Source organism: Crinia signifera, chromosome 2 (genome assembly GCF_055691185.1).
Source record: "Crinia signifera chromosome 2, ASM5569118v1, whole genome shotgun sequence".
Lineage (NCBI taxonomy): Eukaryota > Metazoa > Chordata > Amphibia > Anura > Myobatrachidae > Crinia > Crinia signifera.
Genome location: NC_139218.1, coordinates 154109380 through 154253558, shown reverse-complemented (window position 1 = coordinate 154253558; position 144179 = coordinate 154109380). Strand labels below are relative to the sequence as shown.

Here is a 144179-nt window from a genome sequence, read left to right as displayed (position 1 = left end):
TGAGGGTGTCGACATTATACCTTTTCTACACTGAAGCGTCGGTCTTCTGATTCTCCACTGGTTCAGAGTTGTTGTATGAGGTGATCCTCCTGCGCTGTGCCGATAGTGGCAGAGCCAGATTAAGGTCTAAATGGGCCTGGAGCTGAAAATTATCACGGGCTTATTATGCGCAATAATAGGGGTTGCGGCCAGCACCTAATAATGTGGGTGGCGTGACCAGTGTTCTGTTTATATATTTATATTATATTTATATATGCCTGGAAAAAGCAGGGGGCTGGCATAAGAAAAATGCAGGGAGATATATTGGCGGATGCACTCCAAAGGTGCACCCGCAGGACGCCGATGTCCTAAGATACTTGCGGGGTGAGGCGGCACTCCAGTCATAAAACAATACTGAAAGCCGAAACTTGGTAGACAATATGTCAGCACCTTTTATGTGGTAACCTAAGTTTACCACACCATATACCCCTTATACAAATCATGCAACACAATAGTAACCCCTTATACTGTACTTGCTTCTTACACATTATGCCACATGGAATGAGACAAAATTCACACCGATTGAGCAAAAATTCACACTATGGCACACAGATTGAGTCAAAATTCACATTATGCCACACAGATTAAGGCAAAATTCACATTTTACCATATGGATTGAGCCAAAATACACACTATACCAGGCATGTTCAAACAGTGTCCCTCCAGCTGTTGTGAACCTACACGTCCCAGCATGCCTTGACAGTTTTAGCATTCCCTAATTGCAAAACTGTGGCAATGCATGATGGGACTTGTAGTTTCACAGTTGGAGGGCCATAGTTTGGACATGCCTGCACTATACCAAACAGATTGAGCAATAATGCACAATATGCTTCATAAATAGGGGCATTGCGCGCCAAAAGCGCACATTAAAAATTTACACCATAATGCCCATTACATGTTAAGCCTCACACCATAATCTCCATTACGTATTATGCCAAACACCATAATGCCTATTAAAAATTATGCTACGTAAGTGTTGTATACCTACATGTCCATTGCCAGGGGTTCCATGTTCATTGCCATGGGTTCCATGCTCATTGCCAGGGGTTCCATGCTTGTTGCCATGTGGGATTACATGCTCATTTCCAACGAGGAATACATGCTAGCGGTAACTGGGGGACAGAGCACTGCATGTCCCGGCTATTTGAAATAATACCCCTTTCATACCAGAAAATGCAGGGAATATGGTCTCAGGATCATGCAGGGACATTCTCGGACTGGCCCCTTTTACACCTGCATTTTCTGGTGTGAGGGGGACAGAAAACCACCTCGCCCCCCTTTAAACAACCAGCTATATCTTCGGAGCCAATTGACCCATTTACATGTAGGCTTCAAATGATTTTGGTCCCGTGAAACTGGGCCGTTTGGTTCCAGAGAAATCTGTCCTCAAACAACATGAACAGCCATGAAATTACATTTCAGAAATGAAAAAAAAAATAGTTTTACCTGCAATATCTCTAGAACCAATGAACCCATATGGACCAGGTATCAGATTGAAGGCCCAGCGATTTGGGTTTGACTGAGATCGACCTCGAGTTTCTGTGATGCCGGAGGGGGAACTGGCAGCTGTTGGAACCGGATGGAGGTCGGAATTAGCGGGTCCAATGTTATCCTATGGGAAAAACATTCCAGGTTTGCCTGGCGGTATCTCCAGTTCCCGGGGGGCTAGCGACGCAGAGCTGGTCTCGTTGGAAAGCCCTGGCCCTCAGCTACAAAATGGGCCTATTTGGAGAGTGGGCCTGGAGCTATAGCTCCATCAGGCCCATTGTTAATCTGGCTCTGGATAGTGGGAGTCTTGACACTGGCGCTGTGTGGAGCAATGTCGACACCGTGTCTTCTCTCTTGTTTGTTCATGTGTCTATTGTCTCATCACTTGATTCAATATAATGAGACTTTTCCAACTAGTTGAGTACTGTGTGATACTGTCATTTCATGATTTATCCTAGTCATAATGTTTAACACATTATTATGCGCGTAGCACTTTAATAATTGTAACAGTATGTGAACAAGGCTGTTGACCTTTCCATATGTGTAACTCTTTTTTTCTTCTTGTTTCTATATAGGATTTCCTTAATAATAGATTAAAATTACTGAAATATATAGCTATATGACAACCAATTAACCGTATAGTCTTTGTTTTTATATAAAAAAAACCTTCAGAAAAAATGTCTTTGCAAAATAGGTTCTCTATCTTTAGTATTATGGTTAGGTATATATATATATATATATATATATATATATATATATATATATATATATATATATATATATATATATATATATATATATATATATATATATATAAGACCTCCATTATTTTTAGACGTGATATATTTTTTATTTGTTTGTATCTGTGTTTTATATATGATATATATGTACTTTTTTATTGATGTACTGTTTTTATTGATGTATTATATTGTATATGTATTAAATTTCTGTAATTTCAGGTCGGGATTGATATTTTTCTCCCGAGTCTGAATCTGTTAATTATAAATTACTTTTGTATTCCCCTTATGTGCTTATCTATGGTTACTAATGGTTAAGTAGCAGATTTGGCTTTAATGATGTACCAGCTGTAGACGCTTAATTGAAAATTAGCTGTGTATATATACCCTGCAATACTTACCAATGGACACGCCTCCTGACGAAGTCCTAGATGACGAAACGCGTTGGGGTGTGTTCTTTCTGATGTGCTGTGTCTGAATCCCATCGCTTCTATCGTGGAGACGCTGCCTTGATTCCATCTGGCTGACGTATGATGACTGGTCATGCCGCAGTTGCTGTGTGAAGTGTCCCACGCTGATAAGTGCTAATCTAATTGTATGTGAGCCTTATTTCCTTTAGTAAAAGTTTTGATATATTACCTGCTCATCTGTACGCTCCTTTTTTGTTCTTTCCTCCATCAGAATTGTGATTTCATGTAAAGCCCCTTCCAATAGATATCTCCATTCTTCTAGCGCTAGCTTGATAGCAAGTAACTCCTGCTCACCAATGGCATAGTTGTTCTCAGCTGGCATGAATTTTTGAGAGAAGTACCCACAGGGATGGAGATGACCGTCAGATGATCTTTGAGAAAGAACAGCACCAACTCCTATGGACGAAGCGTCAACTTCCAGAATGAATGGTAGCGAGGTGTCAGGTTGCTTCAGGACTGGTGCAGATACAAATTTCTGTTTCAGGGTATGGAAGGCTTGGATGGCTTCATCTGACCACTTAGACGGATTAGACCCTTTTCTGGTGAGGGCTGTAATGGGAGCAACAATGGTGGAGAAGTTCTGAATGAATTTGCGATAATAGTTGGCGAAACCAAGGAATCGCTGAACACTTTTGAGTGCTGTTGGGATCGGCCAATAATGAGTTGTTTGGAGTTTCTCTGGGTCCATTTTAAGGCCAGAACCAGAAATGATGTAACCCAGAAAAGGAATGGTTTTGACATCAAACACACATTTTTCGAGTTTGCAGTATAGATGATTTGCACGTAATCGGGAAAGCACCTCTTTTACCCAGAATTGATAATCTTCAATGTTGTTTACGAAGATGAGAATATCATCCAAATAAACCACAACATGTCAATATAGTAAGTCTCTAAATATCTCATTCACAAAATGTTGAAACAATGCTGGAGCATTAGTCCGATAGGCATGACCAGGTATTCATAGTGACCGTCTCTGGTGTGGAAAGCGGTTTTCCATTCGTCACCCTCTCGGATCCTGATGAGATTGTAAGCACCTCTTAAGTCGAGTTTCATGAAGATAGTAGCACCAATGACAAGATCAAACAATTCTGTGATGAGAGGTAAAGGATACCGTTTTTTTATGGTTATGTCATTCAGTCCACGATAGTCAATGAAGGGCCGAAGACCACCATCTTTTTTCTTTACAAAGAAGTACCCTGCCCCAGCAGGAGAAGAGGATGGCCGAATAAACCCCTTGGAAAGATTATATTTAATGTAATCTGTTATAGCTTCAGTCTCTGGAAGAGAAAGAGGGTAGGTACGACCTTTAGGAGGAGATTTGCCAGGCATGAGGTCAATAGGACAGTCCCATTCACAATGTGGTGGTAGGAGATCGGCACCGGACTTGCTGAAAACTCAGTATAAGGAGAAAGAGGATTCTCGGAGGACTTGGATTTGGAGATACGTGCAGGAAGAATCTGTTAAAGACAGGTACTGTGGCAGGCGGATCCCCATGCCCCATAAATTTCACACTGGTTCAAAAAACCGCGACAGGTTTTAGGAGAACCATCATATTTAGAAGGTATTGAAAGTTGAAGACGAGAATGCACAGCAGCCACAGTATCAATGCAGGGTCCAACTCCAGTCACACAAAAACTAAGGTGTTGGATTTTAGGAAGGCTGACTGTGCAAAAATGGGGAGATGTTTAAGCGACTCATTAGCGGATTGGAGGAACTTGAAAGGAGTGCAGGAGAGGTGGAAAAAAATTAAAAAGTGCAATACTAATGGCAACGGACCTTTGTATCAAAAGGGTTAAGAAAAGTACCAGGAAAAGGAAGCCAGTGTGGTTTACTCAAAATAATAACGACAAAGAAGTGTATCTTGCCAGATGCAAAGAGGCTAAGAAAGTGATCAGGCGTGCCAAGGCACAAGCTGAGGAGAAAATAGCTCAGTCAGTAGATAAAGGAAACAAAACTTTTTTTAAGTATATAAGTGAAAGGAGAAAATCAAATGGAGGAATAATAAGACTGCGGACAGACACTGAGAATTTGGTGGAGGGAGACAAGGCAATTGCAGATCAACGAAATAATTATTTTGCTCCGTATTCACTATAGAAGAAGAAGGGAAGGGACCACAGTTAAGTTGCAAGGACATTCATAAAAATAAGGTAGATGGAAGTACATTTACTAGGGAGAAAGTCCTAACAGAACTTTCAAGACTGAAAGTGGATAAATCAATGGGGCCAGACGGAGTGCATCCAGGGATACTTTAAAAGATGTGTTGGTAGCGCCATTAACAGATTTATTCAACCAGTCACTTGATACAGGTGCAGTTCCAGAGGACTGGAGAAGAGCAAATGTATTTCCACTGCACAAAAGCAGAAGCAAAGAAGAAGCAAGTAACTACAGACCAGTGAGCCTTACATCAGTAGTAGGGAAATTAATGGAAACACTATTAAAAGAAAAAATAGTGGAATATCTTAAATTAAACAATTTACAGGATCCAAAACAGTATGGTTTTACTGCAGGGAGATCTTGCCAAACAATTTTTGACTCCGTGACCAAAATACCAGATGAAGGGGGGGCTGCAGATGTCGCATATCTAGACTTTAGTAAGGCATTTGACACTGTCCCATATTGCAGGCTACTAAATAAACTTGAAAGTGTGGGATTGTATTATAAAAAAATTAAATGGATAAGAACCTGGTTGCAGGATAGGAAACAGACAGTTGTAGTAAATGGAGTGCATTCTATGGAGGGACATGTTACCAGTGGAGTACCCCAGGGATCTGTATTTGAACCAGTGCTCTTTAATATCTTTGTTAGTAACATTGCAAATGGTATTGAAGGGAAAGTATGCCTTATTGCAGATGACACAAAGATATGCAACAGAGTAGACACACCAGGAGGGGTAAATCAAATGACTGATGATCTAAGTAAACTTGAGAATTGGTCAAGAGCATCGCAACTACAGTTTAATGCTAAAAAATGCAAAATTATGCACTTGGGACTCAAAAAACCCAAAGGCTCAATATAGTATCAAGGGTACTATAATGGAAACTACTGAGGAAAGAGATCTAGGAGTCACTATTTCAAGTGACTTAAAGGCAGGAAAGCAATGTAGCAAAGCAATGAGCAAGGCTAGTCAGATGCTTGGTTGCATAGGGAGAGGAATCAGTAGCAGAAAAAAAGATGTAATAATGCCACTTTGTAGGTCATTGGTACTGCCTCATCTGGAATACTGTGTCCAGTTCTGGAGACCATATCCTCAGAAGGATATAAATACATTGGAGAGTGTACAAAGAAGGGCAACTAAAATGGTGCATGGCCTACATCACAAAACTTACCTGGATAGACTAGATCTTAACATGTATAGTTTGGAGCAGAGAAGGAAAAGGGGGGACATGATAGAAATCTTCAAATATATCAAGGGTTTTAACGTAGTACAGGAGGAAAATTTTCTTCAAAGGAAAAGAAGTAATAGAACACGAGGACACTGAAACTGGAGGGAGGTAGGTTTAGGGGAAATGTTAGAAAGAATTACTTCACAGAAAGGGTAGTGGATAACTGGAATAGCCTCCCATCAGAGGTGGTAGAGGCTAAGACAGTGGAACAATTTAAACATGCTTGGGATAGGCATATGAATATACTTACAAGGAAATAAGGATTAAAAAGGGTTGAGATTACCTAAAGGGTAAAAAAATGGGCAGACTAGATGGGCCAAATGGTTCTTATCTGCCGTCAAATTCTATGTTTCTATTATCATTAATCACCTGTACAATGTCCCACTTTCTTTTCTTGAATATCTCTAAATCCTTTCTGTACTGTAAGAGTTGTACTTCCAATTTTTCCCACAGGGGATGGTTTTTCTTATCCAGTATGGTGTTTTTATTGTCCTCCCGAACCTGGGTGACCTAAGATCTTGTGGTTTGTAGGATGTTGCTGGATTCTTCTATAACCAGGACCATGAGGTCCTGGCTGCATTTATTTAATATAGAGATCTATTTTAAACAAAATTGTGGATTATTTCTCCCGATGGTCCCCTGAAGACGGGCCAGAAAACGCAGATGACTTTACAGTAAACACTGGATATTTAAAGTAACTTAAGTGACACTTTTTTTCTTTGCAAGTATATATATAAATAGTCCAACAAGCCCAGGCACTCCAGAATGTGAAAACAACTGCCCTGGTGCACAGCCAAGAAGATAATATAAATGTCCAAGATGCGGGTGGCACTCAGGAAAAAAATCACCAACACACTGTAGTAGCTGTCAACGTTTCAGGGTTACCCCTTTTATCAAGACATGAAGCAAGAGACATACAAAAGACATTTATATACTTACAAACCCTGTGCACCCTTCACCACGGTTCACGCTCCCTCCCGGGACCCGATGACGTCATCCTGGCGCATCCACGCCGACGGCTCGGCATCATGAGGGGGCGTGGCCTCACCTGCATCTCCTTTTGCTCTGGTAACGAATACAACAGACCCCGTCCTCTACCACTTGCCGAGGACACCATCGGCGACTGCGCCAAGAAACTCATAATTTACTCAGGGGTGGCTGGTTACCTGTAGCGGGTTTAAACAGAGATGTGTGTTCAGTGAATTAAAAACATGAACGTGCAAATACTGTACATATAAATCCTGTGGGGATAATCAGCAGCGAAACTATGGCCATATCTACATGTATGACTGGGGAGGAAGCAGACTGTGTGTCCTCCTTAATCTATTTATCTGGCAGAATCACTGTCTGGAGGGAGGGGTAGACACAGCAACTAGATTATTTATGAACGGACAGGGGGGCAATGTATGGGGGGGTCAGAACATATGTGGGTTCATAGGAACGGAGAGTAGATGAATAACTCATTGAGTCCAAAAGGGTGTATGGTCCCCAATTTATATATCCACATAGTCTCTCGTTGAAGCAGAATCTTTCCTCTGTCACCGCCCCTTTTGCTTGGAGGTATCCAGGAGGTATCATTTTACATCTCAAACTTGTGATTGAGTGATGGTGGTCTCTGCAGTGTCTAGCCACTGGTTGTTCTATTGGTTTCCCTTCTAGTGATGCCCGTATGTGTGAGCGATGTCCAGCCATTCTTTCTTTTAGCTGACAGGTAGTTTTACCAATGTATAAAAGCCCACACGGGCATTTGATTTGGTAGACGATGAATCGAATGCTGCAGGTCAAAGGGTATTTGATTTTGAATATCTTGCCAGAGCGTGGGTGTGTAAATTGGTCTCCTATCTCCATCGAGCTGCATGTCGTGCATCCCGTGCATCTGTAATTGCCCGGTTTTCACGACAAGAAATGACCAGGTTTTTGTGTGTTTCTTCCTGAGACGTCATTATGAATGATCAAATCTTTAATATTTTTTCCTCTGTGGAATGACGGCAATATAGATAGATCTTTGCTCGAAGGAAGTGTAGGGTCACTGGTCACAATGGGCCAGAAGGTCTTAGCTGAGCGCATAAGTTCTGTGCTGCTTGTGTTAAATTCTTGTGTCCATACAATTTTGGAGTTCGCTGTGTTCTTCACTTTTGGTGCAAGGGCTTCATCCCATGAAATTGCCAATGCTTTGTTGCGAGCGATAGTTAGGGTTTTATGATGGTATCCTCGTTTAAGGAATTTGCAGAGCATAGCCTCCATCTGTATTTTGGCATCATCAGGGTTGCTGCATATGCGCACTATTCTCAGAAATTGCGAAAATGGCAAGGCAGATTTTAATGGAGAAGGGTGATGGCTATTGCCATGTAATATAGTGTTACGATCTGTGGGTTTGTAGAACATCGATGTTTGGATGTCCCTCTGTTCGGTCTGGGTGATTTGTACATCCAGATAATGTACTTTGTCATAACTGCAGTCGAAAGTCAATTTAATGGGGCAATCCGCTTGTTTGATGTTGGGGATCAAATTTTCAAAATCTGCTCTGGTACCTGACAATAGCATGAAGATATCGTCGATATATCTGGTGTATCCTACGATGTTTTTGGAAATGTCCGAATTGGCAAAGAAAAAATCATTTTCAACATCGAACATGAAAATGTTCGCAAAGCTCGGGGCTACGCAAGATCCCATTGCACACCCCGAGCCTTGTATGTATATGGCATTATTGAATAGGAAATAATTGCGTGATAATGTTAGCTCCAACAACTGCATAAATACTCCTAAATCAGGACCAACGTAATTAAGACTATTGCTCAGGAATCTCTTAACCGATTGTAATCCCACATTATGCGGTATGCTGGTGTACAAACTGGCAACGTCTATGGTGCATAGAAGACATTTTGAAGGTAATGGTGCCCATTCTTTTAATTTTGATAAGAACGAGGTGGTGTCTTTCAAAAACCTTGGATGTACTTGGATCAACGGTTGTAGGTATTGGTCGAGAAATTTGGAGATATCATAGTATATAGAATCTCTGGCGGCGATGATGGGCCTACCAGGCGGACGGACAGCGCCCTTATGTAACTTTGGTATGGTGTAGAGTGCAGGGATTTTTGGCCATTCCTTCTGCAAGGCATCTTTGACGGTCGCAGTGATGTGCTGATCTCTTACTGCTTGTTCTAGAATCCCATCCAATTCTTTTTTGAATTTGCTGGTGGGTCGTTATCCATCTTCCTGTAGATGGTGGTGTCAGCTAATTGTCTGTCAATCTCTGCGATGTAGATGTCCAAATCCTGTATGACGACGCCACCGCCTTTGTCGGTGGGCAGGGGCTGGCTGACAAATTTTAGCCTGGGGGGCAAGTCCAGAGCACTGGCCCATAAGTAGCGCATAAGTAGCCCATAAGTAGCGCATACAACGCAACGCAATGCAATGGAGCAGCCTGTGGTGTCCTGTTTTTTTACGCAAGGGTGTAGCCTGTGGTGCTGTGTTCTTTACGCAAGAGAGCAGCCTGTGGTGTCCTGTTATTTATTTATGCAAGAGAGCAGCCTGTGCCTGGCTCCACTTCCTGTGCAGACGCATGGGTGGGAGGCGTCATCGTCATGACGTCCAGACCCAGAGTCTGGCACTGCTTGGAAGAGAGAGGGAACAGGCGGCCGGGCCCTCGTCCACGTAGCCGTGGAGGCCGGCGGCCATGTTCCTGTGGCCGCAGACTCATATTTTAAAAGGCTACAGGAACATGGCTGCCGGCAGAACAACAATGGTAAGGCGGCCGCAGCCCGCAGCCCTCCAGCCAGAGCGGCCTGGGGGGCACATGGCACTCTGCCCCCCGGCCCAGCCCGCCCCTGTCGGTGGGACGAATTATAATGTCCTTGTACGAACCAAGATCAATTACGGCTTTGCGCTCAGCTTTAGTCAAGTTATTCTGAATGGGAAGGGTGGTGTGGGTAAGTCTATCGATGGTGGCGTCCATGTGATTGATGAAACATTTGATAGTGGGGTTTTGTGAAACAGGTGTGAACGTAGATTTTTTTTCTTTATTACTTGTTGTTTGGCAGTGGGATTTGTACTGCGCACCCCGAAATGTTCCCACAGTTTTAATCTGCGTTCAAACTTGAAAAGGTCAATCTTCTCCTGAACATCATTTGCACTGTGAGTTGGCACAAACGACAATCCCAAATTTAAGACTTTGGTCTCAGTGGATGTAAGGACTCTAGAAGACAAATTGAACACTATGTCTTCGTGTTCTGTCTTCTTCCTCGCCTCCCTTGCCCACTGACCTCCGCGCCGGGTGCAGGTTCGTGTCTGAGGTCTAGAGTGGTGCATGTAGCCACCCCTAAAGGGGGCCTTTGTTGGTTTGTACGGGGCACATTCTGCATTGATAGCGGATGCTGCGCCACTTGATTGATCTGTTTCCAAAGCAAAGCGTTTTTGTCTTCTATATCTAGGATTGCGTTCTCGCTGCAGTCCTCTATGATAAGCCCAACTGTATACTTTTTGTTCTTGATAATCTCTGTTTACTCGATCAAACTTGGATTTTTTGAACTGTATAAGCTCAGTGTTATATTTGTCGATTTGTTTAGAGAGATTGGCGATCCAATCTTGTGAGGTGTCTGCCTTTATCTTTGCAATGTATTTCTTTTCAAACTCTGCAATGTTATCAACAGCAAGGTTTAGCTCTCTGCGTGACTCTTCTATAACAAGAAGTATGAGGTCTAGTGAGCAGCGGTTTAAAACAGCTGCCCACTTTCTACAAAAATCGGTGTTGTACCGACCAATAGTCAGAATGTTTCAGATTCTAAACCCACGCGGAATTTTCTTATCTCTAAAATACTCAGAGGGAGACCCCGTGAAGATAATAGTCTACTTCTCGTTTTTTAAGGCGAGTGAGCTGTGCGATCAGCTGCTGTACTGTGTCCTCACCAACAGTGGTGTTTAAATTGTCATTGAAAAGGATGTTCTCTGCTTCCGTGTCAGTATGTGTTAATACCTCTCCCAGTGGTAACACAATGTTAGTGAAGCCAATAGTATCCTCTGATGCCGACATCCCTCACAGTCCCATGTCGACCTGGGATGTAAGTTGATAATACAAGCTGCACAAGAGATTTTTCCGATAAACATAAGATCAGGGTGCCTTGAGAATGGTAAGAGCGTGTCTGCGATCACCAATATATAAATAGTCCAACAAGCCCCGGCACTCAAGAATGTGAAAACAACTGCCCTGGTGCACAGCCAAGATGACACCCCGAGCCTTGTATGTATATGGCGTCATTGAATAGAAAATAATTGTGTGATAATGTTAGCTCCAACAACTGCATAAATACTCCTAAATCAGGACCAACGTAATCAAGATTATTGCTCAGGAATCTCTTAACCGCTTGTAATCCCGCATTATGCGGTATGCTGGTGTACAAACTGGCAACGTCTATGGTGCACAGAAGACATTTTGAAGGTAATGGTGCCCATTCTTTCAATTTTGATAAGAACGAGGTGGTGTCTTTCAAAAACCTTTGATGTACTTGGATCAACGGTTGTTAATATTGGTCGAGAAATTTGGAGATATAGTATAGAGAATCTCTGGCGGCAATGATGGGCCTACCAGGCGGATGGACAGCGTCTTTATGTAACTTTGGTATGGTGTAGAGTGCAGGGATTTTTGGCCATTCCTTCTGTAAGGCATCTTTGACGGTCGCAGTGATGTGCTGATCTCTTACTGCTTGTTCTAGAATCCCATCCAATTATTTTTTGAATTTGCTGGTGGGGTCGTTATCCATCTTCCTGTAGACCAGGGCTGGGCAACACCGGCCCTCCAGATGTTAGTGAACTACACACCCCAGGATGCATTGCATTAGTTTTGCTATGTGGCCATGCTGAAACTGATGCAAGGCATGATGGGATGTGTAGTTCATCAACATCTGGAGGGCCGGTGTTGCCCAGCCCTGCTGTAGACTGTGGTGTCAGCTAATTGTCTGTCAATCTCTGTGATGTAGATGTCCAAATCCTGTATGACGACACCACCGCCTATATACACAATATATACACTAAACATCGGCACTCACCCTTCTTAGTCCTGGGGTGCCTTATGGCTTGTGACCACATTGTTTTAACAGACATTGTAGGAGCCTGCACACACTAAATTAACTGATAATAAATTAGTGGAGATTTGTTTCATGAATTGATCAATGCATTTAAGCCTGCAGCTCCCTTCACGGGACCCCACTTTTCTGCAGGTCCTAACACTATCACTCAAACTGACTACAATACACATAGCTATCACATCAATGCTTGATTCCAGGCATGCTATCTGGTCTAAGGCTCACAGCAGACTATGCTTTTATAGGGGAGCAGTTACCAACACACCTGTCACTAATCATCTAGGAAAATGGTTAACATAAGCTATGCACTATAGGTTAAAACAGGGTGCATGAGAGAATGTGACCACAATAAGACTAATTTAAAAAATTAATCTAATAAACAATATATACACTAAACATCGGCACTCACCCTTCCTAGTCCTGGGGTGCCTTATGGCTTGTGACCACATTGTTTAAATAGACATTGTAGGGGCTCTGCACACACATAGCAGAGCCCCTACAGCTATGTGTATTGTAGTCAGTTTGAGCGATAGTGTTAGGACCTGCAGAAAAGTGGGGTCCCGTGAAGGGGGCTGCAGGCTTAAATGCATTGATCAATTCATGAACCAAATCTCCACTAATTTTATTATCAGTTAATTTAGTGTGTGCAGAGCCCCTACAATGTCCATATATATATTATATATATGGTACATACAACAAAGATTCCAAATGCGCAAAAGTCCACAAGTTTCCATGGTCTATATGGTCACATATGCCTTGCCATGTAGTGCAGCCTTTCCTCCGAAGGGTTAACTGTCTCCAGTCACCGAGCAGATTTTCATAGAAAAGAAATGGAGGAGGCGCAAATCATGAGTAAACGTATAACAATACTTTACTAAAAAATACAAGCTCACATACATGTAAGTTTTAAAACATGAACAAAGTCATCGTCACCAGTGCGTCCACAGAGGTAACCGGCATCCAGGCTGACTCTCTTTCTCACTACGGAGCAGCAGCACGTTGTCACCACGATTCTCAGACCAGACCACGAGATTTTCAGCGTCACTTTCTCCTGAATTTATAGAGCACCGCCATAGACTGGCAAATTGGTCTTATTTCTTAATGGGATATCTAGCCCAATCCCTAATATACTCCAGATGTCAAAGTGGTCGACCACTTTGACATCTGATGAAGTCCGGTGTGACGAAACACGTAGGGGCGTGGCCTAGCATCTCTGTGATCTTGTGCCTTTGGAGCTGTGAGAAGAGTGTAACCTCTCCAACTGTTTCTGGGTATGAAGTACTGGTTTATGCTATATACACCTGCGGCAGGTAACAGCCGCAGTCTGCGGTACGTGACCCTATCTGTTTGTTCTGATCTTTCATTGTAATAAAAAGTTTTAAAAGTGGTAATACACTATTGGAGCGCCCACGTCTTTTACTTTAAGATACACTAACCTGCTGGATTCGGGAAATATGAGTGGAGCAGCCAGCTTAATATACAAGCACAGTGTTTACCCACAAGGAACTCTTACATCACAGGTGTTAGGATTGAAGGACACCTGATCTCTGTTCAACTGTGGGAATTAACCTCTGGGACTGGTATCCTTTACCGTTTTATTCATACATATATACCTTTGCGCATTGTCATTTTCTTTATATATATATATATATATATATATATTTTTTTTTTTATAAATAGCTCCAGGACTCGAAGAGTAGTTTACCACCCTTATAGAGAACTCTCCATCTTCCTCAGGAAGTCAGATCGTCCTTGTCTCTGATGACCCTGGCCCGGACCATTTCTAGATCTCATGCGCAGCGGCGCATGCTGGGAGCCGTGAAGTGTGTGTTGTCATCTTCATGTGGCCTCCAGCGCCGCGTGAAAGAGATTTCCTGCTGCGACTGGAGGAGAGGAGTATCCAAGCAGCAGGAACACTGCCCACACCCACCGTGGCCACCACCTCACCCTATGGAAGCCTGCGGAATCCACCGCACCCCATCACACCACCTGAGACTAATGAGTCTGACTGTGCAGTGTTCCAGCCCTGTGTGGGCATGTGCCCTTTGGCTAGCTGTGGCTGAGGAGCCCCTGTCATAGCAGGCCCTAGACTCTGATCCAGCACTGACTGAGTGAGGCTGACTGCGCCGAGGAGCCCCCTCCGTGTTGCGTACTGCAGTTGATGCTCTGAATGAGTCCTGACAGGCCTAGGCTACAAGCATGCAATCCCTCATGGTATAAAGCATGAAGGCCCTGGCATCGAGCAATATACCCCTAGCAATTAACATGTAAGTAAGTGGCACTTATGTGGCAGAACATGGAATAGCCATTACAATGTGTGGTATAATGTGTAAATGGCATCACGGTTTGTTGTATAATGCGAAGTGGGCATCACGTTGTGTGATATGTAGTGGGCATCACGGTGTGTGACGTGATGTGTAGTGGGCATCATGGTGTGTAGCGTATACTGGGCATTACAGTGTGTGATGTGACGTGCAGTGGGAATCACAGCGTGTGACGTCACATGCAGTGGGCATCATGGTGTGTGACATAGCATGTAATTGGCATCATGGTGTGTGACATAACGTGTAGTGGGCATCAGGGTGTGTGTTGTAACGTGTAATGGGTATCAGGGAGTGTGACATAATTGGCATCGGGGTGTGTGATGTAAAGTGTACTGGGCTTTACGGTGTGGGACGTAACTTGTAATGGACATCACTGTGTGTGGCACAATGTGTAATGGGAAATATGGAATGTGGTATAATATGTAATGGGATTGTGACGTAATAGGCATTACGATGTTTTTTTTTTTTGGTAGCCACTCCTCTCTGGTCAGGTGGCCACACCCCTTCCAGCAAATGACCATGCCACTCGGTGGGCCCCCGTTAGTGCATTTTCATGGTGGGCCCTTCATGATTCAGTCCGACACTGCTTGGCTCACCCCAGGAATTATACATCACAGATGGTGGCCCCCTGACCTGATACAGCACACATGGAATTATACAGCACAGATGGTGGCACCACTGGACTAATACGGCACACATGGCAACACACATGGAGTTATAAAGCACATACTGTATGGCGGCAGTTACATTTTTTACTCTTTCGATTTAAAAAAAGGACACCTCCCCTAAGGTGCCCATACACGGTCCGTTTAACGGATCCGTTCGGCACTTAATTAGCACGCATCGCATCGGATCGCATCCCTAGTGCATGCCTTGTGCATGCACTGTGATCCGATGCGATGTGTACCTAGTACAAAAAGTATGTGCAGCACATACTTTTTGTACCGTACGATGAGATGCGCGGGAGCGCGCATCTCATAGTACAGAACGGATGGTCCGGGAACGGACCGTCTATGGGCACCACTAGACTGATACGGCAGATTTAGCAGCACCCCATGAATTATACGGTACACTTGGCTCACTCCTGGAATTATACATGACACATGATGGCACCCCTGGAATTATACATCGCACATGGCGGCACGCCTGGACTGATACGGTACACATGGGGCACCCCTGAAAATTCTAATGCACACATGCAACACTCCTGCAGTAACAAAAACAAAAACCTTTTTTATTCTTTTAATTTAAAAAAAGAAAAGTTCCCCTTGACTGATATGGCAGACTCAGTAGCACCCCATGAATTATTCAGCAAGAAAAGAAAAGTTTGTCACTTGTTAGTGCACCAAAAATAATTCTACCAATCCCAAAATGTTACCTTTATTAGAGTTTAACTAAAAATGCAGAGTATAAAAATACACATATACACATATAAGTGGATCACAAACACCATAAATTGTTAAAAAGCTGTGTGTGTGCGCTTCCTGCACTTGATCTGCCAACCTCAATTTCTGAGTGGTCAGCGTCCTCTCTTGGTGTCCAACTCTCTTTACATTAAGTGCTTCTAAGCTAAATTGTTGGATACAAATGTATTTTAATCTCTGCCCATGTATCTCTAATGATCGGTTGCTCTATGTGCAAACTGACACTTTGGGTGACATTTATTAGAGATCGTTGTTGGGTTTTTGGCGATTTATATCGCAAAAACGGCCGTTTTTTTTATTTTTTCCCAAATCGACTACTTAATGGGTGGCGATTTGCAGCATAAATCGCACTTTTTGCCACTAATTCGCACTTTCTGAAGTGCCGATTTACAACATCGCATCCAGATGTTTTCCCATTGAAAAAGATACAAATCGCTAATTTAATGTCTGCCGCATTTGGAAATCGACAGAAAAGTGCGATTTCGGGCCAAAAAAAAAACAGACCAAGCCCAGGGTGGCGGTTTGCAAAAAATCGCCACCGTTTGAGCGTAGAAACGGTTAAATCTCTCACAGGTGACCCACATACCACTTACTAACTCCCCTACATATACTCCCACATGATTATGGACACCTGTGAGGCTGTTTGAGATGGACATTTTGCACAGTGGACTGGAGGTGCTAGTGTGTGAGCTGGGCCGTTTGGAGGAGCTACGCAGGAGGGATGCTGCTGCTGCCCACCAGATCCAGGTACCCCGACCACTCTGTGCTTCTCGTCGGTACCGTGCTAGGGTGTACCTGGACTCCCTCTCTGATCAACAGGTGGTGGACATGTTTAGGTTGAACCGACAGAACCTGTTGAACTTATATGAGCAGGTGAGAGATGATTAGGACCCTTGTGGGGGGGCCAACTATGCAGTGTCTGGGCTGCAGAAATTAATGTACGCCCTCCACTTGTTTGCCACAGGCTCCACTCAGTCTGTGAGCTCATGGGCCTTGGGGGTGTCACAAGCCACTTTCTCTGGTACTCTTTACCTAGAACGGCGCCCGCGATTGGCATCGCGGGCGTCGGGGGTAAAAAATCGCGGGCATCGCGGCCATCGCGACCATCGTATGCACTAAAAAACGGGTGCGATGCGATGCCCGCGATTTTCCCATAGGGATCAATGTTAAAAGTGAGATTGGACGCGATTTTAGTGTTAAATGCCTCAATGCCCGCGATTTTTACATAGGAAACAATGTTAAATGGGCCACAGAGCCCTAATAGTCCCCCTGAAGTCTTAAATGGCCCCCACAATTTTTAACGCCACCCCACGATCAACGTGAACCCGAAGCGTGGTGAGCGCAGCGAGCCCGCGAGGGGCGGCGGTACGCGTCCTCCGACCTTTTCATACCCCCACTATCCACGTCGGCGTGGAGTTGAGAATAGAATAGTGTGGCGAGCGCAGCGAGCCACCGAGCCCGAAGCGTGGCGAGGGGACGCGGATACCTGTGAAGCCCGCGAAGGGACGCGTTTACCTGTGAAGGTATCCGCGTCCCCTCGCGGGGCTCGCTGCGCTCGCCACGCTTCGGGCTCGGTGGCTCGCTGCGCTCGCCACACTATTCTATTCTCAACTCCACGCCGACGTGGATAGTGGGGGTATGAAAAGGTCGGAGGACGCGTACCGCCGCCCCTCGCGGGCTCGCTGCGCTCGCCACGCTTCGGGTTGACGTTGATCGTGGGGTGGCGTTAACAATTGTGGGGGCCATTTCAGACTTTAGGGTGACTATTTGGGCTCTGTGGCCCATTTAACATTGTTTCCTATGGAAAAATCGCGGGCATTGAGGCATTGAACACTAAAATCGCGTCCAATCTCACTTTTAACATTGATCCCGAAATCGCGGGCATCGCATCGCACCCGTTTTTTAGTGCATACGATGGTCGCGATGGGCGCCGTTCTAGGTAAAGAGTACCTTTTCTCTAAACATTTTTCTCAAGTGTTAAATGCATTAAAGAAGCTGTGGCGCACATATATCACATTCCCACGTTGTGAGTCCGAGTGGCAGGACCTGAAGGTGGCATTCTATCGGCTCTCAGCATTTCCAAATGTGCTGGGAGCCATAGACTGCACCCACATTGGGATTCGGGCCCCGCACGTGAGGGAGCATGTCTATGTGAATCGCAGGGGCAGACATTCCCTCAATGTGCAGGTGGTCTGCGATGCCAACCTCAGAATTCTCAGTGTGGTTGCAGGCTACCCCGGGAATTGCCATGATGCCTATATCCTGCGGTACTCAGCTCTCTGGGACCGTTTCCACAACAACACCATGCCAGAGGGCTGGCTACTTGGTAAGTCACTTACCACTGTTTACATGATGTTTGCTTACCTATGTCTTTACCTTTAACATCCATGTGTGGAACCTTCTAATCAAGAGTCATTTCTGTTGTAATTGTTTATACCAGCCCAAACAATGTAGTATAGGCTGCTACTATTATGTACCAATTACCCACATGATATGTGACCACACAAATCCCTTTACATGTTAGGTGACTCAGGATATGGGTGTCATTCGTGGCTCATGACACTTCTGCGGAACCCACAAAGCCTTGCACAGCACCGCTACAATGCTGCACATATTGCTACCCGCAATGTAGTGGAACGCACCTTTGGGGTGCTGAAAAGCCGATTTCGGTGTTTGGACAGGTCAGCAGGTACACTGCTATACCACCCTGCCAAAGTGGTTTTGGTTGTCCAGGCTTGCTGCATGCTGCATAACATAGCTTTGGGTCAACCAAATTATGTTTATGTGGCCCCTGCAGCAGTCGTGCAGGAAGCTCAAACTACTGATGTTGTAGTGCGAGGTACACGGAGGGGGGATGTGGTTCGTACACGGATGATCCAGCAGCATTTCACAGGTAATTTGTGTGTGTACAATGAATAGTAATGGGGAACCTGTAACACACATACATTGGTAACATTACATTTTTCCCTGTCTATGTTAATTGCCCAGAAGCAGACAAACAATAATGGCCAACCCCTGCAAGATACCCCACCACAGCATACTTTATGGCTGGCAACATGATAACACCTATAACAATGTCAAGTAAGTACTGTAGTTTTCAGTGTGTGCAAATGTTGGCAACTACAAATTAACATAGGCTTCATGGATGGAGGTGACATGGATCATTGATCTCAGGTGCTTGAAATGGTGCAAAAAAAGTGGTGCCTACATACAGTATGCAATTCCCAATGCTTATCCCCTTCAAATTTGACTATTTCCTTAAAATCCCATTACTAATAAGCACACCCAACCCAAAGTCCCATAGCTGCTAAAAAGTCACTAGTTGACAATACATAATAGAACAGTGTGGGTAATCATTTGAGAAAAATGACAACAAGTTTGCTGGATGCAAATAATTTTTACTTGCAGAAACATTTGGCCATAGGCCATAGCATATGAAACATTTGCAGGAAGAATCACTGCAACAGTGAATGCAAAAAAGAATAAACATGATACACATGTAAATGCAAAGAAGATTATTCATGTTTAAATACTGCCCCGGGGATTAGCACCCTTACCAGTAGTGGCACCACCACCCCTAGTACGGACACTACGCCGTGGGGGAGTAGTGGGGGACCCACTCATGGGTGTGGAGGATACACTACTGCTTTGGGTAGATGTGGTTTGGTGCTGACCTAACAAAGTATTAGCACTGAGGCTGATTTGCGTTTGTAGGGACATCAACGCAGTTGTTTGCCCATTAATTGCTTGGGTCTGTTCAACCATGTTGGTATTTAGACCTCTAAAACTAGTAGTTTGACCCTGAATGGCTTGGCCAATTTCTGCTAAGCGTGTGTCTAATGTAGAGACAAGACAAATTTGTGTCCCTACATTAGCCCGCACACTTTGCGAAATTCTTCTCATTTGCAGAGCTATGTTCCGCACATACCCCTTCACCGTTTCTAGTTGGGTGGTCTGCACCTCCATAAAAGCGAGTTGTTTCCCCTTAAAAATATGGATGGATTGCGCCAACTCCTCCGCACTAGTGGGGGTGTTGGTGGGTGCAATGCTTGTGGGCTGCTGCCTATGTGACTGCATATAGGGGGCTTCATTGACTGGGTGTGCTTGGTTTTGTGCAGGCTCCAACAATGTCACCGTCTCCAGTATGATTTCACTCATGTCGTCAATATTTTGCATGGGATCCGTTGGTTCAGGCATCGGTTGTGAAGGTCCTACACATGAGAAAAGAGTGGTAAGTATGCTATGCAGATTGGTGTATGGTGGGTCATGTTACCTTAGTTGTAATGGTTAGGTGTTGCTCATGCATTATGCATTGGCACAGGCTACTGTGCTGGGGACAGGCATGTGTGATTTGTGCAATGTGTGTGTGTAACACTATGATATCTCACCTGCAGACTGGACAGTGTCACCAATCGGATGTGGCTGATGTTGGTCAACAGCAGGCTGGGACTCCAGAGCTGGAGCTGTTTGAAAGAAGAAGACATTTTCTATTATTATCATTTGCACCTAACTGGCATTTTTCGCATGATGCAGATAAAAACTTTTCCTCAATCAAACTTTTTGACCCTGATATGATTACATAAGGAATTTGAAGACTTTGAACTGAAGTGGTTATTTGAGTATTATGACTGTGAACAATATTTTGAATCCACTTGCAAATAACAGGAAAGACCAGCAGATTAGACATGTAAAAGTGACTGTAAAGTGCTTTGCCAACTACCCAGAGGATTGATAAGGATTAACAATCAAGTACACTGCAGGCCTACAGTGTTTAGGACAGCACACATTAATTGGATCTGTGGAACTACATAACCCAGCAACATGCAGAGTCCATTATTTAGCAATGCAAGGTAGCAAAATGTGATTTTGCTGGGATATGTAGTTCCACACACAGCAATCTTTTGGACACATAAAGCATAGCAGCATAATAGCATGCGCACATGACATTGCAAAATGTTACATTGACATGTGTGGACACTTACCAGTTGGCGGTGGAGTTGGGGGCCTGTCTGTGTCGACAATGTGGATGCCGGGAAGCACCTCCGGTGGGATGATTCGGCGTAGCAACCTCTCATATGCCTTAAAGCGGACCTCCTGCCTAGGGCCACCTCCTGTGCGACAGGCCTCTTTCTTCTCCAGGGCAAGCTTGGCTTTGAGGAGGCGCTTGATGTCATTGTAACGCTTTTTGACGTTGCGCACACTCCTCTTGTGTGTGCTAACTGCATTTACCGTGGAGGTGATACTGTCCCACATCCCCTTCTTCCTTGCCACACTTGTGCGATGATGGTGAGGACCAAGTAGGCGGTCATACAGGGGCAGGAGTGCACGCACCAGGGCCATATTCTCCTCATATGAGAACCTGACTTTCCTCCCACTAGCTGTACGAGCTGCATCATCCTCCTCCACATTTCCAGCCTCACCCTCTTCCTCCTCCTCCTCCTCCTCCTCCTCCTCCTGTCCTGGTTCTTCACCCAGCACCTCCAATTCAGCTTCCTCTGCCTCCTGCACAGGCCAGTCCACCTCCGAGAAATCCCCCTTTTGCAGCTCCTCCTCTGTGTGCCTGGCACTCTGTTCCTCCTGTGAGGACACTTGGCTTGTGCCTGCTTGCTCCTCATCCTCCATAGCCACCTGCTCAGCTTCCACCATGTGGCCTCTCCCTGGTGCAGCTCTTGCTGGGAGCATGCTGGCTCTCCCTGTCCTGCCTCTGGCAGTGCTGGCTCTCACTCCCCTACCTCTCCCAGTGGTTGGGGTGTTTGGGCCCAAGCTGGCTGTCCCTCTGCCTCCTTTGCACCTGACAAAACCTCCTCTCCTCTCCATCTCAAACGCCTTACTCCCTTTCAAAGGGTAAAATGGCGTCTGCGCCCCTTTATATAGGGGGTGTGATGCGTATTGCAAGGGACTAAGGTGGGCCAATAGGTTAGCATGTTGTATGGGCTGTTCAGGTGTATTGGTGTAAATCACACTCCGGTTGGCCGCTAATACTCACATGACGAACCCGGAAATCGCACTTTTATGGCGTATTACATTGACTCAATTCGCACCTTATCGCCGTCTATCGCCATCTATCGCACTTTTCAGGCGGCTTTGCGCCAGCCATTCAATACGCGATTTCTGGGGGAAAATGCGATATAAAAAATGGCGATACACGTCGATTTGAGTTTAAATCGCATTTTGTCAAAAACGGTAAACACAATAAATCTCGCCCTTTGGGTGACATTTATTAGAGATCGATGGTGGGTTTTTGGCGATTTTTATCGCAAAAACGGCCGTTTTTTTTTTTTTTCATTTTTTTCCCAAATCGATTTTTTAATGGGTGGCGATTTGCGGCATAAATCGCACTTTTTGATGCGAAATCGCACTTTCTAAAAGTGTGATTTTTTTTTTAACTCCGGAATTCGCATCCAGATGTTTTCCCCATTGAAAAAGATACAAATCGCATTTTTAATGAGATGCGAATTTGGAAATCGCCACAAAAAATGGTCTAAAGTTTAAAAAAAAAATAGACCTGATCCTGACTGGCGGTTTGGTCAGAAACATGGCGATTTTGTCAGAAACATGCACAGATCATTGTGATCTGTGTATGGTTCTTTGTTAAAATATGTGTAAAAGTAAAAAAAAAATGGCGTGAGGTCCCCCCTCCTGTACATAACCAGCCCTGGGCTCATTGAGCCGGACCTGGTTCCAAAAATACGAGGGACAAAAAGCGTAGGGGTCCCCCGTATTTCTGAAACCAGCCCCAGACTCTTGGACCGGTCCTGGTTCCAAAAATACGGGGGACAAAAAATCTGGGGGTCCCCCGTATTTTGAAACCAGCACCGGGCTCCAACAGCCCGCAGTGTCATGCCACAGCCGGGGGACACTTTTTACACAAGGTCCCCCGGCCGCACCATGAGCACCGTGGCTGGTCAGCCTTGGACGGGGTACCTGGAGGAGTGGGGATACCTTTACAGGTAAACGCGTCCCTTCGCGGGCTTCACAGGTATCCGCGTCCCCTCGCGGGGCTCGCTACGCTCGCCACGCTTCGGCCTCGGTGGCTCGCGGCGGTACGCGTCCTACGACCTTTTCATACCCCCACTATCCACGTCGGCGTGGAGTTGAGAACAGAATAGTGTGGCGAGCGCAGCGAGCCACCGAGCCCGAAGCGTGGCGAGCGCAGCGAGCCCCGCGTGGGGACGCGGATACCTTTACAGGTAAACTCGTCCCTTCGCGGGCTTCACAGGTATCCGTGTCCCCTCGCGGGGCTCGCTACGCTCGCCACGCTTCGGCCTCGGTGGCTCGCTGCGCTCGCCACACTATTCTATTCTCAACTCCACGCCGACGTGGATAGTGAGGGTATGAAAAGGTCGTAGGACGCGTACCGCCGCCCCTCGCGGGCTCGCTGCGCTCGCCACGCTTCGGGTTCACGTTTATAGTGGGGGGGTGGCGTGGGGGTGCATTTAACATTGTAAGCACCCATTTGAGTACGTAACATTGTATAAGCACCCATTAGGGTGCTTATACAATGTTTAATCGCATCTCATCGTATGGCATTGTATGCCATGTACAATGGCATACAATTTCAAAATTGTATGCCATCGTGCACTATCGTACAATATCGCGTCGCATCGCATACCATCGTATGCGTTATGGTATGCGATGCGATGGGCGCCGCCAAAATACACAAGTACCTCACAGACTGACAGTTTTTAAACTAGCTCTGCAATATGTATCTCCATCGTACTTTTCTATTCATTGATGGTTGCAGGCTGTTTGATCTGTGTCAATCCGCAGTGTGTACTGCTTACTGGTATTGACACAAAGTGACACGTTTTTAAATGAGTTAGTTAAGGTATCAGACTATGGCATTATCGACATTTTGGTATAACATCAGGGCAACAGTTGCCCTGATGAAGCGATAGCGGAACGTATGTCGGTGCACAGTCTGTGTGTGCGGCGTCTTCCAGAGCACTCCCTCCGTGTGAGGGCTGATATATATAACTGTGATTTCCAGCGTCCAGACACAAATGCTCTTTTAAGAGCTGATTGCCTTTATCTCATAGCCTAATGTTATACCAAAATGTCGATAATGCCATAGTCTGATACCTTAACTAACTCATTTAAAAACGTGTCACTTTGTGTCAATACCAGTAAGCAGTACACACTGCAGATTGACACAGATCAAACAGCCTGCAACCATCAATGAATAGAAAAGTACGATGGAGATACATATTGCAGAGCTAGTTTAAAAACTGTCAGTTTGTGATTTGTGTGATTTGTGTGACATTAGCACGTAGTGCAAGACCCGTGTAGGAGCGATAACCTGCAAATAACTGCAGACAACATTGATTAAGTCCTGATATGTGTTAGAGGAGTCTAACACTACATGAAAATATCTGTATAACCAGTAATCAGTCCTGCACACGATAGCACTCCAAAGGCACACGGTTGCCCAGGGCCGGTGCTAGGGTGTCCGGCGCCCTCCTGCAAACCATACATTTTGCGCCCTTTCACATTGCCATTGCAACAAGCTGCAGCCCGATTGTGGGAGTGTATACAACATGCACGTGCAGGAGGCAGTGACAGTTAGGGCTGAGGTAGCTTTAGCAGAGCAGGGAGGGAGACAGCGCCTTTTCAGCATGGCGCCTCCCTGCTTTGCAGGAGCTGCTGAGTGGGTAGCGCCGGCCCTGCGGTTGCCAGAATATTTCGTGAATGCACCAAACACACTGACCTGACCATCCACACCTACCTGAGAATAGTAAAGTTATATCAGCAAGGCAAATATAACATTGTCTCTATACCTAACGGCACACAGAAATCCGTTTAATGATCGCCTGAATTTATGTGTAGAGCATTGAATACAAAGTGTCAGTTTGCACATAGAGCAACCAATCATTAGAGATACATGGGCAGAGATTAAAATACATTTGTATCCAACAATTTAGCTGAGAAGCACTTAATGTAAAGAGAGTTGGACACCAAGAGAGGACGCTGACCACTCAGAAATTGAGATTGGCAGATCAAGTGCAGGAAGCGCACACACACAGCTTTTTAACAATTTATGGTGTTTGTGATCCACTTATATGTGTATATGTGTGTTTTTATACTCCGCATTTTTAGTTAAACTCTAATAAAGGTTACATTTTAGGATTGGTAGAATTCTTTTTGGTGCACTACCAAGTGACAAACTTTTCTTTTTCTTGCTGAATGTCTTCCCAATTTTTGTCTAGTAGTAGCACACCCCTATAATCTCTAGTACAAGAAATAAAGATTGATGATAGGAATAAATAGGGGGCCTATATACAAAATACAGAAAGTGAACAATCATTGCTCTTGTGCAACTAACCAACCACCCCAAAAAAAATGCACCCCATGAATTATATGGTACACTTGGCTCACCCCTGGAATTATACACAACACATGGCAGTACCCCTGGAATTATACATGACATATGGCAGTACCACTGGAATTATACAGCAGTATCACTGGACTGGATTTACAGTGTGCAGCAGTATTACTGGACCGGACTTGTGCAGCAGTATCACTGGACTGAAATTAGACAGCAGTATTATTGGACTGGACTTTAACGGCAGTGCCACTGGACTGAACTTATGAAGGAGTATCACTGGACTGGACTTATGCAGCAATATCATTGGACTGGACTTATTCCGCAGCACTATCATTGGACTGGACTATACAGCACTAACACTGGAGTGGACTATATACAGAACTATCACTGGACTGGACTTTACAGCAGTATCACTGGACTGGACTATACAGCACTTTCACTGGACTGGCCTATATACAGCAGTATCACTGGACTGGACTATACAGCACTTTCCCTGGACTGGCCTTTATATAGCCTTATCACTGGACAGCACTATCACTGGACTGGATGGCAGGATGGTGGGCAGGCAAGCAGACAGTCATGCAGGTGGCTACGAAGCGCTGCCTCTTCACTCTCCATTTTACTCTGGAGTGAAGATGGTGTCCGGCCCCCCCCCCCCCCCCCCCCCCCCCCCCACCCCCCTTTATAGGGTCTGGAACTTGCGAGATCCGACAGCGGGATCTTGCGAGGACCCAAACAGACCTGGAAAGCGGTTAGTATTGGGGGATTCCCCTAATCTGAATTCACTCATCCCTATTTACAAGTTGATAATTTGAGGTCATACTTAACTGTACTTTATTCCTCACATTCAATCTGTCTCTAAATCATGTTACACGCATCTAAAAACATATTCAAAATTTGTCCGTACCTTACACAAGACACTGCAAAAACTCTACTCCATACACTCATTATACTGTACTTCAGCATTAGAGATTTCCCTGAAACTGAATCTCTCAGACAATGGGCCCACACACAGAGAGATTTGTTCCAGAGATTCATAATGGGAGATTTAGCATGAGAGATTTCAAATCTCTCAGTGTGAAGGGCCCTATAAAGGCATTTTTCTGAGCGATTTACTACATCGCTCAGAAAATGCCCCTACATCACTCCGTGTGTAGGACCATAGCATTAGTGATGCATAGCCCTACGTGTGGTTATCGCCTCGTCCAGTGGCGTAACTATAGCACTGCAGCCCCCGCGACCACAGGGGGGGGTGCTGTGCATGTGCGGGCGCCGGGAGCTGCAGTGCTATAGCTACACCCCGCCACCATCCCCCGCAGTCTTTACCTGTCTTCAGTACGCGCTGGTCCCGGCTCCCTTCTTCTGCTATGAGGACCACCACAAAATGTCCGCCCCCATTTAGCAGACAGTTCTATGAAACTGTCTGCTGTATGAGGCGGACATTTTGTGGTGGTCCTCATAGCAGAAGAAGGGAGCCGGGACCAGCGCGTACTGAACCGAACATAGGTAAGACTGCGGGGGATGGGGGGTTTGCATGGGTGGCGGGGGGGGGTTGGTGCAGCGGGCCGGGCAGGGGTTGGTGCGGCGGGGTGGGCGGGCGCCCTCCCTTTAACGGCGGGGGGGCACCCAAAACCTAGTTACGCCACTGGACTCGTCAATTAATAACCAGCACGCTGGTTATTAATCAGTCAGGGCCAGTGTTCTCACCGGAAAACACAGGCCCTCTAACAGTTCGCTTAACGTATAGCGAGGGAAAAAATCTGACACAACTCCTTATAGATGATCAACGCTTCAATGCTTAATTTTTTATTTCACCCTCCTTCTGTATTTTCTGGTCTTTATTTGCCAGCCTCCCTCTCCTAATCATTCATGGCTCAGTGAAACCCCCCCCCCCCCTAAACATTTAATCATTAGTGGCTCAGTGACCCCACCCCTCCTAAACATTTAATCATTAGTGGCTCAGGGACCCCACCCCCCTAAACATTTAATTATTAGTGGCTCACTGACCCCCCCCCCCCAGCACCACCTCCTGTCACTGCAGCTTCCATCTGACTGAAGTGGTTGGGCACGGCGGGTCCAAGAGGTGTCTGGCTTCAGTGCGGCTTCTGGCCAGCATCAGTGGTGCTACTTCATGGCAGTGTGCTCTGGCATCTACAGTGGCAGTCGCTCAGGTGGTCCGGCTCATCCCCACGCCACACATGCGGGAGATGAGCAGGAGCATCTCAGCGACTGTCACTGAATTTACAGACGGGCCGTTCTGAATCTTGTGCAGATTCAGAACGGTGGGGGCGTGCATGTAAATCGCTGTGTGGGCTACACATACAGTGATTTACATGAATTTTCAGGCATTTTCTGAGGGATTTAGTAAAATCTCTCAGAAAATGCCTGAAAGTCGTTTCGTGTGTGGGGCCCATTAGAAAAGACTGAGTTTCCTGGTTAGACGTTTATCATCTGCTGATCCACTCTGTCAGTCCCTCCAATGGTTACCTGTATATTACTGCATTCAATATAAAATACTTCTACTTACATACATACCATTACTCTGACTAAACAGACTTATATGTCTTCTCTTATTTCAAAATATATCCCCACCCGACCTCTCTGCTGTGCACAAGATCTGCGTCTCTCATCCACACTCATTACTTGCTCCCACTTACACTTGCAGGATTTTTGTCGGGCAGCACCCACCTTATGGAATGCCCTTCTACGCACACTGAGACTCTCCTCTAGCCTCTAAACTTTCAAGCGTTCCCTGAAAACTCACCTCTTCAGGCAAGCTTATCATATTCAGGACCCCCACACAACCTCCAGTAGCATTTATATCTGATTCCATCCCATCAGGACTGTCTTGTAGTCTGGTCGACTGCCATGCTATGGAAATCTATCCTTCTGTATCCCTCTTATTATCCCTATAGATTGTAAACTGTGAGCAGGGCCATCCTACCTTCATGTGGGTTTGTATCTACCCAGTTTGTTTAATCACTGTTGATAAATAAAATGGAGGACATGGGATTAGGGGCAAATATCTGTAGATGGGTAGGGAACTGGCTGTGTAATAGAGAACAAAGAGTGGTCGTGAACAGTGCCGTATCAAATATGATACCAGTACTAAGTGGAGTGCCACAGGGTTCGGTTCTTGGGCCCATTTTGTTTAACATTTTTATTAACGATATTGGGATAGGGTTACTCAGCAATGTATCCATCTTTGCGGACGATACAAAACTGAGCAGAGTTATTAAATCATCAGAAGATGTCACCACGCTTCAAAATGATCTTGACAATCTAGATGAGTGGGCAAAAAAGTGGAAAATGAGGTTCAATGTGACCAAATGGAAGAGACACAACCAGTGTGCTAGTTATAACCTAAGCGGGGATCAATAGGGTAAATCAGTACTCGAAAAGGATCTAGGAGTCCAAATAGACAACAAACTGGGGTGTAGTGGTCAAGGTAATATAGCAACAAAAAAGGCCAACAAAATTCTAGCATGTATTAAAAGGGGCATGAAAACTAGGGACTCAAAAGTAATTATGCCTCTGTACAAATCATTGGTTAGACCGCACCTCGAATACGCAGTGCAGTTCTGGGCCCCGCACTATAAAAAGGACATCATGGAATTAGAAAAAATCCAAAGAAGAGCAACAAAGCTTATTAGGGGAATGGAGAATTTAAGCTACGAGGAAAGATTAAACAATGTGGGACTATTTACACTAGAGAAAAGACGTTTAAGGGGGGATATGATGAACATGTATAAATATATTAGGAGCCAATATAAGGAACTGTCAAACACCCTTTTTTCTACTAGAAAGGAATCTAGGACACGAGGGCATGAGTTTAGATTAGAAGAAAAAAGATTTTGTTCATCTAGAAGAAAACAATTCTTTATAGTCAGAGCAGTCAAACTTTGGAACTCTCTTCCTGGAGAAGTGGTGTCGGCAGACACTATAAATACGTTTAAAATAAGGTTGGATAAACATTTATTGGTTAAAAAACTTCCATGGGTATGAATAAGTAACACAATCTGACTTTAAAATATCAGAACATACGGTACTTGTGAGTTATCCGGGCTGCCGATTTTGTCCTTAAGTTTGGTTAACTTAAGGACACCCGACCGACGCGATGCCCACGATTTAGCTCCAAATCGGGGGCATCGCGTCGGTCGTGGCCGTTATAAGGGGCCGCGACGCGATGCCCCCGATTTCCCATAGACAGTAATGTTAAAAGACACGATATCGGGGGCATCGCGTCGGTCGTGGCCGTTATAAGGGGCCGCGACGCGATGCCCACGATTTCCCATAGACAGTAATGTTAAAAGACACGATGGACCCGATTTCCCATAGACAGTAATGTTAAAAGACACGATGGACCCGATTTCCCATAGACAGCAATGTTAAAATAAAATTACAATGTGAAATTGGGCAATATGTTTTTAAAAAAAATGTTTCATGGCCCCCCCACCACCGTTAACGCCACCCCGCTATTGACGCCAACCCGAAGCGTGGCGAGCGCAGCGAGCCCGCGAGGGGCGGCGGTACGCGTCCTCCGACCTTTTCATGCCCTACTATCCACTAGGGCGTGGAGTGAGAATAGAATAGTGTGGCGAGCGCAGCGAGCCACCGAGCCCGAAGCGTGGCGAGCGCAGCGAGCCCCGCGAGGGGACGCGGACACCTGTGAAGCCCGCAAGGGCACGCGGATACCTGTGAAGGTGTCCGCGTCCCCTCGCGGGGCTCGCTGCGCTTGCCACGCTTCGGGCTCGGTGGCTCGCTGCGCTCGCCACACTATTCTATTCTCACTCCACGCCCTAGTGGATAGTAGGGCATGAAAAGGTCGGAGGACGCGTATCGCCGCCCCTCGCGGGCTCGCTGCGCTCGCCACGCTTCGGGTTGGCGTCAATAGCGGGGTGGCGTTAACGGTGGTGGGGGGCCATGAAACATTTTTTTTAAAAACATATTGGCCAATTTCACATTGTAATTTTATTTTAACATTGCTGTCTATGGGAAATCGGGTCCATCGCGTCTTTTAACATTACTGTCTATGGGAAATCGTGTCGGAAATCGGGTCCATCGTGTCTTTTAACATTACTGTCTATGGGAAATCGTGGGCATCGCGTCGCGGCTCCTTATAACGGCCACGACCGACGCGATGCCCACGATTTCGGGCGCGATGAAAAAATCGGCAGCCCGGATAACTCACAAGTACCGAACATACTATACAACAAGGGATAAGCTACTATAAAAATAGGTTGAACTAGATGGACGTAAGTCTTTATTCAGCCTCACCTACTATGTAACTATGTAACTATGTTTCCAATTTCAAAGCACAATGGAACATTCTGCGCGGTACTTGTGTATTATCACGGCGCCCACATTTTCCATCGTAGGGCATTGTACAACCAAAAAATCGCGTCACGTTGCATCGCATGCGATGCGACCGGACCCATTTTTAATCGTACAGGCACCCAGATGCCTGATTCCTATGTTAAATGCCCCCCCAGACCCGATTTTTGATTGTACACCCACCCTGATGGGTAATGACAATGTTAAATGCCCCCCCATTGTTAACGCCACCCCACTATCAATGCCAACCCGAAGCGTGGCGAGCGCAGCAAGCCCACGAGGGGCGGAGGTACACGTCCTCCGACCTTTTCTAACCCCACTATCCACGTTGGCGTGGAGTTGAATTTATATAGTGTGGCGAGCGCAGCGAGCCACCGAGCCCGAAGCGTGGCGTGCGCAGCATGCCCCTCGCGGGACTCGCTGCACTCGCCACACTTCGGGCTCGGTGGTTCGCTGCGCTCGCCACACTATATAAAGTCAACTCCACGCCGACGTGGATAGTGGGGGTATGAAAAGGTCGGAGGACGCGTACTGCCGCCCCTCGTGGGCTCGCTGCGCTCGCCACACTTTGGATTGGCGTTGATAGTGGGGTGGCGTTAACAATGGGGGGGCATTTAACATAGTCATTACCCATCAGGGTGGGTATACAATTAAAAATCGGGTCTGGGGGGGCATTTAACATGGGAATAAACCCAAATCGGGCATGATCGCATCGCATCGCATGCCATTATAATGGCATGCGATGCGACGCAATATTAAAATTGTATACTCAAGCCTTGGGAAAGGCTCAAATCGGGTCCCATCACATGGCATCGCATGCCATCGCATACCTTAATTAATGGCATGCGATGCGATGGGCGCTGTGATAATACACAAGTACCTTCTGCACTATATAAGAAACTGTAAATAAATAAATAATAAATAATAATTAAATTTTGAAACACCTAAGGCTAAAACACCTATTTTTCCATCTTTGTCCCTCATCGTATCAAAAACTGGCTATGCTATGGAGCCTTTCTTAAATTGTGAAGATGTGTGTAAGTGTGTACTGTATATTTGTTTTAGCAGCAATTATATGTTTTGAGTATGATGGGTTTTCAACATTATAAATCAACCTATCAAAATATAGTAGTATGCCCATTGGATGGCCAATGATATATAAAGACATTTAAAGTAATTTAGTGCATTTTGTACAAGTTAAGGAAAAAAACTTTATCTATAAAACTTGAAATCTCCCATAAATAAGTAGTATTACAATGAAACAATCCTCCCCCCTCTTTTTATGACACAGAGACAGATGGCACAAGAAGATTAGTGACCTAACATAATCTGTAATTAGCATGTTTGTATGCTGCCATGAAAGAGGTCAGATTCTGTTTAAGTGACATCTCTATGAGGGGATATAAGGGACCAGAGCATCATGTGATATATGAATCAGTACCCAGCTAAACATGGCCAGCAACAAGGTGAGAACTAAAATGTTCCTTAAAAAAATTAATTCCAAATACAGCTAATGATTTTATTAAATGTAATTACAAATGAATCAATTATAATTAAGCAATTACAATTACCATAATGTTGTATTTGGGAGGAAAAAGAGTGATAATTAGATTTTGGCTAAATTATGTATTTTTTTGTGGTGTCAGAGATATGAGTTAGATATAAGCTATCATAGTATTATTACTTTATACCATCAGGTATAACAAAAAGGATCAGGTTGTTGTTGCCATGCACTATCCTTTAAGGATAATGCATGGCAACAACATCCTGAACATTTTTGTTCCTCCAACTGTTTCACAGAATTATTTGTTAGGTCACGTGTGAAATACCTTTTCTTATGCTATTAGTTTATGTAGGTTTGCTAGTTTAATCCAATCTAACCATGCTTAGATATCAGTAGATATCAGCACATTAGTGTTTAAAGATTGCCTGTACAAATCTACCCAACTCATGCTTACTAAACCAACATGTACTGTATGTAATATTATAAAATGGAGTTTGTAAACTTCCTTTAACATTTTGCAGTACTTGATATACGAGAATACCAGGTTTTAACCCTTTGAACGCCAACATCTCTGTGAGGGAAAGGAAAAATATATGCTAAAACTGCCAATGTCGCTCACATTTGTTATATAAATTCAAATAAAAAATGTGTAAAAAAAAGATTATATTTCCTATATAAGGTAAACATTACAGGTCATTATGATGAATTAAAATATTTTGCTTGGCTATTTTCACATCAATTTTTACAAATTCCCTAGGCTCTCAAAGGGTTAATTATTAATTGAATCCTATTGTATAGAAATTAATAGTTGAACAACATCATTAATTGTTCTTTACAATGCAACAGAGAAGGTGCTCGCGAAAAATGTTACAAAAAATGTATAATTAATGGTTTTTTTTTTTATTGACAAAACACAACCAACTTGGAACTTGCCACTTGCCACCAGTAAAAGACAAAGGAATTCACAGGATAAATTGTAATGACACTAAGGGGGTGAGTCAGTTGTTTTGTGCTGTGCAATAATTCATTGGCACAATTCAATAGTTTCAGGGTGTCCATTAATCATTGCACATGTTGCAGGTTTAACTGCATAGAGCAGCTAAATCCATCTAAAGTCCTGGATAGTGTGCCTAAGCTACCATTTAGGTTCCCAAACCACGTCGTTTTTGCACATTGCTGGTCATAACCTCTGGAGGCTGTGAGCAGAAGTGTCTTCTCCTGCAGCACTCGTGCCCAAACAGAGCAACATTGAAATTGATCCATCTGGCAAGTGGTGGAACTTGTGGGTGGTGAGCACAGGTGCAAACATATAGTTTGTGCCCCTCTCCTCCATCCCAACCCATGATTACAATATGCAGTGGCGTAGCTACAGGGGTCGCAGCGGTCGCACCTGCGACCGGGCCCCTGAGCCAGGGGGGCCCAACCCCCGCCACTGTAACCCCCGCCACCATAGGCGTGCACACGGGGGGTGCCAGAGGTGCACAGGCACCTCCTAATGGCACCCCCACACGATTGCACGCATGCCGCTGATCCCCCCAATTATGGCCGCCGCTGTCACTCACAATACAATACAGCGGTCAGAGCCTGATGCTGCTGCTGCTCCCGGAATGTGGCCACCCCCCCCGACGGCGCGCGCAGGGTGGGGGTGGTGGAATAATGGGTCCGCAGGCTTGGGGGAGCGAGTCTGCAGGGAGCGGCAGGTCTGAGATGGCACAGATCGGATCTCTACTGATCCGAGCTGCGGTGCTGCGCTCCCGGCTCCTCCTGCTGTCCTGACTGACATCTGAGGCCGGGACTGGCGGAAGTGCGGGTGGTGAGGTTGGATGTCTGTCCACCTTGGACCACTACTACCGCATTCACAGGTGCGACTGTGTGGCCACCCCACATGCCTTATCTGCCACTTGCTGCTGCTGCAGCAGCAGCAGCATTGCCAATAATCAAGATGTCCGTGGGAGGGCTGCACACAGATCGTCCTGTGGGATCACCTCTTCAGGCCAAGCAGCAGCATTTGCAGAGTTCAGTCACTGGCACTGCACAAAACGTGAGTTTTAAAAAAGATTACCCGTCCCCTGGCCTGACCTGCCTGATCATTAATTATATATATATATAATTTTTTTTCTTCAAGTATTCATATTGTGTGTGCATATATATACAAGCAGTACTCATGGCTGAGAGACAGTATAATGCTCCCACAACACAGCAATTCTTCATTTATTTGTGACTTTCACTTAATGTGTGTGTGTGTGTGTGTGTGTGTGTGTGTGTGTGTGCGTGCGCAATTTTGTTGTATGTAGGGGGGCCCCAAGCTGACCTTTCGCACCAGGGCCCATGAACCCTTAGCTACGCCCCTGACAATATGTAACATGCCAGTGGGTGACAGAGAGAGTCAGAAAGTGACAGGGAGAGTCAGGGCCTCCCTCCATGTGTGACAGGGAAAAAGAATGGGTGACAATAACAGGATGACAGGAGCAACAGTGGGCCCCTTAGTCCTCAGGGGCCCCGATACACTGCACCTGCTGAACCAATGGTAGTTCCGCCTCTGCATCTGGCAGTAGTAACAGCTGCCAAGGAAAACAATTGATCCAACCACTAGGAGAGGGTTCCTAGCATTATTACTGTTTTATCCTATGAGTTTTCTTGTGTTTCTATTATATGTATTTAAAAAGATGGGTAACTAGGTGACATGGTGCCTGAAACAAGGGTGTGTTTTTTCATGCCTCCCCTAATCATGCCTTTTACACATTACACCACACAAACAGTTATGCTCATTACATATTATGCTACACACCGTAATGCCTCTTACACATTGTGCCACACCCCATTATGCTCATTACAAATCAGGTCAAACAATCCATAATGCTCATGACACCACAAACCATAATGCCTGTTACACATCATGCCACACACCTCAATGCCCATTACAAATTATGCCACACACTGTAATGCTTATTTCAATTTATGCCACACACCATAATGTACATTGCACATGCCATACAGTCTTCTGCTGTTGAAACCATTTTATATCCCACACACAAAAATGCTCCTTGAAATGATGCCCACAGTAATTTTAAGTTTCTAATTACTAGTTGCCAGGGGATACATGGCAAAAGATGTAGTGCCGCTTACACACACAACGCACCCACTAGTGTTGCTTACACACTTAATTCCCCAAGAAGTGCTGCTTACCTATATGCTTGTTGCCAGGGATTACATGCTCATTGCCTGGGGTTTTTAGCTCGTTGTCAGGGGTTTCATGCTTCTTGCCAGGGATTTATATGCTCACAGCCAGAGGGGGTTACATGTTACTTGCCAGTGGCGGTTACCTGCTACTTGCCAGCAGGTTAATTGCTCTTTGCTGGGGGGGGGGGGGGTCATGATCACTGCCAGGGGGTTTACATGCTCATTTTCAGGGAGAGTTACATGCTTGTTGCCAGATGGGGTACATGTGGGTTGCCCATACAGTGTGCCAGCATTCCCATAATCCACACTTCTAGGTAGCTCTGGGCGCACTTCACTCCCAATAGTGCAGGAGCAACACTACCGTCTGTCTCCTTTAAGGCGGCTGCTATTTTTGGAGGGGCGCAGGGTCTTTGACAGTATGCATCCCAGTGGCGCCGTTTTCGCAGTGAAGGAGCGCACTCTCTCCTCCGTGGCTCTTTGATCTTTAGCTCCATTGTAGCAACCCCTACTACACCTCAGTATTTAAAATGGTACTTGTTTCCTAGCCCGGCGCCAGCGATTTTTATCTCAAGCATCGGGACCTAAAAAAATTGCGTGGATCGCATCGCATCGCATCGCATGCAACCAAATCGCATGCGTTGCGATCGATGCGAACTACACGATTTACGCGATTTTTACATTGGAATCAATGTAAAATGGTCCCTGAGACCCAATTTTACATTTGGCCCAATGTAAAAAGCCCCCGAAACCCCAATTTTAATTGCATACCCCCCCTCATGGGTGAAATGGCCCCCCATTGTTAACGCCACCCCACGATGAGCGCCAACCCAAAGCGTGGCGAGCGCAGCGAGCCCGCGAGGGGCAGTGGTACGCGTCCTCTGACCTTTTCATACCCCCACTATCCACGTCAGCATGTAGTTGATTCTATGAAGTGAGGCGAGCGCAGCGAGCCACCGAGGTCGAAGCGTGGCGAGCGCAGCGAGCCCCGCGAGGGTACACGCATAACTTCACAGGTATACACGGCCCCTCGCGGGGCTCGCTGCGCTCGCCACGCTTCGGGCTCGGTGGCTCCCTGCGCTCGCCACACTTTATAAAATCGACTCCTTGCCGACGTGGATAGTGGGGGTATGAAAAGGTCGGTGGACAAATACCGCCGCCCCTCGCGGGCTCGCTGCGCTCGACACGCTTCGGGTTGGCGTCAATAGTGGGGTGGCGTTAACAATGGGGGGACACTTCACATACTTAAAACCCATGACGGTGCATATACAATCAAATATTAGGCCCATTGGCCCATTCCCCATTGTTACCTATGTAAAATCGCATTGATCGCGTCGATTGCATCGCATGCCATTATAATGGCATGTGATGGACACGATCAACGCGATTTTCTCCTTGCCGGCAATAAAAACACTTAATTGACAGAAAATCGCGTCCATCGCATACCTTAAGTTACCTTAACTTCAGGTATGCGATCTACCATGACGGGTGCCGTGCTAGGAAACAAGTACCTTTAAAACTGCTATATGTTCACATCCCGTTTGGTCATAAGTGAGTGGGGGTCCCCTGTATTTTAAGGACCAGCACTGGCCTCCACTAGCAGGGGGTGAAATGCCATAGCTAAGGGATAATCTTGGCGGGGTCCCGTAGCCAAAACATAACCCACCCTTACTAGTCTGCCCAGGCTGGGAGTTCCTGAGGGATCCAACAAAAAGGGGGGAACCCACTCTGTAGGGCACTCCAGGCCTGGGCAGAAGCTTGGGGCTATCTCCCCTGCCACCCTAGGCTTTTGTGGTTTCTTCACCTGGAGGCGGCAGCCTTCTAAGCTCTTTTGAATGGTTGCCACCTCCCAGTGATCTTCACCTGGAGACTTCAACATGTTCATCCTCTACGGTCAGACGGCCTGCCCTCTCCTCTTACGCTGGCTAATAAAGCCAGCATAAGGGGGTGGGACGATGATGCAGTGAGCCATGATTGGCTTTGGTAACAGGCATTGGTGGTGTGGGCATCATTGGTAGTGGGCAATGGCAGTAGTGATACACATTGCATTGTCTACTACCCTGCATGCCTTCCGCATCCCTATCACCTGGCAATTAATATCCAACAGAGAACACTGGCCCTGACAGATAGCTCAGCACACAGTGCTGACACATCGCTGTGTGCTGAGCAATGTTGCTGAGTGCTTTGAGAAATCCAGCGACACCTGATCGGCCGCTAGGTGGCCAATAGTGCTATTTGGGGGAGGAGCCACAAAATATAAACAAACCTTCTGTGGCTACTCCTCAGTTTGTGCAGGGATTGCGTATATGGCGTTTTTTTTAAGTTCCACAACAATACATAATATTTTTTTCTACTTTTACACTTTTACACAAAGGCTATCAGCCTGGTGCGCACTGCCCAGGGACACTGGGAACAACCTTAGCTTTAGCATGGGAAGGGTTCATCCTGGAGGGGGGGATGAGCCTGGTGCCCACCGCACAGGGACACCGGGGACAGCCCCAGCTTCAGCATGGGAAGGGTTAATCCTGGCGGGGGGACCCCTTTATTGGGGGGGTCCCCACACCCCCAGGTTCCCTGCCGGGGCTTAACGGTCAGGGGGGAATAATTCTTCGGCCATGGGACCTTATATAATAAGTGTCCCATTTGTGGCATTACCCTGCTGGCTGGTTGGGCCTGGTGCTGGTTCTCAAAGTAGAGGGGACCTTTACTTATTTTGTCCTCCGTATTTTGGGTACAAGGACTGGCCCATGAGCCTGGTGCTTAAACATTCAGGGGATCCCCTACTCGGTTTGCCCTGTGATTTTTTTTAAACCAGGACCAGCTCTTTGAGCCTGGGGCTGGTTATGGTCGTAGGGTGCCACAACTTTTTTTATTATTATTTATATATTTTTACCTTTTTTTTTTTCACTGAAGCATGCATGGGTCTGACTGATCCATGCAGACTTCTGCCAAACACACCTGGAAAATAAGTTGTATTTTGAAATCCTGATCCCTGAACATAATTGGCTGGTGGGCGGGCCTAACTCCCGGTCTGTGCGTGGAGCCCCAGATGTAAGCAGAAGACTGGCTTGTGGCTACATCATTGCAGGGGCTCTGGAGAAGGTGGCTGGTGAGTATGTTTTCTCTCAACAGGAACCCCACATGGATACTACTGGAGAAGTGGACTGACCTACTATCAACATAGGTAAGTATCTATGTGAATGGGCTCCATATGTATTAAAGTTTTATTTGTACTACTGTGGTACTACAAGTCCCAGTGGGCCCTGTAATGCACCACATGCTGGGATTTGTGGTTCTCCAAGTCCCTGCATGCGTTGCAGGCTTACTGGGACTTGTAGTTCCATGGCAATACACAATAGTTTCTTCTTTTTTTACACTTTGCAACAGCCCGATGGACACAGCCTACAGCCATTGGGGAAAGCCCCGGGCTTCAGCATGGGCAGGTAAGTACTGCAGGGGGGCATCCTTCCTTTGGAGGGTCAAAGAGAAAAAGGGTGGTAGCAGCGCTAAAAATGATTAAAAAGAAATTGGATGATCTTTACAAAAAATACTTTACTAGGATATAAAACAATAACACAAACACATACATATAAAAATAATTGGCATGTATAAAATACAGTTGATAATGCACGACCGATTCCACACTAGAACAGCAGTAGGAGAGTCCGTTCCTATTTTGCCCAGATAGCACAAGGGGAAAGTATATTTACCGCTCCATAGGTGGGTATTTGTAGTGTCTTGATATCCACGTGGTCGGCCCAAGATTGCACAAATAACCGAAGTCCACTGGAGTTGTTCTAGGACAATTTGGTAAGTGACCTCAGGTACCTGGGTGGTAGGATCTTTAATGGTAAGCTGTGATGTTCCAAGTTTGGGTGTCTCAAGATGGTAAAGGGGAGCAAAGGGGTTCTCTGCTGGGCTAGTCCGGCCTGCAATCCAAAGTGGAGGTGGTGGCAAGGGGGCAATAGCACTACTGACACGTTTCGCTGCTACAGCAGCTTTATCAAAGGTGTAATGCACCACATGCTGGGATTTGTGGTTCTCCAAGTCCCTGCATGTGTTGCAGGCTTGCTGGGACTTGTAGTTCCATGGCAATACACAATAGTTTCTTCTTTTTTTACACTTTGCAAACGCCCAATGGACACAGCCCACGGCCATTGGGGAAAGCCCTGGGCTTCAGCATGGGCAGGTAAGTACTGCAGGGGGGGCATCCTTTCTTTGTAGGGTCCCCAATTCCACAGGATCCCTGCCCATGCTGACCGGTCAGGAGGAGAATGCTTTGGCCGGAGAGGACTTGTATAAAAAGTCTCCCCCCGGCTGTGGCATTACCCTGCTGGATGGTTGGGCCCGGTGCTGGTTCTTGAAATACAGGGGACCCCTACTCATTTTGCCCCCCCATATTTTGGAAACCAGGACCAGCCCTTGAGCCTAGTGTTGGGTTGATAAAATCTTATGGACCCCTATTTGTTTTGCCCTGTGATTTTATGAAACCAGGACCATTTTTTTTAGCCCGGGGCTGGTTATGCTCAGGAGGGAGGACCCCACACCATTTTTTTCCCGTGTTTAAACATTTTTCACTTTTTTTTGGACAGAACCATGCACAGATCACATGGTCTGTGCATAGTTCTGTCAAATTCACCCATCACAACCTGGTCTGTTTGTGTGGCAATTTTTAACTTTTTTAGAATTCACATCCCATTAAATTGGTGATTTGTATACTTTATAATGGGAAAACATCTGGATACGAATTCAGGAGTGACTAAAAATTGCAACTTCAGAATGTGTGAATTCGCTGCAAAAAGGTGTGTGTTTTTGCCGCAATTCACATTCCATTAAGTTGGCGATTTTTACAAAATGTGCAAATTTTTTGCAATAATATCGCATAAGTCTAAAAACACTATTAAATGTCACCACATGTGTCTGTTATTTACCAGGTATGAGGCCCTATTTACTGATTTACCTCCTTTTGTTAAAGCATGGCAGATCGAACTGGCGAATTCTATACAAACAATCACTGGTCTAAAATATTCCAATATATGTTTGCCAGCTCATATTCAAGCCAGGTCCCAGATATTCCCAACTATCACTGACCTCGGTTGGTTATGTAACCATTTCTGAGTTTCCCAGTACATATATGTTGGTTCTGCCCAGGACTGACTGTTGGAGGACAGTTAAGAGACTGTCAATGTTAATTACATCATGGATATGCCTATCTCTACTTAGACATTTAATGAATGCTGCAAGGGCGACTATTCCATGTTTTTGGCAATCCTCAGTCAGATAGGTTAAACTCAATGGACTAACATATTTTTTCAGCCTACTATTACTATGTTACTATGGGCCTTATTCTAGTTCACTCTTTCTGAAAAAATCCTTCTTAGATGGACAAAACCATGTGCACTGCAGGGGGGCAGATGTAAAATGTGCTGAGAGAATTAGATTTGGGTGAGTTATTTTGTTTCTGTGCAGGGTAAATACTGGCTGCTTTATTTTTACACTGCAATATAGATCTCACTTTGAAGTAAAACCCCACACTAATCTAACTCTCTCTGCACAAGTAACATCTGCCCCACCTGCAGTACACATGGTTTTGTCCATCTAAGAAGGAATTTGTCAGAAAGAGTGAACTAGAATAACCCCCTATGTAACTCATCCCGCTAATGTGACAGGGAGGCAGTGGGTAATGGGGTGGATGCCATCTAGTGTCCATGTGCAATCTTCCCAAATATCACTGGGAAGATATATCAGGCTGAGAAGAAGGGACTCGCTTCCTGCAAGAAAGGTAGGAAGCGGGGGCCCTCCCCCAATCCACCGCCACCCCCTTGGATTAGAATGGCATACCCTGTGGAGCTCTGGTCCCCCCAATTAATCATTTTTTTTTCATTCTATTATTTGTAGGGATGTGTCCATTCCCCCCTTTTAGGCCACACCCTTGTTCATTATTGGGGCCCAGCGTGGCTCTCTAAGCCCCTGATAACTAGTACACATACCTAGCTATTAGAAGAGTAACCTTATATGTTTAACTTGTTGGTTTAATGTGCCTTCCTAAATTGTTTGTACAGTATGCTCAAGATTTTTGCTCTTCTATATAATAATTGTGTAAAGTCAGACTCATCTTTAACATGCACGTGTCTTGGCTCCCACTGCCCACTGTGTGATGGGCTATACTATAGCCTAGCCGGAGCCAGGAGAGCTGGAGGAATGCAGCTGTTCTTAAATATGGGAGCAGGGCGGAGCTTGGGGTGTGATGAGACAGAGCATGTCCATTTACTAGTTATGCAATGATCTGCTTCATCCCCCTTAGCATGTTGATCAAATGATTGTCAAGTATCCGTAAATTATCCTCTATTTCCTTTTGTGACTAGACATCAAAGCAGAAATTAGAAGTCAAAGAGCCAAAGAATCAAACGGAAAGCAAAAAATCAAATGGGAAAAAGGAAGACGTTATGGATCTTGAACAACAGTCCAAGGGTGAGGAAAAAATTTAGGTTGAAAATATATTTTGATAAAATTATTTTCGCTGGTTGGCCTACAGTATATGCCATTGTAAATTACCCAGTGGTCTTTTTGTTTGAAGGTCAGTGTTTGCTGACCTTAAAGATTTTCTTCATGCAGCTCCTGTCATTTCTTTGTGAGATCACGCCATTTACATGAAGAAAATATAAGATGAAAGAGAGCAGTTGGATTTAATAAGAATCAATATGGAAGCAAATTACATTTGAGATTATTTTCTATGATAAATAAATTACTGTTGAAAACAGGCTTTGGAACTACGGGCCTTATTTAGATCTGAGCTCAATACAAATTTGTTTGGTAAATGGGCAAAACCATGTGCACTGCAGGTGGGGCAAATGTAACATGTATAGAGAGAGTTAGATTTGTGTGAGTTATTTTGTTTGTGTGCAGGGTAAATACTGGCTGCATTATTTTTACACTGAAATTTAGATTTCAGTTTCAGCACACCCCACCCAAATGTAGCTCTCTTTGCACAGGTTACATCTGCCTCACCTGCAGTGCAAATGGTTTTGCCCATTTTCCAAACAAATTTGGGTACTTGTGTACTATCACGGTGCCCATCTCATCGCAGACCATAAGGCATGCGATGGTATGCCATGCGACGCGATTGGTAACCAATGGTATACAATTTAAAATTGTATACGATTGTATATGGCATACAATGCCATACAATGCGATGCGATGTTAAATTGTATAAGCACCCTAATGGGGGCTTACAATGTTAAATGCGCCCCCACGCCACCCCCACTATGAACGTGAACCCGAAGCGTGGCGAGCGCAGCGAGCCCGCGAGGGGTGGCGGTACGCGTCCTCCGACCTTTTCATACCCCCACTATCCACGTCAGTGTGGAGTTGATTTTATATAGTGTGACGAGCGCAGTGAGCCACCGAGCCCAAAGCGTGGCGAGCGCAGCGTGCCCCGCGAGGGGACGCGCATTACTTCACAGGTATTACACGTCCCCTCGCAGGGCTCGCTGCGCTCTCCACGCTTCAGGCTCGGTGGCTCGCTGCGCTCGCCACACTATGGAAATTTAACTCCACGCCGACGTGGATAGTGGGGTTGTGAAAAGGTCAGAGGACGCGTACCGCCGCCCCTCGCGGGCTCACTGCACTCGCCACGCTTCGGATTCACGTTCATAGTGGGGGTGGCGTGGGGGTGCATTTAACATTGTAAGCCCCCATTAGGGTTCTTATACAATTTAACATCGTATAGGGGACTTATACAATTTTAAATCGCATCGCAGTGCATCAGGTGTATGCCATGCCATGCGAATAAAGTTGTGCGACCAAATATCATGGGCGCCGTGCTAGTACACAAGTACCCAAATTTGTACTGAGCTCAGATCTGAATAAGGCCCTATGTGAAGATCATATTGGTCCTTACTGTTAATACAGGGTGCAGGAACAACACTTTGCTTACACTGGTAACATTAATTAATTAATGAATTAACTTTTCCTTATTTAAACCTTAGAAATACCCTAGGACCAATGATAAAGATCATGAGCAAAATGTAATAGATGTTGATTTTTTAGACATCTTGAAGTGGCGAATTTTAGTCACACTCGCATCCAGATGTTTTCCCATTGTAAAGTATCTAACTCGCACATGTAATAGAGTGTGATCTTTGGTAAACGTTACCAAAAATCGCCAAAAAAATTAGACCAGGTTCTGACTGGTGAATTTGACAGAACCATGCACAGATCATTGTGATCTGTGCATGGTTCTGTCCAAAAAAAAAGGGTTAAATAAAAAAAGGGAAAAAAACGCATGGGGTCCCCCCTCCTGAGCATAACCAGCCCCGGGCTCAAAAATGTATTTAACTATTTGTACTACTGTGGGACTACAAGTCCCACCAGGCCCTTTATTGGCCTGCATGCTGGGACTTGTGGTTCTCCAAGTCCCTGCATGTGGTGCAGGCTTGCTGGGACTCATAGTTCCACAGCAATATACAATCGGGGCAGCACGGATGTTGTAATGGTTAGCATTACTGCCTGCGCTGAGGTCATGGGTTCGATCCCCACCATGGCTCTAACTGTGAGGAGTTTGTATATTCTCCCCGTGCTTGCATGGGTTTCCTCCGGGTACTCCGGTTTCCTCCCACAATCCAAAAATATACAGGTGGGTTAAATGGCCTCCAACAAAATTATCCCTAGAATCAGTGCAGCCGAGAGGAATGCCGGGCCCCGGTAAAATTTTGGGGGTGTGGCCTAAGTGTGTCTGGTGTGGGCACCTCCCACACTTAGGCCACACCCCCAAAATGTTTAGAGGTGGGTAAAAGAAAACTCTAAAAACTGTAATCTCAGACGCAGCACACACCTACAGCATGTGCTGTGCTGACAGCAGGCTCAGCATGACCTCTCACGCTGTCAGTGAGACACTCATGCTGAGCCTGCTGTCAGAACAGCACATGCTGTAGGTGTGTGCTACTGGTGATACCTGGGAGGGACGGAGGGCAGTGGCGTAACCACCGTGAGGCAGCCCCCGCGGTGGCTTGGAGGAGCAGCGCTGTGGTGGGCGCCTGTCAGCTGGTGGGCTGCGGGCACCTGTCAGCTGCGGCGAACTGGCATTTTGCCAGAAAACAAGATGGCCGCGGGTGGGCTGTCGCGCCGCGGGCAGCTCCTCCCATGGCTCAGGGCTCCGTCTGTCCTCCTCCCTGGTCCCCGACTCCCTAGCAGGCAGCACAGCAGCTGTCCTGAGGGTTGGTTTGGGGTGTGCGGTACGTTAGTGCGCTGTGCAGTGCCATGACTTGGACAATCAATGTACAGTAAGTTAAAAGTTTTACAGCCTGTCCTCCCCCCCGCCCTTCACTTGCTTTATTTATGGAGATGTTATATGTATATCTATAGTGTGTGGGTATATCTATATATATCTATATATATCTATATAGATATATCTATATATATCTATATAGATATATATATATATATATATATATATATATCTATATATATATATATATATATATATATATATATAGATATATATATATATCTATATATATATATATATATATATAGATCCCTCTCTCTATCTATATATATATATATATATATATATATATATGTATATGTGTGTGTGTATATATATATATATATATATATATATATATATATATATAAATAATTATACACATAATGGAAAAGATCCAGCACTCACTATCTCAGATGATAAGTGCCCCGGGTGCCTTCAATGGGTTAATAAATAGGAGTAATAAAGCAGTGTAGTTCATGTTACCTGCTGTTATGTTTTTGTATCACCACTAAAAACTATTACAGGTCCCCAGGAGTGACGCTGCTTTATTACCGCATATATATATATATATATATATATATATATGCCTGTGTGTGTGTATGTATGTGTATATATATATATATATATATATATATATATATATACACATACTATATATACACACACACATATATAAAACTAGTGGCATTATGATGTGTGGCACAGAGTCAGGGGCATTACGGTGTCCGGTGTATAGTGTAAGGGACATTACGGTGTGTGGCGTAACGTTTAAGTGGCGTTACGGTTTGTGTCCCATGTGTAATGGGCATTACGGAGTGTCACATATTGTGTAATAGGCATTGCGGTGGGTGGCATATGTAATGGTCATTGTGGTGTGTGGCATATTGTGTAATGGGCATTGCGGTATGTGGCATGTTTAATGGGCATTGCGGTGTGTCAAATATTATGTAATGGTCATTGTGATAAGTGGCATAATGTGTAATGGACATTACTGTGTGTGGCATAATGTTTAAGGGAAATTAAGATGGGTGACATATTGTCTAGGAACAGCCCTGTTTATTTCACTAGAATGCTATTGGGGGGGGGGGGGGCGCAGGAAACTTTTTTGGCTTGGGGGAGCAGATTTTATAGTTACGCCACTGACGGAGGGGGAAGGGAGGGGTCGAACCAGGGCCCCTGCGGGCCCCTTCAGCAAAGCCTGGGCCCGGGTAATTAGTACCTGCTCCCCCCCTCTCTCGGCTCCCCTGCCTAGAATGTCTGTATGTGTGTACATGTGGTAGGGAATATAGATTGTAAGATTGTATAGATTGTAAACTCCACTGGGGCAGGGACTGATGTAAATGTTCAAAATATTCTCTGTAAAGTGCTGTGGAATATGTATGCGCTATATGAGAAACAGTTAATAAATAAATAGGACTCTTTCTATTTTTTACACCATTTTATCAGCTCGATGCCCACCGCCCAGGGGCATCGAGGATAGCCCCGGGCTTCAACATGGGCAGGTAAGTTCTGGAGGGGAGGACCTCTTCTTTGGGGGGTCCCGACTTCCTCAGGACCCCTGCCCATGTTGACCAGTCAGAGGGATGAATGCTTTGGGGGGGGGGCTTGTATAAAAAGTCTCCCCCCGGCTGTGGCATTACCCTGCTGGCTGGTTGGGCCCGGTGCTGGTTCTTGAAATACGGGGGACCCCTAGTCATTTGTCCCCCGTATTTTGGAAACCAGGACCAGCCCTTTTGTTCTCAAAATGGGCAAAACCATTTGCATTGCAGATGCGGCAAATGTGCAGACAGTTACATTTGGGTTATTTTGTTTCTGTGCAGGGCAAATACTGGCTGCTTTACTTTTACACTGCAATATAGATTTCAGTTGAAACATGCCACATTCAAATATAACTCTCTCTGCACATGTTACATTTTCCCCACCTGCAGTACACATGGTTTTTCCCATTTTCAGAACAAATTTGCCACATGAAAAAGGGTCTGATTCACGTTGGCTTGCAATGAGCTGAATTTGCAACGGGGTCCAAAGTTGCAGGTCTGCGCATGCGTATTGGCGAAAGTAGGGATGTGCAGATCCTCTGTGCAAACGCCTTTGGTGAGTATTACACTCACCGATAAATTCGCACACAGCGGTTCGGACAGGGGGTGTGCAGGGGGCTGGAGCATTGGGACACCCAGGGTTTCCTGGGCATTACTAGAAAAACAGTGAGTTCGCCAAGAAAAATGCTGGGCATCCACATGTTAGTTCAGGCATGCCGAAGCCTGCTCTGGGCAGGCCTCGTCTGTGTACAGGCGCTTGCAAATAAAAGTCAGTCTAGGCTGACTTATTTGCAAACGGTTGGCATGATTTTTTTCGCCGTAGACATGCATGCAAAAGGGTGTGCGAGCATACACATCCATTTGCATTCAAATGCGGCAAAAACTTTGGCAAAGGGGGTGGCTGTTCGCAGTGCTAGCGGACGGCATTTACACACTCGCTAAGCAGCTGCTTAGTGAGTCAACATGAATCAGACAGATTATGATGTGGATGTTTTTACCCAATAGATGTTTGTCCAACCTTATTTTAAAAGTATTTATTGTGTTTACCGACACCTCTCCATGTTTCACATAGACCTAATATGGGACAACTAGAGCAACAAATATTTGGGAGCGTATTATAAATAAGTGTAAAAGAAAAAAATAATTCAAAATAATGGTGTGTACACACGTTAGATGTGCCTTAAGATCCTATCCACGATCAGATAGGATCGTGGATAGGATATAGAATAGAATAGAATCAACTTTATTGGCCATGTATGCTTGCGCACACCAGGATTTTTTTGTGGATTTACAGTGCAGCATCAAGCAGGGATGAAGGGGGGGGGAGAAGGCATTACATACATTACATTAAGACATTACATGTGGGGAACACATGCCCACCGAGTTGCACAGCGCCTAGGCAGCCATCAGCAGCGCCAGTGGTCACTGCTACAGCAAGGTAGGTAACATTAAGCAGAGACAGTACAGTAATCACACAGGGAACACATACCCACCGAGCTGAACAGTGCCTAGGCAGCCATCAGCGGCGCCACTGGTCGCCGAAACAGCCAGGTAGGTAACAATACAAGCAGAGACAGTACAGTTATCACACAGGGAACATATTTGGCTGAGCTGCACAGCTCCTAGGCAGCCATCAGCAGCGCCATCTTGATCATGCTGCTCAGAGGCAGCAGTAATAATATTTGCATTTATGTAGCACTTTTCTTCCAAAGCTGACACACCCTGCCAGCTTGTTGCTGGCGGGGTGTGCAACCAGCGAATGTACAGCATACAGGCTTTGCATACAGTGGGGGCAGAGGTATATGATGATGATCATGGTAAAGAAACAGTAAAACAAAGAGTAATACATAGCTTTCCTCAGAGGCTGAGATAGATGGTATCTTGGGAAAAGCAGAAATAAAACATGGCAGTGTTTCGGTTTATGTCCAAATCCAGTCCAAACTCCAGTTCTAACTCATTGCTTGCTTTAGATGATGCCAGGCAAACCTTGGCCAGGCTTCTCCAATGTCCCATTTTAAAGGAAAGTTTGGGTCAGCTGGTACAGGGGGAGGGGTTGGTGTTTGCACACATTGCTCAGCTTATCTGATTAAAGGTGGGGGATGTTGTAGGCTCCCAGTAACAAAACACATTCCCATTGCAGACTGTTCTTTTAAATCAAAAGCATCAGGTTTTGGAAAATGGCATTCATGTACCTGTACAGAGGAGATGAGAGATGCTTTTAAAACTTCATTCCAGTTCTAACTCATTGCTTGCTTTAGATGACTTGCTTCAGATGATGCCAGGCAAGCCTTGGCATCATCTTAAGGCATCATATTAAGGCACATCCGATTTGCATCCTATCTTGACTATATAGTGCAGATCTACACTATATAGACAAGGCAGCCAAGACTTTCTGGCTTCCGATACGTGAACGCGCATCGGGATCGGATCTGATGCCGATCCGATGTTGACTATATCGTCAACATCGGAAAGGAAATCGGACCGTGTGTACACCGCATAAGATAAATGTTATTTTGAAAGCTGAAAAATATTTAGAAGAAAACACAATTAATGAATGACAATAACAAATAATAAAAAGGGAAGCTAGCTTAAACCATTTGTCTTATTTGTAACACTGTACAGCTACCAAGAAAGTAAAAAAGAAGAAAGGAGAAATAAGTGAAGAGAAAGTGGTAAAGAAGAAATCCAAGGAGCCCACTGAGAGGAAGAAGAATACAGGATTGTCACACTCAAGTGCCACAAAAACTTCTAAACAAAAACCAGGTGCGACAGAAACAAAAACATAGCTATATTCTAGATAGGCTTAAGGAGCAAACACACCAATTTACTGTAGTTAATATTAGGCACGATAACAACCCTTTTTAATGATTTTTGTGCATTTTGTCTAGTGTGTACGCACTAAGGGGGTTATTCTAGTTCACTCTTTCTGACAAAATCCTTCTTAGATGGACAAAATGTTACTTGTGCAGAGAGGATAAGATTTGGGTGGGGTTTTACTTCAAAGTGAGATCTACTGTATATTGCGGTGTAAAAATAAAGCAGCCAGTATTTACCCTGCACAGAAACAAAATAACTCACCCAAATCTAATTCTCTCTGCACATTTTACGTCTGCCCCCCTGCAGTGCACATGGTTTTGCCCATCTAAGAAGGATTTTGTCAGAAAGAGTGAACTAGAATAAGGCCCTAAGTGCCAGATTCAAACCTAGTTGCATTTTTTTGCACTTTTATTAAACAACACATTTCAATATACTGCCATACCCAGGATTTGAATGCATAACCTGTTACATTCCAGTCAAACATGTTAGTCATTGAGTTATTTTATCCTGCATAAGAAATTTTACTTTTTTGTAATGTCTATGGCTATGTCAGCATTTTGAAAAGTCAAAAACAAAGTGGGGCAGATATTTTGGGCGTGATTTAATGAGTTGCTATTTTTTAGGCATTTTTCAAAATCTCACCTTATCGCATTTTTTCATATCAAAATTTTTTGTCTGAATTCGACTATTTAATGAGATGCGAATTTGCGGCAAAAAGATGCGATATGTTGCAATTTTTAGTCATGAAAGGTGCCATTTTTTGTCATGAAATTGTGCGATTTTGCAGACATGCGATTTGGGAGACATGGTAAGGTGCGTACTTGTGTAAAAAAAAAAGGAAACAAAAATGTCGTGGGGTCCCCCCTCCTGAGCATAACCAGCCCTGGGCTCAAAGAACTTGCCCTGGTTTCATAAAATCACGGGGCAAAACAAATATGGTCCCCCTTGATTTTTTAAAACCAGCACCAGACTGAAGGACCGTTCCTGGTTCCCAAAATACAGGGGACAAAATGAGTAGGAGTCCCCTGTATTTCAAGAACTAGCACCGGGCCCAACCAGCCAGCAGGGTAATGCCACAGTAAAGCAGTCACCCCCTGACCAGTCAGCATGGGCAGGGATCCTGGGAAATTAAGGAACCCCAAATGAAGCCCCCCCCCCCCCTCCTTTGGAGCTGTCCCTGATGGTCCTGGGCTGTGGCCATCGGGCTGATATATGTGTAAAATTAGATGTAACTATTGCGTATTGCTGTGGAACTACAAGTCCCAGCAAGCATGCAACGCATGCAGGGACTTGGAGAACCAAAAGTCTTGTACTTCCACTACAGTGCAAATAGTGAAAAAATACACAGACGCATAAGTACAGTAAAACTTTATTACACACATACGATATACGATACTCACCTACACTAGCTTGCCATGAAGCATCGGTCCCCTTCTCCTGTAGAATCCATTAGGGGTACCTGTTGAAAGAAAACATACTGACCAGACGTCTTCTCTGCTTCTCGGGGTCTCCTCCATCACTGTAAACACACCGGGACTACTGTTTAAATTTGGGGCTCTGCCCACAGACTGGGAGATAGGTCTGCCCACCAGCCAATCATGATCAGAGAAATCAGTCCAGTGCCATGACAAAGACCATCCTAGCGAAACACGTGTCCAAACCCCAGACCCAGAGTTACCCACGGCATGGTTCAGGACCAGGACATTCTGTGGACCCGACTGCAGACAACCAAAGCACTACTGGTCACTTCCTAACCCTGTATCCAAGGCGGTGATAGCTGACAGACAGCCAGAGTCCCACGGACTGCATTCGCATTCCAGACTGTGAGTGACAGCGTACAGGTAACAGTGGCCAGTGTGTTACCAGGCGCATAGAGCAATCCAACATTGGACCTAATCCTGGATCCCTCAATACACTACATTTTAATTGAAACATTGTAGACTGTTTGTTGCACTTGAGCCATTGTTACAAATGATCTACTATCAGGAATATATGAACTAAAACAGTGATAGACACAATTCTTTTCTCCACCTAAGCTAAAGTGGACAACTTTCTGTGGCCACAGCCTGCTAATGATTAGCGCTGATTACCACAGATATGAGTAACTTCACCAGGTAGCAGAAGAAAAAAGCTATTTGTTTACCTCTGCACATCAGTCTAATGCTTGATAAAATCCAGGACCTCTTGCAGTTTATTACATCAATATTGCATGCTTTCCTGATGATACTGTACAGTATATCACATTTAAGAACTGCCTTGTACCATCTGAGATAATCCTGGTGGTTATGATGTTGTGAAGTATTTGGATTGGCAACAGTAACTGTGATTGGCATTTTGCACTTGATCTACTGTACCTGTTTGAAAGATATATTCTACTATTATAAGATAACCCTTTCGCTAATGAGCCTGTAGAATGTTAAAAGCCTCAAGATAAAAATTTATTGAAGAATAAAATTTAAGATAAGATTTTGCAGAACTGCATGTGGAGTAATGAGTCCCATAAATTATTGGACTGCAAATTATTGTATCTCATTTATATTGGAACTGCAACTTATTATTTGCTTGCTGACATATTGTTTGAATTTACAAATGCATAATGCTGATTGAGATCTCTCATTCTGAACCACTATCCTGCCTTTTTTTTTTGCTTAAGCAAAATTACTTAGAAAAATTGCTTAGCACAAATCTCTGCCTGTGTACGTGCTCTCCGTGGGAGATCTGAACACCAGAAAATCACCTACCCTAAATAGCTTAGCAAAATTACTTAGCACACATCTCTATGTGTGTATGCTCTTTAAGGTTCAGCTGCCAGCAATGTAGAGAAGATCTCCCCTCTGTCATGAGTCAGAGAGTGACGTCCTGGCTGGTGGTCAGATTGGATACCCAGAGCCTCAAAGAGACAGTGGTACAGGGAGTACTACATGAAGAAAGCGGACATGTGCGGCAGCAGCAAGACACACAACAGATCTTAAAGGCAGTGTGCGACAGGGCACAGACCATGGGGACAGAGCAGGGAGGGTAACCAACAACCTCAGGGTGAACTCTGGCCATAAACTGCTGTATCTGCTACTGGAGGCTATTACGTCCCTATAACGGTGCACTAAATCCTGATATGGCACTTGTAGCTGCAGTGTATATATTTTGCACATATACTCAGGGAAAGGAAACGGCCAGCCACAGGAGGTGGGCAGTCGTTCACAGAAAGGATTCCTTTTTGGAGGCACACTTTTATATGATACAGGATGATGATAATGAGTGAGATAAAACGTAACTTTTATTTCCAATTGTCTAAAATAATAACTCTATAGTTTCATATGATGCATTATTTGCCATGAAGAGTTAATTAACAATATACACTTCAAAATTTAGTGAGCAAAAAGGTGCCACTGAGAATTCAATATGTGTGTATCTACACAGTGGCGGTTGGTGGTGTTATTTATTAACCATACACCTATTGAAGTACGCAGCACAGGTCTTAAAAGTTCACTAGGCCATTTTACTATTAGTATTATCAATGGCATTTGCACTATAAAAACAAACAATCTACTACATATACACCAACAATTTGAGTACTAAATACTGACCACTTTATGTTTTTTTTAGAGGCTTGTTAAATCATTATAGTTAAAAAAATTATTTTATTATAAGAATAATAAAAGCAGACAGTAGATCTGACCCAAAGCTCATTTAAAACCCTTAAGCTCATGTCAAACTATACTGTTTCTCTTCTCTGTTATTGAAAATAATAGCCTAAATGTAACCCCTTCCCTCAATAAAAGTGAAATTGCAAATCCCCCCACCCAACCTCCTCATCAAAAATGATTGCACAAATCTGCCTCTCCTTTCTCATCAGAAATGTAATCCAAATTTGCATCCTCCCATCTATCCTTGAAAATCTCCTAACCTCCTTAAAGCTGTGTACGCACGGCAGCGATATGGGCTATTATAGCTGGAAATATGGTCGCCGGCAACCATATTGCCAGTGATGGGAGTGTGCCCCGGCGATAAATCGGGGGGGTGCGTGCTCCCGTTTTCAGCCCTAGTCTAATCGCTGGTCGCAGGAGGTTGCTCCTGTGACCAGCTGATTACCTATGCGGCTCCCCCGGCAGAGGTTCCTTTTCATCAGCGACCATCTCTGGTCGCTGATGAAAAGGAAACACTGAGCAATATATTGCTCAGCAATGTATTGCTAGCAATATATTGCTGAGCAATATATCTCCCCCCTTGTGTACACAGCCTTATGCATCAGACATCAGGACAATAAGATTATTCACCTTACTTCCAGTCCCTTGCCATCTCTTCTTGCAGCCTCCTGCACCCAATCAGCACTCTAGCAGGCTACAGAAAGGGTAGATGTTACATGTACAGTAGTGACATCTGGGAGACAGACCAGAGATGCTGCCCGGCCACTCTGGTAATGCTTATGTCTGACTGCCTGCCCTTTGTTATGTTCAGTAGTTAAAGCGAACTGGTGTCTCCACATCACTAAAATGATACCAGCTTAGATGACACTTTGCCTACCAGGGCAAGCCTCAATAAGAGACAATTCTTCCAACAAAGTGTGAATAATAGAGTGGCATCATATATTATCACATTACTGTCATTTTGGACCCAGCCGGCTTACTGCACATCTGTGGTCACCATACAATTAATCATTGTCTTTTTTATCTATATGATATACTTGTAAAGCAAGAATTTAATTTGCCAAACCACATGAAAAAAATGCCCCGCAAACTTGAAAACCCTTTTTGTTCAGTGAAGTGATGTAAAGACAAAAATGTACTGTAAAATCGAGAAACTTGATGTTGTTTGCTTGATAATTTCTTGTTTTCAATTTAGGATCAGAAAAAAATTCAGAAGAGGAAAAGATCATCAAAAAGCCAAAAAAGAAGGAGACAAATAAAGAGTCTGAAGAGACAGAAAAAAAACAGAAAGGTTAGTAATCTGGATGTGGATTATTAGATAGACTATAGTCAATAGGTCAACACCAAAAGGTCAACATGGTCAAAACGTCGACACATGAAAAGGTCGACAGGCGTTTTTCACATTTGTGTCAATGTCAACACATGTTGACATGGACCCTCAACTAGTGTAAGGTGTGTCCCCAAAAAGTATGAAAATATCCAAAAATGAAAAAAATGTTTACAACTCATATCAACCTTTCCATGTGTCTACCTTTTTATGTCGACCTTTTTCATGTTGACATTTGACCCTGTCAAACTATTGTACGTCAACCTTTTGATGTGGTCCTATTGAATGTCTTTCTAGACACCACAGATCTATCAACTGGAACCATAGAAACATCTTACTGTACATACTGTATAGAAAAGAATGACATTGAATATGCAATCAGCCATTTGTAGTGAATTTTTGGTGAAGCAAGATATTTTAATGATAGGGTGAAAATGTCAGTTTTGAATTTGGCAAATCTGCCGATATTTCTCAAATTTACTGCAGTATGAGCCATTTTTTTATAGGCAAAACAGAGTTATCCAAAATGTGGGGGAGGAGAGGTCAAACCATCCTCCCTACACTAGACTTTTATGAATATCTTGTCCCTATGACTTCCTTAAAGTCTTTGATAGGCAATGTCCTGGCTACCACTCCAAAACAACCATCCACGGACAGTGGCAAATGCAGGAATTTTATGGGGGGGGGGGGGGTTTCCAACTGTATGTGTGTTTATATATACATATATACAGCATGATATACATAAAGAGTGTAACCCAAACCTATTCTCCCCACAGGCTAACCTACCTTTCCACCTCTGCAGCCTAGATCCCCCTAGTGCCTAGTACCCTCTCGTAAGTCCGCAATAGCAGGAACCTCCCTCCCAAGCACTCAGAAGCAGCACCGACCCACTCCCCAGCCCTCAGTGGCTGTATTCCCCCTCCCCAGCCCTCAGTAGCAGTACCCCCCTACCCAGCCCTCAGTGGCAGAACCTGCCCCCTCCCCAGCCCTCAGTGGCAGTACTCCCCCTCCCAGCCCTCAGTAGCAGCCCCCTACCCAGCCCTCAGTGGTAGTGCTCCCCATCCCCAGGACTCAGTAGCAGCACCCCCATCCCCAGCCCTCAATAGCAGTACCCCCCACCTCCCCAACACTCAGTAGCAGTGCACCCACCCTCCCCAACCCTTAGTAGCAGTACCCCCAGCCCTCAGTGGCAGCACCCCCCCCTTCCAGCCCTCAGTAGAAGCACCCCCTCCTCATCCCCAGCACTCAGCAGCAGCCTGCCCTCTCCCCAGCCCTCAATAGCAACTCACCTTACCCCCGATGTCTTCCTCATATGGCTCCATGGTGATGACATCTGGTCTGGCTGGGAGTTCAGCGGCGCTGCTTCTCTCTTCCTCCCACTGGGGAATTGCAGTGGCACTGGCTTCTCCCCCAGTCTCCCTCCTCCCGGGGCAATGTAGCTGCACTGGCTTCCCCCCTCTCCCTCCCGCAGCCAGGGTAATGCGGTGGCGCCGGCTTCTCCCCTCTCCTCCACACCTGTAAGCATTGCGCCACAGCTGCGCAGCAGGTTTTAGAGGTGAGGAATTTGGGGACTATTTATACAGTCTGTCCATTGGAAAAACTATTTGGTCCGTCAGGGGGGGGGGGGGGTTCTGGGTACTCGGAAACCCCCCTCCTGTGTGTGCTACTGACGGACCCTTGTTCCCCTAGATCATCTACCCCCTCCATAACCTGAGAACTCATGCAGTTTCATGGTTTTTCTTATTTTCATTTTCAGCTACAAATGGACCATCCATCTTGTGAGGTTATATACCTTTGTAGGTACCTTAATTTTTTATTTAACTGCTCACCGTTGGATTTTCCTTTTCTACTTTTCCTCCCTACTCATTGTTTTATCTGTAAAGTTATATCCGACAGTGTACCAGTTAGCATTTGTTATTAAGTTTTCTATATTAACATCTCACTATTATATGGGTTATATAACATAGTCACTGTCAGTTCACTATTTATGGGACTTTCTCTCCACTTAAGACACCTTTGTGGAACTGATAGAGAGCTCCAGCACAGTTGCACGAGACCCCTAAAGCCACTGTAAAGGCCGATAATCAGCAGATTTTTACAGCAAATTGCCCAGAAATCAGTCGAACACTATCTGATGCATGCTCCCACTGATCTTTAGCTGGATCTTTTGATCTTACCTGCTGCATCCAGCTACATTCGGTCACTCAGGTGTTCAGGTGCATTCGGCATTTTCTAAATTTTAAGATAAATCTTTATCAAAATGTACTCTTTGCATAAAATCTTTTGTCCAGTACTGACGAGGAGTTCAAGGGAAATCTTTCTAGTGTGTGGGCAACTTAAGTACTCATTGTACTACTAGGGGCTGGTGACCATAGATAGAGATGAGCCATGACCATCTGGAGAGTATGTGGACAAAGATAGTCGCTGAGTAGGGAAGAGCTGTAAGTGAAATGTGAGGAGAAGAGGGCTTTGACAACAGGAGGAAAGAGGGCCCTGCTCAGAGGAGCTAACAATCTAGTGGGAAGGGGAGACAGACAGATGACATGAGGTGCTCCATACAACCAACCTAGTCTACAGATCAAAAGTGGAAAGTGGAAGAGATAGTACAATGGAACAGAGATGTTCCTACAAGTGCACACAGTACGAATGAACATGATATTGTCATGACTCCCAGGGTAGTGGTGAAATAAAAATCTAACGGGATCCCAGAAGCTGGCCCATTTGCAGTTAGAAGGGAGATGGAGTATATGGACAACTGGGGATAATTGAGTTCCATCTGACGGGGACGCGCATTGGGGAGAGGATTAGGAGAGTAGGGTTAGGGGGGAGTGCGGGGCTACGGGTGAGATGGGGGAGTGGTGGGGAGATGGTGGAGGGCACCATCGGAATGGGGCGCACAAGTCCCTTTCCAGCAGATGGCGGCGGCTGGCGGTTGGTGGTTCCGACGGGAGCTGTTCCATCTGTACTTCAGAGTATATTTTATACATTTTGCCTGGTATGCCATCCAATCCTGGTGATTTGCCATTTGGAAGTAGACTAAAGGCATCTTTTATTTGTTGTAACCTAAATGGAGCTTCCAATTCCTCTTTCTTTCTGCCGGTAAAGAGGGCACTTTTCTAACGCTCAAAAAGTCTTTTATTTTTAATTGATTATATATTAATCTGGCCTCATAAATTTTGATAAAATAATCCCTAAATGCACTTTCAATGTCAGAATATGTAAATGCTACTTTCCCTCTGACATTATATCAGTTATTTTAGTAATGATATTGGGTGAACTATCTGTGCAGATGGAGCGCCTGTCATTCAGCACCAGCTCTCACCAGATCCCTTTCACTGGCACTCCATCTCCATCTCTCGGTGGTGGGGTGTAATCCCTGCCCGTCTCCGCTTGAGGAAGACAGGCTGGGTTAGGAGGGTGTGGAAAGGCACGGGGGAGCAGCAGGGAGAGGCGGGGAAGCGACAGGGGTCGGTGGTGGGCTCATATGGAATGGGGCCGTCTGATGGCGAGTCCTGGTGATTGGCGATAGGATCAGTGTACTGCATCACTGTAGAATTTCTTCACTTATACAGTTGCGCTATCTCTTTTGTGCCTCTAACCACTCCTTTTTTTTAATCTTCAGAGTTATCCTCTAGATATAGTTTTTCCAATATTTCACATTTATTTTCTAGATCTATTTTACTTTTTAATATATTTTTATATCACTAATACCTTTTTTCAATACTCCGCTCATGAATGCTTTGAAGGCCTCCCACACCACAGGCTAGCAGCCTAGATCCCCCTAGTGCCTAGTACCCTCTCGTAAGTCCTCAATAGCAGGAACCTCCCTCCCAAGCACTCAGAAGCAGCACCGACCCACTCCCCAGCCCTCAGTGGCTATATTCCCCCTCCCCAGCCCTCAGTAGCAGTACCCCCCTACCCAGCCCTCAGTGGCAGAACCTGCCCCCTCCCCAGCCCTCAGTGGCAGTACTCCCCCTCCCAGCCCTCAGTAGCAGCCCCCTACCCAGCCCTCAGTGGTAGTGCTCCCCATCCCCAGGCCTCAGTAGCAGCACCCCCATCCCCAGCCCTCAATAGCAGTACCCCCCACCTCCCCAACACTCAGTAGCAGTGCACCTACCCTCCCTAACCCTTAGTAGCAGTACCCCCAGCCCTCAGTGGCAGCACCCCCCCCCCTCCCAGCCCTCAGTAGAAGCACCCCCTCCTCATCCCCAGCACTCAGCAGCAGCCTGCCCTCTCCCCAGCCCTCAATAGCAGCTCACCTTACCCCCGATGTCTTCCTCATATGGCTCCATGGTGATGACATCTGGTCTGGCTGGGAGTTCAGCGGCGCTGCTTCTCTCTTCCTCCCACTGGGGAATTGCAGTGGCACTGGCTTCTCCCCCAGTCTCCCTCCTCCCGGGGCAATGTAGCTGCACTGGCTTCCCCCCTCTCCCTCCTGCAGCCAGGGTAATGCGGTGGCGCCGGCTTCTCCCCTCTCCTCCACACCTGTAAGCATTGCGCCACAGCTGCGCAGCAGGTTTTAGAGGTGAGGAATTTGGGGACTATTTATAAAGTCTGTCCATTGGAAAAACCATTTGGTCCGTCAGGGGGGGGGTTCTGGGTACTCGGAACCCCCCCTCCTGTGTGTGCTACTGACGGACCCTTGTTCCCCTAGATCATCTACCCCCTCCATAACCTGAGAACTCATGCAGTTTCATGGTTTTTCTTATTTTCATTTTAAGCTACAAATGGACCATCCATCTTGTGAGGTTACTGTATATACCTTTGTAGGTACCTTAATTTTTTATTTAACTGCTCACGTTGGATTTTCCTTTTTTACTTTTCCTCCCTACTCATTGTTTTATCTGTAAAGTTATATCCGACAGTGTACCAGTTAGCATTTGTTATTAAGTTTTCTATATTAACATCTCACTATTATATGGGTTATATAACATAGTCACTGTCAGTTCACTATTTAGGGGACTTTCTCTCCACTTAAGACACCTTTGTGGAACTGATAGAGAGCTCCAGCACAGTTGCACGAGACCCCTAAAGCCACTGTAAAGGCCGATAATCAGCAGATTTTAACAGCAAATTGCCCAGAAATCGGTCGAACACTATCTGATGCATGCTCCCACTGATCTTTAGCTGGATCTTTTGATCTTACCTGCTGCATCCAGCTACATTCGGTCACTCAGGTGTTCAGGTGCATTCGGCATTTTCTAAATTTTAAGATAAATCTTTATCAAAATGTACTCTTTGCATAAAATCTTTTGTCCAGTACTGACGAGGAGTTCAAGGGAAATCTTTCTAGTGTGTGGGCAACTTAAGTACTCATTGTACTACTAGGGGCTGGTGACTATAGATAGAGATGAGCCATGACCATCTGGAGAGTATGTGGACAAAGATAGTCGCTGAGTAGGGAAGAGCTGTAAGTGAAATGTGAGGAGAAGAGGGCTTTGACAACAGGAGGAAAGAGAGCCCTGCTCAGAGGAGCTAACAATCGAGTGGGAAGGGGAGACAGACAGATGACATGAGGTGCTCCATACAACCAACCTAGTCTACAGATCAAAAGTGGAAAGTGGAAGAGATAGTACAATGGAACAGAGATGTTCCTACAAGTGCACACAGTACGAATGAACATGATATTGTCATGACTCCCAGGGTAGTGGTGAAATAAAAATCTAACGGGATCCCAGAATCTGGCCCATTTGCAGTTAGAAGGGAGATGGAGTATATGGACAACTGGGGATAATTGAGTTCCATCTGATGGGGACGCGCATTGGGGAGAGGATTAGGAGAGTAGGGTTAGGGGGGAGTGCGGGGGCTACGGGTGAGATGGGGGAGTGGTGGGGAGATGGTGGAGGGCACCATCGGAATGGGGCGCACGAGTCCCTTTCCAGCAGATGGCGGCGGCTGGCGGTTGGTGGTTCCGACGGGAGCTGTTCCATCTGTACTTCAGAGTATATTTTATACATTTTGCCTGGTATGCCATCCAATCCTGGTGATTTGCCATTTGGAAGTAGACTAAAGGCATCTTTTATTTATTATAACCTAAATGGAGCTTCCAATTCCTCTTTCTTTCTGCCGGTAAAGAGGGCACTTTTCTAACGCTCAAAAAGTCTTTTATTTTTTATTGATTATATATTAATCTGGCCTCATAAATTTTGATAAAATAATCCCTAAATGCACTTTCAATGTCAGAATATGTAAATGCTACTTTCCCTCTGACATTATATCAGTTATTTTAGTAATGATATTGGGTGAACTATCTGTGCAGATGGAGCGCCTGTCATTCAGCACCAGCTCTCACCAGATCCCTTTCACTGGCACTCCATCTCCATCTCTCGGTGGTGGGGTGTAATCCCTGCCCGTCTCCGCTTGAGGAAGACAGGCTGGGTTAGGAGGGTGTGGAGAGGCACGGGGGAGCAGCAGGGAGAGGCGGGGAAGCGACAGGGGTCGGTGGTGGGCTCATATGGAATGGGGCCGTCTGATGGCGAGTCCTGGTGATTGGCGATAGGATCAGTGTACTGCATCACTGTAGAATTTCTTCACTTATACAGTTGCGCTATCTCTTTTGTGCCTCTAACCACTCCTTTTTTTTAATCTTCAGAGTTATCCTCTAGATATAGTTTTTCCAATATTTCACATTTATTTTCTAGATCTATTTTACTTTTTAATATATTTTTATATCACTAATACCTTTTTTCAATACTCCGCTCATGAATGCTTTGAAGGCCTCCCACACCACAGGCTAGCAGCCTAGATCCCCCTAGTGCCTAGTACCCTCTCGTAAGTCCGCAATAGCAGGAACCTCCCTCCCAAGCACTCAGAAGCAGCACCGACCCACTCCCCAGCCCTCAGTGGCTATATTCCCCCTCCCCAGCCCTCAGTAGCAGTACCCCCCTACCCAGCCCTCAGTGGCAGAACCTGCCCCCTCCCCTGCCCTCAGTGGCAGTACTCCCCCTCCCAGCCCTCAGTAGCAGCCCCCTACCCATCCCTCAGTGGTAGTGCTCCCCATCCCCAGGCCTCAGTAGCAGCACCCCCATCCCCATCCCTTAATAGCAGTACCCCCCACCTCCACAACACTCAGTAGCAGTGCACCCACCCTCCCCAACCCTTAGTAGCAGTACCCCCAGCCCTCAGTGGCAGCACCCCCCCCCTCCCAGCCCTCAGTAGAAGCACCCCCTCCTCATCCCCAGCACTCAGCAGCAGCCTGCCCTCTCCCCAGCCCTCAATAGCAGCTCACCTTACCCCCGATGTCTTCCTCATATGGCTCCATGGTGATGACATCTGGTCTGGCTGGGAGTTCAGCGGCGCTGCTTCTCTCTTCCTCCCACTGGGGAATTGCAGTGGCACTGGCTTCTCCCCCAGTCTCCCTCCTCCCGGGGCAATGTAGCTGCACTGGCTTCCCCCCTCTCCCTCCCGCAGCCAGGGTAATGCGGTGGCGCCGGCTTCTCCCCTCTCCTCCACACCTGTAAGCATTGCGCCACAGCTGCACAGCAGGTTTTAGAGGTGAGGAATTTGGGGACTATTTATAAAGTCTGTCCATTGGAAAAACTATTTGGTCCGTCGGGGGGGGGGGGGGTTCTGGGTACTCGGAACCCCCCCTCCTGTGTGTGCTACTGACGGACCCTTGTTCCCCTAGATCATCTACCCCCTCCATAACCTGAGAACTCATGCAGTTTCATGGTTTTTCTTATTTTCATTTTAAGCTACAAATGGACCATCCATCTTGTGAGGTTACTGTATATACCTTTGTAGGTACCTTAATTTTTTATTTAACTGCTCACGTTGGATTTTCCTTTTCTACTTTTCCTCCCTACTCATTGTTTTATCTGTAAAGTTATATCCGACAGTGTACCAGTTAGCATTTGTTATTAAGTTTTCTATATTAACATCTCACTATTATATGGGTTATATAACATAGTCACTGTCAGTTCACTATTCATGGGACTTTCTCTCCACTTAAGACACCTTTGTGGAACTGATAGAGAGCTCCAGCACAGTTGCACGAGACCCCTAAAGCCACTGTAAAGGCCGATAATCAGCAGATTTTTACAGCAAATTGCCCAGAAATCGGTCGAACACTATCTGATGCATGCTCCCACTGATCTTTAGCTGGATCTTTTGATCTTACCTGCTGCATCCAGCTACATTCGGTCACTCAGGTGTTCAGGTGCATTCGGCATTTTCTAAATTTTAAGATAAATCTTTATCAAAATGTACTCTTTGCATAAAATCTTTTGTCCAGTACTGACGAGGAGTTCAAGGGAAATCTTTCTAGTGTGTGGGCAACTTAAGTACTCATTGTACTACTAGGGGCTGGTGACCATAGATAGAGATGAGCCATGACCATCTGGAGAGTATGTGGACAAAGATAGTCGCTGAGTAGGGAAGAGCTGTAAGTGAAATGTGAGGAGAAGAGGGCTTTGACAACAGGAGGAAAGAGGGCCCTGCTCAGAGGAGCTAACAATCTAGTGGGAAGGGGAGACAGACAGATGACATGAGGTGCTCCATACAACCAACCTAGTCTACAGATCAAAAGTGGAAAGTGGAAGAGATAGTACAATGGAACAGAGATGTTCCTACAAGTGCACACAGTACGAATGAACATGATATTGTCATGACTCCCAGGGTAGTGGTGAAATAAAAATCTAACGGGATCCCAGAAGCTGGCCCATTTGCAGTTAAAAGGGAGATGGAGTATATGGACAACTGGGGATAATTGAGTTCCATCTGACGGGGACGCGCATTGGGGAGAGGATTAGGAGAGTAGGGTTAGGGGGGAGTGCGGGGGCTACGGGTGAGATGGGGGAGTGGTGGGGAGATGGTGGAGGGCACCATCGGAATGGGGCGCACGAGTCCCTTTCCAGCAGATGCGGCGGCTGGCGGTTGGTGGTTCCGACGGGAGCTGTTCCATCTGTACTTCAGAGTATATTTTATACATTTTGCCTGGTATGCCATCCAATCCTGGTGATTTGCCATTTGGAAGTAGACTAAAGGCATCTTTTATTTATTGTAACCTAAATGGAGCTTCCAATTCCTCTTTCTTTCTGCCGGTAAAGAGGGCACTTTTCTAACGCTCAAAAAGTCTTTTATTTTTAATTGATTATATATTAATCTGGCCTCATAAATTTTGATAAAATAATCCCTAAATGCACTTTCAATGTCAGAATATGTAAATGCTACTTTCCCTCTGACATTATATCAGTTATTTTAGTAATGATATTGGGTGAACTATCTGTGCAGATGGAGCGCTTGTCATTCAGCACCAGCTCTCACCAGATCCCTTTCACTGGCACTCCATCTCCATCTCTCGGTGGTGGGGTGTAATCCCTGCCCGTCTCCGCTTGAGGAAGACAGGCTGGGTTAGGAGGGTGTGGAAAGGCACGGGGGAGCAGCAGGGAGAGGCGGGGAAGCGACAGGAGTCGGTGGTGGGCTCATATGGAATGGGGCCGTCTGATGGCGAGTCCTGGTGATTGGCGATAGGATCAGTGTACTGCATCACTGTAGAATTTCTTCACTTATACAGTTGCGCTATCTCTTTTGTGCCTCTAACCACTCCTTTTTTTTAATCTTCAGAGTTATCCTCTAGATATAGTTTTTCCAATATTTCACATTTATTTTCTAGATCTATTTTACTTTTTAATATATTTTTTATATCACTAATACCTTTTTTTCAATACTCCGCTCATGAATGCTTTGAAGGCCTCCCACACCACAGCACTTGAAGCTGATCCTCTATTAATCACCCAAAATTCCTCCCATTGCTTCTTTAATTTATCCACACTTTCATTTTATCTAGCCACCTAGGATTGAATTTCCAAAAGGAATTAACTTTACCCTTAGAATCAGTGAGTTTTAAAAACACGGGAGAATGGTCAGATATTCCTCTAGTTTAATATTCTGTATTAATTACTCTTGGTATTACTTTATTAGATACCAACATCAGTTTGATTCTTGAAAATGATTAGTAGGAGGTTGAAAAGCATGAAAACTGTTTCGCCTTTAGGTTTCTTTACCTGAATCCACGAATCCATGAATCCACCCAACCCAAATTACACACAAAATCATCAAACCCTTTTTTCCCCCTTTTTGGACCAATCGGTGATTTACACCATCTGTCTAAGTGAATATCTAGACCAGGCTTTCCCAACCACGGTCCTCAAGGCACACCAACAGTGCAGGTTTTGTAGCTATCCAGGCTTGAGCACAGGTGACTTAATTAGTACCTGAGTGATTCTGATTAAACCATCTGTGCAGAAGCCTGGATATCACTAAAACCTGCACTGTTGGTGTGCCTTGAGGACCGTGGTTGGGAAAGCCTGATCTAGACCATTGTTGAAATTGTCAGTACAAATTACTGGCAGGTCCGGTGACATAGCCATAAGTTCAACCTCTTTTGTTAAAACTTGCTTTTAAAACTAACCAAAATCAGTCCTATAATGCTCTCTGTTTGCCACCTACACATAATGCCCCCTGTAGTACCAGTTATACACACAATGCCCCATGTAGTGCTCATCCACCACCCTAGGCTGGCTGGCCAACCTCTGCTGGTCACTTAGGGGTGGAGAGCTGGTGCGCAAATTGGAGCTCACAGCCCAGCAGCCAATCACTAGCTATGCCTGCTGGTACGCAAGGCCTGATTGGGTGGTGGCTGGTGCCGTATTTCAACTGGCCGCTGGTTGCCAGAGGGTGAGAAAGACTACACTACTCTATATAGAAGTGTCTCCTGCCCCTCGGTGCCCCAAGCCACTGTAGGGGCTGTGCAGTGGGGGCATTTGACAGTAGCTACACAGACATGACTGATGGGTGCAGGCATAGTGTCAGCCCACGTGACACCTGGATGTGACATCACTGATTTATTGGCTTTATACTAGGTGCCCATTTGTGCCGGCATCTTTGCCAAGTCAAAATATAGTGAGGGGGCATGAGCAGTGAGGAGGGAGGTGTGGCCAGTCCCCATCCTGAAAGAAAAGGAAATAGTAAATTGGTTGGGGAGTCACCAGTGCCAGCGAGTGGTCTTTTCTGAATCCAAAGACCAGTGCAGATTTACAAGTTTTCCAAAATGCAGACATTTCCATTCATGTGCAAGTTTTCAGGATTACCAACAAAAGAATACTCTTGCATGTTTTCTAGGATGTACGTGTAGGAACAGTGGTGCATGGTTTTCAGGATCTCCAAGGTAGCGACACTGGTGCATGTTTTTATGATGTCCCGTTTAGGAACAGTGGAGCAAATAAACAGAATGTTCAGTGTAGGAATACTGATAAAGGTAGTCAGGATCTCAAGCACAGAATGCTGACAAGGAACCTGAAGCCTCCTGTAAACATGTATAATTGGCAATGTACTATAAGCACTTTGAGCTTTAAATAAAGTTTGTTAGGAAACTGAAGATGTAATTATTTTCAATCAACTACATATTGCAGATGAAATCTTGACAAAAAATGTGATAGGAACTAGCGCTAGTGGGAAGCAGCTGAGTATTATCCCATGGAGGCCATCCAATACTCCAAACAATGAAAACACTATGCAAATACAGAAGGTGGGACAACCAGCGCTTGGTAGAAACTTGATCCTGAGCTGGAGATCAGAGCACAGCTGACGTTGTTGGTGGGCTAATAACCACACTTACTTTCTAGTTCTGTCTCAAGTTCACGTAACAGTTTCTTTAAGCAGGAAGGTATAATATCCTGGACACTTACTTATTATTTCAGTCACGAGTGCACAAAAAGGTATCTTTGTTTCTTCAAAACATCAATAAACGGTAATTAGCAGATCGGTACATTTGGGGTACAACTTACTTTTTATTTCTGACCCGAGTTCACATAACGGTATCTTTAAAATCACGATTCAGTCTCCAAGGATTGGTCACACAGATTTATTCAAAGAATGCACACGATAAAAACACACACGGAAGAGGATCTGGGACGCTGCTGCGGGATGGAAGATTCTTTGCCTCAGGCGCTGCAGACGCATAGGACAGAGCCGCAGACGGTTCCCGTTCACCTTGTCTGACGCGCTGGAATGAGGTGAGCCAGCAAGCAGTACTGACGTCAACGCGTTTCGGATTCCTCCTTCTTCAAGATGTACTGCTGTCTATCACAGTATCTAATTTATACTGAATGGCAAAGTCACATGATCGTGTTTCCACCTATCATGGTTCATACCTGTAACCTATGGGACCCGGCTCTTTTACCCTAAGCAACATATTACCGCATTATAACGGCAGATAAATACATAATAATACAAAATGGGCATATAAAAATACAAAAGTACATGTATGGAACAAGCATCACAATATAAATATAAATATAATAAAAATCAATATAAAAAATCAGTAAAAAACATTGATATCATAAAAACATCGGTACAAAAAATGTCGGTACAAAAAATGTATATATCTCAATACAAAATGTTATGCATAATATCATAGACAATAATATGTATCATGGTAATATATAGAGCCGGGTATTAAAAGGACAGACAAACATAAAAACAAGATATTAGTAACAGGTAAATAGCAGAACAACCTAAAAGAATATATCACGTTAGATAAACCATTTATATTCGAAATCTACATTAAGGCCTCTTGGGATCAGTGTTTTCAGTTCGAATATGGTCTTCATTTCTAGTTTTGCTAAATCTTGTTCTGTGTTCTTGGTCCTCCAATTTTTGTTACATATTTTAATGCCACAAAAGTTTTTTAAAAATTTCACATCACATGCATGTTCTTTTTTAAAATGTAAAGATACGTTATGGAGTTCATTACCTTTCTTAATGTTGCGAATGTGTTCCCCTAATCTTTCTTTGAGCATTCTGCCCGTTCTGCCCACATGTTGGGTACCACATACACATTCCAACAGATATATGATGTTTTTGGTTCCACAAGTAATAAAATCTTTTATAATATATTCGTGACCCGTGACAGAAGATTTATACTTTGTGATCTTATTCTCTGTATGACATATTTTACACATAGAGCATTGACCACATCTATAAAAGCCTTTTGATGTTATCCGTGAAGGTCTTTTATCTACTGGTAAGGCACTTTTCACCAGCATGCTCCACAAATTGTCTGCCCTTCTGTATACAAATTTCGGGCTGGGACCTAGATGTTTATTCAACAAAGGGTCTTTAGTTAGGATATTCCAATGTTTATTAATAATTTTTTCTATCACTTTATGTTGTGAAGTGAACTTAGTAATAAACGCTATTTCCTTCTCTTCTTTATTTGCCTTTTTTGGATTATCCTGTAATAAATCGTTCCTGGAGCAAGTCTGGTATTGTTCAAAAGCTTTGTTGACCATTAATGAATGATATCCTTTATCCAAAAAGTTTTTTCTCATAGTGCAGGCTTGTGAATGAAATACCTCCAAGTCTGTACAATTCCGTCTTAGGCGTTGGAATTGACTTTTGGGGATACTTTTGGTCCAATTCTTGTGATGATTGCTATCACATCCTATATAAGAGTTGCAATCTGTGGGTTTTACAAAGTTTTTGGTCTTTATAACCTCATTCTCGACATAAATGGTAAGGTCCAGAAAATGTATCTCTCTGTCACTGATAGTGTACGTAAGCTCAATATTATATTGGTTGCTATTGAGGTGTTGACAGAAATCCTGTAGGGATTCGTTGTCTCCCCTCCAGACGAATAAAATATCATCTATGTAGCGGGTCCATAGGGCCAAGCTGGCGACCCAGGGATGACCCGTCCACACCTGCTCATCCTCCCAATGGGCCATGAACAGGTTGGCATATCCTGGTGCCAGCTTGGCACCCATTGCTGAACCCGCTACCTGCAAAAAGAAATCTCCCTCGTACCAGAAGAAATTGTTTGTTAAAACCAACTCTATCCCTTCTGTGATGAAATTAACCAGTTTTTCATTGGTGTAATTTTTTGCCAAAAAATATTTCACAGCCTCTATACCATCTACATGTTGTATGATGGTATAGAGGGATTTTACATCCGCAGTTACCAATTTAAAATGAGATTCCCACTTAATATCTTTAATTTTATTCAATACTGATATTGTATCCTTGGCGTAGGACTTAGTGGTTTTTACTATTGGCTGGATTTTATTATCCAAATAGCATGACAGATTGGATGTAATAGATCCAATACTGGCTACAATTGGTCTGCCTGGTGGTTTAGTGGCAGACTTATGGATCTTAGGTAGGACGTAGATCACTGGGATCGAGGGGTTTTCAACATTAAGATATTCAGCTTCCTTCTCTGTGATAACATCCAATGACAGGTATAACTGGATGAAAGTTTCCATTTTCTTTTGAATTTTAATTGATGGATCTGAACATAGTTTTTTATATGTATTTGAATCCAAAAGTTGTCTCATGACCTCTGCATGATAGTCATCCCTATTGAGGATGACTATCCCTCCGCCCTTATCGGCCGGCTTAATGATAATTTGATTGTTGTTTTTAAGACTATCTATGGCCATTTTTTGAGATTTAGTAAGATTAGGGTTTTTTTACTTTTTTCAAGGAAACCTTTTCTAAATCTTCTTTTACTAAGTTTTCAAAGACGTCTATGAAACATCCCTTTTTAAATCTGGGAAAAAAGGTTGATTTTCTTTTAAATACTTTAACCTGTTCTTCAACCATATTAACAGCAGAATCATTCTCTTCTGTATCAGAAAAGAATTTCTTTAACGTGAGCTTTCTTATAAATTTTTGTAGGTCGGTAAAGACCTCATATTCAAATGGATGTGTAAAACCCACAGATTGCAACTCTTATATAGGATGTGATAGCAATCATCACAAGAATTGGACCAAAAGTATCCCCAAAAGTCAATTCCAACGCCTAAGACGGAATTGTACAGACTTGGAGGTATTTCATTCACAAGCCTGCACTATGAGAAAAAACTTTTTGGATAAAGGATATAATTCATTATTGGTCAACAAAGCTTTTGAACAATACCAGACTTGCTCCAGGAACGATTTATTACAGGATAATCCAAAAAAGGCAAATAAAGAAGAGAAGGAAATAACGTTTACTACTAAGTTCACTTCACAACATAAAGTGATAGAAAAAATTATTAATAAACATTGGAATATCCTAACTAAAGACCCTTTGTTGAATAAACATCTAGGTCCCAGCCCGAAATTTGTATACAGAAGGGCAGACAATTTGTGGAGCATGCTGGTGAAAAGTGCCTTACCAGTAGATAAAAGACCTTCACGGATAACATCAAAAGGCTTTTATAGATGTGGTCAATGCTCTATGTGTAAAATATGTCATACAGAGAATAAGATCACAAAGTATAAATCTTCTGTCACGGGTCACGAATATATTATAAAAGATTTTATTACTTGTGGAACCAAAAACGTCATATATCTGTTGAAATGTGTATGTGGTACCCAATATGTGGGCAGAACGGGCAGAATGCTCAAAGAAAGATTAGGGGAACACATTCGCAACATTAAGAAAGGTAATGAACTCCATAACGTATCTTTACATTTTAAAAAAGAACATGCATGCGATGTGAAATTTTTAAAAAACTTTTGTGGCATTAAAATATGTAACAAAAATTGGAGGACCAAGAACACAGAACAAGATTTAGCAAAACTAGAAATGAAGACCATATTCGAACTGAAAACACTGGTCCCAAGAGGCCTTAATGTAGATTTCGAATATAAATGGTTTATCTAACGTGATATATTCTTTTAGGTTGTTCTGCTATTTACCTGTTACTAATATCTTGTTTTTATGTTTGTCTGTCCTTTTAATACCCGGCTTTATATATTACCATGATACATGTTATTGTCTATGATATTATGCATAACATTTTGTATTGAGATATATACATTTTTTGTACCGACATTTTTTGTACCGATGTTTTTATGATATCGATGTTTTTTACTGATTTTTTATATTTATTTTTATTATATTTATATTTATATTGTGATGCTTGTTCCATACATGTACTTTTGTATTTTTATATGCCCATTTTGTATTATTATGTATTTATCTGCCGTTATAATGCGGTAATATGTTGCTTAGTGTAAAAGAGCCGGGTCCCATAGGTTACAGGTATGAACCATGATAGGTGGAAACACGATCATGTGACTTTGCCATTCAGTATAAATTAGATACTGTGATAGACAGCAGTACGTCTTGAAGAAGGAGGAATCCGAATCGCGTTGACGTCAGTACTGCTTGCTGGCTCACCTCATTCCAGCGCGTCAGACAAGGTGAACGGGAACCGTCTGCGGCTCTGTCCTATGCGTCTGCAGCGCCTGAGGCAAAGAATCTTCCATCCCGCAGCAGCGTCCCAGATCCTCTTCCGTGTGTGTTTTTATCGTGTGTATTCTTTGAATAAATCTGTGTGACCAATCCTTGGAGACTGGATCGTGATTGTAAAGATACCGTTATGTGAACTCGGGTCAGAAATAAAAAGTAAGTTGTACCCCAAATGTACCGATCTGCTAATTACCGTTTATTGATGTTTTGAAGAAACAAAGATACCTTTTTGTGCACTCGTGACTGAAATAATAAGTAAGTGTCCAGGATATTATACCTTCTTGCTTAAAGAAACTGTTATGTGAACTCGAGACAGAACTAGAAAGTAAGTGTGGTTATTAGCCTACCAACAACGTCAGCTGTGCTCTGATCTCCAGCTCACGATCAAGTTTCTACCAAGTACATATTGCAGATAACCGTGATGAAACTGAAAATGAAGGATACCTTTAACTTCATAGGCCTTTCCAAGTTGGATTTAGATTTTAGGAAAACCTTGACTAAGATTGTAGAATTGATTGAGTGTAAGCGTTTTGAGAAGGAATATGTGGAAGGAGTTAGAAGGTAATAGAAGTTTGTATAAAACATTGAGCAAATTTTATTGAGGGCGCACAGACTCATGGATTTTAAGCACAAACCTTATACTTAAGACTGCAAATGATAAATTATTTTTTGGGGATCTTACTAAAACTTGGAGCATTTTGAAGTTTTGACAAGAGCAGCCTTTGCTTGTTGCCAGATATTGGAGAAGTCCTGGAGAAGTGATGCAGCCACTGGACTTGAAGGAGGCATGTGAAAGAAGGAAGAGACCTGGGGAATCATCACAGTGTATGGAATGGCATGGAGGTGGATAGTTCATAGTAGTGATTGTTGTGAGTGTATTTTGTCCAGGAGAAGATTAGACCATTCATCCTAAGAAGATGAAATGTTCAATCAAAAGAAAGTACTGGTTGACCTTTTACATCGTGCCAATTGACTGTGGATGATACATGGAAGAAAAGTTGCAGTGCTTTACATAAGGACCAGTGGCGGTTTTTACCTATGGGCTGCAGCCCCCTCAGGCAAAAACTGCCACTATCTCTGCTTAAAATGAATCCAGATGCAGTCTGAGACCGTTCTGGCTTCAATGTGACTGACAGTGACTTCCTATTGTAAGTCCATCTTGCCAGTCACTCAAGGCAGTCCCATTGGGAGGTGTTCCCTCACTTTGGGATGCCTTGACTAAGATTGTAAAATTGATTGAGTGTAAGCATTTTGAGAAGGAATATGTGGAAGGAGTTAGAAGGTAATAGAAGTTTGTATAAAACATTGAGCAAATTTTATTGAGGGCGCACAGACTCATGGATTTTAAGCACAAACCTTATACTTAAGGCTGCAAATGATAAATTATTTTTTGGGGATCTTACTAAAACTTGGAGCATTTTGAAGTTTTGACAAGAGCAGCCTTTGCTTGTTGCCAGATATTGGAGAAGTCCTGGAGAAGTGATGCAGCCACTGGACTTGAAGGAGGCATGTGAGAGAAGGAAGAGACCTGGGGAATCATCACAGTGTATGGAATGGCATGGAGGTGGATAGTTCATAGTAGTGATTGTTGTGAGTGTATTTTGTCCAGGAGAAGATTAGACCATTCATCCTAAGAAGATGAAATGTTCAATCAAAAGAAAGTACTGGTTGACCTTTTACATCGTGCCAATTGACTGTGGATGATACATGGAAGAAAAGTTGCAGTGCTTTACATAAGGACCAGTGGCGGTTTTTACCTATGGGCTGCAGCCCCCTCAGGCAAAAACTGCCACTATCTCTGCTTAAAATGAATCCAGATGCAGTCTGAGACCGTTCTGGCTTCAATGTGACTGACAGTGACTTCCTATTGTAAGTCCATCTTGCCAGTCACTCAAGGCAGTCCCATTGGGAGGTGTTCCCTCACTTTGGGATGCCTTGACTAAGATTGTAAAATTGATTGAGTGTAAGCATTTTGAGAAGGAATATGTGGAAGGAGTTAGAAGGTAATAGAAGTTTGTATAAAACATTGAGCAAATTTTATTGAGGGCGCACAGACTCATGGATTTTAAGCACAAACCTTATACTTAAGGCTGCAAATGATAAATTATTTTTTGGGGATCTTACTAAAACTTGGAGCATTTTGAAGTTTTGACAAGAGCAGCCTTTGCTTGTTGCCAGATATTGGAGAAGTCCTGGAGAAGTGATGCAGCCACTGGACTTGAAGGAGGCATGTGAGAGAAGGAAGAGACCTGGGGAATCATCACAGTGTATGGAATGGCATGGAGGTGGATAGTTCATAGTAGTGATTGTTGTGAGTGTATTTTGTCCAGGAGAAGATTAGACCATTCATCCTAAGAAGATGAAATGTTCAATCAAAAGAAAGTACTGGTTGACCTTTTACATCGTGCCAATTGACTGTGGATGATACATGGAAGAAAAGTTGCAGTGCTTTACATAAGGACCAGTGGCGGTTTTTACCTATGGGCTGCAGCCCCCTCAGGCAAAAACTGCCACTATCTCTGCTTAAAATGAATCCAGATGCAGTCTGAGACCGTTCTGGCTTCAATGTGACTGACAGTGACTTCCTATTGTAAGTCCATCTTGCCAGTCACTCAAGGCAGTCCCATTGGGAGGTGTTCCCTCACTTTGGGATGCCTCTCTATGCGCAAATGCGCGGCAGCCTCCAAAATGGGTTCTGCTCATGCGCAGTACCGCGGACCATACTGCACATGTGCTGACTCCAGGAACTTGATTAGGCAAAGGCAGCCCATGGAGGCTTGGGCCAGCGCATGCGCAGTATGTATGAAGTTACTGCGCATGCACTGGCCCTGTGCAGGGGACCGGCGTCCGGGACCGGAAAGTGCGTGGAGCACAGCGACAGTGGAGGGAGGCGCATTGCGGCAGCCCGCCTCCTCCAAAAAGGTAAGAGCCGCCACTGATAAGGACCATTACACACAATACTGTATTACACACTGTACACCCACATTTAAGACCATTTCAGTGGTATAGCAATATCTCTTGGAAGCGGAGTTGACCCAGGACCTTGATGTAGCCATTTTGGAGAACTAATTTACCATACTACTTCCCAGATGGTGGTGTACTTATATGAAAGTGGCAATGTCAAAAGGTTGACTCAGAATTTTGTAAAGAGCCTTGATGTCCAGGCAAAAAGCAGACCAGGAGGAATCTCAGAGAATGAGTTCTGATGTTTATCTAAATTGTCCATCAAATTGAAGGCAATGTGGGCATTTCAACAATTTTTTTCTGGAGTCTAGAAGGAATAAATTACTTCCCTGTAGAGGAAAATCTGAATGACAGTGATTACACACTCAGATTTGAAAGTAGGCCATATGTCTTCTAGTGAAAAATTAGTACAGTAAATCACCCTCTAGCACAGATGCTCAACTGTGTACACCTGATAGAGGGTCATCATCCTCCAAATAGATACTCAAGAGACAGGTGAATACAAGTGAAGCACTAAATTATAAAATAGAAAAGTGAAGCAAGGAGTAGGACTTCCCTTATATTTTGATCGATATCCGCTTAATATAATAATTGTTTCTTCCTGGCATCATTAAATGGTCTCCCTGTATGGATAATGCCATGTTGAAGAGGGGAAAACAAAGAGGGAAAGACCACTTAGGGTGTGATTCAGTTTAATTTGTTGAGTTCACTGCGGGGACCAATGTTGCAGCTCTGCACATGCATATCGGCAAACATACGCATGTGCAGTGCTGCTGTGCGAGCGCCTTCAGCGAGGGGGCAGGCAGTGGCTGGACAGGAGGCTGGTGCTAGGGGGCACTCAGTATTTCCTGGGCGTGCCCACAAAAATGATGGGTGTGCCTAGAAAAATGCTGAGTGTCAACCATGTGAACGCAGGCATGTCGAAGCCTGCACCGGGCAGATGCCTGATGTCACATGACATCAGCACCCGCCTAATCTCGGTCATTTAAGAGTCAAATAAAAGATAGTCTAAACTGACTTTTATTTGCTAACATTAACATTCGCATGGGTGTACAGTGTGTAATACAGTATGTAATACAGTATGTGTATGTATTGTGGACATTTACTAATACTCCATTGGAACCTTCATATATAAACATCAACAGGAGGAATTCCATGGTGGCTATTGACTTGCCAGTCATTCAGGTCTACCCACTTCCCTGCAAAATAAGAGCCAGTTGGAAGGATTACTCCCTCTCACTCTCTTAATTGGGACTCTGATGGCCACCTGGTAAATTATGTTGCGTAATCGTTTTGGAGTTGTCCTAGTCCAGTAATTATTTATAGCTTTATCCTCATATATAACGGTTGTGTTTTATATATGGTCATAATTAGTGACAATATACTGATCTGTGTAATTTTTTTATTTTATTCTTGGATATCCATATGAATTTTGATTACGTTGCTATTATAATAAATTGTTGAATTGAGAAGAAACCGTCCCATCTATACAAACTTTTTAGAATTTTTAAATATACAGCCAGAGCTGGTAAACTTCCAGTTTTTATTGTTTGGTAACCCTTGAGGACTGACAATCCGCATACTAGTCACAGTTAGCAGCGCATCCACAACATACCCCTATGATTCTGGCATTGTCTGACAGAAGTGGGTGTTTGTTCCCATAATAGAGCAAAGAGAGGAAACTATTTAGAGTGTGCTGATCCTATAAGTAGGGCAGTTATCCATTTGAAGTTCAAAGTGAACACTGCATCGCTTGAGGAAGCTCCATCAGGACCTTGGAGGCTCATCAAAATTGGCTGGAGCAGTTAGACAAAGGGGTTTATTCTAGTTCATTCTTTCTGACAAAATCCTTCTTAGATGGACAAAACCATGTGCACTGCAGGGGGGCAGATGTAACATGTGCAGAGAGAATTAGATTTGGGTGAGTTTTTTTGTTTCTGTGCAGGGAAAATACTGACTGCGTGATTTTACACTGCAATATAGATCTCACTTTGAAGAAAAACCCCACCCAAATCTAATTCTCTCTGCACAAGTTACAAATGCCCCACCCGCAGTGCACATGGTTTTGTCCATCTAAAGGTGCGTACACACGGGGGCGATTTTGTCCAAAATCGCGGGAAATATGGTCGCTCAGCGACCATATTGCCCGCAATGGGAGTGTGCACCGGCGATATATCGCCGGGTGCGCGCTCCCGTTTTTGCCCCTGTGGTGATCGCTGGTCGCAGGAACATGCTCCTGCGACCAGCTGATTACCACTGCCGGGCTCCCCCCAGCAGTTTCTTTTTCCTCAGCGACCATCTCTGGTCGCTGATGAACAGAAGAAACTGAGCAATATATTGCTCAGCCATATATTGCTCAGCAATATATGGCTGAGCAATATATCTCCCCCGTGTGTACACAGCATAAGAAGGATTTTGTCAGAAAGAATGAACTAGAATAACCCCCAAAGTCTGGATGCCAGGCTGAAGATGGAGCACTGTACGCACACACAGATGGTTAAAAGTTTTAGAACACCCTCACTTTTTCCATTGTTTTTTATACACTTTATAAATTTAAATTCTTTGGAAAAAAATATTAGAAACTAGTAGTTGTTTAAAGTAAAAAGTTAGCAAAAAAAAAAAAAAAATATTTCCAATTATTAGAAAAACTTTTAATGAGTAAGTAGGGTTGATAACTCAGCTGTTCTGCAACAATTAAGAAGGGACTTGTCTGGGCCATGAAGCACCAGTAGTAGGCTAATAAAGAATGGAAGAAGGTTTTATTGACTTACATGGCTAGAATAGTGGAGTAGAATGGTGCTATAAATGTTATCTCTACAAGCGCTTGGCACACGGTAACAATATAGTTCTACAAAGTGTGCAGTACTTATGAAATTATCATAATTACATTTTTCTTGTATTGCAGGAATTAAAAACAACATTCCAGCAAAAAATAATGCTGTAAAAACAAAGAAGAAAGACTCTGGAGCCATGTTCCAAACAAATGGAGGAAAAAAAGATGAAGGCAAAAAGAAAGGTTTGAACCCCAGAGACCAATACAAACTATCAGATTACTTTTAAATCAAAATAATTTCAGAACTGTGTCTCAGCATAGAATATCTCAAATAGTATTTTTAACGGGAAGCTTTTCAAACATAAGTTGTATGTCATTTCCATTAAGGTTTTAGATGGGGTGCTGACATATTATTATTATTATTATTATTATTATTATTACATTTTATTTATACGGCACCACAAGTGGTATGCAGCACTGCACATATAGCACACATTGGAACAGTACAGGGTACACAGAACTAATTATCACAGCAGCAGAAGAACTAAAACAGAGCACAATTAACAATTAGCAGCTGAGATGTAGGGAAGCGTGTGAGCAGAGATTGTATAGATTGTAGGTGAGTTAAGGTGCCCATACAATGTTGTATACAATATCGCATCTTATCGCATCTCGGTTTTGCGATGAGATGAGATCTAGGGTGAGATGTATCAAACGGAAAATACGGTAAAACCCCGGTTTTACCACATTTTCCAATGTATCAAAACTGATACTGCAAAGGTGGCGATACCCTATAGAAGCCTATGGGCTTCTTTTCACCGCCCGCCGCCTCCGACGCAAACCCGCCGCCTCGCCGACCCCCCCTCTGGTTTACCTTCCTGAAGAGACCTACTAGACCCCGGAAGGTAAACCCCTCCTCCCCCTAGTGAAGCAGCCGGACATCCTTCCGGCTGCAGGGGGGAGGATGAGGTGCCGGGGAAAGCCTGCTTAGCTGTCCCCAGTGTGAGGGGAGACCCAGGTGGCAGGGAGGTGACAGAGACCCCCCGCACACCAGAGTACCGGTATCGCGGGGGGGAGGGCTCCGTCACCGCATCGCGATGCCAGCCGCTTATGATAGTACATATGCGCTGGCATCGCGGTGGGCGGGCGGCGAAGGGCGGCAATGTATTTTAATAATTTAATGCAGCACATACTTTTTGTACTAGATCTCGTCTTATCGCAAAACCGAGATGCAATGAAATGTGATATTGTATACAATAATTGTAACGTGCATGGGCACCTTAAGGGTGAGATGTACTAAGCCTTGAAAAGTGATAAAATGGAGAGTGATAAACCATGAGCCAATCATCTCGTATTTGTCATTTCTCAATCGCAGCCTGTGACATAGCAGTTAAAAGCTGGTTGGCTGGTGGTTTATCACTCTCCGTTTTATCACTTTTCAAGCTTAGTACATCTGGCCCTAAGAGAGCTGTATTGAAATGCAAGAAGAGTTCTGTAAGAACAGGAGGGAAGAGGGCCCTGCTCCAAGGAGCTTACAGTCTAGAGGGAGGAAGAGACAGACAGGTGACATGAGGTGCAGGTAAGGAGACCTGAAGTCAAGTAGTGAGCAGGCAGGGATGGTCAGGATATGAGGCAGCAGACAGAGGGCAAGATGTACTAAGCTTCAAAAGTGGTAAAATGGAGAGTGATAAACAACCAACCAATCAGCTCCTGCCTGATATTTTTCAATCACAGGGGGGGATGCTCTAACATCCGCGCCCCCTTACCGCCCCCTATCGCATTCATAATTATCGCATATGCACTAACATGCGATAATTATGGCAAAGGACAGCTCTTGCGTTAAGAGCTGTCCTTTGCGGTGAGTCAGCGGGTCCCATTGTGACCCAGTGGCTCCCCCCTCCCTCCCTTACCTGACTGCTGGCTGCTGTGGGGGGGGGGGGGGCTGGCTCTCCTCCTCCCTGCACCCGGAAGAGCATTAGTGCAGGGAGGAGGAGGTGAGGGGGGGCGATGTGGGGCAGCGGGGGTCCGTGTGGAGCGGAGGTGGGTCGGTGCGGGGTGGCGGGGGGTCGCGTTAGAAGCCCATTGGCTTCTATGGGGCATTGCCAAATTTTTCTGGCGATGCCCCCCCCGCCACGGTAATCCGGCGGGGGATGCTTAGTGCATCCCAAAATGCGGTAAAAACCCGATAACGGGTTTTTACCGCATTTTTAGCTTAGAGAATCTCCCCCACAGTCTGTGACATGGCAGGTGGGAGCTGATTGGTTGGCTATTTATCCCTGACCATTTTATCACTTTTTAAGCTTAGTACATCTGTCCCAGAGAGAGCGGACAGAAAAAGTAGTCCTCTCCCTCTTCCTATCCTCCTCTCCCCCCTCGGCCTGCACCCATGACCTCGAACAGCCATGCACTGTGGCCCATGCCACAACACATCCTGCTAGGGGGCAGAAAGCATGCAGAGTGAATAGGTATAGCACAGGAACGAGGAACCATGGCTCATGCACAATAGTGTATTTCAGAAAGATAGGGTGACATTTAATGAGATGCGAAAATGTGACTTGCGATATTTTCGACAAAAACTGCCAAAATCGCACTTTTTCCCGAATTTGCATATTTAATGAGATGCGAAAAACAGAAAAAAATGCTGATTTTTGCCACAAAATCGCACTTTCTGAAAGTGTGATTTTTTTTTCGCGCCAGAACTCGCATCCAGATGTTTTCCCATTGAAAAGTAGACAATTCGCATATTTAATGAGATGCAAATTCAGGAAATGTGTCTATAAATCGCCAAAAAATCAGACCAGGTTCTGATATGCGAATTGGCCAGAACCCTGCACAGATCATTGAGATCTGTGCATGGTCCTGTGTTAAAAACTGTGTAAAAGTGTTTTTTTTTTTTTTTTTCAAAAAATGGCGTGGGGTCCCCCTGAGCATAACCAGCCCCGGGCTCAGTGAGCCGGACCTGGTTCCAAAAATACGGGGGACAAATAGCGTAGGGGCCCCCCGTATTTCTGAAACCAGCACCGGGCTCCAACAGCCCGTGGTGTCATGCCACAGCTGGGGGACACTTTTTACATAAGGTCCATGAGCTTCGTGGCTAGTCAGCCTTGGACGGGGTTCCCAATAAAGGGGTCTTCCCCCAGGCTTCACCCGTCCAGGGCTGAAGCCCGGGGCTGTCACCGGCGTCCATGCCCAGTGGACTCTGGCCTGATGGGGTTAAAACTCACATACGTAACATTGCTTTTTGCAGGAGAACTACAAGTGCCAGCAGACCTCCCCTGCATGCTGGGACTTGGAGAACCACAAGTCCTAGCATGCGGGGCATTAATGGGCCCGCTGGGACTTGTAGTCCACCTGTAAAAAGAATGTTAAAAGAAAAGACACACACACAAAAAAGTATAACTGTATTTTACACACAACCACACACCTCAACTTCTTTTTATAACCCAGGTCGAATGGGATATGGTCATTCGGTCTACAACTAGGTTGACAGGCAACAAGGGCGACATGGGTCTAGGTCGACATGGGCAAGGTCGACAGTCACAAGGTCAACATGGGGTTTTTCACTGTTTTTTGAGCCGACAGGCGGTATTTTATGCCCTACCATCCACTAGGGCTTGGTGGGAGAATAAAATAGTGTGCCGAGTGTAGCGGGATGCGGTGCACTTCAAACTGTGTCCATGTCGACTGTGACGACATTCGGGTCCGAAAACAGTGAAAAAACCCCATGTCGACCTTGCCAATGTCGCCCTAATGCTTGTGTCCACCTAATGTCCTGTCGACCTTGACCCATGTTGACTTAGACCCATGTCGACCTTGCTGCCTGTCGACCTAGTGCTGTCGACCCAATGCTTGTTGACCTAGTTGTTGGAGACCAAACGATCCAAACCCGGTCAAATTGCTGGGTTGGTTTCATAAGCTGTAGTGCTTGGTTTCATAAGCTGTAGTGCTTTCACACTGCACCTTGCCCCAGGTCCATACGTCACCAACCCAGTAATAACCCTTGTTTCAGATGCGATGTGAAAGGGGTATAATGGAGCCCGTCTGACTTTTTTTTATTGTCCTACAGATTGGTGTACACTATCAATGTTGGTTTTAGTTGTGCAATTTTATATAAACAGCAATGACACGGACAGATGGAACATAAGCATGAGTCGGAACAGATAAAGCTGAATCAATCACAACATGAACAGCATGATTACTATGCACTCCAGCTACAGTCTGATCAGGTTACATTTATTATGGATCAGAGATTCAAGTACTTGCAGCTACAGCATGAAAATAGCAATATATTGCTGAGCAATATATTACCCCCCCCCCCCCCCCCCCCCCCCCGTGTGTACGGGGCTTAAAGGTGGATGGCTGATGGCAGTTTTGTCACATAGGGCCTTATTCTGATTGGTGTGGTCCGTTCCAAATTCTTTCGGAGCTGACCGAACGCCACGCTGTGCGGACATTGTAAGAACAAACGCCCACAGGTCCTCCGCATTCGGATGGACTCTCTAAGAAGAGGGTGTGTTTTCGTACAACATCCAAACCGTGCGTGTGCGGTGGGAACACAAAGATTCTGCACGGTCTTACAGCGTCCGAACGGATGGGAAGATGCCCGTATGCACCGATGCGGTGTATTTACGCAAACATCACTACTGTAATCGGAACTCATACATCTGCCACATGACACACTTATGCAATTAGGCAACCTCATAAAAAAGGGATTGTTTTTAATTGTAATCAATTAATTCCTAATTGATACTTAAACACATTACTACCACTTTAGATTAACCCTTACATCATGTTAAGTGGTATTAATTCATTGTTGCCCCTTTACCTGTCTTAGTGGTTCCAATTGAACCTGTGAAAAGATTGTAATTAATCACTAATGAGTAGAGGAGTGGATTGTATTGTGGTCAGCTGAGAGTGCTTCAGGTGCGGGCGTACTAATTGGGCGAACCGAATACCTAGCGCATGAACAAGTGCTCTCGGCAAAGTGAAACTTGCTTATGAAGACCGCATGTTTCAGGCGTGTTGGTTCGTTTGCAGACGGTGTCTTCTCCGAATGCACGCCTACCACAGTTTGTGCACTCTCTCGTGTAAGTCCAGATTTACGCCCAGTTTTGCCCACTTTGAAACCACGCCCTTGTGTAGGGGCGAATGACGCCCATATTACGCCCATATTTCCTGAGTCGATTCGGTGCACATTTCTGGACGGTATTAGTGAGAACGAGTACGGAGACCATGCGTGGCACATGCGCATTGCGTTGCCTACGCATGCGCAGACGGCTAAAAAGCGCCCTCCGAAAGAATTCGGAACGGACCGCACCAACCAGAATAAGGCCCATAGATACAGCTGATCCTAATATAGGTGGAAATCTTTATTTTTTAACATGAAAATGTAGCATCAAGCCCATTCACATGGATGGAGATAAAAAAATCAACAGTGTCTAGATAGTTAATAGCTTGACACCATATGGTCAACAGTCCTGTGTGGACAGGATGAAAAGGTCAACAGTTAAATGGTAATCATAGTTTTTTTTTGATATGTAACAAAAGGTCAAGCAGGTCAGGAAATTGACATGTAAATGGATGACACAAAAAATGTCACTGTATGTAAACCTAATTATCCCCCTACTTCCTAACCCTCCACCAAGTGCCTAAACACACCCGCTCCCTTCCGCAGCCTAACTCTCTGGCAAGTGTCTCATCCTAAACTTCCCCTGTGGAAGCCTATTTCTCCCTCAGTTGCTTAACTCTAAAGCTGTGTACACACGGGGGCGATAGGGGCTGAAATCGCTGGGAATCTGGTCACTGGCGACCATATTGCCAGTGATGGAAGTGTGCCCCGGCGATAAATCGCCGGGTGCGCGCTCCCGTTTTCAGCCCCATTGTAAGCTCCTGCGACCAGCTGATTACCTCTGTGGCTCCCCCGGCAGAGGTTCCCTTTCATCAGCGACCATCTCTGGTCGCGGATGAAAAGGAGACACTGGGCAATATATTGCTCAGCAATGTATTGCTAGCAATGTATTGCTGAGCAATATATCTCCCCCGTGTGTACGGGGCTTAACCTCTAAGCCTCGCCCCATCCCTAAAAATCATGAAAACACCCAAAAGAAAATCATGTCGGTACTTGTGTACTAGCACGGCGCCCACTATATTAGGTCGCACGACATATAATCGCATCGCAGGGCATACACCCGATGCACTGCGATGCGATGCGATTTTAAATTGTATAAGCCCCCTATACGATGTTTAATTGTATAAGCGCACCCTAATGGGGCTTACAATGTTAAATGCACCCCCACGCCACCCCTACTATGAAAGCCAACCCGAAGTGTGGCGAGTGCAGCGGTAAGCGTCCTACGACCTTTTCATACCTCCACTATCCACATCGGCGTGGAGTCGATTTAATATAGTGTGGCGAGCGCAGCGAGCCACCGAGCCCGAAGCGTGGCAAACGCAGCGAGCCCCGCGAGGGGACGCGTATTACTTTACATATATTCCATGGCCCCCCCGCGGGGCTCGCTGCGCTCGCCACGCTTCGGGCTCCGTGGCTCGCTGCCACACTATATAAAATCAACTCCACGCCGACATGGATAGTGGGCGTATTAAAAGGTCGTAGGACACGTACCGTCGCCCACACGGGCTCGCTGCGCTCGCCACGCTTCGGGTTGGCGTTGATAGTGGGAGTGCCGTTGGGGGTGCTTTTAACATAGTAAGCACCCAACACATTTAATTAACTTATAGGGGCCACTTTTAACATGGGAAAACCCTTTAGGGTGCTTATACAATTTTAAATCGCATACCATTGTATATGCGATAGAATGGCATACAATGCCATACAATTCGATGGTATACAATTTAAAATTGTATAACATCAGCTGCCAACGCTTAACATCGCATCGCATACCATCGCATGCCTTATGGTCTGCGATGCGATGGGCGCCGTGCTAGTACACAAGTACCATCATGTCAACCTTAGTTTTTGTTGACCATTTGCATGTCAACCTTTTGATGCTGTTGACCTGTTATCGACCTCTGTGATGGTGGCAAACCTATTTACTGTCGACCATCCATGTTGGTTACTCCCTGTATGTTACAGAGTTTACATCACCCCTGCCGCTGCCAGCTGCCCAGACTCCTCCGCTACCCGGACCCCGCAAATCACTGCTGCCCAGTTCTTGTGCTCCCCGGGAGTTTACATACATTTATCGCATGTAAAAATGGCATAGCCCCTTATACACAATATCCACAGTGGTATCCCTTATACACAATACTCACAGTAGTGTCCCTTACACACTAAAGTCAAAGTACAGTCCCTTATACAAATAATGCCTACAGTAGTAGTGCCCCTTACACTTATGTCCAAGGAGGGAGGGGTGGGGGGAGAGAGGGTAATGCAACTTACATGGGAGATCAGCATTGCCGCCAAAGGTGGAGTGGGAAGGAGGGGGAGTAGGAGGTACTTGTGTTCATGTGACAGTTCATATAAACTGCAACCTTCATTTGGGCAGGAACTGATGTGAAGGATTAAAATAATAGTGTGGACCATTTTATTGTATTTATGCAAAACACTCATGCCTAAACACAGCAAAAAAGGCTGATTGCCCCAATTATTGGCAAATTGGGCAAAGCTTAAGCTGCAATTGGAGATGGTGTAATTGTTATCATTACTGCATTAACATTACACCCTTGTAGCACTGAGGTAATTAATTTATTTATTAACAGTTTTTTATATAGCGCACACATATTTTGCAGTGTTTTACAGAGAATATTTGAAAATTCACATCAGTCCCTGCCCCAGTGGAGCTTAAAATCTATATTCCCTACCACATGTACACGCAAACACACACATTATAGGGTTAATTTTTGTTTGGAGCCAAATAACCTACCAGTATATGTTTGTCATGGGTTTGATTGTCACCATGGCCCAAACTGTGGAGAGTTTGTATTTCCCCCTGCTTATTTGGGTTTCTTCTGGATACTCCAGTTTTCTCCCACCATCCAAAAATATATTGGTACTGTAGGTTAATTGGCTCCCAACACAATACAATGATTGTGTGTGTGTGTACATGTGGTAGGGAATATAATTTGTAACCTCCGCTGGGTCAGGGACTGATGTGAATGTTCAAATATTCTCTATAAAGGGCTACGGAATATGTGTGCACTAAGGGCCTTATTTTGGTTCATTCTTTCTGACAAAATCCTTCTTAGAATTTAGTAATTTTGTTTCTGTGCAGGGAAAATACTGACTGCTTTATTTTTACACTGCAATATAGATCTCACTTTGAAGAAAAACCCCACCCAAATCTAATTCTCTCTGCACAAGTAACACCTGCCCCACCTGCAGTGCACATGGTTTTGCCCATCTAAGAAGGATTTTGTCAGAAAGAATGAACCAAAATAAGGCCCTAAGTAACTGGTAATTAGTGCCGCTGCTTGTCTTACAGTGTGGCAGATGGCAGCAAAACCAGTGTAGCAGAGCGAGGAGAGTGCCTCTTCAGCCCGGTGTCTTCCTGCCTTGTAGGATCTGCCAAGCAGGTTGTGCTGGCACTGTAATGGAAGGCTGCAAAAACTATACATATAGTCTAAAAACTGCTTCTCATCCATTTGTTTTTTTATTTATTAAAGTCAGGATTTTACCAGATTTCCTAAAAAAGTGATTAATGTATAATTGGATATTACATATGTAAAAACATAGCTGTAAATTGCATCCTTTAAAAACACGCAGTTTGCGCAATATGCAGATTTTAGTACATGTGACTGTGCATTTAATTATATAATCAAGTACAGTGTCAGGCTAGCACAGCCTCAGTAGAGAGCTGGAGGGAGTATTCCTGCTTTACAGTACTTCATAGCTCTCATTGCCTGCCTTATCACACCGGGGTCAAAATACTAAAGCTTTTAAAAATAAGAGGTGATGTTGCCCATAGCAACCAATCAGATTCTGTCTATAAGTTTAGAGGGGACAGTTGGAATATTGATAACCCTGCTTTATCACAGCTATCCCTAGATCACTAGAAAATGCTGCACCATAACTACAATTACTTTAATTGACGCACAACTGCTGCACAAGGGGTGCATAAACAGCCATAGTGCTTTTTTTTATACAGAATGCCACTAGTAGTGCTATTTTCACCCAAATGCCCCAGTAGTGCCATTTACACATAGAATGCCCCAGTATTGTTTTTTTTACAAACCTAATTCCCCCAGTAGTGTATTTACACACAGAATGCCCCCGTAGTTCCATTTCCATAATGCCCCACATCGTGCCATACATATAATCCACCACGTTGCGCCATACACATAAAATTCCCCTATCGTGCCATATATATATATATATATATATATATATATATACAAAGATAGACAAGCGGCACCCGGAGGCTGTTTCAATAAATCAACGCAGTCAGAGCTGGATCATATATATATATGAGAGACTGTAACCAGCAGCTATTTACCCGACAGCAGTTTCAACTGGACACAGCCAGTCTTCCTCTGCGGGGAATTTTTTATTAAAGCAAGTTCAAATCAATATACATCAGACACGGTAACTTCTGTTCAATTCGGTCAAGGTGGAAACCAACCCAACGTGTTTTGTCATAAGGATGACTTCTTCGGGGGTAATGGTTTGAAAAAATGTATATAAAAGCTCATTTAACATATAATGACGTGGTGGTCCAGAAGGAGAGAACAAGATTACTAATACATACCAAAAGCCTGTAGTAGCCAGGCTTGTGAATAAGCCTTTATTGGCCCATTGACGTTCAAATTACGTCTTACAAAAAATTTTAGGATGGGAGGGGAGAGCATGTCAACCAGGTGTCTTGTAAATGTAATCGTTTTATACATACCAAATGGGATACAAAATAAGGCAAAAACTTCTGTATAGTGGCAAGTCCACTATTGCAAGGTGCACCTAAATGGTGATGGGACTTCATTAGTTTTGGTGCAATTTGGTATCAATATGGTGCAATTAACTATTAGCAATATAATGGTTAAGTTTTTTTACCATGACAAGTTCCCAATAAAAACTATAGTAATGTGATTATCAATAAATAAACATTACCATTACCATTTATGAAAGGATCATTCAAAGAGCAACCTACCTAAAGCCAAATGGTAACTCCTGGAGCTGATTTATATATATATAGGGCTCAGCGTCTGACATCATTTCCTGTGAGCTGATTGTTAGTAATTATATGTTTTGGCTAATATGAGTGCTGTTTTAAATGTAATACATTACCTCCTGTTAATGGTGCTGATGGCATGGATGAGTTTAATGGTGTGTGGGTGTGTCTATTTGAAGGGGAAACGTGTGTTAGTGTCAGTGAATCAATCTGGTGATCTAGTTGATGTTGTTTTTAACTGTATAATGCCAATATTTTTAATCCATATGTCCTTTTTTGAAAGAAAGGACATATTAGAGTTTCATATATATAATTCTCCCCATTATGTCATATACATAATGCCCCCTGTCGTTCCACGAGGAGAGAAGAGCAGAGATTGTGCTTCTTACACCCCTCCCTGACTATGGCGGCCATTTATATAGCACTGGCTTAAAAGCCAAACAGAGTTTGTGGCCTGCCATCCCATCACTAACTGCGGCTACCGTTATGTGAGCTTTGATTAGCCTACAGCCAGCACTGTGATAAATTCATATATATGTGCATGTAGTGATTTATAGGCATACGATGCCATACTAGTTATTCTTAATATAAGATATATTGTGCTATAAACATATGCTATCCCCACAGTGGACATTGTCTGAGTGATGAACAATTCCCAGCAGTCTCTGCAACTGTTGAAGAGGTCAGGAGTTGGTCACATGACCAGGGTCAGGGAATGACAGTTGAGAGGGAGCAACAGTTGGGCTGTGCAGTCTGTGAGGGGAAGATGGAGAGTCTCTGTGGAGAGGGGCGCGGTGAGTGGTACTCCAGCCCCTTATGCAATTTAACATCTCCTCAGGCCAGCCTCCCACAAAATACATAGCACAGCCCCTACACAGGCCGCTTATGCATAGAGAGGGGAGTCACAGAGGAAGAATGACAGACATTACAAAGCCAGCCCTCAGTCTTTATGGGCAGTATTCAATGAGAAAGTTCTCCGTGCATGGAGAGCGTTTTATTTCGCTCTCCATGCACTCTCCGTGTTTTTGCGGAGATTCTCCATGTTTGGAGATTCTCCGTCACGGCACTTTACCCACTATTCAATGTGGCTGATGCTCGCCGCCACTCGCGGCGAGTCTTAACCCCTGCAGCGGACGAGCGACCGCGGCAGGGAGCTTTCAGGGAGCCGGGGGACGGAAGCAGCCAGAGAGATTATAGTCTCCCTGGCTGCTCCAGAGGAATGTGGAGGGGAGGGGGGCTCTCCGGGACCCAGGCAGCACAGGCTGCCCCCCCCTATAGCCAGCGGGGGACCCAGTATTCACTGCACCCGATCGTGCATATTAACGATCGGGTGCAGTGAATATATGAATATGTAATGAGCGGCTCGAGTTTAGTTTTTTTTTTTTTTAATTAAATATATATTCATGTGCTATAAGCACATGAATAAAAATAACATGCCCCTTCACAGAAAAAAAACCCTGATTTTTTGACTCCAAAATTAAAAAAAAAAACCTTTTAGTTTAAAAGTTCACATTCCAGCTCCCCATCAAAAGATGGAGAATTGCTACACGGAGAGACACGGAGAAAATCACTTAGAAAGACGGAGAATATTTCACATTGAATAGGGTTGCTCGCTTTTGGAGAGCAAAATGCTCCGTCCAAGGCGAAAAAAGCAAAAATTCTCCATAAAATACGGAGAATTTTCTCATTGAATACTGCCCTATGAGAGAGAGAGAGAGAGAGAGAGAGAGAGAGAGAGAGAGAGAGAGAGAAGGATGATAAATGCTGGAGAGTATTTATTTACTTAGCTGAAAAAGAGACTGTCATTTGTTTTTGTTAAAGAGTTAACATTCAAGTCAATACAGACTAGCAGTATATACTACACAGCAGAGTAATTATCTGGAGGTGGCCCATACATCTTATTATGGAAGAAAGCCGGTTTGCAGCAGTGAGGTGAAATATACTACGGCTAATGGGCCCCATACATCAGCAATCACAATTTATGGATTTTCAGATATTGGGATATTTTGGCCAGATAAATGGATTTTCAGATCTATCCGACTTTGCCCACACATTACAGATTTATTTCAGTGATCGGCAGATTTTTCCATCTAAAGATTTTAGGACAGGAAGAGAAAAGGGACTGCTTTGGGGGAACGCACTAAGAAAGCAAAATCATAAAATATAACTTTTAATTCTTTATTGTTAATAATCCCACAACTGATTTATATGGGGATGCAGCGAAAAATGAAGAGGTTAAAATGAAGACATACTAACATGTACACACAAAGATTGCATCTTCATATCTGGAAATTGCCCCAATCGATTGTCATTTCAGCTGTTCATAATGTAAATAGATGAAGAAAACGAATTGGGAATGCCCACACATCTAAAAAAGATCTGCAGATAATACCAGATTATTAAACATGTTTAAAAACCTGATTAAGCAATCGATTGGCGATTCTGATTGGGATTGCCAAAAGGGGGAGCCCACACATCTAAAATTAATTGTGGCAATCATCTCCATATCTGAAAATTGTCACAATTAATTGCTGATGTATGGGGCCCTTAAAGTAGAAAATCGCCACATAAAGCTTCCAGCCTAATGGACATAGGGAATCCTACATTGGCATAAATATATAACAAGGAAAGTGTGGTGACTGCAGTCCAGGCATACAGATCTGCTAGTGCTCGACATCAGTGTTGGTCACCATAGCAACTCACTGTCAACAGTGTCCAGTACTGAGAGGACAGAGTAGCTTCAGAAAACTGTCTAATATCACTGCAGTATATGTTAGGCTGATAAGCAGTCAAACGTGGAGGAAAGACTTATTAAGGACAGTGTGGCACACAGCACAGTTAACAGAATCCTGAATATTTAACGTGTTATCCCCAATATATTATTATATCCTGTGGTCCATCTACTAGCAATTTATCTATCCGTGCAACAAAATAGAGCAACGTAGTTCAATCAACTACATTAAGGGAGAAAGGAAACACTTAACAGAGAAAAGATTTATTGTAGACAGAGTTACTGGAGTGGATACTATACTTACAACTACAGACATTGCCTCCGGTTACAAAGTTGCCCTTTGGATTACAAATCCAGTGTTTCTAGTTGCTACTACAGAGGATTAGAATTTACCTGGGACTGTTTAGTGCAGAACTTTGAGCTCATTAGGAACAGTGAAACAGGGTACACCCTGGGACTCTGAAAACAAACACAGAAGCGCTTTATTGTACGCTGAGTGTATATTATTGCGCAATAATAGTAGCCATAAGTACTATTCAACGTACTTGAGCAAAGTCATATATCTATTTGAGAATTGAATGTAATATTTGTATGTTAATAATCTATTTATTGGTTTAGGAAGGAAAGGTAGGGTTGCTTAATGTTCTATTCCTAAGGAAACAGTTCGAGAATAGTGGTCAGAGGTCGGCATCGAACTTCAGTTACTGTATAATAAAAATTGAATTGTGATTGTAGCTTTATTTGATGCACATATTGAATGTTCTATGCATATTGATGGTATCTGTTCCTGAAGAATAAATTGTTTGCTTATTTAAAAAGTACCAAATTGTTTGCTTACAATAAATTGAACACTGTAAAGAGCAGAACAGAAATACTTACCTGTGATAGATTTCACAAGCACCACATCTGAATTGTAAAATGTGCCTACAATCATGGTGTGAGCGATTTCCTGTGTCCCCCGCATCCCTAAGACACCACGGTGGCAGTATGTAGCTGTAGTTACTCCACTCATGGCCAGCAGGCATGGCTAGTGCTGTGAGAGCTGCTCTCACAGCATCTATTCACTGCACTGACAGTGGGGAGACCCAACTGCCCTTCCCCCACACTGCCAGTTCCAGGTGGGACGTGGGACAGTCCAAAATATTGGGGCATTTAGGAGGTATGTAATTACCGGGCCTGATGGAGGGGCATGGTTTGGGCCCTGGTCGCCACACCTCCCTGCAAAGAGGCTGCTGCTAAACTTTTGCCCATTGTTGTACAGGTAGGAGGGGGGGGGGGGGGTGAACACACTGATTGTACTCCTACCTAAAATTGCCCCTGGCTGAGGGGCTCAAGTCCATCCTCTGCGCAAAACTCCTATATAATAGGAGACTCTTTGAAATTAATATAAAACATTACCAAACAAGAAAAAATTAAGTGCTCATTCTCTTCCTAATGATGATGTACTGTATTTTGTCCAGACACAGAATCTGGTGATAAAGATTCAAACCCCAGTTCAAAGCCTATAAAATCTACAAAGAAAAAAGCAGTTTCTATGTTTCAGTCTAAAGGAGAAGGAACTAAGGAAACAAAAGACAAGAAAAAAGGTATCAAATAGAAATAATTCTAATTAATAAAAAATGTAAATGACTGATAATACATTGCTTGTCCCAAATTGTACAGTATCTATGAAATGTTCTTAAAACTGTGAAAATAATCTGCTTCTAATGTTCTTATAAACTAAGAAATAGGGGTATCAGTACCTGAAAGTATGGGCACTAAGATGGATTCAACTCAACTAGCTGCAGTTTAAAATTAAAGGTACAGTAGTCACTCGCTTAAAATAGCCTTGAAAAGAAACTGCACTACTCTGTATAATTTAAACACAATTTTTCTAGTATATGTTTATATGAATGCGGGGATACTGACTGGTTAAAATTATGAAATGCACCCCATAACGTTGTAATATAATTTCCTTTGGCTGAATGTGGGAATATGGCCATGCGTTCCACTGCACTGACACACGCATAATCTACTCCCCACAGCGGTGATATGCATATCTAAAGTGTGGAGCTAATGTGAGGCTAATGGTGCTACGTTCCACAGAGCTGGTGGGCATACGTCAGTTGCTGTCCACGTCTTCGCACGGGGGAGGGCACCCGGAAGTAACATGGGCCCTTATTCTGGTTGGTGCGGATATATCCGCGTGCGTTCGGGCCGCCGATGTTTTGTGTTTGCGCATGTGCAGAGGCATATCTGCGCATGTGCGAAAGGGACATACGTCCAAATTCCGCATGAATTGTCTACACTACGAACAGGGGGAGGAGAGGGGCGTGAAGGGCTGTTTGGCCTCATTAACATATGCATACGCCCCGCGTTTCATGGGCGTTCCCATGAAAATGCTGGGCGTACGTATGGTAATGTGGCTGTGACACACGTGTAGGGGGCGGACATATGACATTGCCGGATGTCAGCTGCCCGCCCAGATCCCTGCTTTTGCACGGAGAAATGCCCAAGTGGTCTGAGCTCGCGGGAGCTGCCTGACCACTCGGTCCTGCATTCGATGGTATGCGACCATCGAATGATGGGGGAGGTTCCAAGAGATGGAGGAGGTGTATCCATGAGAAATCCACTCGTGCTCCATGCGGTCAGCGGCTTACCGCATTCAGACGGAATGAGCGATCCGTACGGAAGGCGGGGTTTAGGACGCACGGTCCTGGCCGCATATTCGGCTCCGGCCGCACAGACCAGAATAAGGCCCCTGGTGACGATATGCGTTCCAGGCAGATGGAACTCATGCGAGTGCCCTTAAACAAAAACTAGATTATTCTGCGTACAGAAGTATGAATTTGGCTAGATATGTAGTACAGCTCTTGAGGGTAAACCATGTGCCTGTTTTTTTTTATGTATATATCAAATTTTTATTGTTCAGTTTTTTCATTGCATAAAACATGATATTTTTCTTGTTTTTAAACATCATCTCTTATGCATATCGAATACAACGTACATACATTTAAACCCCCTTGACACAATACAAAAATAAACAATACATATGAAAAATAAAAAACAAACTCAACCGCATACGTTGACCCCCGACTTACATGGGGAGGGGATAGGGTGTTATATTAGCAGCCATTATACTCTCGCTACTTTATATTTAAACCCACACTTTTCATAATCCTACTACTCGTGCCCGCTTGTCCAGTGTATCAACCTCTTCACTTTATTTACCTAACTTACGATTACGGTGGAGGAAGGCTGTGATACACTAACCAAGGGGCCCAGGTTTCCTTGAAAGGAATTTTGATTTTTTCCTCGACAATACTGGATAAATATTCCATATGATACAAGGCCCAAATTACCTCCCTTATAGCATTTTTAGATGGGCTAGTACTTGTTTTCCAACCATGTGCCTTTTCTAGGTGTGTAATTTATGAACAAAGTATAGTTAAACACAATTTCCTGTCAAGATTGGCAATTAATTGCACCAGCTGGGACATTTGGGTATTTAAGGCCTGATGCCATAGTGCTGGGGTATCACACTCCAGTCATCGAGAGCTATCAACAGTTATTGTTTTCCAGATGTCCACACAGGATCACAAGTGAAGTAATTAGCTCCACCTGAGGATCTTTTAAATGTGTCAGTGAGTAATGAGTGCACCTTTGCAGCAGCTAGGTTGTCTAGAAAATGTGAACTGTTGGCAGGGCCGGTGTTAAGGTGCCCATACACATTACAATTATTGTATCCAATATTGGATACAATATCGCATCTCATCGCATCTCGGTTTTGCGATAAGATGAGATGAGATCTAGTACATGTGCAGCACATACTTTTTGTACTAGATTTTATCTTATCGCAAAACCGAGATGCGATGAGATGCGATATTGTATCCAATATTGGATACAATAATTGTAACGTGTATGGGCACCTTAAGGCTTCTCAGCACCCTAGGCAAAGCTTCAACCTTTTACCATGTCGACCTAATGATGTCGACCATAATGCTGTAGACCAAATGACCGCATCCCATGGGGAGAGCAGCGGTATTGCAATCCATTATATTTCCAAAGCTTTCATATTGTATGCAGAGGGGGTTTTATTTTTTTATTCCTATGGTTGGGTAAAAACAAAACGTATTGCCAGGTTCAAATTATACTCTAGGAGGGCAGAGGGAAGGTTGGGAACACCACATTTGGTGGCTTTCACTCACTTGGTTTTCTTGAGGTATATAATAGACCAGCTATAGGGTACTGATAATTATACCCACAAATCCCTAGATTCTGAATTGTTCCCTACATTTTCCACTGCTGCATTGCTACATGTCACCAGAGCATCTCTACCTCCTTTAGCTACAGTATGCATAATATTTTGTTTACCAATATGGACTCTATTTGGCTTTCCATAAATAAAAATTGGGTTAAAGACACAGCATGACATGCTATGCCCGTTTTGGGGTAACCCCACTTGTTTACCTGGCATATCTGCATCAACATACCTCACATGGAAAGCTATAAGTCTTTCAGCTATAAGGGATTTATTTGACCCAGGTGGGGGTCTGCTACCTTTTCAGAATTTATTTTCCAAATTATCTATTGGTAATAGAGACTATTTTATGCACTGCAAGTCAGGCATTATATACAAACTATGCCTTCTGCTATGTTAAAGGACAACGTCCAGGATCGGCTGCATAATATTTTCAATTCCATTGGCCCCTATAGAATTTGCTATATGAAATCATGTCTGCTCCCTGTTGATCCTGATACTATCTGGTCGAATGTTGCGGCCCTTAGGTGCTCTGATACCACCTCTTGCCTCTCAAGATATCTTAACCAAACATCTAGATAAAACAATGAAAACCCTCAACTATAATGCTATAAGAGGTACAGTTGAAAACTCTACATCGGGCATATATTTCACAGGCACAACGTAAATACCAGTACTTTGTGCCTGGGGAAACAGGCTTGTGTTTGAAATGTCCATTCATCATTCTGTCATAGCATGTGGGATTGTGGCAATGTGAGAACATTTTGGAATAAGGTTATTAATGGAATTTGTAATTTGCACTTGATAAAAGACCCAATAGCTATGCTATTTGCCAATTTCTCCACCTGGAACCCGTAAGATGGAGCTGGTCCCTTTTTGACCATTGTGGTCATGGTGGCCAGGAAAATTATATTGCAGTCCTGGACCTCATTCTCACCACCGTTTTTGTCTTCAGTTAAGGCAGAACTGACAAAACTGGTTTACTTTGGCAGGCGTGCCTGATATTGAGAATAGGGTTAAACGCTTCATAGGATATGGGGCGTTTATATTGATTCACTTGACATCGGTACTAAGACACAAATATTTTGAGGGTACTACTTGGTGTTTACTTCATTCATTAACTTGAGACATCCTGGAATAATTCTTGCTAGGGGGAAGGGGTTGGGTGGTTTACTTATGTTGAATGTTTTTGTGTGCTATTTTTTTATTTGTCTCTGTTCTTTTATTTTCTATTATGATTTTATTTTGGAAAAGTTGTAATTTGTGGACTGTTTGGAACTGAGCAACAAAATTGTTGTCCATATTTTCCATTACTTAACAAAAATTGTGTTGTTGTTTTTTTTTTAAATGGATATCAGATTTCTCTTGTGGAAGATAAAACCTGTAATACTTACATGTTATACAAAATGATACTATATTAAAACAATGGTCTGTGTGCAGGGATCATTTATCATTCTCCAATTCCTTATATTCCAAAAAATATGCAGCAGGGTCTTCAAAGAGTGATAATGAGGTAATCGAAGAAGAAGAAGAACCTGTGAAGAACACAAATAAAAGAGGGAAGAAGGGGAAAAAAAACAAAAAGGTAATAAATAAAAAAAACTAAGTTGTGTTTTTTAATCTATATGAATTACTCAGTCTTCAAATTAAGAAGTTGTGAATGTTTGTGTGATTTCAGCACCCAATTAAGCATTAAATGACTTGACAAATATTGTGTGACATATATTTATAAACGTTATCACCAAATGATCATTGAGAAATCAGGTTATTCATATGTAAAAAGACCATCAACCCATGGTTCGGTCTAGATATCCTAGTTGGAGAAAGGACCTCTGAGCAAGGTCCAAACATGGGAATCCAAATGCAACCTTGCAGTCTTGCTACACTCACCATTACTTACTTACTTACTAAAGACAATTGGTGGTGGCATGGATAATGACACTGGGAGGCCACCGGCTTGCTTCCAACTCTCTCTCCCCCCACCCTACCCCCTCTGGGTAGGAAGGGGAGGACTAGTAGGAAATTCTAAAAATTGTGCATGTAAATTCTCGGTACTTGTTTCCTAGAACGGTGCCCACTAAGCAATTTGCTTAGTGGGCTATTCTGCATAGGGAAATTGCATTGCATCGCATGGGTCATTTTAGGGCCATGCAATATGCGATGTGATGCGATTTTCCTATGTAATTTATTCACTGCTCTCTCAGCCCTGGGCCATCGCATCGGCCACAAAATCGCATGCGATCGCATGCTATTTTATATGGTGTGCGATGCCATGACATTAGGTATACAATAATATGATTGTATGTCCTCAAAAATAGGTTTAACACCCCCCCACACACACACACACTATCTACACCACCCGAAGCGTGGCGAGCGGTGACGGAACGCGTCCTCCAACTTTTTCATTACCTCACTATCCACATCAGTGTGGACTTGATTCTATATAGTGTGGCAAGCGCAAAAAGCCACCAAGCCGGAAGCGTGGCGAGCGCAGCGAGGGGACGCGGAATACATGTAAAGTAATCCGCGTCCCCTCGCCTCGCTTCCGGCTCGGTGGCTCTCTGCGCTCGCCACGCTATATAAAATCAACTCCACGCCGATGTGGATAGTGGGGTAATGAAAAAGTCTGAGGACGCGTTCCACCGCCGCTCGACACGCTTCGGCGGCAGTGAAAGGGATAAAAAAAATTGTATTTGAAAAAATATTGTGTCAGTACTCGGTTAGATTATGCTTGTAGTTTAGAGGGAACATTGGTAAAGATAAATATTATGCTGAGTACATTTATACTATGGGGGAAAAGTAATAGGGTGCAATTTTTTTAGACAAAGTCAGAATTTGCATGTGATTCGCTTTTCAGTAACGAAAGTGCTAGTTTTTTTGTAATGAATATGTGAGCATAACTAGCACCCGGCCCATTGAGCTGGTCCTGGTTCTCCAAATACGGGATCCTGTCACCTCCACAACAATATCAAGATCTGCCTTTTCTTCTCTATGTATGCCACCTGTCCCACACAATGTCTACACCATTGGTTCTCCAACTTGGTCCTCATGACCCTACACAGTTCACGTTTTCCAAGTCACCCGAAAGGTGCACTCATTACTGGCTGACACATTTTAAAAGAGCCACAGGTGGAGATTATTATTTCACGTGATTCTGTGAGAAGACCTGCAAAACATGCACTGTGTGGGGTCTTGAGGACCGACTTTGAGAACCTGTGGTCTACACTATTACAAGGCCTGGGCCTATTAGAAACTAATTTATTATAAACTCCTTCTATATTTCCTAACTTTCACGTGTCTAACCCAAATTCAATTTGTACTGAATGCAGACATGTGACTACACTTCCTCTCCCAACCTGTTTCTTATGCTGTGCCTCTCTGCAGAGCAAACTTTGGCTCCATTTTCTATTCAAAATAACTCCAATCTGTTTACTAATAAGGCCGCCATACACTAGAATGATTTTGAACGATTTCATGTGATTACGACCTTTCAGGTTTATATATCATCTGTAAAGGGGATATGGTGATTGGGTCACCAGCAAGTTGTTAGACAGTCATTAGGTCAACACCATTAGGTCGACATGCATTTAGGTCAACATGCAGACATGGTCATTAGGTCGACATGGTCATTAGGTCGACAGTAAAAAGGTTAACATGTGGTTTTTCACAGTTTTTTTTAGCCGATGTGCCAACAGGCGGTATTTGAGTAGCCCTTGAAAAATGGCTATTTTTAAGCCCGAAACGCGTTAAAATATGGAGGTTTTGTTGCTCGATTAGGTGTTGAGGCATGCCGTAAGACATCTCAGCGGTACTCTGTGCTCCCCCATTTGGATTGGTGGCTCACAGGACTGTCTCCACCTGCCAGCTCCTTTTATTATTTTATATGTTTGTTTAGGTCATTTGACCCTTGTTTTATCTGTAATTTTTGGTACTTGTGTATTATACCCAAATGGGTGCTACAATGTTAAATGTACCCCCACGCCACCCACCCCCCCCCCACTATAAACATGAACCCGAAGCGTGGCGTGCGCAGCGCGCCAGCGAGGGGCGGCGGTACGCGTCCTACGACCTTTTCATACCCCCACTATCCACGTCGGCGTGGAGTTGAGAATCTAAAGTGTGGCGAGCGCAGCGATCCACCGAGCCCGAAGCGTGGCGAGCGCAGCGAGCCCCGCGTGGGGACGCGGATACCTTCACAGGTATCCGCGTCCCCTTGCAGGCTTCACAGGTATGCTCGCCACGCTTCGTGCTCGGTGGCTCGCTGCGCTCGCCGCACTTTCTATTCTCAACTCCACGCCGACGTGGATAGTGGGGGTATGAAAAGTTCGTAGTACGCGTACCGCCGCCCTTCGCGGGCTCGCTATAATACACAAGTACCTAATTTTTTATGGAATAAAAACATCCTTTTTGAGGATCTACCATCACCTGCTTCTTTCCTGGGACCACCTGTGAGAGGGACAAACAAAGAAACCTTTCTGCGCACATAGGGCTTTGTCCCTAGGTGAGTGTTGGACACAAGGGGTGAATCTGTGAGAATGAAGTTGTGGTACAGAGGAAATTGTCAAAGATACCTTTATATGCAAATAGGGTATTGCTATAAGGTCAGTATCGATCCAGCAGATGCGTGGTTGCTGATGGTATTGTTTTTGAAATCGGAAGTTGAATAGGAGGAAGACCATCGATTTCCAAGTACAAAGAAACCCCTATATGCACATAGGGCTTTGAGTTAAGGTAAGTTAGCAGCATAGGTTCCCCCGTCTAGACACAGGAGGACCCCTTAGATTCACCTCAGCTTATTGGTGAATCAAAATATATGTAGGGGATACAGCGCCAGTGACAACACCCAATTTTTTCTGGAGTTTGTGTGTGGGATTGGGTTATCCCAGGTTGAGGTCATAGGCTGCAGTAGCCATTAGCGCGGTCATTGTTTGGTATAATTGTTTGTTGTGAGGACCTAATGACCCCGTCAACCTAACTCATGTTGACCTAGACACATGTCGACCTAAATGCATGTCGACCTAATGACTGTCTAACAACTTGCTGGTGACCAAGTGATCCACACCCCTGAAAAGTCTCACATCCTACAGTTTATGTTTTCCATCCAGTCCCATGAGTGCCAGATAGAAGCTCCTACATAGGTCATACTAGACTAGTGATTTATCTTAATCGGATGGAAAAAGGAGTTCTTTTTGTGCATGCGATATTCTGCATGCGATTTATCGCAGAACGTTTGACTGAGGATTTCTGTCCCTCTAGCCCCCTAATCCAGCCCATCGGATATATCTTATAGTACATACCATGAGATATATCCCATGCAATCTATATTGGCTTGATCAGTCACATGAGATATATCTTATGCAAAAAAAGACACCAAAGTACAATATACAGGTCTAAAGGCCCTCATACATTAGCTCGACTTGTCCTAGGGACAAGTCGGACCTGATTTCCCGGGCAGCTCCCCGGGAGGGGTCACACATGATTAGGCACTTGATGTGCCAAGTTTTGCATATGATAAATCGCCATGTGATTTATCATATGCTGTCAAATAGGCAGCGGGGGGGGGCTTGAGAGCCAGGCAGGGGACACATAGGCAGCGCGCGGGGGGACGCCGGTGAATGACGAGTGAGCTGGGTAGGAGGATCGGGAACTCGCTCTGCAAGGGAAAAAAAAAACAATACAAATGAATGCAGCTTGTGATTGGCTGAGAGCTCTCTCAGCCAATCACTGGCTGCCCATTCATTTGTATTGGTTTTTTTTCCCTTTCAGACTAGAGTACTAGTCCCCGATCCTCCTGCCCGGCCAGCTCCCTTGTTGGTTCACCAGTGTCCCCTGCCCCCCCCCCCCCCCCTTTGCTGCCTATTTGACAGTTTAGCATGCCCGGCTTACCCCCCCTGCAGCTCCCCAGCATCTGTCACCGCTGACTCTGCCCGGCTCTCCCGCTGCCTGACTCTCCGACGTCCCCCGCCCGCTGACCCTGCCTGGAGGCTGCACATAAGATTTAGGAAATCTTATGTGCAGCCGGTCCAACTGCCTGACTCCGATCTGATGCGCACGGGTCCGCGCATTGGATCGGAGGGGAAGTCTAATCATGTGATTTGGAACGATTTCATGGCCCGTTTCATCCGAATCGGGTGAAATCGTGCCCAAATCGCATAGTGTATGGGGGCCTTAAAGGCCCCCATACATTAGTCCGAAGGACAAGTCAGACCTGATTGATCCAGGAGCTCCCTGGGAGGGATCACATGTGATTAGGCACTTTATGAGCCAAGTTTTGCATGTGATAAATCACATGTGATTCATCACATGCAACTCCCGGGGAGCTGCAGGCAGAGGGAGCAGGGGGGGCATAGCAGGGGGAATGCCCGCCAGGGCTGGTGCTAGGGTGTCCGGCGCCCTCCTGCAAACCATAAAATTTGTGCCCTTTCACATTGCCATTGCAACAAGCTGCAGCCCAAATGTGGGAGCGTATGCAACATGCAATCCTATGTACATGTATGCATACACCATCTCAGTGCTGTGCGAGAATTGCATACGTTATGGGCTAGATCACATCGCACGGCACGTGTGTGCGATGCGATCTGAAAGCAGTACAAAAAGTATGTGCAGCACATACTTTTTGTACTGTGCGATGCGATGCCCGCGGGAACGCACATCGCATCACATGCTGCTATTGCAGCATGTATGGCCACCTTTAGGCACATAACCCATTATTTAAAAAGTATCTAAATTAAAATAAAAAAATCTACAATTATTAAAAAATTTGTTATAAACATGTATAATAAAAGACTCACTGTTCTTTTGCTATTTAACTCTTGTGCAGTCCCTCCCCTTCTATCTGCATAGGTAGGACGCTGAGGACGCCATTACAACCCTCTTGTGACTGAGGGGGAAAGGAGGGGAGAGAAGGAGGAGATGGAAGAAGAGGGGAGGAGATAGAGGGGGTGGAGTGTTGAGGACTGGCACTGGCACAGATCACTTAGAAGAGGGAAGGAAGGGGAGGCGGCGCTGCTGCCTGTTTGTCATTTGATTGACAGCTGACAGGCGCCGGGAGCAATGGGTAGGGGGCGGATCTGGACATGACATGTCATCCAGGCATTCACAGACAGCGCTACATGCCTCAGCGCAAGTGTCTGTGAGTAAGAGGGGGCAGGTCGCAGGAGGACAGCTGCTCAGCTTCTCCATACTGCCTCCCGCTGTCAGACAGACACTGCGGGTGTTTTGCCGGTTGTGTGCACTCGTGGTGCAGGAAGCAGCTGTTTATACTGCTGCCTGCCCGCTGTCAGACAGGCGCTGCGAGCGGCGTGCAGGAGGCAGTGACAGTGAGGGCTGAGGTAGCTTTAGCAGAGCAGGGAGGGAGACAGTGCCTTTTCAGCATGGTGCCTCCCTGCTTTGCAGGAGCTGCTGAGTGGGTAGCGCCGGCCAGAGCAGGGCGGCGCAGGGAACCGGGTAGGGGAAGTCACTGCCGGGCAGCGCGCCAGCACCAGTGACGGGAGCACTAGAAAAAAAATACCCATATAAGTGAATGGGCGGCCACTGATTGGCTGATACCTCTCTCAGGCAATCAGCGGCTTCCTATTCATTTGCTGATTATTTTTTTATTTTGGCGCTTTGGGCCGATTTCATCACCCGATTCATCCGAATCGGGTGATATCGTGACCAAATCCCATAGTGTATGGGGGCCTTAAGGGAAATTCCATCTGACTTCAGGGTCAGACATATCGTTGTAGTGTATAGCACCTATAATGCTCTCTATAAAACCTGATTATCTAGCACTGTTACATCAACAGTTCAATTATCGATAACCTATGATGATTATTATTATTATTAACAGATGCAAATTTTATCTTAATTATTAACCAGCATGATGCAGAGTTCCCTTAAAATCTGCACTGACTAGTCCCCGTGTATACCAGCTGTTCAGCAAAGCAGTGCAAACACAACCAGATTCAGAGGCCAAAGTCAGTTAGGTGTTCAGGCATCAACTCTTAAATAGAGAGCAGGTGTGTTTGCTTCTATGAACCAGCATTAAAGGGGAATCTCGGGCCTGGCCTGCCATGAGGGGGCTACAGGATCTGCACATATATATTAATTTGGTAGACAATATTGTCTGAAGTATGGCATCTCTTACAATCTTGGCAGAAGGAAGAACGTCCACCATCACCAGTTATAGAAGTGGATAATCTGGAAGAATTTGTACTTCGTCCTGCACCACAAGGAGTAACAATCAAATGCAAAGTGACAAGGGATAAGAAGGGAATGGACAGGGGATGGTATCCAACATATTATGTTCATCTTGACAATGAGAAAAAGGTAAGTACATAAATCATTCTAAGTTATCCCTAAATCTGTCTGTTGCACCCATCTGAGTACTAGACAGAAAAAAGTGATATGTTTGTTTAACTAGGAGTACGTAGTGGCAAGTGTAGTAGTGTTTGCACACTGATGGAGTCCAGATAATACTTAGCAATAATAACAACTTTAATAACAATGGGGTATGGTGCAGTGTGGGAACACTGAGTGAGTCCAGATAATACTTAGCAATAATAACAACTGTAATGACAATAGGGTATGATGCAGTTTAGGAACACTGATGAAGTCCAGATAATAATGCAAGTACAAGGAATGCAAATATAAGGAGAATGACGTAGTGTTACTGACACTTGAAGACTTGGAAGATGCCGTGCAAATTGGGTCTAGATGAGGCACCTGGAAAGCGATGGAAATCTTTGATGGAGAATATCAATGATAGAACACTGATGATGCTTAAGGATGATGACGGAACACCAATTATGCTGAACAATCACCGAAAGTGATGGAGAATCACAGATGGTGGACCAATTGTCACTGGAGACTAGCTGGGAAGCTAGTAGGAAACTCAGGAGGTCAGCTGTAACTAATCGAGAGTTGAAGTAAGATGATGGTGATCCGATGTTGGACCAATGGTGACCAATTATCAATGGAGGCTAGCTGGGAAGATTGTGGGAAACTCAGGAGGTCGGCTGGAACCGATGGAGAGTTAAAATAGTATGTTGGTGATCCGATGTTGGACTGATGGTGACCGATTGTCACTAGAGGCTAGTGGGAAGCACAGGAGGTCAGCTGGAACAGGAGATGTTGATCCAATGTTGGAACTATGTGACCGATTGTCACTGGAGACTAGCGATGGTGCTGGGCAAGCTGCACGTTGGAATACTCAGGTCTTGGAGCAGGATGGCAAGCCCTGGAAAATGACACCTGGAAGCAGCCTGGAAGACACAGAAGAAAACACCATGCAGGTAACATACCTTCTAACTGTCCCGTTTACAGCGGGAAAGTGCCTGGGGCCAGCAGTGTCCTGTGGCAGGGGGGCAGTTGGGAGTCCCCTCTGCCACAGATTGTCAGCGGGGAATAGACGCATGTTCACAGTGTCTATTCCTTACAGGCAGTGGGGCAGTGGTGGCAAAACAGGGCGTGGCCTCGTATGAGTGATGTGTTTTAAAGGCCATGCTCCTCACTGCGAGGCCACGCCCTCAAGTGCCACATAGGCTGCAGACATCACAGGAAACAGCTAGGCTGTGGACATCATTGAACTTGCCACTTCCCTTCAAACCAGTATACTTATATCAGCCAGTGTGTGGTGATTGGTTGAGCCATTAGCAGGACAGGAGGATGCTCAGGATTGGCTGTGAACAAACAGGTGACTGGAATGGGCATGGCTGCTCCAATGTCCAAGGAAGGAGGGAAACAGTGTTTGTACAGCACATGGTTGAGGCCTATGATAATTGCAGCAGCATGGAAGCAACAGGAGACTGGGGCTGACAGGCATACATGACCAGCAGGGAATGCTGCAGCATCAGGTGATGTCTGGAAACACACTGTAGAGCAGGGCTGGGCAATTGCGGCCCTCCAGATGTTGAGGAACTACACATCCCAGAATGCTTTGCATTAGTTTTGCTATGTGGCCATGGTGAAACTGATGCAAGGCATGCTGGGATGTGTAGTTCCTCAACATCTGGAGGGCCGTAATTGCCCAGCCCTGCTGTAGAGATATAGAATATATGTCTTAATACCTGGATCCCGACAGCCCTACCTTTTAGGGGTGGCCCCAGGACACCACTGTAGGAACTTGAGAGTCCTGAAAAACACAAAAAAGAAAAAGAAAAAGGACAAAGCTGAAGTAATTTTTAGAGGTTTTCTCAATCTTCATCTTCGGAGGCAAAACTTTTGCTATCACATTGCATGGATCATTCAGCATTACTGGAAACATGATTATCTTCCTGGAGAAAAACATGGCTAGGGAATATGGAACCTCCCATCACAAAACTTGAGTCATTTACAGATTCAATATCAGAGTCAGATTCGAGATCCAAGGTGAGTATGGGATTTTTTTCTGATGGAATAGCATGTGTTGTAACAGACAGGGCATTAACAGATCCATGACTTGATGAAAGACCAGGTGAGGAATCACAGAAAACACACCCAACTCCTGAAAAACTGAAATGCTGTTATTAGATTACTTATGAAATATTTCCAGGTGAAGTACACAATGAGCTGTATGTAACTGACTTCCAAGGAATGTGAGTTTAGTGCAGGTTTAGAAACACATTGTTTTCTGGCAATTCCTAGGTTCTGGATACACTGGTCTAGAAGAGCTTGATTTAGCTCAGGAAGCAATGACACAGAGGATTGATTTATAGATGAATACTTGAAGATGATGACAACAATTTAAATGGACCAGAATGGACTGGTTTAGGAGATAATTCTCTTTGGACTGCTTTCATAAATGCAGGAAGGTCACTGAATATAGGATCCTTGGATTTGATGAAAGGATTAGCCCAGTCTAAGACTTTAACTTTAAATAGGAGTAGCAAATGATTGACTGCATTAGCAGGGGTAATATCCTTTGATGATTGGAATCCATCTCGGTGAGGAATTGACGTACAATAAGATGAAATGGAGTTAAATCTCCTTCAAAGTATGTGAATGCTGGAGTTTCACATGGAGGACTGGATGTCACTTGAATTTGCAGATGATAGACTTAATTTGGAATTAGAAGACATAGGTTCAGTATTAGAATACTCTGGGATAAGTTCTTTACCTGAACCATAAGACAATAATGGAAAGGACTTGCAGACGTTTAAATCAGCTAGAACTGATAGAGTCTCTGACTTGACAGATGGATTGATTTTAGATGAACTTGGGCTGGCCGGAAGGGACTTTGGACCTATGGATGGAACCGGATTGGGTTCCAGGGTAGATGAATCATCTGGAATTGAGGAATCTACAGAAGTTTGGATTGCCCCAGATTATGTCTGAAGAAATTTGAACTGGCTGGAACCGGAGGAGTCTTTGAATTTATGGAAAGAATCGGATCAAGTCAAGAGACCGAGGAATCAGATGGATCTGAAGGAATCTACAGACTTACAGATAGAACCAGACTGGATCTGATGACATTGGAACCTGCTGGAAACGAAGGAGTCTTTGAACTTACGGATAGGACCGGATCATGTCCAGTGACTGAGGAATAGGCTTGAAATGAAAGAATATTTGAATATACATCTGGAACAATATTGTATTCAAAGCAATTTGGACCGGCTGGAACCGGCAAAGTCTATGGACCTACAGAGGAGACCGTTCTGAGTCCAGAGACTGACGAGTGAGAATGTTGAGGTAATCCAACCTGAGGCTGGACTGTGCTGGGTGCACTTTGAGAAGTTGACAAACAAGAGTTCATGCCTTTATTTATGGCTCTAAAAATTCCCACTTGGGGACTAGGCCCTGAATACCCCTTTTGGAGAACAATTTTGGGGGTTTGTGAATCCAGTACCTCTTTTGGGGGAACAATTGCTGGAAAAACCCTTTAGAGATTTTAGAATCCAGTATCCCACTTGAGGTTAACAAACTAGATGATTCTCATGCCATTTCTCGAACTTGAACATTGGATGTTCTACCAGGGGTAGATGCTTTCTTGGAAGCAAAGCCAATAGAAGCCCCTTTTTAGGCTGTAGACTTGGGTATAGATTTTTTTGACAACCTCTTTTTGTGACTGGATTGGAAACTGGGACCCCTTGTTACAGGAACCCAACCATAACACAGAACTTATTTTGTGAAGACGTTCACGATTATCTGTTAACAGTCCAAGGAAGGAGGGAAGCAGTGTTTGTACAGCACATGGTTGAGGCTTATGATAATTGCGGCAGCATGGAAGCGACAGGAGACTGGAGCTGACAGGCAGACCTGACAAGCAGGGATTGCTGCAGCCTCCGGTGAGGTCTGGAGACACACTTTAGAGGTAAGAATATACATCTTATTACCTGGATCGTGACATGATCATCTGCACCCAGAGGTGCAGATTGGACTTGTTTCACCTGAAAACTACTTCCAGGAGTTAAACTAGGCATACTTCACCTTATCTAATATGGAGACCAAGGAACCCAGGATCTGCATGCATGGATGGACACCATGCAATGACCAAAAACCTTGGTGTCACAAACAGCGTTGCGCAGTCCAGTTTGCGACCGCGTCCCCTACCTTCACGCTGGTCCGCCCTGCGCTGCAGATTCAATGCTTGTGCCGCCTCAGGTGGTAGATCGTGGTGTGATATCCCTTGTGCCCCCTGTGCCCCCTGTGCCCCCGTGGGCAGTTGGCGATGCCCCTTGCCAGTTTCACGCTGGACCCATGCAGCATCGGCGCCGCCATGACACCTGTGGCCAGCTGACTGTGTAGGCCAATCACACTGCCCACTGGTCTGAACTGTGACCTGTACACCTGTAGCGGAATCAAGGTGTACACTGACACTTCCTGGTTCTGATTGATGCTGCGGCTTGCAGCCCATCATGAACAGGCAAGGGGGCCTTGGGCCTAACTTCCTTGCCTTGAATAATTGCTCTTATCTGTTCCCTGAGTTACTCATGTGTCAGAGAAGTTCCCAAGGCTATCCAGTCTTATCAGTGATACCATCTCCAAATGCCCTGCTGCTGCTGCTACTTACCTGGTTCCGTCCATCTTCCAGAGACTTCTTCTAATTCCACTTCTGCGGTTGAGTGAGCAAGTTATCCCCAGCAGAGGACACCGCTGACACTGGCTAGCAATCCCTCACTAGCTTCCAGGCTAGACCCATTGGCTCCCAGGCCAAACTACTTTTACCATCAGTGACTTTCTCCATCTCAGTCCTGATCTGTCGACAGGCACTGTCAACATCCAGGTCGACTCTCAGCTTCTGCAGTATCCCAGTGACCAATACCATCTGTGTCCTATCTGACGTCTATCAGTTGCTGTGCTATCCATATTGTCGCACCCAATCCATACTGCCGACATCCCTGGTCGACTCTGCACTGTCGTGCTCCCAGAGACTTTACCAAACTTCCCTCTGGATACCGACATCTACATCTCCGGCTCCCAGGCCGTCGACTAATGACTCCCAGGTCGTCAACTCCCGCAGCTCCCAGGCTGCTCACTGTCATCCCCGGCTCCCAGGCCGTCTCAAGACATACCCTCAAGTCTCCAGTGTCCTCAGTCCTAGCCTGCGTCCAGAGGACCAGGGCAGAGGGCCGCGACCTGATTGTCAGACGCAGCTAAGTCCAAAGTTCCTTGCGGGGCTCCCTGGTGAATACCGCTGGCAAGTTAGACTCCACGCCCCTGCTTCTGGTCTCCGCCAACCCTCTGGTTCGCTGTGCCCTGTTTACCCATGCATGTCATACGTCAAGCCTCCTGCTTTCCAGCGCCCTCCTCTGGTACACCACGGTCAAAGCCAGGAACACAAGAAACCCCGGTGCTGACACTTGGACTGCAGCCCAGGAATCTTGTCTACTGGAAAGAAGACCTAGTACTTGTTTCCTAGCACGGCGCCACCGATTTTAATTGTATTGATCGGGGCCGAAAAAATCGCGTCGATCATATCACATGCCAACCAAATCGCATGCATTGGAATCAATGTAAAATGTTCCCTGAGACCCCAATATTACATTGATTTCAATGTAAAAAGCCCCAAAACCCCCCATTTAGATAGCAACCCCCCCCCCCCTGATGGGTGAAATAGCCCTCCATTGTTAACGCCACCCCACTATTGACGCCAACCCGAAGTGTGGCGAGCGCAGCGAGCCCCCGAGGGGTGGCGGTACGCGTCCTCCGACCTTTTCATACCCCCACTATCCACGTCGGCATGGAGTTGATTTTATATAGTGTGGCAAGCGCAGCGAGCCACCGGGCCACTGAGCCACCGAGCCAGAAGCGCGGCGAGCGCAGCGAGCCCCACGAGGGGACGCGCATTACTTCACAGGTATACGCGTCCCTTCGCGGGGCTCGCTGCGCTCGCCACACTATATATAATCAACTCCACGCCGTCGTGGATAGTGGGGGTATGAAAAGGTCGGAGGACGCGATCCGCCGCCCCTCGTGGGCTCGCTGCGCTCGCCACGCTTCAGGTTGGCGTCAATAGTGGGGTGGCGTTAACAATGGGGGGCCATTAACCATACTTAATACCCATGATAGGGCATATACAATGAGAAATTGGCCACATTGGCCCTTTTCCCATTGTTCCCTATGTAAAATCGGGTTGATCGCGACGATCGCATCGGATGCCATAATAATGGCATGCGCCCGACACGATCAACACGATTTTATCTTTAAAACGAATTTAACATTGTTCTCTATGGGAAAATCGCGTTGATCGCATCGGTCGCATCGCGGCCCATTATAATGGACGCGATCAACACGATTTTGTCTTTACCGGCAAATAAAGCTGGTAATTGACAGAAAATCGGGTCCATCGTGTGGATCGCATGCCTTAAGTACCTTAACTTAAGGCATGCGATCAACCCCGACAGGCGCCGTGCTAGGAAACAAGTACCGAAGACCCATTGAATCCTGGAGTCCAGTGGAGCTCCCAAGTGCAAAATCATGAAAGTGGTCCCTCAGAACATCTGGAGACTGCACCAGTAAAATAAGGTCATCCAGATAAGGCAGGATTCTGATTCCGCTGAAACAGAGGGGCAGAGAAAGGACTGCCATGACCTTTGTGAATGAGGGTCCATGGAAAGTCCAAATAGTAATGCCAGAAATTGTTAGTAATCAGACCATACCACAAATTTGAGGAATCTCTGGTAGTTGACTAAGTTTATAAGTTATAAAGTTCCCTGGTTCCAAGACTATGATTATAGACAAAGTCTATACAGAATGTGGGGATTTGTAGAGACCTGTTCAGCACCTTCAAATTAAGGATGGGCTGAATCAAGCTATCTGGATCCTGGACCAAGAAGATCTAGCTGTAGAAACATGTATCCCTTTAAGATGGGGGAACTGGGGTGATAACTATGGAGAGCAGAAGGGAGTGAAAAGACTCCAAATGCACTGGAAATCAAGTGGTAAAGTGCCACACTGGAAGACCCTTCTGATCCAAGGGGCTGTGGTGATTTGTCTACACCTGGTGGTCCCTACCCAAACATTATAGGATGCTGTAATTAGCTTTATTAAAGTTTAGTTTGTTTTCCTATTGGAGGGGTATGCATTCTGATACATTTTACATACAAATTGTTAACACTGCTAGATGCTGCTATAGAAAATGCCCAGATACACCTTATTGTACTCACATTAATATGAGCTATACAATTTTAGCTGTTTATTGTGTGTGTGTGTGTGTGTGTGTGTGTGTGTGTGTGTGTGTGTGTGTGTGTATATATATATATATATATATATATATATAAGTTCCCCAAAGCACAGCACTCCACTAAGATGCAAATATTCTTTATTTTCGCAACGTTTCAAAGCTACTGCTTTGTCCTATATATATATAGCTTTAGAACAGAAAAGGCGGCACTCACGGATTTAACAACAAAACAAGTGTATTGGAAATACAACAAGGTGTCACATCAGATAGCCCGACGTTTCGATGCAATGCACCCCTTCTTCAAGGTGTGAACAAGAGTGAATGGTGCTGTCTTACCTTAAATAGTGAAAGGCTGTCGCGTGTCACTGCGGTCGCCACATCTCTCCGTGCGCTCATGTGCAGCAGGTCACTTCCGGCTTGTCCGCCTCCTAGTGCTTCCGGGTTCACCGGTTAGGAGGACTGTCAAAGACGGAGGCGGATGTTAGGGCCTCTTTTATATGCATTCATTGGTGGTATCCAATGAATGCATATAAAAGAGGCCCTAACATCTGTCAGATGCTGATGAGGCCGACTATGAACCCGTCCCTGAAAACTAACACCTTGCTGACTAGTGGAAAAGTGGGCTGATTCAGATGCAGATTTCCATGGAAATCTGCATTGAAATAAATGCTCTTACTTGAACTTTTAAAAGACCTCTGAGTGCCGCAGTTTGTTCCAGTCACAATATATATATATATATATATATATTTACAGTTTCTTATATAGCGCAGCAGGTTCCGTTGCGCTTTACAATTGTAGACACTGATAAAACCAACTGGGTAACAATAGACAGACATGGACGTAAGAGGGCCTTGCCGCAAGCTTACAATCTATAGGGTATAGGAGGTAAACACAAAGACATATATATATATATGTTGCTGGCAATGTGTAAAACTTCAGCAATGTATAGAATCACTAGGTATTGTATCAAATGCTAAAGGTGTTCAAGGAAAGTGTGAAACTTGGGTGCCTAGGACATGTGTTTAATAAGAATTATTTCATACTTTACCAACTGCTTATTTGGCATTGCATACAATGCCTAGGTATTGTATACATTGCCGACCTTCACACATTGCCGGTAACATATACATATGTTTCCTAGCTTCCTATAAACAGAATTGCCACAGTCTTGGCCTCCAATTTTTTTCCCATCGCTGCTGTAGTTCCCTATTCTGTTCCACATTACATCATTCTTTATATTAATTGAATTTGGACATTTTTGTCACAGCCAGTTATATGCTCAAGTCCATGAGACACTAAACTGTTTTATTCTATTAAAAAATGTTCCATATCCAGCGCTCTGTTTCTTTGGCTCACTGGGGGCCTTATTTTGGTTCATTCTTTCTGACAAAATCCTTCTTAGATGGGCAAAACCATGTGCACTGCAGGTGGGGCAGGTGTTACTTGTGCAGAGAGAATTAGATTTGGGTGGGGTTTTATTTCAAAGTGAGATTTATATTGCAGTGTTAAAATAAAGCAGTCAGTATTTTCCCTGCACAGAAACAAAATTACTCACCCAAATCTAATTCTCTCTGCACATGTTACATCTGCCCCCCCTGCAGTGCACATGGTTTTGTCCATCTAAGAAGGATTTTGTCAGAAAGAATGAACCAAAATAAGGCCCTGGATTTACATGTTTGTTAATTTGCTAACCTTATGGCCATTTGAAAACAAAGTTGATGACATAAAACATAAAAATTAAAACATTCTGTGTTGGGAAATGTACATTTTGGATTTATAAATAAAGGATCTTAACATCCTGACCTCTTGTCAGTAACTTAAGTACAATGGCCGCTCAACATTAACTAGGGAGACAGAATACCAGTCTCAAAACTAGGATAGGAAACAATATGATATGGATATGATATGATATGGAGGGTGCACAATGAAATGAAATAGGCAAGCCAATAACCCAAAATAATGAGATAAAAATGATTTTAAACACACTTAAAAATATTCAAATGACCTGTGTATTGGGAAACATAGTGACATAAATATAATACCTTGGCGAGATGGAAGTTTCGACCTCACCAAACAATGGTGGCTGCCGTGGGCGAGTTAATGGAGGAGATATACTTTTTGGACAACACTGTTTCGGTGGTGCAGAGCTGTCCAGCTCTGGACCTTCCACATTTACTCCAAACACCCACCGCAACCACCATTGTTTGGTCCAACCCAAGAGTATAATGTTCCATTGGTTTTATTGGTTTAATCCTTATTTTTTAGGTCTTCCTATTAGCTGGGAGGAAACGAAAGAAAAGTAAAACCTCTAATTACTTAATTTCCATTGATGCAACAGATCTGTCAAGAGGAGGAGAGAATTTCATTGGCAAGCTAAGGTGATTGAACATAAGATACTGATTTTAAGTGGAATGCTTAGGGGTAAATTTACTACGATCGAATGGATACGAATGCACCCATTCTAATTAAATACGTCCGGTACCTGACTAATTTACTAACAGATGAATTTATCTGATTTGCCATTTTTTATGAACAGCAACTTCAGCTGAATTCAGCTGTATGAATGAATACACCATTGATGGAACTCAGTCGTATATGGCCATAGAGTTCTATCACTTTGGCAAATTTACTATCATCTGTATTGCTGAATTCAGCTATGAAATCAACAGAAAATACTCCTCATTTTACATGCATATTTTGCTGAAGACTGCGCGGAGCCATGCATGCTTCTCTGTGCAAAACCAGCCCTGGGCTCTTTGGAAAATCAATTAGGGTCAATTAGGGTCCCACTTTATTCAAAAAAACAGAACTGGTTATGGTTACAAAATACAGGGGACAAAAACATTGGGGTCCCTTGTATTTTTATAGCCAGCACCGGGCTCAAACAGTCAGCGGTGTCATGCCACAGCTGCTGGAAACTTTTTATGTAAATTCCCCAGACCAAAACATGACACCCTGGCTGGTCGCTGGGGGACCCACAAACAAAGGGGTACCCCTCATCAGGCCTTCCCCGCATGCTGGGACTTGGAGAACCACAATTCCCTGCATGCGAGGCATTAATTGGCCAGCTGGGACTGCATCTATGTCCATCCCCACCATAAAGTTTTAACATAGACATCTTTGGTGTGAACCGGCCATAGACGTACATGGTCATTTATAACATGCGCATCATTTAAGCTGCTTACAGCCTATCAGGGGCGAAGCTCCCTTGGAGTCCACTCCTGATAGGCTGAGCAGGCTCATGGGGGATTCCCTCATTCTCAGGGAGGAAGCGCAAGTGTCGGGACACTTGCCTCTCCTCAGTTCACTTGGTATTGGGTTTGGCCGGTTTGTTATCCTTTAACCCAGGGGTGGGGAACCTCAAGCCCGGGGGCCATATGCGCCCCCCTTGGCCAGTCTGAGTGGCCCTCCCACCCGTCCGGCGGCTTTGACAGGAGTCAAGTACAGAGGAATCTCGCGAGAGGACGGTAGTTCTTGCGAGATTCCTCTTAACAAATAGCAGCCGGGGACTGTCAGTCCTATTCAGCTGCAGCCACCGGAGCATGGGACGGCTGCAGAAAGCCAATTTGTAAGAGAAATTTTTACATATGGCCCCAGAAGGATTTTTTTCCCCATGCAAATGGCCCTTGACACAAAAAAGGTTCCCCTCCCCTGCTTTAACCCCTGGATGCCTACTTGGATAGAAGAAGACCGATGAATGGCAAGTATAATTTTGTTTCCACAGGTATCCATTTGGATTTTCTACTGAGAAGAATACTGAAGCTACGGGATCAAGATAGGTAAGTATAAATGGAGTGTGTAAAAAAGTTGTACTTTATTTTGTGTGTGGGTCACTTCTTTTGGAAGAAGTGACCATTAATGCCTTGCATGCTGGGACTTGTGGTTCTCCAAGTTCTACTACAAAATCCAATATCTAATTTTTAGGAGTGCTGGGGACAGCCCCGAGCTTCAGCCTGGGCTGGTAGTCCCCCACTCCCTCAGGGACCCGCCCAGAGCTGACCAGCCAGGGTGTCATGTTTTGGCCTGGGTAACATATATAAACAGGGTACTTGTGTAGTTTCACGGCACCAGCATGGCCGTGTGTCTGAGTCCCCTTGCTACAGGCTCGGTGGCTTGCTACGTATGCCACGCTATCTGAAATCAACTCCATGCCAATGTGGATAGTGGGGGTATGAACTATCCATGTTGGCATGGAGTTCATTTAGTTTATTTTACAAAGTTTGTCGAGCACAGAACCCGGAAGTAGCGTGCGGCCATGCTGGCGCCGTGAAACTACACAAGTACCATAAACAGTTTCCACAGTGGCATGACAGAACTGGCTGTTGGAGCCTGATGCTGGTTATAAAAACAGCTGGTGGTTTCTTGAATACAGGGGGACCCTATTTGATTTTTCCCTGATATATGAGAAACCAGGACTGGCTGGTTATGCTCCTGGGGGGGACCCCATGCAGTTTTTTTCATCAACCGTTCCAATGGTTGATGGACTGCACATGCGCACAGACTTTTGTGCGCATGTGCAAGTCCATTATGCAAATGGCTGCAGCGATTTACAAGGCTGTGGGGCCATTTGCACAGGGCAGCAAAGGGTTGGGGCATGAGGCGGCAGGCCCCGGTGTTGCCCATGGGAATGTCCAGCGTTAAAAACACTTGACGTTCCCATGGGGGTGCGGATGGGAAGAGGTGTGCCGGGGCAGACAGCTGTCGCCACATGATGTCAGCCGCCCACCCTGCCTTCAGTGGAATGGCTGCAAATATAAGTCAAATGACTTTTTTTCCCGCGCTCGCATGGTTGCAATGGGATATGACCGGGGGGGGGGATGCATTCGGCAGGGCGGAGGGGATTGCCCTCTGGGATTCGGTAAGCTGTGAGCTTCGCAGCTTACCGAGCCAATCAGAATCAGGGCCTATGTCTCCATTTTTAATATTATGACAGTGCATTCATTTTCAGGTCCAACCTGATGGGGACCAAATTTACTGTATTTGACAATGGCGCAAATCCTGATAGAGCAAATTCTGACTGGTCCAATGTACGGCAAGAACTTGCAGCAGTTGTGTATGTAAGTACCAGAGAACCACACACTCCCTAAACAGGGCAAGGAAAGGACTGAATAAGCAATATTATTGTACAGTATATATATATATATATATATATATATATATATATATATATATATATATCCAAAATGCAAAGCAGCACTCTCAATACTCATTCAGATTCCAGCTGGGGTGCCAGTAAGCCCAGGCTTCACAAAGGGAGTCCTATGTGTGCCAATTCATATCCAAAGTAGGGAACAGTTTTCCACAGAGCGCACTCACCAGTCTTGATACAGTTAAAACTTCCAATATTTATTTCATCCTTTTAAAATCCAACATAGTGGTCGACGTTTCGAGTCACAACAGGACCCTTTTTCAAGACCTCGATATAGCTCGATCTCCTGCTTACAGTGACCACTATGTTGGATTTTAAAAGGATGAAATAAATATTGGAAGTTTTAACTGTATCAAGACTGGTGAGTGCGCTCTGTGGAAAACTGTTCGCTACTTTGGATGTATATATATATATATATATATATATATATATATATATATATAGCTGCGGGTGTTGTCCGGCACTCTCATCAACAGGGTAAGAGTCCTAGGTGCCCTCCTTACATGAGTAGGTAATGAGGAGATTCGCTGGAGCTATTGTGGTAACAACCCCAGAAGAATACAGGCGGCACTATATATATATATATATATATATATATATATATATATTTAGCAGAACCTACTTTAATACATGTTGCCGAATTCACTGTGATCCTGAAGTGAAGTGGGACATCAAAAATATTGGAAAGTGTATGCCCAATAATACATCTACCCCTGTGCCTATGGATGCTGAAAGTGGGCATCTCAGTCCTTGCACATCTGGACCCACACTTGTATGCAATGGAAAGGCTTTGAAATAGCATTAATAAGGAAATACATTTTTGTTTTATGTGATTTTCATTTTTGGACTTTTTATATTCTCTGTATATTTAATAATTGATTTGTTGGAAATTTAACGCCATTTAAATGGGGAGATTTTTCTATTTTGCAAACACACATACACATAAATATCTACAGAGCCGCGCTCATCAGCCACGATTCAGCCACTTGTGCTTGTTTGCTGTGCCAAATTTGCACCCACAGTGTGGTATCGTCATGTTACGACATCGCCGCTCAATGAGCTGCAGGAGTGAATTAGATGCACCCACATCATGACAGGAATGCGACAATCATCATGGAATTCTCACATGACAATTGGCACAGCAACAATGAGCATGGCTACATCTGTATAGAGCACTGGGCACACCTGTGCCATGCCAGTCACACCATGTGCAGCAGCTCACAATAGGCCCTTCCGGAATTGGAGCTCCAGGCACATTAGGACCTTAATCTGGAGTTCAACAACAGCTAGATTGCCAAGGTTCTCCATCACTGTGGTAGGTAAACCACTGCTACTAAGAAGGTTAGTCTATATGTAGAGGATTGTTCCCCTGCATATAACACAGAAAGCTCCACACAGTTGGAAATCTGATAACTCGTATTAGAAATGTATTTTATTAATGTATTAAATAATGCATATTTTTTAAATATACAGCATAAAAATGAATCATATAAAAAATGACATTTGCAATTCTTCCCTAAGGAAACATGTAAATAGTCCAATAGATAAAAGAGTCAAACACCTAATCAATAATTCCTGATTTGTAGCCTTAGAACTACTGAGCCCAGCAAAGTATTAGTAGTAATTTGAAGAGGACGGTGTAACTCAATATTGTCAGCTGTATCAGTGGTATAATTAGTAGCGGTGCTCCCGAAGGAGTTGGAGATATGAGTGAATTCCGTCAGGGGACTGCTCAAGCCACCCCGCACGGCATTTGTCGCCTGTTGACGGACCGCCGTAATGATAGTAAGCAGGTGGTGAGCTGTCCGTCTCCAATAAATAGCAATAATGTGGCGTCCTCAAACGTCAGAGTAAGATGGCGGGAGCAGCTGTTGACTGTCTATCATAATACATGTTGACAAATCAGAAGCATAACTGTACACCACCACATAATTGACCCTAAAGTTAGGAACAATTTACAATTTTTATTTTTCCATATTTATCAATAAAAAAAATGTTTATCCTAGGGGTGCTGTAAAAAAATCTGATGCTCTAGTGCAGGCATTTTCAACCACGGTCCTCAAGGCACACCAACAGTGCAGGTTTTAGTGATATCCAGGCTTCAGCACAGACACCTGCACTCAAGCCTGGATATCACTAAAACCTGCACTGTTGGTGTGCCTTGAGGACCGTGGTTGGGAATGCCTGCTCAAGGGCATTGTGATTCAAGAAAGTTATTTAACCACTGTCTTAAACATTGGTATTCTGTAATTGAATTGCCATGTGTATTTAATAACTGCAATATTTTTAAATAAAGACTCTTTTCATTTGCACAAAGAAAAAGGAAAGAGTGTTGCACTATATAAAGGGGCACATAGGGCAGAAATAAGTATAAAATTGATTAAATATTTTGGTATGTATTTTAAAACAATGATATTTTTGTGGTTATTAATACAAGAAGGTGGCCACCTTGGTACATATAAAAGCGCAAGCACATAGCACAAGGATATTGGTAAATACTGGACCAGGACAAGACCTCCGGATCGCCAACGGGGGGTGTCCTGACCGGGAGGCTGCCTGTGACACCTGTCACCAGGTAGTGGAGGAGGGGCAGAATAAAGCCTCCCTGTATGGTCCGAGCATGTAGTATAAACCAGACGGTCCAGACCACATGGGGAGGCTGTAATCTCCCCTTCCCCATGTCCCTGATGATAGCTATCACAGGGACCCCCCTGGTTGGGACACCCCCCAGACCGGACACTACAAGCTCCGTAATGCAGATTTTGGTGTCCAGTCCGGCAGTCCGGGTCTGGTTTTTACATAGTCCCCATAGTACAACACTACCTATCCTTTTTCTTTGGACCAAATTTTAGAGCTGACATCATGTATATCAACAGGGTCTCAGCGTCTTTAGGTGTGTAGACACAGACATGCCTTGGTGTTAGCTGCAGGGCCTGAGCTAACATTAAGCAGCTTCAAGGGTGGCACTGATTGGAAAAAAATGACATGTGCACTGCGCAGCGAGGGATGTCCCCATCTCCCACAGCTGCTTGCTCTCTCTCCCCCTTCCCCTGACCTGATGACTGTACAAGATCCGCTCCCTCAGCCATGTTGAGCGCCAGAGGGGGAGAGGGCCCCTGCAGCGCCGGGGAGGGTTCCTGAGGCTGGTCTGTGCTCAGGTGAGCCGGGGTGAGAGAGAGCCGCACTGAGTGCGGGGGGGGGGGGGGGAGAGAGGGAGAGAGGGCTCCAGCAGCCTCGGGGGGGGGGGGGTGCAGAATTGCCTAGAGTGCTGTGAAAACTTGCACCAGCCCTGGCTAGCCAACATTTGGAAATACCTTCATTTAAACAATGAATTACTCTATTAGAAGCAAAAATTTGCCCCTGAAACAATATTTTGCTTGCAATACCGTCCTGAACATTTATACTTGGATCTAAATATATTTTCATATCATAGTGTTACCGATAATAATACTGGTCACAGATTTAAAAAGACAAAACGCTTTTCCCTAGAAAAGTATTTCTAGTACACTAACAGCTCAATGTTCTTTAAATTAATCTTTACTTAATAGCTTACAAAAAGTGGAGTCACAACAGAGTATTCGGCATAGAAGCCAACAAGCCTAATATAAAAATAATTTGTTGTCTTACTGATGCAGGAAACAAATGTGTTGGGATTTAAAGGTCCTCGAAAGATGACAGTTCTTATACCGGGAATGGATGAAGACTGTGAAAGAGTTCCTATCCGCCCACGAAATGTAAGTGTTCAGTAATAAAAAAAGTGGGCAGAATGTGGGAGTAGTGCCCACATGTGGAGGAAAACCCCAGCAATCTTCTACTGGATCCAGGAGAGCACACAAGTATGAATAAGAAGCTATCTATCCATAGAGGTTTATTTAGTGTAAATTCCTACAGTGAGGTGTCTAAAATTGGTGCAGATCAAGGTGTCATTGGGTGGCTGCCAGCACAATATTTGGCACTTCCTTGAGACATTTGGTGCCGACACAGAGGTCTGCAAAGACTCTGGCATAAGTGACAGAGCCTTTGTTATTTTTTGCCAGCACTGTTTTTAAAGATCTCTTCAGGCCTGTGAAGGTACTGGGTGACCTGATTGCCTTCACAAAGAGGGTAGAAAATAAGAGGACAATTTATTTGGCCCCTCGTGTAATTTTTTTTATTGCTGTTTTTACTGATGTCTTTCTAATAGGACAATGATGGACTACTCCAGCGATGGCAGAATAAGAACATGGAGAATGTTATAGAACTGCACAATAAGAGCCCTGTGTGGAATGATGAAACACAATCTTATGTTCTGAACTTCCATGGTCGTGTCACTCATCCTTCAATCAAGAACTTCCAGATTGTCCACTGTGATGATCGTAAGGCAAACCATACTTACGTAGTCTTATAAAAAATCAGTGAGAATTTCAGGAAGCAATCCAGCAATCTGGATCCATACATTTCCCTGTTGGGGGGTAGATGATGTGATTCAATGTATACTGTATGTTCAATCACTGACGCCTCCTGTTGCGACCTTCATTGACTAATGATGGGTGTGGCTAGGATGATTGATTCTATTGGACACTATCATTAAATTAAGTATCTGTAAAATACAGAGTAAATTATTCATGTATACATATATGCTTCAGAGATGTGGGCAAATTATTCATTCACATATTCATGTATTCTACAGCAGAATTATAAAGAGATTATTCAAGTTTGACCACTATACAACAGTAGGGTGATATTATTCAAAATAGTATCTACAAACATTTGGCACAAGTACATAAATAGCCCAAAAAGGAATACATTTGGGGGTTGTTCTGGTTCACTCTCAGATGGACAAAACCATGTGTACTGCCGGTGGGGCAGATGTTACTTGTGCAGAGAGAGTTATGCTGTGTACACACGGTCCGATTTCCTTTCCGATGTTGACAATATAGTCAACATCAGATCGGCATCGGATGCAGATTGCAAGGGTTTTAACCCTTGCGATCCCGATCCGATCCCGATGCGCGTTCACGTATCGGAAGCCAGAAAGTCTTGGCTGCCTTGTCTATATAGTGCAGATCTGCACCATATAGTCAAGATAGGATGCAAATCGGATGTGCCTTAAGATCCTATCCACGATCCTATCTGATCAGATCGTGGATAGGATCTTAAGGCACATATAACGTGTGTACACACCATTAGATTTGGGTGGGGTTTGTACATCAAACTGATATCTACATTGCAGTGTAAAAATAAAGCAGCCAGTATTTACCCTGCACAGAAACAAAATAACTCACCCAAATCTATGCACAATTTACATCAGCAGTGCATATGGTTTTGTCCATCTGAGAGCGAATTTGCCTTTGCGAGTGAACCAGAATAAGCCCCTTGGAGTAGATCTAGCATAGGTTTTCCTACTTAGAAAATCATCAACAATTGTAAAATTAGGAGGAAGAAATAAAAAAAGGAAAAGATCTAACAAATTTTGTTTTTATTTTTCAGTTGATTATATCATCATGCAGTTTGGTCGCATAGCTGATGATGCATTCACCATGGACTATAAGTACCCTATGTGCGCAGTTCAAGCTTTCGCAATTGCACTATCCAGCTTTGATGGGAAGTTAGCTTGTGAATGATATACAAAATTCTTTACTGCCTATATGTCTATACGATTACAATAAATAAATCCAATTTATAATAAATGCAACAAAATGCAGAAATTATTGGTGTGCTGATGTTGAAATGAACTCAATCTACTTGTTATAGCAATTTGGATACAGATAATTACAACTGATAAACTTTGAAATCATAATTTATTTTTATATACTTTATTTTAATAATACAGGTCGAGTATCCCTTATCCAAAATGCTCGGGACCAGGAGAATTTTGGATAACTGATTATTCCGTATTTCGGAATATTTTAATATTTCAATGATGTATTTTGAAGTATCTGGCATTTATGCTGTATAAACACATAATATACACACAAATATATTTTATTACCACATAAAATACACACAAACATATTTTAATTGTTCAAAAAACAAGGTTTCAAAACGTGAAACAAAATGTGTGTACTATCTCAGCACTGAATTTGAATGCCAAGCAATCATTGTCTTGCACATATATAGTGCCAGTTACATATCATGTCCCCAGTGATGCTGTTACAAATGTCCCCAGTGAGTTTTTAGCAAAAAAAAAATTTTATTTCACTTTCTGGAATGTCCGTATTTCGGAATAATTCGGATACGGGATATTCGAATACGGGATACTCGACCTGTATTGTATTGCTTTTCAAAAGCAATAACAATTAGAACAATGATGACAGCAAAATATGAATAGGAGGAAACATAAGGATGATGTAATGATTGGATAGCATTACTGCCTCACAGCACTGAGGCCATGGGTTCGGGTCCCACCATGGCTCTAACTGTGCAGAGTTTGTATATTCTCCCCGTGCCTGCGTGGGTTTCCTCTGGGTACTCTGGTTTCCTCCCACACTCTAAAAATGTGAGGAAATGGTAGGTTAATTGGCTCCCGACGAAAATTAACCCTAGAATGTCTGTGTGTGCGTGTACATGTGGTAGGGAATATAGATTGCAAGCTCCTACAGAGAATATTTGAATATTAACATCAGTCCCTGCAACATATGTGTGCACTATAAAGTATAAGAAACTGATAATTAATAAATAAATAAAATAAATAAATATTAAGGTGAGGTAGGATGGAATCACGCCAGTTAACATGTTGGAGTAAATGAGCACGCAAACAATATGAATGCAGACTACACCTAATATAAAATAAGAAAATGCACGATAAGACCACACTAAGGATTAACATTGACCTTAACTGGAGAACATAAATACAGTGGCAGCATAATTCCACTATAGCACAGTGAAGATAAGAGGCGTTCAGTGCTATGAAAGTTTTACCCTGTTCTCACTGCAAGGCAAATTCCCGGGTCTAGCATGTTGAACTGGAAATTTGCCTTTTAACACAGGTTTTTTTTGCAGTGTGAACGGGTCAACCCGTGTCTGTATACCCGGATCTCATACACAGATAAAACCCTTCTTTTTACCCGTTTTTGAGATTCTGGTATGCAGACACGGGTTGACCTGTTCACACTGTCAAAAAACCTGTGTTAAAAGGCAAATTACCGGGTAGAGCTGCTTCACCCGGGAATTTGTCTAGCAGTGAGAATGGGGGTCTGTCGCTGCAGCTCCAGGCATTTAAATGCTGCTTAAAAGTCGTGTAGTTCACACTCGCAGTGTAAACACGGCAGGTTAGAACATTATTTGGTACAATTACAAATTATGCAGAGGAGGATCAGTCTCAAAGTGTTTCAGTGGGGGAAATTTACTAAGATGATTTTGTAGAAAAAAAATTACTATGCCAAAAATACAAATATTCATATTCATATTGATGGGACATTCGTATTTGTATTTACAAATACGAATGTCTACACCATCGATAGAATACGACAGGAATCCCCATTCAAAAGAATGGTGGTTCCTGATTTACTAAGCAGCCGTAATGAAAATACGGCTGCTAATTAGTGTAAAACTGCCATGAATATACGGCAGGAAAATACACTTTATTTTCCTGTCGTATTTGGCAGAAGCCTGCACGGATCTGACTGATAGTGTAAAAGGCGGGGAAATATGAATATCTCTGCGTCTCTCCAGCAGTGTCCGAGCGGAGCAGAGCGGGTGCCAGCACCCGGGAGCAGCGCGACTTGCAGAGAAGATGCCGGGATGGTCGCCAGAGGACCAGGTGAGTAGGATTTCCTTCCACAGGTACCCCTTTGGATTACAACGGATCCTGGACCCCAGACTCTTCAGCCCTGGACCCCAGGACCCGGACCAGCCCCGGAACCAAGGCCCCGGAACCAAGCCACCGGACCCAGGGACCTACCGACGGGCTCAAGATAGGTAAGTATCAGTGTGTTTGTGTAATGTATGTATTAAACTTTTATTTTTCTGGCTTGTCAGTGTGTTTTTTTAACTATTTCTTGTACTGTGGAACTACAAGACCCAGCGGGCCCTTTAATGCCCCGCATGCTGGGACTTGTGGTTCTCCAAGTCCCAGCATGCGGGGGAGGCTTGCTGGGACTCATAGTTCCGAGGTATAAGACAAGTTTTAAATCTTTTTTTTTTTACACCATTTTATCAGGCCGGTGGCCACCGCACAGGGCCACCGGGGACAGCACCAGGCTTCCTAAGGTAAGGTTTATTGGGGGGTCCCCACTCCCCCAGGGCCCCTGGCCAGGCTGACTGGTCAGGGGGTTAATGCTTTGACCGCGGGACCTTATATAATAAGTGTCCCCCGGCTGTGGCATTTCCCTGCTGGCTGGTTGTGCCTGGGGCTGGTTCTTAAAATACAGGGGGCCCCTACTCATTTTGTCCCCCATATTTTGGGAACCAGCCCCGGACCTGGAGCCTGGGGGGCTGGTTGTTAAAAATCAGGGAACCCCTATTTGTCGGGTTCCCTGATTTTTAATTACCGGCCCGGCTCTGTCAGCCTGGTGCTGGTTATGGCTGTGGGGGGAACTCCACGACGTTTTTTTTTATTTTATTTTTTTTACACCTTGCATCCTGCACGAATCTGACTGATCCGTGCAGACTGCCTGTAGTTATTCGTATTAGCGGCCGTATATATGGCCAGCTAATATGAATGAATACGACATCGGAGGGTTACAAAGCGGTCGGATATGACTGCTTTGTAAATCCCCCTCCGGAACACGACTTTGCATACGAGGTATGCAGTTGTATTCATTCGTAGCAAGAATACGAATACAATTATTTGTATTCGTATTCTTAGTAAATTTCCCCCAGTATGTCTGGGAGACTCTGGAGAGGTGCTGAGAAGAGCAGTGGATCGACAGGTACAAAAGGTGAACATGGTCAATAGGTTGACATGTAAAAGGTCAACAGGTTCAAATGTTCCACAAGTTTTTAAAAAAATTCTACTATTTCCTACTTTTTTTTATAAAAAAAAAGGACAATAGATAGTACAGAAGTAGTGGAGTAAGGCAAGAGAGCAAGGCAAGTGAAGTGAGACATGCACCCAAGCTGAGGAACGTAAAGCACGGAGGGGGGAAGGGGGGGGGTGGCTCATTAGCATATGGGAACACCTAGCATTTCATGGGTGGGTGCGAGGGGGGGGGCAGGCAGCTGACATCACCGGATTCAGCTGCCCACCCACTTCCTTCTGAATGCTCAGAGCAGCCTTACATATGTGTGCCTGTTCCCAGCATTCAATGGTTGCCCACCATCGAATGATGTGGGTGTTACCACGCAGGCTGCGAATGGATGTTTATGTAAGCCAGTGGGAACATATGCGCCTTGCAAATGGTGGGTCAGCATACCACCATTTGCAAGGCAGTGTTAGGTATACTCGCAAGGATAGGAATTCGCATCCTAGCGAATCAACCAGAATAACCCCCTAAGGACCTGATTCTGGTTCACTCGCAAAAGCAAATTCTCTCTCTAATGGACAAAACCATATGCACTGCAGGGGGGGGCAGATATAACATGTGCACAGAGAGTTAGATGTGGGTTTTATTTTGTTTCTGTGCAGGGTAAATACTGGCTGCTTTATTTTTACACTACAATATAGATATCAGTTTGAAGTACAAACCCCACCCAAATTGCATTAACATTTGGCTTAAAATGGTAACTTGCACCCAAAATTTACGTTGACCTTTTTTGTTTTGACCATTTTCATATCACCCTTTTGACTGTGTTGACCTTTTCTGCCTGTCGACCTTTTCAGGCATCTAACTTAAAAAGCACATACAATATGCTTACGACCACAATGAGAGCTGACGGCTCCAACATGATCTGATCTTAATGCCAACCTCACTAAACACAAGACCACACAGTGTGCACATGATCCATCGCACGACCCATCAAGATTGTGCATTCGTTTCCAATGTCGTTCTGGTGTATGGGGGCCTTTGGATTTTTTGGGGGGTTAAAGAGTAAAAATAAACCCCTTTGATGGTACTTCATGTTAGGAACATGCCTGTAATGGGAAGTTACAGTTATACAACTGTTTGCAAAATTAAAAACATAGAAGTGTCTACCTTGGATATAATGAGGAAAGATGTTTTGAGGAAGAGAAATCTGGATAGTAGGTCTGTCTACAAATTGGCGAAGCTATTTGTTTACTTGTATTTGCCTATTTGAACAGCATTTACCAAGCAGTGAGCAGACCAAAGTATCATAGTTTTTAAATTGTGTTAATTTTTGGATTTAGAATTTTCATGCACAGAAATATACAGGAGAATGAGGAAAGATGACCATATCTATACAAAATTAGTAATCATTCTAGCACCCGCCATATTTGAAAACCCATGCAGTTCCTCTTCCCTGCCTGGGGTGTCGCTGTCTGCTGTGGTGTTTCTAGCACAGGTCTGGTTTGCATATCAGAGCTGATATACAGACCACAGTGTGCTAGAACCTCTACAGCAGACAGCGACACCCCAGGCAGGGAAGAGGAACTGCATGGGTTTTCAAATATAGCGGGTGCTAGAATGAACACTACAAAATCCGGTACTTATGTAATATCTGGACTCCCGTTTTTCTTATGAGATCGCGTCCCCTCGCCGCGCTTCGGGCATGGTGGCTCGCTGCGCTCGCCACACTATATAAAATCCATGCGTAGTTGGATAGTAGGGGTATGAAAAAATGGGGTGCATTCAACATGGGAGCCCAGAAAATACATAAGTACCCAAAATCCTAATAGGCAAAACACTACACTATACCCAGAGACTAGTGGATAGCTAAGTAACCTATATTAAACTTGCATTGATCCTTTTTTTAAAGCTGTGTAGCTATATCCCAGCACCCAAAACAAAACCATACTGCCCCGAATGGCAACCTACCCAAAGAGGATAAGTGTATATCAAAGAGGAGATTCAAATACAGATATGTCCTCTTACATTGTTGCTGATCATGGTAGGTGGGGCATATAAGCGTACAATCCCACTATGCATTCACTTTACTGGAAGTCAGTGCACACTTGCCACCCAAGTCCATTAATGTGGCTTGATGGACAAGTAAGCACATGGCCTTCTGCCATTAGACCATGACATACAGAAGCAGCTTTGCACCAAAGAAAGACCCTGAACTCTGAAGGGCAGCAAGCTGGAAGGATCATTGATGTCCAGAAGAGGAATAGACCTCCATGATGACATGTGATAGAGTGAATCTTACTAAATACTATATTGTCTATATAAGCTGAAGATTCATTTAAGTATAAAGTATTAAGGATTATGTGTTATAAGAATTAGAACAAATGTATGGTATCTATCTACAAGGAGTTGAAACTGTTAATATGAATGTATGTTCTCTGTAAGTCTCTATATTTGCTAGGAATACCAATTAATATAGATTCAAACCAGATGTGGAGTATAAGCCATGACTAAAGAACCACATTCCAATGAATGCATTGGGGGAGAAGAACACACATTCTCTTATAAGGCAGGGGTTCTAGAAGGATCCATACGTTCTATGGGAGTTGACTGCAATAGTTAGCGTAATATAGAAGCTACACCCACTCCTATTATGATGTAAGAGATATTACGTTTCCTACGTTTCTCTACGATGAACCAAAGTTTTAATTGTTAACCCCACCTTAGAGGTGTGTAGTATATGAATATGTATGTTTTTTGTAATAACCCCTCCTTTATGGGAGTGGGGGAACAGTATTTTACAGCATAAATATGAGAATTGTAAAGCACAATAAACTATGAACATTTTTAACTTCTTTCAGACGGTCAGCGTAACTTCTGGTCTTGTGATGTCTGAATACTGAAAACTGCTGAGGCTCAAATTACCCTCCATCACATGGATGGGCATTGAAAGCAGACCCACAGACCACCAGATGTACCAGATTGTGGTGTGTTTTGCTCTATAACTTAATAAACATAAGATAGTTTGTTGCGGATACATGCTGCTTCTATTTGCTTAGCATACCTATTTGTGTACATACATATCTACTTATACATATAACTTGCAAATGCAGTGTGCGATTATTCATCAGTTGGCATATTGGATACCAGAATTGTCAAATATTAATTTAACCTTCATAAGGAGCCAGCTTTTGATGCTGTTTTTTTTTTCCATACATTGGAAGTCAAGTCCATTCACCTTTTTTTTTATAAATATTTTATTTGATTTTGCAAATTAACATACATATCACAAAACAAGCAACATACAACATTAAACATTACGCTACCTTTTACAACATACAGTGCGTTGGTTACATTCGATGTCTTTCTATATGTGATTTTTATATTTCTGTAATTCAGTTTATACTCAATAAACACGTTTCCAACTACACCTTTCATACATTCATTGCACTGATTATTTATTGCTATCGTTTTTGCGGACTAGGTGTTATCCCAGGGCCGACCCTACCCTTTCCGGTACCACTCTTTCCCTCCTTTGTGCCCTCATGCCCCCTCTTTTTTTTTTTTACACTTTCCCCCAGTTTGTCTTCTAGGCCCTATACAAATTACATGTTCCCTTCCAACCTGGCCTTAGACTTCTCTACCCATTATTTCTTGTGCAATATCCTTTGTGTCATACATGTGTTTATACTAATAAAGAGAAGAAAAAAAAAGTACGAAAATAGGCAGGCGAGAGAGCAAATCTCACCTGTAATGGTGAAGTGATTATCGTTGTGATTTTACTTTATTCCTAGTGTTATATATCTAGTTAATTTTATAAATTTTTTTATTATTTTCTTTTTTTATCTTTTTTTCTTTTCCCTCTTCCCCCTCCCCCCCCCCCTTTTTTTTTTTTTTTCTTTTTCCCTCCCGTTACCTTTGTGATTGTGACAATAGATCTCATTAACCATACTGTGGCCATTGCTATTAGAGATTATTCTTAGTTTTTATTTTTTGTGCAAGTAAAGTAAAAAAAAAAAACTAATATTTTTGTGTTTAATATTAATATCAATTATAGTTCATTATTTCTTAAGTAAGGGGAGGACAGCCAGGGAGTCCATATCTGTATATATTTGCTCATGTTATTACGCTTTGTATGCAGGTATTTCTCCTGTCTAACTGTATAGTTTACTAGGGCCATCCAGCTGTCAATATCTGGGGCCTTACTGGCCATCCATTGTCTGGCCACTATTACTTTGGCCAGGGAGCACATGCTGTTGATGTACCGTTTATTATATCTCATGCCATCGGTTTCGTCCACAATGTTCAAGATGCACCCTCTGACCGTCAGGATCTCTCTTGGGATGCCCGTGTTTTCAATTATGTCTATAACCCTTTTCCAAAAGGCTTGTACCACGTGGCAATCCCACAGGAGATGCATAAACGTCCCAGGGTCCATCTTGCACTTGGGGCACACATCGGATGCTCTCGCCTTAAATTTAACCATTCTTACGGGGGTCATATAGGATCTGTGGAAAATAAGCAATTGGATTTGTTGTGTCCGCACCCCATTAGTGGCCCTCGGGATTGCAAGCATTGCTTCTCTCCATTCTTCCTCACTGACGATCCCCACCTCTACCTCCCATTTCCTCTTCAGCCCTTCCAGCTGATCTTGATATTTTATCTTCCCCAGACATTTGTATATCCTGGAGACTAGCTTTCTTTTATCCCCTTTTTTTATTGTTTTCTTAATTACCGATTCACCAAATACTGGGGGGGGTGCTGGGGAACTGTGCCTCTAGGGCCCGTCTGATCTGCAGATATCGAAAGAAATATGTCCGGGGGATCGCGAACTCCTCCATCAATTGTTGAAAGGATTTAAGACCCTCGCTATTATATAGCTGTTTCAAGGTCCTTACTGAGTAAGGTACCCAGGTTTTTTTGATGTGGAGCTCCGCCAGCTCGGTAAATGTAATTCCATCGTCCACCGGGTGCTCCACATCCAGAAACCTTCCTTCCACCTTTTTATGTGCTTCGTGCCATATTTTAATAGCTTGGGTAAGCAGGGGTGGGTCCTTTATCTGGGTATGGCATTGCAGTAATCTACCCAAGGGGCTGCTATCGCTACGTGTATATGCCACCAATTCTCTAACCAACTCGCTCCCTTCCTCCTCCACCAACCAAGGTCTCAATTGGGCTAATTGCGCAGCTAAGTAGTATCCCCTCAGGTCTGGCAATCCCAGCCCCCCCTCACCCTTATCTCGCATCAAATTTTCAAGTTGTATCTTCGGGCGGGCATTATTCCATATGAAGGAGGACATCATGCTGTTCAATTTTCGGAAGAGCGACCTGGGAAGAAATATTGGGGATTGGTGTACTATATATAAGAGTTTTGGCAACACAATCATCTTCACCAGGTCAACCCTGCCGGAAACCGCCACTGGCAGTCTACTCCATGTTTTAAATTTGCCCTCCATCCACTTAACAAATGGTTGGATGTTCAGAGAAACATACTCCTTCGGATTTCTACTAACCCAGATCCCCAGGTATTTGAAGGTTTCTGACCATTTTAATGCAAGTGGAGGGAGGGAGGCATAATTGTCCAGACCGGAGGCATAAAGAATAGAAGACTTGGCCTTATTAATTCCAAAACCCGAGTATTCACCATATTCTTCAATAAGCCCCATGACCAATGGCAGGGACTGTTTATAGTCTGAGAGGTATATCAATACGTCATCCGCGTATAATGATATTACGTCTCGTTGCTCCCTCGTTCCAAGCCCTCTAATGCCCGGGTTCTGTCTTAGGAGACATGCCAAGGGTTCGATTGCCAGGGCGAACAATACAGGGGACAAAGGGCATCCCTGTCTTGTCCCCCTGGCAAGTTGGAAAGGTGCAGAAGTCCAGCCGTTCACAGATACACGCGCCACTGGTTTAGAGTATAATAATTTTAACCATTTTATAAAATTCGGGCCTATGCCGAAGGCCTCAAGAGTTGCCCATAAAAAGGGCCATTCCACGGCATCAAAGGCCTTTACTGCATCCAGTGATATCACCACCGGATCTTTTTCACTGGCCCCTATCATCTGCAAACGGCTGAACAATCTACGTAAATTTATGGCGGTGGCTTTACCGGGCATAAAGCCCGTTTGGTCTGCGTGTATGATTTTAAGAATATTCTTATTGAGCCTATTCGCCAGTATTTTGGCCAGGATCTTGGCTTCAGTGGACAGGAGAGAAATGGGTCTATATGAGTCCATTTCTTCCGCCACTTTTCCCTGCTTTAGCAAGACCACAATTTTTGCCTCGAGCATTGAGTCCGGGATACTATTCCCCTCAAAGCATTGACACAAAGTCTCATGTAGTATAGGGGCCAAAACTGAGTCGAATTTTTTATATACTTCGGCTGGAATGCCGTCCAGCCCTGGAACTTTACCCCCAGGGAGGTCTCTTATTGCTCTTCTCACCTCGTTAATATCAATGGGGGCCTCCATTACCTGACTGTCTTCCGAATTCAGGGTTGGCAGATTAATTTGTTCCAGATACTGTTTTATTTGTTGGGCATCCCGCTCTAGCCTACTGACATATATTTGGCTAAAGTATTTTCTAAACTCCTCTCCTATCTGTGGAGTAGATGTTATTAATTTTCCCGCCCCATCCCTGATGGTACTTATATTATTAGGGGGGAGTTCGGCTCGTGCTATATAGGCTAGATATTTCCCTGTACGGTCTGCGTTTTGATATTTATTCTGCTCTCTATAGGCCATCATTTTTAGGTTTTCTTCCTGCACTATATCCAGCCATTCGGCTTGAGCTGCCAACCATGTCGCCTGGTTTTCACTGGTGTTATCCATTAGGAATTTACTTTCTGCTTCCATACACTTATTTTCTTTAATCTCCACCTTTTCCCTACTATCCTTTTTTATTTTGGATATTCGTTTTTTTAGTGTTCCCCGAATATAGGCCTTGAGAGTGTCCCATGTTACAGCCGGGCTTGCCGTCCCTTTGTTAAACTCCCAGCACTCCCTCCATTGTTCCCCCAATTCCCCCTCCTGATCCATGTACCGTAACCACCCCGCATTAAATCTCCAGAAACCTTCGCCCTTCGACTCTGTATCCGACAACTCCAACAATAATGGAGAGTGGTCGGATACACCCCTTGGTTTATATTCAATCTTTTTGACTTGGGGCATCAGGTTCCCGGAGATCAGCATAAGGTCTATCCTGGAAAAGGTTTGGTATGTCGCGGAGTAGCAAGAATATTGCCTAGAGTTCGGGTTCCGTTCCCGCCAGGGATCGATCCACCCCAGATCTTTTACAAAATTTGTGAACCTCATATTACTTCGGGCAGTACCCATCTGGCCCTGTCTCCACCTGTCCAGTATAGGATCTAACGTATTATTGAAATCCCCCATGCTTATAATGCTTGCTTCTGGTGAAGAAATCGCGAAGTCAGCGGCTCTTATCAGGACCTCAAATGAAAATGGGGGGGGGGGATATAAATTGCTAGCAGGAGAAAGGGCCTAGAGTTAATTGTACATTCAATGAATATATATCTGCCGCCGGGATCAATGCTTACCCTGTTACAGTTAAATGATAGTGTTTTCCTAACTAGGACCGATACCCCCCGTGAGGAGGATGTAAATGGGGCATGGTACACTTGTCCTACCCAGGGTTTCTTGAGGGTCATTAATTTCCCCCCAACCAGATGGGTTTCAGTTAAACAAACTATATCTGCCCCATACTGTTTTAGTTGATTTAAAACTAGGGATCGTTTAACTTTTTCATTAATGCCCCTTACATTCCATGCCAATACCTTTATCATCTAACTACAAAGGGCAACCATATTTGTACCTGATAGGCATACTGATAGAAGCGGGTTTTCCCATAGAGTATTCCCATCTTCATAAGATTCCACCTTGACCAAGTTACATCAGTGCAATTACCATATATTCTATACATCCTGGACAGAAAAAACAAAAAGACCCACCGATGCCCACCCTCCCCCCACCCTGTATACCAATCTACCCAAGGCATACCTGAACCCAACCTCCCATATTTATCCTCATACCAACCCACACAAAAGACACAAAAAGAAAACAAAAACCAAAAGCACCACAAGAATACACAAAAAAACATAGATATCAACATTGACTCCCCCCACTCACACAGAGGCTACTACTGTGCCACCAATGTGCGGGGAGCTCCCTGGCTAATCATCATCTATGCATGTATAGATTTCCCCCCCACACACCCCCCCTTTCATTAGATTATTATTATCTCAAGCCCTTTCTATCTTTGGCCTAGGCCATTGCCATCTGTCGTTTCCCCGGAACCCGATTGTCCAGCCATTTCGCCGCTTCATCGGGGGTATAAAAGAAAACTGTTTCGTTCTCGGCAACTATCCGTAGTTTTGAAGGGAACATCATGGAGTATTTAAGATTACACTCCCTGAGACGTTTTTTGATGTCGGTGAATTTTGCTCTGTCCTTTTGGACCTCTAGGGCAAAGTCCGGAAACACTGACACCCGTACTCCATTCCACTCCAGTGGCCCCTCGGATCGAATCAAACGTAATATCGCATCTCTGTCTTGAAAATTCAAAAGCTTGACAATTAGTGTCCGTGCGGGGGCTCCAGGTGGTAAGGGCCGAAGTGGCACCCGATGGGCGCTTTCCACAGCGAACTGGTCTGAAAATGCATTTTTACCAAATTTCTCCGTCATCCATTTTATGATGAATTTCGGTGCCTCTAGGCCTTCCTGTTTCTCCGGCAACCCCACGAAACGGAGATTATTTCTCCTGGATCTCCCCTCTATGTCCACCATTTTAGACTTCATTGCAGTCATTTGTTGAGATAGATCTTTTATTTTGTGGACCCATTGATTGTTCACGTCCTCTAATGTTGATATCCTGGTCTCAGTTTCTGTAATTCTTGCCACTGTAGTTTTTAACTCAGCCTTTATTGTAGAGATTTCGGTTTGCACCGTGGTGATTTGCTCGGAGAGACGTTGTTCACTATTGTTTATAGCTTCTAGTACCTGCTGAAGCGTAATTTCAGGGCTCCCGGGGGGGCTTTTACTTTTTGAGGGGGTAGACTGTGGAGTTGTCGTTGGAGTTTGCGGTGGATTACCGCCCTGTGCCCGGGCGTACCTTTCAAGCCTAGCGGCCGCCCCTGTCTTGCCGGACTTGCTCATTTTTGCCACTCTTAGATAAATTTTTGTCGGGTTTTCGGGTACGAGACCCTTATTTATTTTTGTGACTTTTTATTATATATTTTTTTCTTTCTCTTCCGTCCCCCCTACATCGATATTTCGCCGGCAAAGGGAAGCTAAAGCAGGTTTATTGAACCCTTGCTGAGTGTCCAGGTACTTCTGAACTTTAGTAAAGAGAAAAATAGAGAGAAAAAAAAAAAAAAAAATTTGGCGGTACTCCTAGGCGTGTGGGTTTTTGCCGATTCTGGTACTGGCCGATGGCTTGCTTACTGCTATTTTATTTCCACCTCCTCTTTTTATCCTGCTTCAGTGCCCGTACGAATGTAAATCAGGGCAGTGTCCCTTGCACCCAGACCCCAGTAGGTACCAGCAGATTTATGTCCCGTTTCAATACCCCTATATTTATCGGTCAGGGCAGTATTACATATATCCTATATCGAGGCACCAGTGGATAGCACCACCATTATTTATATTTATAAATGGAAGGCTTATACTGCACCGATATCTGATGGTCGCTGCGGCCGGTAAGGCAGGTCAGGCAGGGTGTCGAGTGTCTGTCACTTGTCCTCTTTTTGCCACTCTGTATCGGTCTTGCTGCTGTACTCAAGGAGGTAGTCTGCCGGATAGTAGTGGAGCCCCGAGTGCTGGGAGCGCTCTCACCGTTCCCAGCTGCGGCAATGTTGTACTGTATCTGCGCCGATTTGGGTCCGGCTAGATGTTCAACTAGGGCTCGGGGGCTCTCTCACAGCGCCCACTGCCTTCTCTCCCCTCCTTTCTCACTGCTGCCGTCTGTGCGGTTATCGCAGCGTGCAGCTTCCCGTCTGGGTCCGTCACCGCCGCTCTGCCCGGCTCGCCTAGATGACGTCACCCGGCTCGCGGCTGCGTCTCGCTGTCTCTGCCTCCGCCTGCAGCTCGGCACTTCCACCCCGGCTACTCTCAGCAGGGAACAAGGTTAGTCTTCTTGCACGCGAGAGTCGGGGACCGGGTAAAGCTTGTCAGGATCAGCCGGGTTGTAGCTGCTAAAAACGGCTTGCAATCATATCGGGGGTGGATTATGTTCCATGTGCCAGGGAGCTCACGCTCCTACCTCCTCACTCTCGCACCGCCGTGGCCACCTCAAAAAACAAAGTCCATTCACCTTTAACGTGAAATGTATCCATTTTATATTAATTCAAGTAATACCCCTGGCAAAGTCTCTATGGGACAAAATGCGTTGGGTACTCAAACAAACTGAATGGTTTCAAGCAATTGTGAAGAATTTATGAAAATTTAAGTGAAACCACCTTATGTTTTATGGACTTTTAATAAATTAATCAGGATTTACTTTTTCTTGTGTATTATTCGAGACTTTTACAAGTTACCAAGCATATGGGCGCCAGTCCTTCTATGTTGTATACCCCTAGTACAGTGGTTCCCAACCCTGGTCCTCAAGTACCCCCCCAACAGTGCACGTTTTGCAGGTCTACACAAAGAATCACAGGTGAGATAATTAGCTCCACCTGTGATCTTTTCAAATGTGCCTGAATAATGAGTGCACCTGACGTGTGACCTGGAAAACGTGCACTGTTGGGGGTACTTGAGGACCAGGTTTGGGAACCACTGCCCTAGTACACTGTCCCTGCCAACTTTTCTTTCACTCATGGTTAGTGGTTGGGTGTAGCCATTTATTGTCAAACAACTGTGTTTTCTCTTTTTAAATCATAATGACAACAGAAACTACCCAAATTACCCTAAACAAAAGTTACTGGAAATGCTGGAGGAAAATTTGCACTCATCAGCCCGGAAGCTGCGCATGGGACGTACTTGGAAGTTCCAACATGACAATGATCCAAAACACAAGTTGACCTATCATTGGCTACAGCAAAATAAAGTGAAGGTTCGGGAGTGGCCATCTCAGTCTCCTGAGCCACTCTGGGGAGATCTCAAACGTGCAGTTCATGCAAGACAACCCAAGAATTTACAGGAAATGGAGGCTTTTTGCCAAGAAGAATGAGCAGCTTTACCATCTGAGTGAAAGAAAAATTTGTGAGTTATCATTCATATTCTCTGAAATCACAAATTCTGCAAAGGTATGTAAACTTATGAGCACAACTATGTATGTGTATATATATATATATATATATATATATATATATATATATATATGTATATGTATCAGGAATAGGCGGCACTCACGGATTTTTCAGTGAAAAAAATGCAAGTTTATTGCATGTTCAGAGATCTATATATATATATATATAGGTATCGATTGCAAGCAGAGGCGGCACTCAGCGGGCTTGGTGAATAACTCTTTATCTATAAAGAGTTATTCACCAAGCCCGCTGAGTGCCGCCTCTGCTTGCAATCGATACCTATTCATTCCCCCGGGAAGGCACCAACGGCAGCTGAGCCTAGAGGGACGAGTGCCAGGCTGATCCTGCCCGCTATATATATATATATATATATCTATATATATATATATAGATATATATATATATCTATATCTATATATATATATATATATATATATATATATATACATACACACACATATATATATATATACACACATACATACATACATACAATATCTCTAAAATTGTGCTTCTAAATCCTTGTGGTCGCTAGCTAGACACTGAGATTTCCTACCAGCAGGAACCAACAAATTTCTACAACCAACAGTGGTGTCCTCAGCGCCCTAAATATAATATGTAATGTCCATTCTTAAAAATATGAATTAAAATAAATGAAGAAAAAACGCTTGTAGCTCTCGATTTTCTGGAATGATTCTGCTTTTATTTTGATCAATACCCTGATCAGAATCATTCCAGAAAATCGGGAGCTACAAGCGTTTTTTCTTCATTTATTTTAATTCATAATTTTAAGAATGGACATAACATATTATTTTTAGGGCGCTGAGGACACCACTGTTGGTTGTATGTATATGTATATATAGAAGCATATAGCCGGCACTATTCAAAATGCTGTAGCTTGGACCCGGTGCCCACCAATCCCCTGGTAACCAGGACAAGGGAACTTGATACAATACCGAATGCAGGTGTCCCTCAGGCCAAATAATAGACTCACAGACAGCATTCGTTATATCAACGTTTCATTTTCTAAGCGAAAATTTCATCAGGATACAAAACAATAGTGAATGAGGTGCTCACCTTATACCCCCCGGTACAGTACCTCCTGACGTCATCCCTGTGCGTCCCGGGGCCGTCGGCGTCGCCTACCCGCAGCGTCACCGCGTCCGTGGTGACGTGCTGACGTCATCGCGCTGCAGCCGTGGTCACCTGACCGAACCCGGAACCATGGCGTGGGGCGGGACAGAACTGTTACCTTGGAGACAATCATAAACAAAAATAAACCAACGTGCAAGTGTGACAAAATAACATACAAAATACATGAAATACATCACCGTCTATGGCAGTTATTAGATACTTGTGAAATATACACATATACATCCTATGCCAAGGAATATATCCTTGTCACCGGTGTCATGATTTTAAATTACAAGCCAAAGCGGCATATTTTTAAATCACTATCAAAAACGGCATCATATTAAAACAAGAACAGACAATACATTTATAACATCCCGATGTAAAGGGGCAATTGCCTATAAGTTATCTATAATAATGCAAGAACTAAGTGGATAAATATGCTGACAAGTGATGGGAATAGCTAAAGGGCATATAATAAAATGTTATTCAAGCTCAGTGATGGGGCATTGTAGCTACAATTGTAGAGATACCTACAAAAGTAACTGGAACGAATAACTAGAAAAAAATAGAAAAAACATGATAGAGGGACCATCTCATTTAGGCCTTTTGGATGGATTACATTAAGGCGGTGAATCCACCTAGCCTCACAACGCAATAAAGCAGCACCTCTATCACCTCCACGAATGGATGGTTTGATGTGATCGATCATGCGGTAACGTAAGCTTGGTAAGCTGTGCCTAGCCTCGACAAAATGTCTGGCAACAGGCTGATCACTGGTACCAGACAAAAGGGCAGCCTTGATGGCTGAGCGGTGACCTGCCATCCGGTCTTTAAATTTTCTGGTGGTCTTGCCAATGTAGGCAAGACCACAGGGGCACATAATTTGGTAAATCACATAGCTGCTTTCACATGTCAGATGGTGTCTAATCTGGTATACATCACCATCGTGTGGATGATGGAACTTGTCACCTGTGATCAGAAATTTACAAGTTGTGCAAGCACATTTAAAACAACCCCATTTTTTCTGCTGTAGAAAATTTTTTGATGGGGGAATACCTTTACCTGCTATATCTGATTTTACTAAAATGTCTCTGAGGTTTTTTGGTCTAGAGAAACAAGGTAGCAGGTTGGTGTTTTCTAACCCTAATGCTGGGTCTGACTGTACTATACGCCAGTTGGCTTTGGCGATTTTGTTAATTTTCTCTGAATGTACATTATGCTGGCATACCCATGGAATTTTTGATGAAATTTTGTTCTTTTTCTTGTTAGTGTTGCTAGATAGCAACTGTTCACGGGGGACTAGAAGTGCTTTAGCTTTAGTATTAAGCAAATCTCGTAGATAATATCCCCTCTCAACAAATCTTGGGATTAGATCATCAATCTGGGTAGAGGCTGTATCCACATTGCTATTGATGCGTAAAATCCGCAACATCTGCGAATACGGCAGACTCAGTTTGAACTTAGTCGGGTGAAAACTACGATTGTGCAAGAAGGTATTGCGGTCAGTGTCCTTCATGAACACTGTGGTATCAATTTTATCCGCTTCTACAGAGATTCTAACATCGAGAAAATCGATGTTAGTTTGATTCATCTGATATGTAAATTTCACAGGGCTGTTGCTGGTGTTATGGGTTTGCATGATCATATCAAACTCATTCCTTGGGCCACGCCAAAAAATAAGCAGATCGTCTATGTATCTTGTAAAAAATAAAATATTATCAGAAATCTGCGGGTTTGAAAAAAAGAGTTCATCTTCAACTTCGAACATGAATATGTTTGCATATGTCGGCGCCACCGAAGAACCCATGGCGCATCCCCTGGTTTGGAGGAAGAACTCGTTGTCAAAGAGGAAAAAGTTTTTGGTCAGGATAATTTCCAGTAGGTTCGTAATAATCGATGTTAATTCTCCATCATATTTTCCAGATGCAAGAAGGAGTCTCCTAACAGCCATGATTCCTTGATTGTGTGGAATCACCGTGTATAGACTTGAAACATCGGCTGTAATTAGCCATAGTTCCTCTGGTAATGTTCCAAGTTTTCTTAATTTCTGTAGCAGCGAAGTTGTATCTAACAGAAAATGAGGGTGATTAACTATCAATGGCTGCAGGAGAGAGTCCAAGAAGACTGATGTGGGCTGGAACAACGACCCGCGGGCCGATATTATTGGTCGTCCCGGGGGTGGTAGTCCTTTATGAACCTTTGGTAGTGTATAAATCAATGGCACCAAGGGAAATTGAGGTATGAGCAGATCAAACACTTCTTCAGTAATGATGGCAGCATCTTTCGCAAGTAATAACGCTTCACGAAGTACTCTAGTGAAGGTTGGGGTAGGATCTCCCTTCAATTTAATGTATACACCTGGTTCTGATAACTGTTTTTGAATCTCGATCCGATAATCGGTGATGTCCTGCAGGACAATGCCCCCGCCCTTGTCCGCAGGCCGGATAACCAGGGAATCATTTTTGCTTAATGCTGCCAGTGCTTTGCGTTCATCCAGTGTAAGATTCTGATGAACAATCTGTTCTGATCTTTTAAGCTCAATGGTGTCTTTCTCCATCAGTCTCATGAAAGTCTTTATACTTGCATTATTCGACAGTGGGTCGAAATTGGATGGACCTTTGAACTGTTTTAATTTTTCTGGAATTGGTGGCTTGGTCATTGGTGGCATAATCTTGTTGTTAAAGAATTCTTTTAATTTTAATTTTCTTTGCAGTTGTTGTTTTTCTACTTGCCAACGTAGGTCATCAAAGTCTTGTGTTGGTATGTATGACAGACCTTTAGACAAGAGTGAGGTTTCTGTCGCCGACAACTCATAGCTCGATAGGTTGAAGATTAGGTCCTTTTGCCCGTGGCTGGCGTTTTTTTGGTATTTTCCTTTTCGGTTCCACTGGCCTCCCCTTCGGGTTGGTCGTTTTTTGGCGGACCGCGGGTTCTGGTGATCATACTGAGGGGTGCATTTGGACCTCTCCGTCTCCGTACACGCCTATCTCCATCACTGGCAGAGCTATTTCCTTCAGCCGACGTATCTGTGTCGACCACAGATTTTGGATATCTTTGTCGACGGAAAAAAGGTGGACGTCTTCTGCCTTCACCTGAGTGATCACCTTAAAGCCATTTATATACTTGATGATTCTCGTAGTCCTTATTAAATTTAATCATCTTCTCTTGTTTGAATTTAATTAGGTCTTTCCTGTAATTGGCAACTTGGTTGTTAAGTTTCTCTATCCAATTAGTGTCTATATCGGATGTCAGATTGGACAGATTAATTTTTTCAAACGCTTCAATTTTTGTTTTTGATAATGCAATTTCCTTATTTGAATGCTCAATTACTAAAAGCATTAAATCTGAGGAGCATTTATTCAGGATTGAGACCCATTTGCAACAGAATCCCGGATCATACCGTCCAATTGTGGGGCAGTTGCGTACGCGGAAACCGCGCGGGATTTTTTTCTGTATGAAATAATCGCTCAAGGTAATTGCATGTAATTGATAATCGATTTCGCGTTTCTTCATTTTTAACAATTCATTATATATTGATTCTGGTGCATTCGCTTCAACCAGCTCCACCAACTGCTGTGTGTTCAGGATGCCTTCAGTATCAGATTCAGAGTAACTGAAAAACTCCTGAATCGGGACCAATAAAGCATTAAACTGTTCCTGTTCAGGCCCTTGTGAGGCAGTTACTCTGAATCTGATACTGAAGGCATCCTGAACACGCAGCAGTTGGTGGAGCTGGTTGAAGCGAATGCACCAGAATCAATATATAATGAATTGTTAAATAGTTAATAAGGACTACGAGAATCATCAAGTATATAAATGGCTTTCAGGTGATCACTCAGGTGAAGGCAGAAGACGTCCACCTTTTTTCCGTCGACAAAGATATCCAAAATCTGTGGTCGACACAGATACGTCGGCTGAAGGAAATAGCTCTGCCAGTGATGGAGATAGGCGTGTACGGAGACGGAGAGGTCAAAATGCACCCCTCAGTATGATCACCAGAACCCGCGGTCCGTCAAAAAACGACCAACCCGAAGGGGAGGCCAGTGGAAGCGGAAAGCAAAATACCAAAAAACCGCCAGCCACGGGCAAAAGGACCTAATCTTCAACCTATCGAGCTATGAGTTGTCGGCGACAGAAACCTCACTCTTGTCTAAAGGTCTGTCATACATACCAACACAAGACTTTGATGACCTACGTTGGCAAGTAGAAAAACAACAACTGCAAAGAAAATTAAAATTAAAAGAATTCTTTAACAACAAGATTATGCCACCAATGACCAAGCCACCAATTCCAGAAAAATTAAAACAGTTCAAAGGTCCATCCAATTTCGACCCACTGTCGAATAATGCAAGTATAAAGACTTTCATGAGACTGATGGAGAAAGACACCATTGAGCTTAAAAGATCAGAACAGATTGTTCATCAGAATCTTACACTGGATGAACGCAAAGCACTGGCAGCATTAAGCAAAAATGATTCCCTGGTTATCCGGCCTGCGGACAAGGGCGGGGGCATTGTCCTGCAGGACATCACCGATTATCGGATCGAGATTCAAAAACAGTTATCAGAACCAGGTGTATACATTAAATTGAAGGGAGATCCTACCCCAACCTTCACTAGAGAACTTCGTGAAGCGTTATTACGTGCGAAAGATGCTGCCATCATTACTGAAGAAGTGTTTGATCTGCTCATACCTCAATTTCCCTTGGTGCCTTTAATTTATACACTACCAAAGGTTCATAAAGGACTACCACCCCCGGGACGACCAATAATATCGGCCCGCGGGTCGTTGTTCCAGCCCACATCAGTCTTCTTGGACTCTCTCCTGCAGCCATTGATAGTTAATCACCCTCATTTTCTGTTAGATACAACTTCGCTGCTACAGAAATTAAGACAACTTGGAACATTACCAGAGGAACTATGGCTAATTACAGCCGATGTTTCAAGTCTATACACGGTGATTCCACACAATCAAGGAATCATGGCTGTTAGGAGACTCCTTCTTGCATCTGGAAAATATGATGGAGAATTAACATCGATTATTACGAACCTACTGGAAATTATCCTGACCAAGAACTTTTTCCTCTTTGACAACGAGTTCTTCCTCCAAACCAGGGGATGCGCCATGGGTTCTTCAGTGGCGCCGACATATGCAAACATATTCATGTTCGAAGTTGAAGATGAACTCTTTTTTTCAAACCCGCAGATTTCTGATAATATTTTATTTTTTACAAGATACATAGACGATCTGCTTATTTTTTGGCGTGGCCCAAGGAATGAGTTTGATATGATCATGCAAACCCATAACACCAGCAACAGCCCTGTGAAATTTACATATCAGATGAATCAAACTAACATCGATTTTCTCGATGTTAGAATCTCTGTAGAAGCGGGTAAAATTGATACCACAGTGTTCATGAAGGACACTGACCGCAATACCTTCTTGCACAATCGTAGTTTTCACCCGACTAAGTTCAAACTGAGTCTGCCATATTCGCAGATGTTGCGGATTTTACGCATCAATAGCAATGTGAATACAGCCTCTACCCAGATTGATGATCTAATCTCAAGATTTGTTGAGAGGGGGTATTATCTACGAGATTTGCTTAATACTAAAGCTAAAGCACTTCTAGTCCCCCGTGAACAGTTGCTATCTAGCAACACTAACAAGAAAAAGAACAAAATTTCATCAAAAATTCCATGGGTATGCCAGCATAATGTACATTCAGAGAAAATTAACAAAATCGCCAAAGCCAACTGGCGTATAGTACAGTCAGACCCAGCATTAGGGTTAGAAAACACCAACCTGCTACCTTGTTTCTCTAGACCAAAAAACCTCAGAGACATTTTAGTAAAATCAGATATAGCAGGTAAAGGTATTCCCCCATCAAAAATTTTTCTACAGCAGAAAAAATGGGGTTGTTTTAAATGTGCTTGCACAACTTGTAAATTTCTGATCACAGGTGACAAGTTCCATCATCCACACGATGGTAATGTATACCAGATTAGACACCATCTGACATGTGAAAGCAGCTATGTGATTTACCAAATTATGTGCCCCTGTGGTCTTGCCTACATTGGCAAGACCACCAGAAAATTTAAAGAGCGGATGGCAGGTCACCGCTCAGCCATCAAGGCTGCCCTTTTGTCTGGTACCAGTGATCAGCCTGTTGCCAGACATTTTGTCGAGGCTAGGCACAGCTTACCAAGCTTACGTTACCGCATGATCGATCACATCAAACCATCCATTCGTGGAGGTGATAGAGGTGCTGCTTTATTGCGTTGTGAGGCTAGGTGGATTCACCGCCTTAATGTAATCCATCCAAAAGGCCTAAATGAGATGGTCCCTCTATCATGTTTTTTCTAGTTTTTTCTAGTTATTCGTTCCAGTTACTTTTGTAGGTATCTCTACAATTGTAGCTACAATGCCCCATCACTGAGCTTGAATAACATTTTATTATATGCCCTTTAGCTATTCCCATCACTTGTCAGCATATTTATCCACTTAGTTCTTGCATTATTATAGATAACTTATAGGCAATTGCCCCTTTACATCGGGATGTTATAAATGTATTGTCTGTTCTTGTTTTAATATGATGCCGTTTTTGATAGTGATTTAAAAATATGCCGCTTTGGCTAGTAATTTAAAATCATGACACCGGTGACAAGGATATATTCCTTGGCATAGGATGTATATGTGTATATTTCACAAGTATCTAATAACTGCCATAGACGGTGATGTATTTCATGTATTTTGTATGTTATTTTGTCACACTTGCACGTTGGTTTATTTCTGTTTATGATTGTCTCCAAGGTAACAGTTCTATCCCGCCCCACGCCATGGTTCCGGGTTCGGTCAGGTGACCACGGCTGCAGCGCGATGACGTCAGCACGTCACCACGGACGCGGGACGCACAGGGATGACGTCAGGAGGTACTGTACCGGGGGGTATAAGGTGAGCACCTCATTCACTATTGTTTTGTATCCTGATGAAATTTTCGCTTAGAAAATGAAACGTTGATATAACGAACGCTGTCTGTGAGTCTATTATTTGGCCTGAGTGACACCTGCATTCGGTATTATATATATATATATATATATATATATATATATATTCCAGACAATGGCGGCTTTCGGTCCAATAGTAGATCAGGAAACTGCAAGATTTAGTCAACGTTTCAATGTTTAATCACACTTCTTCATCAGGACAACATCATACAATAAAAAACAAGGTTTATATACATACCACATACAATGAAAAACAAACGTGAATTCCCACCACAAGCTGTCCGCGGCTCCGTTCGGTCGTGAAGTCATCGCATAGCGACGGTGCCTACGTCCCCACGCAGCCGGATAGACAGTGTAACCATAGGGACGCTTGATCACAGTCGCTTAGCAACCAAACTCGTCAGTTGCAGCGGCCAGGTCAATGCGTCCTGTGAGATACAACATGTATGTATATACATCAAAAAAGAGAGAAAAATAGAAAAATAAGCTGTCGGCACACAGATACAAAAATTCAAATACTTATCACACAATGGTATATAAGTATGAGGCATACATACAAAAATGTATAACAAGGTGCATTAATGAAAGGCATCAATAGTAGACATAGATACAATTGGAATTAATGAGATAAAACAATTAAATAAAGCATGTAATTAATTAAATAAAGCAGTGTAGACCCTTGGTCTCATTTAGGCCTCTGGGTGACAGTGTATCTAGGCGGTGTATCCAGTGCGCTTTACATCTCAATAATTTAAGAGACCGGTCACTGCGTCTGAGACTGGCAGGAATGTGGTCAATAATCATATTAGACTTAGACGTAAGGCCCCCTTACACATGTTCAATTTATTGTTCAACAAATTGAACCTGATTGACTCAAGATTTATCCTATGTACAGGAGGTTCAATCTTTTCCAATCTCTTGGTTATACCCAATGGCAAAGATTGTGGATTGTGTCCCACACATCAGGCACATCAATGGTGGCTGAGATGTCCGGCTATTAAGTAGAGTAGCACTACGGATCTGCATACCTCCCAACTTCTGTGTTGACGAAAAGGGGGTGGGACGTATGCAAATGAGGGTGCGGCTTATGCTAATTAGCCGCAACCTCTTTTTCATACGAGAATAGACACTGTGCGCATGCGCACAGCGTCTATTCTATTAGATTGGGGGGTCTCCCAACTGCCACCCCCCACAGCGGGACAATGCCTGCCGCGGGTGGGACAGCGGGACAGGACCCGAAAATCGGGACTGTCCCGCTGTAATCGTGACAGTTGGGAGGTATGGATCTGTGGTGGGGGAACTTTCAGAGAGGGAGGCCCGGGGATACGTATCCCTAGAGCCCCCCACCCCTTTTATCCGGCTCTGGCTGGCCTGGGTCCATGCTCCCACCAGCCCAGTTAAGGGTCTCTGTGATGGCAGCTGCTGGATCTCTTCTCCCGCCGTACCTAAGTATCTCGATGCAGCAGCCACTGGGTCCCTGCTCCAGACTCTACTACTGTGAAGGGTCTCCACGCCCTCGCCGACAGCTGCTGGGTCTGCCATTGTTAAAGGGGGGTCAAAGGGCAGCCAGCATGGCCCAGTATTAAAAAGATAAACATAGGGGTGTGGCTTGGCAGCCATAGTGGCCGGCAGCATCTTCATTGAGCTCCAGCGCTGATCCTCATTTATAGCCATCAGGAGACAGCTGACCCCCCTGGATTGACCCCCTCCTATCCGCGGACCCTAGTGCCACCCCCCCCTATCCGCGGACCCTAGTGCCCCCCCCCTATCCCGGAGAGTGGTGCATTTATCGATTGGGGCCGTCCTCATTCCCCCCCCTGCACTGCCCGGACCGGGACCACCTGTGGTGAGTGAGTGGACTGCCCGCTGTGCAGTGCTGCCTCCTGCACGTGGCGGGGACTGGGACCGCTGGTAGGGATAGTGCGCCAGCGGCTCCTGGCTGTGTTGAGCGGTGAAGTGCTGGGCTTCTCCTGCGCCCTGCTCTGAGTGCCTGCTCCTATTTACACCTTATTCGCCCCAACAGTGGGGCGTGGATGGAGAGGTGCATAACCCTCTGGCCCGACACATCTCACCAGTGCTCTGGGGGGGCGTTCCCGTCTCTCTCTGCCTCATACCTCCCACGGGAGGGGCAGCTGCCTGCCCTCCTGAGTGAGAGGGCTTTGTTTGCCCCACATAATATACCCACCATCTACAGCCCACACTCTGCTGTA

The 144179-nt window shown here is 44.2% G+C and overlaps 1 protein-coding gene across 1 annotated transcript; it reads left to right on the top strand.

The window, feature by feature from the left end:
* Positions 1 to 31973: 31973 nt before the first annotated feature.
* Positions 31974 to 119330, top strand: TULP1 (TUB like protein 1). Its single transcript, XM_083171113.1, has 13 exons — positions 31974 to 32067; positions 41648 to 41753; positions 48711 to 48851; positions 53745 to 53840; positions 75989 to 76099; positions 90169 to 90294; positions 94436 to 94533; positions 101088 to 101258; positions 110797 to 110909; positions 113480 to 113588; positions 117316 to 117414; positions 117864 to 118035; positions 119150 to 119330. Exons 1-13 carry the CDS (start codon positions 32053 to 32055, stop codon positions 119281 to 119283), a joined length of 1491 nt encoding a protein of 496 aa, XP_083027239.1. The 5' UTR covers positions 31974 to 32052; the 3' UTR covers positions 119284 to 119330.
* The last annotated feature ends 24849 nt before the right edge of the window (positions 119331 to 144179 follow it).

Bases quoted from the DNA above. Each gene is read 5' to 3' on its own strand.
- TULP1 (XM_083171113.1), top strand. The intron at 117,415-117,863 runs GTAAGTGTTCAG...TCTTTCTAATAG, and splicing joins TTCCTATCCGCCCACGAAAT to GACAATGATGGACTACTCCA. The intron at 118,036-119,149 runs GTAAGGCAAACC...TTTATTTTTCAG, and splicing joins GATTGTCCACTGTGATGATC to TTGATTATATCATCATGCAG.